This window comes from Rhea pennata, chromosome 4, assembly GCF_028389875.1.
Source record: "Rhea pennata isolate bPtePen1 chromosome 4, bPtePen1.pri, whole genome shotgun sequence".
NCBI classification, from domain to species: domain Eukaryota; kingdom Metazoa; phylum Chordata; class Aves; order Rheiformes; family Rheidae; genus Rhea; species Rhea pennata.
In genome coordinates this window covers 14,555,228-14,699,406 of record NC_084666.1, presented here as the reverse complement: position 1 = coordinate 14,699,406, position 144,179 = coordinate 14,555,228, and the positions used below count along the sequence as shown (strand labels likewise).

The window sequence follows — 144,179 nt, the reverse complement described above, 5'->3', positions numbered from 1 at the left end:
TGATATGCAATTATCCATTATATAATAGCTGACAATTAAGAACATTTACGTCTCTAGTAAATGTGTTTCTCTTCGTCTTTATAAATGCCAAGTCTGACTAACCAGTTCCAGTTCCAATAGGAAGTGAGTACCATGACCGACATGCTTACAAAACTAACCTACTAATTGCTAGTGCATCGCGTTTACAGACAAAACAAAGGAAACTATCACCTTCTAATTCGGGTTAGTAAGTAAGTACAAAAAATAGGTCACCTGGACTATATTGGATGAGAAGGACATTTAAAGAATGCGCAAACTCTATAAAAACAGGGAACTGAAATGAAGAGAAAGATAACCATGATTTACTCAGAGATGGAAGCAGTGTGCATAACCTGAAGGTGGAGAACTGAAAGTGTTTGGGAATATAGCAGAATATGTGTTTTGGCATCATCTTCCTCAGTTCTCCTGCTCCTTTGTTGCTAAGGATAAAAACAGACATGTCATGTTACTCTGCATCTTCTGTGACAAGGTGCAGCACCCTGGGAAAAGATCTCTCCCTAGAGCAGAAAACAGCCCTTCATGATATAAGAAAGAGGCACCCCCTTCTGAGGGAAATCGGAGGAAGAGAGCAGTGTATGGCATTGGCACTGCCAAAGGAAGGTAAAGGAGGGGACACAAGAGCCTGAGGAGGAATGCCAGGGAATTTCTGGAAGCTCTGGTTTGTGCAGACACCAAGCCTCCTAGTGAATCGCTGTGTCACTTCCAATGAACCAGGAGAAGTCCATCCCAACGTATACAATGCAGGGGAGCAGGATTTGAACAGGTCCCAGAAGGGGACTCGAGTCCTTGTTGCTAATTCGGTGATGTATTAGGAGGTTGTGCCATGCTGTTACAGCACCGGGTGACTATCTTCTCAAGGGTTTATCCTGGCCTACATTTCCCCTTTGAGCAATTATTTATTTCTTCATCTGAGGATCATATTTCTTCTTTTGCTCATCACTTCTTTGTTTTCTCACGCACTGTACTGGAGTGGAGGGTGAGGGAGGGGAAGGAAAAAAGGAAAGGGAAAAAGAGAGGAAAAGGAAAGAAAAGGAAAAGGAATGGAAAAGTACAATGTTAAAGCTATGTTAGATGTAGCTAGACTAGAAATAGAAAACTGAAAAAAAAAAAGATAAAAGGAGCTCAAGACAAATAACTATCTAATTAAACAAGCTATATAATCACAAACAGGCAACCAGGAATAGGTTAACTTTAGGGTGGGAATAGATCTTGACTATCTTTCTGTGAACTGCTCCCTCTCATCAGCTGTGTAGTCAAAATAATCTCTGGTACAAAAACAGTTTTTAATTTTTATCCCACTCCAACTTTCAGGCCATTGTCTAAACCCTTATCACAAGCCATGTTTACAAGCTGTACCAATAACCGGCTTTATCTACAGTGCAGCCAGGGCACAAAATGAAGCAGAAATAAAACATTATTTAAGGTCATAAAACCCATGTGGCATTTATAATTTGGCACAGAGGTCTCAAACAATGTAAAATCTGAGCTGTGAACTATAATTTTCAATTCCCTTCTGCCAAAACTAATCTAACTATTAAATGACAATAGGGAATTATGTTTTTGAGGTTTAGTACATGAACAGATCTCTCTCTCTCTTAGATAAGTAAATGATATACAAAGTAATTTGTAATTTAAGTACCAACCTACTTTTGGCATATATTTTCTGATCTTTCAGCTCCTACATTTTAAAGGGGTTTAGACTTATCAAAAAAGCAATTAATTCTAGAATGATTTTGTGAATTGCTTAGCAGTAACTCCTCAAGCAACTGACTTACCCATGGTTATGGAGCTGCTAAAAACAGTTCTCAAATTTTCACTTGCTCTTGGCAAACTTCAAGAATTAAAGAGAACATGATTAACAGAACATTAGGAATGCGGTTTGGGCATATAATGTATGACACAGAAGTAAAGAATAAAATATGGTTCAGGAAGTATTTTGGGGAGGAATGAAATCCAGGGAGATACAATAAACGAAGTGTTTCTTGGAAATGCGTGAAGTGCCTATTGCAATGAAACCTTGCTTTGTACTCCTCAAAAGTCCAAGAGTCCAATGTCCAATGTAAGATGTTGAATAGCCTGAGAGGTGCTGAGGCCATTAGTGTGTTTTCCTCATGACTTGATTTTATTTCTAAAATCTTCCAGAAAGCTTTAGGATTTGTGTAAGTATATTACTCATGCACCTGACCTGGCTAGAGGCTTATATTGGAGCTACAGTAAAAACTTGTCAGAATGATAATGTCTTCAAGGGTTTTGTTAATTTGAATGCTTTTATAGTCTTTATACAATGTAAAGGCCCTAACACAAATTGAAGCGTGCTAGTTAGAAAGTGCTTTTGCTAGTATAAGTTATTTCTTTAAGGTAATTTGTGTAAAGTATTTTACCAAAAGCTATTTCTATTAAAAATTTTTTTATCATGCAATCATAGAATAATTTAAGTTGGAGAGGACCTTTGAATTCATCTAAGGAAGCCCCTTAGACCAGCAATGCAGAGCTAACTTTAATGTTAAGTCAGGTTGCTTGAAAGCCAGCACTTTTCCAGGTACTTGTTCCTGTGCTTCACTCCCCTCATGTGATTTTTTTTTCTTATATTCAACAAGAATTTCTCCTTCTGCACCTTGTGACCATCACCTCTGATAAGAGTTTGGCTCTGTCTTCCCTATGATCCTCCCTTTAGGAAGTGGAAGACAACAATTAAGTTCGTCCCTGAGCCTCCTCTTCTCCAGCCTGAAGAAGCCTGGAGGTGCCTCAGCCTCTGCTTGTACACCATGTGCTCCAACTCTGTGAGCATCTTAATGGGCCCGTGCTGAACTCCTGTCAGTTTGCTGATCTTGTCCCAGGGGACCCAATGCTAGACATGGTTCTCCAGAGGCAGCAGCACAAATGCCAGGTTGTGATCCATTATCATTTCCCTTGGCTTACCGCCCACTGTGCTGTTAGCCTTTATCCTGTAATTGCATTTAATAACGATTACTTGTTCATAAGGAAATCCTTTAGAATACTAAAGAATTAAACTCTATTACTGAAGATACATCAGAACCATAATTTTTCTTCTAGAATCTAATTTGGAAATTTATCTAATTTATGTGAGTTTAAAGATCTCCCTTCACATTCCACAGTGGCTAAATCCCTACCATAGACTAGTGCTCAAATCTGACACAAGCACTTCTAAAAGCATACAGGATTGGATCAATACGTTTCTACAGAATCCATCAAGTGTTTTTTTAATGTTTATTTCTGCCTAATTTTGATCTGATAATTTTCAGAGAACTTCTGAAATACCAAATAAACTGCAACATTTTCCATTGACTTTGCTTTATATTGAAAATAATTCATGTTATATTTTAAATCATTTCCAAGGGCACAGCCTCCAGGAAATCGGTCCACTTGTCCCATCAGTCACTCGGTGTGAAACTTCCTCTCAGGCTGCAGTTCCTGCCCTACCAGGAATACTTGAGCAGAGGGAATGCAGCTGTGCCACTTTGCTTAAGTAGTCAGTTTGTCTAAATTTAGGATGGATTAACAATCCTAGGACAAGTAGTATAAAAGAGAATTGACATTGCTCAAGAGGAAAGACTGAAGATTTGTTGGAAGAGCATATGAGAGAATTTCAGCCTGAACTGAGAATGTAGTAAGTTGAAGACTATATCTAATCAAATAGATGCATATCTTTCCCCATGTTTATGTATTTATACATAAGCTTATAAGCTGAGATGTTGAATTTGGGCACACTGGGCTAACACATTAAGAGAAGAGTTGGGAGAAGTAATGATGAGTGGTTATTGTGTGCCCTTTTCAATTGCATATTTCCTGAGGCAGCACGGTGCAGCATGCTGGCATAGGCTATGACCTGTTCAGGCTCAGGTGAGCAGACTTCTGTCATACGGACTGATACTGTTATCTTACATTCACTTATCTGCCTCCATGTTTATCTTTTGTCTTCCATTTCAAGCAAGGGTTTAATTCATTATGTGTGAAATATTTCTAAATATATCTACTACAATTGTGTGTGTTCACATCAGATTCCAGGTCTTCCTTCCCTTTACACGCCCATCTGCAGACATTTTAGCATCTGCTTTTCAGTGCAAATTCCTCAGTACGTGGTTTCTGTGTTGAAAAAGAAATTTTGCTAAGAAATGGTAAACCAAATGCTTTTTTTTGTAATAGATTTTAAAACTACAATATGTTTCTTATGTTCCCTGATTTATATCTTGACCTGCTTAGAGCATTTACACAACTTCCAAGAGTAAGCTTTTCCCCTGAATAACCTTCTGGTTGTTACCCTGCTAAATAACTGACACTGGTTGTTTGCATTAGCAATAAGTGCCCCAGAAGTCGCATCCTTCGAGACAGATAATTAACCACAATTTCTTTTACAATAAAACTTAGCATTTACCATATAATCCCAATGGCCTATCTTTATTCCACAAAATAATCATCTCATAATTAATAATGGAGCATATTTATTGCCATGATCTGCTTGCTAGAATTCCTGGTAATGTTACCTCTTGCCTTAACATATTTTTAGTAAGATCAGCAAGGAATGGCAGAGCAGGAAGTTCTTATGTAAATCTAAACTCTGTTTTAGGTGTAGACAGGCTCTCTCAGAAGTAGATTAAAGCAACAACCAATACCAATACTAAAAAAAAAGTGCAAAATGTCTGTTAAAATAATATTGCACTATGATTTATGACTGATGCTTTTTTATTAATTTCAAATACGTGTTTTTACATTGTTCATGTAGCTCTTAATATAAGAAAGACATTGAAATAATTTAAAAGGCAAGGTCATCAATTATTTAATATATGAATATTATACACCAAGGCTGAGTTTGGGTTTTTATTTATTTTATACACTTTCTCATTCTGCCTATGAATGTTTAGTGATTCTATATGTACAATTTTCTTTTTGGTATGTGCTCACATAAAGCATTGTATAAATTAATCTATGTAATTTATAATCCACAAAACTATACTCCTTGCTCTGTGCTCTAAGATTAAAAATGGCTTCTTCTCATTCAGCTTAAAATTCAGATAGATTTAGAAATAAGATTCCCTATGAAAACAAGACTATAGGGCAGGGCTACATATATTCTACTGTGACTACTGAAGTCCACAAAATTTCTTTCATTATTTCCATAGGTAAAACAATAGGGTTTTAGTGCCTGGATTAAACTCTCAGGTGCTTCCACAGAGAAGCCATTCTGGTACTGGCAACATCACTGAATATTAGCACCCCATCTCTTGGGATCAGAGATTAATCGGTGGGTTGAACACTTGTACATTAGCTCTGGTCCTTCCAGGCTGACCAGTTTAACTTGACCAATATGTGAGCTTAACACTCTCTGATGCTTTTCCTGCTAGCTCAGGATTTTCCGTGTATTGTTTTGTGTTGTCTTAAAGTATCTGAACTCATAAGAAAATTCTTCTTGAGACTTACTGTAGTGCAGTCTGTGCATAGGTTTGTTATTTTTTCCTATTTGCAGTTCTACACTGAATGTAGGAGTATAGTGCGGAGATTCCCATGCTAGCTCCATGAGCAGGTGTAACCCCATGGGACAGGGTGAAAGATGCGGTCTCTACATCTTGCTTTGTGCTATGCCCTTCCTCTCAGTGCAGCTCTTTAGCTTTGCTTTGCTGTACTGATGTGACTAGGACTGCCTCTTGTGTCTGAGCCAGCCTGGAGATCTCCGCACTCTAATCTCCTGCAAATCCAGCTCCAGCCTAGAATGATGATCAAACTGTGACCATAGATTAACAGGATTAAATGAGGTTTTATTTGGCATATTAGGCTTATTTCAATACAGGATTTAAGCGGAGTTGGAACGTTCAAATTTGATCTTATAAAAGCCTGGCTAATATTGTTTTTCAGCTCAGTTGTCTACACCTGACATTCCTGAGCTCAGGAGGTATCCTTCTCCTGTTACTTTTGCACTAGCCCAAGTGCTCAGTTTGGACTAAGGTGTGAGAAATGGTCACAATCAGGAATCTCTGAGCATGTTGAGAGGCTCTTCCAAGAAGATATGCCTACTGCATGCCTAATGCAGCAAATACTGGCAGACTTGCCAAAAGGTGGCAGATGTGTCCATGTAGCTGGAGAAGCAGCTGGCCATAACATGTAGATAGGCTAAATGCCCTCTCCACTCAAATTGCCTTCAAAGGTGTTCCCACCTGTTGGTGTTCCCCAAGCACAGACATGCAGTGGGACAGCTCCTCTCTCCCCTAAGGAGGATGGGGCCAGACTCTTTTCAGTGGTGCCTAGTGGCAGGACAAGAGGACACAAGCTGAAACACATGAAGTTCTGTCTGAATATAAAGAAAAAATATTTTGCTGTGGGGGTGACTGAGCACTGGAAGAGGTTATCCAGAGACCTTGTGGAGTCTACATCCTTGGAGATATTCACAGGCTGTCTGGACAGGGTCCTAGGCAACCTGCTGTAGGTGGTCCTGCTTGAACAGGGAAATTTGACTAGGTGATCTCTAAAGGTCCCTTCCAACCTCAACCATTCTGTGATGTTAGTCTGTTCCCACAAAGAGACATTACTTGACACTGCCCTTGCAGGAGTACTCTGAGCTGCAGATCTCTAAAGTAGTAAGAATGAGGTGATTTTGAAAAACAAAGTGTCACACTCTGTGGCACATGTTATATGGTATATACCTCTTCCTGAAATTATGTTCATAGTTCTGAGACATTAACGCTTCAGCAAATTATTCATCACTGAGCCATAGTCTGGAAAACTTGCATAACTGTTCAATGCTTGCTGAAAAATCTCATACGTGTTTTAGAATAATTGTGTAGTGCAGTCGTCAGGAATTTCCAGCAGGATGAGAGGTGACTATGTCACTTAATTAACTTGCACTTATCCTCTTCTACTTTTTTTTTTTTCCTTGTATTCACTTATTTTCTCCATTCAAAATGGCTTGAACTCCCTACCAAGAAATTGTATTTATCTACAGGATAGCAAAGCAGAATGCTGGTCCTGGAGCCTCTAGTCACTACTGTGTAAATATTTAATATCAGTGATAATGGTTCTTTGGGAAAAGGGTGTATCACCCATAAGTGTTACTGGCACTGCTATTGCTATTACAACCTCCTGGATCTAAGCCAGAAGATCTTGCAGATGTTGGAGGAAGCATACTTAGACCCTTAAGTGAAGCACTAATGTATATACAGCAGTGAGTTCTCCATCAGTGGCTATTCAAGCAGTCTGCGGTCATTTTGGCTGCATAGCTCCGAGCCGATGGAAGTTGTTAATTCGTGCAACAGTGGTGAGTCCAAAGTTGAGCTGCAGTTAAGTTCAAACAGGGAGACATAGTGATCTGAGAAGAATTCTGAAAGCTGAAAAACAAAGAACCAGTCAGATTCTGTAATCATCCTCAAATTTAATTGATAGCATCCGTACTACTGAAGCTGTAAAAATAAAGAATAAGCCCTTCTAAGAAAACCTGTGAATACTGAGCTCAGAATTGAAAGGGAATACTTTCCCAGAACTCTCTAAGATAAAATACGAAAATATAGAACTGGATCTTTCAATGAACACCAATTGTATATCAATAGGAAATCGGCATTTTCCAGTTTTCCTAAGCCCTCTTGTCTCTAAGATAGGTGCTGGTTTCTTTTGTTGCAGCGAAACAGCTCTGTTGACAGAAAAGTTCATGAAACAAAGCAAACCCTGAATAAACACATGCTTTGTCTACAGAATTACCACACAGATCTTTGTTATTTTGTCTTCACTCTAATACACTAAATCTGCTCAATATTAAGCCAACAGACTGACTTAGATGTCCTTTTCTCTCTTCATTACTGAGCTCACTCTGTTTCTTCGGTGCCACTCAGTTTATTCCTCTTGTTCAGAAAAGCAAGGCTAAGCATCTCTTGCCCAAAGGAGGGGAGTGAATGTGTTGGGCAGAGAAAGGCTTCTCTTGGCGAAGTGCGAGGTATGTTTCATGACGTGTCTGATTTCTGCACTCCGGAGGGACAGAGCGAGACCTTGCTCAGCAATTTCCAGCCAATTGGGACGGCAGGCACGCCTCCCCCACCTCCATCCGCGAGGCGCTGATTGAAATCTCACCTGCAAATATAGGGGTTGGCAGGGTTTATAGTGCTCTCCTGAGTCCTTTCTGCCTGCTGGGAGGAAAGGAAGAGGCTCTCAAGGACCTTCTCCTTGCTTCTCCTGTGTGCCAGCCCAGCAGAGGATGCGCAGCAATCACTGATTCGCAAAAGGTTTGTTTGTTTTTTTTTTCTTTTTTTTTAGGGAAATCTTGTGATTCTGAGAAAACCCTGAACATGTAATCCCACAGCTTTTTCTTTCCGTAGGCATGTTCTGTGACCAGTGTGTTCCTCAGAGGCAATAAATTCTCTAATGATTTCTTTAATCAGTGTAAATATAGATTAATCATGTGCTAACTTGGCAAGTGACTCTACTGCAAATTTCTTCTGGCTTCCAGCACAGCAGAATGCTCCTTATGAGCAAAAATGTCATGGAGAGTTTCAACTTCTTAGCAAAAATTTGGACTGGGGATAAACTTGGGGTTTTCTGTAAGTAATCTAGGCAATACTCAATGAAATAATCTTAGTGTACCAAGATCTGAGGAAAAAGGGGGGTGGATAAGTGATTTATTAGAGTATGTAGTAATGTGTGTAGAAACTTCAAGCAGACAGATGGGGAATCTTATATAGTTACATGTTAGCTTTTAAGAGGGATATTCAAATATTTGTGTAGGTTAAAGGAAATCTCTCCACTATATACCTACTATATGTACATTACCTAGTTTAGGTCTTAAAACATTTTAAATACTCTAAAGGATGTTTTATTATGTGGAAGACAGGAGAGCACAGTAGGGAAATCTTTGCATCATATACTTTTAATAAATTAAATTAAGATATTCCTTACTCAATCAAGGAGCCTAGTTCTGTATTATATGATGGGGAAAAGATTTTGTAGATTTAAGCTGTTCTCCAGAAAATCACTGAAAAGTACAGCTCTATTTCAAATTGAAGGCTTAAGTTGAGGTTCTGATCTTATATCTCATTTTGTACATTATCTTTTGAGTTCTAAGATAGAAGAAAGACAAAACAAATTGCAGAAAGTACCTCTTTGCTTAGGCACACAGTGTGAAAAGCAAGAAAAAAGTTACAAACTGTATGAACTGTGTCAAGCAGATTAGAAAAACCCATTTATTTTTAACAATCTGTAGTGTTAATAATTGACTTGGAGTAAATTTTCACTTAAAGTTTTCTAAAAGGAGCAATATCACAAGGCTTAGAAAAAAGGCAAAACAAACAAACAAAAAAAACTCTTCCCTCTGCAAGGGCTTATTGGGTATCTGTCTTCAGAGGCAGGGGGCAGCAACTGCCAAAACCAGAGGCAGAGGCAGTAGGCTTGCTTTCCAGCTCACTTTGAACTTTGCTTCTGTGTGTTTGGTCAGAAGTAGTCTCACCTGTCTCCAGTGTTTTGAAGTGCTACATAAAAGCTGAATCCACAAACTTCTTTATTTGGGAATAGCTAAAAGACCCACATACACTCAGTTAAAATGTGCAGAGTTCTCAGGTTCCAAAGATGGGAGTCAGGATGGCAGAGAACTGCATTCCAGCAGTAAGTACTCTTGTATTGGAAGATGACCATGGTGAAGATATTTTACTGCACTACAAGAGGGTGACTGAAATACCTATAATGTCCAAATCTTTCCATTGATCTCCAGTATCTGAAATGGTTAGTTTGCCTTACTCAGTACCAGTGGGAAGGAACAGGAGAGCCAGATGTTCTTAGCTTCTGTGTGTAGCCCTGCTTTCTCCTCAGCCCACCAGAGCTGAGCATCTCCCAGTCTTCTAGACCAGATGGTATTAGTTCTCTCCTTCTGAGCCCCTGCTTAGTCTTACCAGCTTCACATTCCTTGCTCATCCCTTCTTTTCCTCTCCACCCTGCAGTACAGCTTTGGTCCTAAGCCTGTGGATAAGACTTCCTCCTTGTTGCCTGCTTTAGTGGTAAAGGGGCAAGGTGTGAAGAGGAGGAAGTGGACTGTAAATAAGAAATCAAAAGACAGAAAATTTTGTTTTTGAACAAAACACAGATTACCAGAATTGAAAAATGGTCTCACAAGTAGCACTGTGCTGAAGCATGAGGTGGTCTCCCATAGACAAAACCTAACCACCCACTTATTTCTCTGTACCTGAGAGGTATAGTATGTGGTATAATATCACGGTATAGTAACAAAACATCACATTTTAGTTTTTAAAAATGCATCTCAAATCACTGAAATTAATATTTATTCTTTTGGAATGAAAACACTGGCATATGAGAAATAGGAATGTACTCCTTGCACACTCCGGTGCTAGGCTATAGTCTAAGCTCCTTGCAAAGACTCTCTCTCTATTGCTGGCTTGAAAGCCAAACATCTGACGAAACTGGCACATGAGTGAGAAAGAGGCAAGCAGACAAAGTATTGGAGCAAAGGAGTTTATTTTGCATCTCCCTGCATTCACTGAAGTAGAAGAACTCTGTCAAGGGCCACAGCCTTTCCTCATGGCTCTGCATTAGCAGCCAGAAGTTGTTCCTCATTCCTAACACTACTGTTACACTGGACATGATGATGTGGCTTTTCACTGATCTGAGACTTTTACTGTGAAGAAAATTTATGATCAAACAATATAATGGATAGAACGAGAAGTACTAGAGACCTGTTTAACTAGGGAGTTGTCAAAACATTTTGCTACAATTACAGAAAGATCTTCAATTGTGTCATGGAGTTTGGGGAAGAAATGTAGCATAATCCTTTACTACCACTTCTTAGTCTACCAATACCCAAGGTAGAGGGTTTTCTATAGTGATGCAACAACTACACATTGTTGAAGTATAGATGGAAGAATAAATAGGGAATATTGGAAAATACTTGTATTTCCAGTTAAGAAAAACATCAGATTTTATAACAGGAAGCTATTGCATTACTAATATTTTGGATTTCAAGCTTTTTTTAAAAGGATCAACATGACTTACCGGAGTGCTTGAGCAAGTGAAGCTGATGGTTTGAGATGATAACAGTGTTCTGTGTATTGCCAGAACACTTTGAATGGGCTAATATCCATCCTGACACTTAAGCAAAGGATTTGGAGTTTCTGTATCCTGTTAGGGAAATTGAATGGCTCCATTTTATGCAAAACCCCTAACAGTAGCCTTGAAGGAGAGGGACTACGGTTAAAAAACGTTTTGTCTTCTAAGCTGTTAGCATTTCAAGGCAATGCACAGAAGAAAGAACATGTGCTGTAGAGAGGAGGACAGCTTAAAGGAAAGTCACAGCCAGATTCATCCCTCTTTCAGTTTTGGGAAAGAAAGAAGTTAAGCAGTGTGTGACTAAAGGTTCTGAGGTCTTGTTCTTGTTATCTATGTCTGCAGCTGTTTGAAGTTGTCACTTTATCCCTTTCGGTACTTGTATCTGCACAGTCCTTATTCACCTTCCTAGTCTCATAGCATTTCCTTTGCAACATGGTCAGAAGAACAAATTTTATTGGTAGTTGAGATAATTTCTGATTAGAGATGAGGGTGAATTAGGGTAGTTTGGTTGTTCAATGTCAAGTTGCAGTCTGCTTCCTCTCCAAATTGCCTTTCACATACAACCCATTGCAACAAAGAAGTGCAGTGAAATGCAGTTTTGAGGAATAACATTGTATATAATCTGCTGTCTTGAAAATCTGAGGTCAATCAGAGAAACTTGCATAACACAGACAAGTCTTGATTTGGCCAGAGAGGGCTGTGGCTTCTGTGGAACTATGTGTACAAGGATGAGTCAGAGCAAGGATGCACATGGAAACGTACTGCAGTCAAACCTCATATTTAAGAGGTTATCGTCTGCTTGGCATTTCCTATCCCACTAAGGACACTAGGCTCTACTAAATCAACATAGGTCAGAAACGAGGTCACCTAATGAGATCTGACTGCCACAGGGTCTGATGTGTTAAACAACATTAGTAGGTGCTGCTGTGGATTTCAGGGATGAGATGTGAGCATAAAGTAGTGTCCCTAGAAGGAGATGAAGAACAGCACATATTATATTCATTCCAACTAGAATGAGAAATTACTTATATATAGAAAAAGGAGTTGAAGAGTTAAAGCTAGAGTTTTAAGCAAAATTCAGTCTGAGATAATTGTAGACAGCAGGATGCTGTAGTAATGGTTTGTACCTAGAGGGAAGCAAATATTAATCAAAATGATTGAATGACAAAACAGGTTGCAAGGATTCGGGGGACTTTAAGGTGTAGATAGTTAAACTAAAAACCAAAACTGAGCCTTAGATAGCATCATGTCCCAGTCTTCTAGAGATCTGAGGAAAGACAAGACAAAGACAGTTGTATGAAGAACCTCAGGAACGGATTCTGTGCCTTCGGATCTGGGGTTGGTGGGGGTGGAATTGGAAAACCATAGTAAACAGGAAAAACCGCTGCAGGAGACTGAATGGAAGAAATCAGTAAAACCTTACAAACTTCTGTTTTAAAGGAAAGGTAAGATTCACTTCAGATTTGCAGAATATTGCATTTTTGCTATATGCAATATGCATATTTATGCTACCTCATTGCCCTGAGAATTGTTAAGGACATCTTGGGCTGGGGAAATCTTCAAATAGCATATCAAACTAGAGCAGACACCAGTGCTGAACTGTTTTAAGAACTTACATATATGCAGGGTACTCAGTGAAAATAACATATATGCATATATAAACACATAAGCAGTTATGATGGCAGGTACTGTGGTGAGAGAGAAGCTATAGCAGCACAGTGTAGCATCAATTTGCCTTCTTTGAGACTGTGCTTTATTAAAAGCTTTTCCACCCTGCTCTGGCACATTTGATAGCTGTTTCTTATGGACTGGCTAGAAGCTGCACGGCTTTCTTGCAACAGCAATTACGCAAGCTAGTTTTTAACCATTTCTGCTTCCCCGGGTTACACTTCTGCAGTCCAGTAAGACAATCGGGCTAGTGGCCAGATGCTATTAACTGTCTGAGAACTGGTCCGTTAGAGATGAAGGGGGAAATAATAAACAGTGTATACTAATTAATGAAATACTGCCGTAAGTTTTCAGTTTAAACAAATTCATGGAGTCTCCCTCTTCTGTGATTGCTCTTCTGTCTACATTTCTTAGGTTATTCTTGATTATGAAATCAGAAAAACTGACTGCAGTGTCATTACTATCCTTGCTTGCAGTTTATTAGTCTGTTCTGATGCAGCTGATAAAAGAGTATTCGGTTCAATTTAAATATCATGCCATTTGTTGGTAATCAGTAATGTAAACTATGGGGTGGATACTTGCTCTTGGTTTTTCTTCAGAATCAATTTTGAATTTGGCCACTGTCTGCTGCTTAGTCAGAAGTTGAAATGGTGTGCAGATTTTCAGGGACAAGGCTTACATCTTGTCTTCATCTCACCAGTTGATATGTAATAAGTTATGGAAGATCAATGAGCAGTTTTAGACTTAACCATCTACTGAACAGACCTCTTATTGCTGTATATCAGCCCTTCTGGTTTCATGTTTATAACTTGCTTTAGGGGAGGGGGCTAGAAGAAGAGAAAACATGCATAAGACCAGAGAAACAGTTGACTATATGGATTACTAAAAGAATCTTAGAAAATCCTCTAAGACATGTTTATTTCTGCTGCTACAGATACTATTTTTAGACCAGATCTGTTCTCACTCAAGGCATATCCACTCTATTTTATAAAATCATAGAATCATAGAATTAGTAAGGTTCGAAGGGACCTCTGGAGATCATCTAGTAAAATAAATGTAAGGAAAACTTTAATGAGTGTGCCAATGGGCCTCCTCCGTGCCCCTATGGAGTGAGATTTGAGGGGAAAGAGGCTGCAGCAGGCTCAGTAGAAGGGAGCACGAACCTCACAGGACAGACACTGACATGCTTAAGGCACTAATGGTCTGTACTCTTCTGTCACAAAAAATAGGGTAATACAAGAATCTATACAGATTTGAACATATTTACAATGCTTCTTGTTCTGGTAGCTTAAACATAGATAGCTGAAGGTTACCAAACCCCTCCACAGACACCAAAGATCTGCTGTATCACAACTGAAGTAGCAACGCTATAAGAAATTATCAGATAAGATCAGTGGGTGGTAGAGAGCTTTAGTTAAACCCATTCTGAAGTGGAGGTAAACTGAACAGGGAGCTGTGTCTTAGGGAGCTCAAGAGGATGGCGCGGAGGAGAGGAAAGAGAAATGGAATCAGTGGTGCCCAAAAGGCAAATTAACAGCTCAGAGGAGATTAATAAGATGTGACTGACTTACTGTCTCTTTGCTTCTTGTTCTAAGGGATCAATAAATTTTTATGACTACTAGCAACATGCTAGCCTCTGTAGGCTGCGGTGCATCATTATGTTCGTTATTTCCTCTCGTTGAGCTCCCCAGAAGTCAGCACCAGCTGCGCAGGTTCTGGCTGTTTACCACGGCGCTGAGCTCTCTTGCACCAGTCCCTGGCAGCACTGCAGCACTTCGGGAAAGGTGCAGAATCTTTAACAAAATAGACATTTCCTGCATGAAGCACTTTCTCTTTAAAATAAACACAACAAATTGCTATTGGTAGTGGAGAAACCTAAGGCTGCCTGCTATGGCATGAGCTGAGGGCAGGTTCCTTGGGCATGTTGGAAGACTACGGTGCAACCACACTAGTGTTTAGTTTGAACTGGGGAAAGCTAAGACTGTGCTGTGGCTTGCAAAGCAGGGGAGTCTTGGAGTATGCAAACATAATTCCTTTCAGATGAAGCTAACCTGAATGATGTGCTCCAAGTGGCCACCTAATACACTCTAATAGCTGATGGTCATTCAGTTCATAGGACCAACCTATTATTAACCCAAATAAACACTCATTCTCTCCTGCTACTCTCCTCCCCACCAGACTGTGTAGTCAGGCCCTCAGCACTAACCGTTTTGTTCCCTGGTCACACTCCTTTTGTGCTGCATGAAATGATTATGCCTTACAGGCTATATCTAAATTAGCCACTAGAATTGTTCACATTTACCTCAACTTTAAAAGCTAATGATGCTATAAGAAGCAAATACCCTACTTGTGCACAAATATACATGTAAAACAGCTGTGTCCATCAGCCCTTTCAGTTTAGTTGTCCCTTTTTTCCCATAGAACCTTTTCAAGGAGCATATAACTACACAAATAGTCTTGCTGTAATAAAACAGGACAGTGCTCTGTTTGGTCCAGCCCCATAGCTGCATCTTAGAATGGCTGGTAGTGGATGGTTAAGGAAACAATAAGAAAACAAAGCAAGTATAGGAAAAGCCTTCCCCTGTTCACCTGTCCACCTTATGGCTATTGGTTTCTTAGGAGTTTCCTAATTCAAAGACTGTACCTGGACCCATTTTCTGTAACTTTGCCTCACTCCTTCGGATTAATCATATTGTTGGCTTCCAATGTCCTGTGACAATGCGTTTGACTGGATTTCTTATGGAGGATCTCACAGGACATGAGTCTGTTGAATTTAATTTGTTTTCTGGTGTTTATACCAGAAGCTCCCTAATTCTTGTGTTGTGAGTCAGCTATCTCTTCCTAAGCTAAAGAGTGTGTAGCATATTTAGTCTCATGCAGTAGTATTTCTCATTAATTCTCTCTTCTCTGCACCTTTTCTAGCTCCCCAGTACATCTTTGAGAGGGGATGTCCATAGCAGAACACATTACTGGCTGCCGTCTGGATCCCTAGTAACATAAGGACTCTCTTCTTAAGAATCCTTCTAATGCTTTGCTTGTTTTGTCTGACACAGTGCTCTGAACTGGTATCTCCCTGGCACTATCCACAGTGATTTCAACATCTTCTTAATTTAGAATAGCTAACTTGGAGCCTAGTATTGCACATGTATTTTTTTTTCTGCACGCATTAATTTGCATATATGAATGCTTCTTTCATCTGTCACTTAAAACACAGAGTGACTCTCTACAGCTCTGTAGTCAGCTTTAGATTGAGCTGCCCTGAGTGCACTGTTATGCAAACTATCTTCTCACATCTGGCCTCCTTTTGAAAATAACTCAAACATATTGGGCAATACAAGTCCCAGATAATGTTGGTACTGTCCACTGCTTTAATTTCAACCTTTGACAGAATTAATTTTACAGAGTAGTAATTAAATTCAGCAGTATGACCAGTGCACATTTTAGCATGGCATTTTAGCATTTGTGTAACTTTTATGTGTGCTTAAGGCAGTATGTTCTTTCATCTTATACTGGACTGGAACAGTAAATTACCCATCACAGATACACTCATCTGAGGTACAAAAACACTGTTTTTCATTACTGCCATAAATGGGAATTGAGGGCATCTCTACCTGAAACTCTGCTACACAATTAGCAATCTGATACAGGGCTGGTGTCCTTTTTAAATTGTGATGAAAGTCTGCTCTGATATCTAATGACAGTTTCAAAGTGTGCAGCACTTTCAAACGTATCAGCTGGTATTAGGAGGATTAGTTATAGCTTCATACACTCTTCCCTACGGGTTAGCATCTGTTATTTGTAGACTCCTGTTCCTGTTCTAAGGTCATTTTATTAACAGTGTATGCCTTTACATGAAAGTAATGCCCCTTGGACTAATAACAAAGTGAAATGCAGTGATGTGGTGTTCTTCTGTGGTTTTTCGAAATACTTGAGTCTTGTACTTGGATTTAATCTACTCATGATCATATATCTTTGGTATCATTGGAAATAAAACTTGACAATCTTAATGACTTGCCTCATATCTCGTCAGTGTTTTTCTTTTGCACGTTCAGCAATCTACATACAGTACCATAAACTTACTGTATGTAGATTGCTGAATGTGCAAATCTTCGGGAGCAAGAGAAGGCAGAGATCAACTGCAGAAGTTCAGGCTAAATGTAAAGCCAGTTAAAAGGCACAACAGAATTTTGCAGGAAATGGTTGCTACAATGGGAGATGCTTGATCATATAGAATGACTTACACAGAAAAAGTGCATAAGAAGTATTATGTGGTAGCTCTCAGTAGCAACACAAATGGAAAATATGGAGTTATAGGAGAGGCTTAGGCATTATGCAGGATTTACAGCTTGGTGCCTTTATGTAAGCTGAGAAGCTGGGCAAACAACTGTCTGAAGCTTGTGCAATTACAGGGTGGGAAATCTTTTCTCTGGAAGAGAAAGAGCTCGCTAAGAATCATGCGTTATATCTACTTGTGGGGTTTAGGCATCTTCTCTAAAGACTCAGGGTGCATTCTTAAACATTAGAAATCAGTGTCTGCAGCAGTGCGGTGTATATCACTTCAATGGACTTTGGCTGGGCCACTCTTTTTTTTGCCTCTTAATTACACAATTGCATTTTTTCCAGGACATTACAAGGAGAGCACAAAAATTAAATTTTATCAAGCTATTTAATAATAGTATAGTGCATTTGAACTGTTGGGTAGCTCTTGCTTAAAAATCATGTGCAACTTTCAGTTACACTGCAGGAGACACACTCAACTGTTTGTAGAAATGGGCTTTATATACAGTAAACTTTAGATGGTTATTGCTCAGAGGAGCAATATAAGTTCATCTGCCAGAAAGTATGCTTCCTCTTCACAGGAAAAGTTTGGAATCAAAATAATGGACTTCTGTCAATGCATTTTTATTCTGTGCTTCGAGTTCAAAGACTCACTATTCACTTGAAATCACACTGAAACTAATTTAATTTCAAATCTAGAACATGCGGTCCTGTTTAAATAGTCATTTCTATAAATGATTAGACCTCCTAACTAATTAGGTGATCAAGAAGCATTAGTTACCATTTTGAGCAAAGATTGACAATGAAGTTTACTACAAGAAAAATCCTTTTAGAGTTTGACTGCAACTAGAGCAAATATAGTGTTTTTAATGGAGAATTCCTTCTGCTGTTACTGGTATTAAGCAACCTGACTGCTTTTAGCAAAAAAGGATAATATATATTTTTAAAATAATAATTTTTTGTAGTGTCAACCATCTCCATTTCTGGATATTACGGTTCAAATGACTAGTTTCCAGAGCAGAGAGCCATGTAGTGGAAACACTCTCATGCTCAAAATACTGTTTATGGGCAAAGAAATACACTTTACATATATAAAGCCAAGAATTTATTGTTAGTAGGACTGAAATCTTAAGAGTCTAATCATTATCAGTCCAGATCTAATTATTACAGAAAAACAAAGACTAATACAGTTAAAATTGTTTTACACACCAGTTCTTAGTTCCCACCCCTTTCCCTAATGTTTCCCCCTTGCCTTGCTCTTCTGGGTCTCCAGGCAGCTGGTGCTGGTGCGGGTGTCAGGATACCTGTCAGCACCTCAACTCCTTTGCCAAGAAGATTGTGATGCTGCTATTTTCTTCTTCCTCACTCTAGGATACAGCTGAGGTAATTTTTGCAGGTTTGCTTACCTGCTTTTACATCTTTGCTCTACATTGGTCTGCAGCTCAACATCATACATGTATTTACTATATATGGTGCCTTTTATGCACGTTAAATGTTATTTCTTTTTTCTTTGTTACCCCTAAAACTGTTTTTGTCCAGCTCCAGATCTGCATTTCTAATTACCAGCTGATGATGATGCTTGGCAGTGCTGGAAGTAGGGAAGGAAGTACTGGGGATCCCAGCAGTCAAAGCAGCAGAGGGTGGCAGTATCCAGGGAGGTGTCTGAAGACCCTAGTGTCAGGAAGCAGCAAACGTGGGCTTTTCTGACAGGGTTGGGCACTGGAAGCTGATGTGGCAGCTAGGTGGTAGGGCAGAAGCTTCCCTGAAAGCTCAGGGCACCTGTAGAAGAGATCTAGTGGTGGTGGCCAGGTTCAGCCAAGAAGCCTGATCACAGATAGCCCCATAGTAATGAGGCAGCTCCGAGTTTCAGCCACAAAGTCAAATCCATGGATCGGGGTTAAGGTTGGGACAAACAGGGCACAAGGCCTGGCATGGGCATAGCTAGAGCCTAGCTTAGGACAGGACCAAGGGTGAGAACCTCAGCCTGAGAGCTGCTCCAGAGTAGAGGTGGTGGGGCTGAGCTACAGAGCTGCTGAAGGGCAGCCCTCTCCAAGGCTGAGTACCTGCACCATAATCTGAGCCGGCCCTGAGCCCAGGCACCCATCCCCCAGGATGGGTTATGTGCTCAAGGCCCTGACACCAAGAACTGTTGGAAAATGACAATAACTAACAGACTTTGACCTCAATATCTTTTGAAATGCAAAGTAGGTACTTTAGCCATTAGTCTTTCCAGTAATTCATAACCTTGTGGAAACGTAGGAGAGCTTTACATTTTTACATTCATGTAGCTGAAACCTACTAACTGTGATGAAACATTTGCTGTAATGCTTTTAAAGTACCAACAAAATATATTTAAATGCTTCTGGAAAACCCAGCTAAAACTCGGAAAAGGAGGGGATGATCTGTCTCACTAATTCTTCTTCCATTCTCTCGTTCTTTGAAGAGGGAGAAAAACACCATTGTTCATAATATGCTGAATTTTACCTTGTTTATATACGAAGCTTTACTTACACAGATGAAGGTAATGATCCTTTAAAACTAATTTGTACAACACATTATCTTTCTCTGCTTTTAGAGAGGAAAACTTTGGCAATATCTCTCACTATTCAGGAGAACAAATAGTAAGCTGCTGCTTACCAGCTGTGGCTTGGTAGACTTCATGGATCTGTAGAGAGAATAATTTGTTACACAAATACTTCTGCTTTTTTTTGATTTCTAACTAAATAAGGAAAAACTCAGGATCTGATTGAGAACTACAGCTAGACAGGCTAAAAGGGTCTGGCAGCGTGAAGCGAAGCTGGGATACGGGGCTATTTAAAATAACGGGGTAGGCTGGATAGGGTGAAGTTTGGCAACGTTTATTTTCGTAGCTTCATTTTCAGGACTGGTTTTCACACGAAAGCAACACAAGTAGATAGTTCTGCTCCAGGCTTGCTCTGCCTCCTTTTTAGGCGCATTCGCATTGCGTGGAATGCTTGGACTCTGGGCTCGCCGGGCCGCCCGCTGCTCCCAGGGGGCTGGAGCCTGAGCGCTCGGGCTCGGGCTGTAGGCAAGCTAGACACTCGCTGAAAATGCAGTACATGCAAAGTCATTTTGTTTTACTCCCTCCTCCCCAGAAGCTGAGAGTTACCTAAGGACTAGAAGAAAAACATACTCTGGTTTCCCTTCAGATTGTACAAGGCACCATCACATCGACCAGGATGATCCCTTGCGTGAGTTAGTGCATGGAGCTTCCCCTGGATAGGACTTGTGTTTGAGCCTGCTGCGTTAGTGATCTTCCAGAGAGATCCCTGGTTCTTCTCTGAAGACTCAAGAGTAATAAGAAACAGTTGCTAAGTGTAATAGGCTCACTGGCTGGAAAGCCTGTTCCTTTAGAAATTTCATGTGTATGTTCTTGGTGCCTTTAATGCAATTTTAGGCAAAGATGTGCAAAGAATTAATCTGTCAGGGGTATACCTTCTTGTTGGAAGCAGATGCTGCTACTGCACAGAGAAGGAAGGAAGGCTCAAGCCCTTAGCATCCTGGCGAGTGGCAGTTTCCTTACTTACAGCACTATGATTAATCAAGATGACATAAACTGCTCTAACACTTCAGTCACAGAAATTTTGAAAGTATTCATCAACAGTCAGTTAAAAACCCTAGATAATGAGTACTCTTCCTGCTTCAGGAATGAGCCCCAAAATTCCCATCCTGCTAGGGCTTTATTTTGCGACATGATTAATCCTTCTTTAAAACAAGAGTTGCCTAAGGGTGTTTCTCTTCCACCTGGAAAAAGCCTACTCCCAGAAGCAGCTCAGGTCCTAACTTAGGGCATGACCTTACAAGGTAAAAGCTTCTACTTGTCAATATTTAATTCAACAGTTACTAAATGGCAAGTGGATGCTAGGATGACTTCACTGGATATAAACTGGAAAAGATTTAACTAGCCTTAATCAACATGGGAGGTACCCTGAGAGTAATCTTAATGTATTGATAACATTAAATTCACAGTTGATAAGATGATGACATACCTGACTTGCATGTGTAAATCAGAGGAAAATGGTTAAAACAACACTAATGGGCAACTTAGAAAGGGCTAATTATTAACCACTTTTTCCTCCAAAGAACAGAGATATACCCTGTGAGCTGTAGCTGATCCAAAGCAGTATTATGTCATATCAATAAAAAATGATTTTCAAATATTCCATATTTTGTTCTGTTCTTCTTTTTCATCTGTTAGATCATTCATAATAAACATGGGAACATTCTGTATATATTAAAATAGACTGAAAGAGCAGGCTCTGTTTGTACTAAAACCTATGTATAGGGAACTCTGACACTTCTAATCTGCAAAGATGTAGATTAGTAGCTAAAAGTGAATGGTGTCCTGGCTTTTCTTTCATATCTGCAGTTTTAGCAGCATAGGAAAATATTGTGTTCCTGTGAAGGACATGTAGTCACGAAAGACAGAAAATTCCAGTTTTGCAGTTTGACTTAGAAAGAAGCTGAATGTCCTCACTTTCACTAGGAGTGTTTACAGGCATGTTTTATTTTCCTTTGGAATTAGACTTGAAACTAAGCAGTAAAACTTAAATTAAACTAACCAAATGTACCAACTTGAGACTGAATTTCACATTTGAGACTGAAAGGGGTCTATCTGCACAGAAACCAACCACATCTGTAAGTACAAATGAGCATTCACATACAGCTACAGGTACTACAGACTCTCCAGTTACCATGCTTACCCCTGCATTTTTGGTTCTAGCTTCCTACCAACAAAAAAATCAATCCCAAAGCTAATGTTCAAGTTTTGTTTCCTTCTGTTTTAGTATTGATTTGGCAGACTTTCAACTTAGGCTTGCTTGTAAAGATTGTCCTGGTTTTCCTGTTCTATTGATAATTTCAATAAAAAAACTTTTCTTCTTTCTTATGTGGTATCTTACAAAGTTATTCCTGCTTTGTTTGTCCTATTTCTCAGTCATGATTGTGTAACTTGTCCTTGAGATGGTTTCTTTGTATTTTTACTCAACTTGATACAAGCCAAGTTTGTAAACTTGACTGTAAAATTTGGAAAAACTTGGATCACAGAGGTAGTTTTGTTTAGTTTGAAAGGATTAGTTCTAGCATGGAACCAACTGCTCTCCAATAACAGTCAAAGTCATACTTTTTGAACTGGCACTTTTTCCAGTGCTTATATAATCATCGATAACTGGTTTTTTTTTAATGTAGCAATGACAGCTGATAGCCTTGCATTACTTATTTTACTATCTTTATGTTAATCATGGGGCATGCTGAGCAACAGGTGCTTCCCACCAATGAGGGATGCTACTAAGAGCTGTTGTCTCTTATCTTTAGATTGCTAAACTGGCACTACCTAATCACTTTGGAGTATCTTAAAGGTTGTGAAGATGTCAATTAAAAATCAGATTGTTTACATTTTACCTTTACATTAAGATGTGAATTAAATGTTTGCAGCCTTGGTATCACCGGTCACTTGAATCCAAGATATAAGATCCTTTTGAATATGATCTCTTTGTTCCCTCTCTCACTCCAGAGACAAAAGAGTGAACTTCCTGTTCCTTCCTTCCTGGACAGCTCAAAATCACTGTAAAACGTGTGTTACAAGAGACTAAGGCACAGAAAGAAAGACTTGACTTTATCCTGCTAATTCTAGAATCTTGTTTGGCAATAATTTTTAGTGATACTCTTAGGTGAAATATGCCAGGGAATCTTATGAGGAGTTTCTTTCCTATTCCTAAAAGCGACCTTTTTATTAGTGATCATGTTGTAACTGCAGAAGGACGCCCATGTTTAGCTGCAGCAGATTTGATGGTAATATCTTTCGAGAAGCCCATGCCTTTGTCAGCTTAGTTGAGATTTACGTAAAAGGCTCAAGAGTGATCTGTGGGAACTGCCAGAACAATCATAACCTGAAATATAAACTAAACACCACATGCTCAACGAGTGCCACCCAAATCCCCTCCAGAATTTGGAATTTCTGCCAGCTGACCTCTGTACAGCTGCCTCTTTACCTAATGCATCCTGGACGGGTTAACATCTGCAAGCATATTGATAATCCAGTTAAACTAGCTGTCAAAGTCCTTGAGGAAATGCTGATGAGCCTAACAATGTACACCTGATTTTCAGAGTAAACAATATGCATCCCTGCAGGGGAAAACCAAAATGGAGAGAATATTTTCATACTTAAAATGTTCTCATCCCCATTTAGCTTTGAGATATAAAGAACTGATAGCAAAAGCAAAGTTCAGAACTGCTACACCCTTGTCCTGACCCATGTTTTCTTTAGCACTTAAACTAATACTGATACGGAGTTCCTCTCTATGGCATAAAGCCAGAACAGCAGACAAGTTAAATCTTTTTATGAGCTACTGTGATTTCTGTTACTGTACAATATGACTTCTTGCAAGTTTTCAAAACATTGTAAATGAGTGACTCCTGACAAGTACTATGCCTTGTCTCATATTTAAAAGTACTGGTCCAACACATTATTAAAAACCATTTACAGTGCATGGAATGCTGTGGGTGTTGCCAAACTTGGTCACTTGTATTCAGGTGAGAGTATATGAATGTAATTCTTAGCCTTAGGCACTTGCATTTCAAATGTCTATTGACTTGAATATGGGAAGGAAAGCTTTTTCAAGTTGTGCAACAACTGAAACAAAGACTTATTTTAAGGTATTCTAGCCATACAAGCCAGTTTGTTTTCTATTGAGTAGAAAAAATATATTGCATGAGTTCTGGTTGAAGTGTCTTACAATTATTAGCTATTACTGTTAACTATTAATTACTCCTGAAAACATATAAAAGAGTTAAAACTGGCTCTAAGTATAATTTAATGATTTAGCCATCCCTATTTCAGAGAAGAGGGCTGCTGTACCCATCCTAAAATTGCTTCTGAACTGTGCTGATCTTCAGAGAACCCTGAAAACGAAGAACACTCTGGATAAGTGGTGAGTAATGCATAGAAGTTGGAGTTGATAGTTTGGACCAACTTATCATACCTGGCAACATCCTTAAGGGTTTGAACCAGGGAGAGAGGGAAAGGTTGATCCTAGTGTAAACCAGTTTTGTGAAATCCATATGTGTGAACAAATAATTTCTCATGCTAGTCAAGTAAGTACTCAGCTTCTTAATAAATAGTTTTTAGCTCTAGTAGTCTTCTTTGTTTATAGATCTTTGTGGAAAATTGTTTCAATTTCCCCCCAGGCTATAGAAAAAATAACTTTATGTTAAATAGAACCTTTCACCTTCTCAGTAGAAAAGATCAGATTATGAACTATATAAAATACTGAAATCGGAATATAAAATATTGATCATCTTGTAAAAACACTTTAGGAGTGATGGTACAGTTACAGGAAAAAAAAGACATATAAATATTTTAATACCATGTCAACTGATTACAAGGTATTTCTGGAAGCTGGGATGGCTATAGTATTGGTGCTGGAGACTAGCTTCTGCTAAATGGTTCAGTAGTACCAAATTAAGGTCCTGCCATATCTGACTCTAGCAATGGTACTTCAGTATGGGGACTATTTGGCATTTTCAACAAACAATGTAAGAAGTATGGACTTGGACTAGCATACATCTAGTTTAACAAAATTACTTGGGTAGAAATTAATGCCTTAGTTCATGATGGAACTCAAGAAGACCTATTTTAACCAGATAGTTATGTCATTTTTTAGGATCTAATATGCAAGATGTTCCTGATTCTGGTGACATAAAAGCTTTACATTTGGTTTTCAGGTTGGATGCTCTAAATAATCGACCTTTTCATTAATCCAGAGTAGATTTCTTTTGTGTGAGAGCGTGTATGTGTGATTTGCAGCACCAGACACAGAAACGCCTTCATTTCAGTACCTTCTGAAGACTACTGACAGCAGCATGTGGCTGGAAGTGCAGGGAAGTGCTGAGCTCAAGCCTGTTTCCTTGGAAGGGTGACTCCCCTTCTGAAAGGCACAAGTGCTCAGCCAAGAGGATTTTGGCTATCATCAGCTGTGCGGAAGAAGGTAGCAGCAGTAGCTCTAAGTACCCAAGCTGGGGATAGGAGTAAGATTCAAAAAACTTTTCTTCTCCACCTTGTTTTACTAGAGTTTTAGTACTGAATTAAAATGAAAGAAAGTTTTCTGAAATGCATACCTCTTTCCTGTGTGACGCATAGGGAATTAAAGTACTCCGGTTGGACAGTTTTGCCTTTTCAAATTGGAGATAGGATGAAGAGAGGAGGAAAAAGCATTCTCACTAAAAAGAGATGTTTGCCAAGTGAGATCTAGTTATTAGATGTCCATCCACTATGGCACAAGAGGACACACCAGGCCTATTTGGGTTATTTTTACACCAAAGGTTTTCCTAAAGCTTTGCTATTCACACACTACTCCAGTGTTGTCTCCCTGAGCGTTTCTTTTCTCCATTTTTAAGAAGTCAAATTATTACATGCTACGCTTCAAAGAGGCTTAGTCTGAGGAGTGCAAAGCAGTCCCTTTCAATCCCTGAGAAACTGTGTTGGTTTATAATTACCATTGAATTTTGTCAGCTGCTAGAAGCTGCTCTTCGATTTCCACATTTCCCATGCACATACTACTGCAGTGTTGACACAGGCATAATCTTTTAACAGAGGTAATACATTTGTGCGATGGAGATGGACACGGCAGCTGTGTCCATGGCCATCATGAGGATTTTTTTTCTATGGAACCTTTCAAATTGCAGATAAACGGCCTGAAGCTTGTTTGCGTTGCCTCTGTTGCTCCTGGAGGAGTGAGTGGTGGCTTCATGCAGGCCAGACTATCTGAACAAGATGGCAAATAGGCTCTGACTGGCTACAGGGCTAAACATTGTGTCATGCTCAGGCTGACCAACAACGATTGTGCTATTTCAGCTATTTCATTTATTTTTTTTTTTTACCCTTCTGAGTTTTTGAGGGTTTCTTAACAACCGTGGCATCTAACTCAGCCTTTCTGAGGTGTCCTTGTGGTCATCCCCTTGGGAATTTTGGCATCTAATATAACAAATATGACTATTTCAAATCTGAGTTCCTCTGAAACTGTTCCTTTGAATATTACCTCTTTGTAAAGAAGATAACTTTCTGATAGCTTTCGTTTCTCCCCCAGTCGACTGACTTGTAGTCATTCGACAATTGCTGCGTGTTCAATATAAGTTCAAACCCCAACCCAGATATTCCCGCATTGCTCGGTCCAGTTTGTGCTCCCAGGTGAAATGTTCCTGTCCTCTGAACTGCTGAATCATCTCTGTCACAGCTAACAAGTCGTAGGATCCGGCTGGATTACGTTTTCCACTAACGAACTCAACCTGTGTGTTGTTAGATAAACGTCTGCTTAAGTAAGTAAGCAAACATTAAAGTGTAATGCTGAACTGGAAGGTGCCCCCGGCTTGACTTACATGCACCTTTCTTGCTTTGTGGTAGCCTCTTGATTCACTATGTAAGTTAGGGAGTGGATGGATCTAATCTCCCATGATAACAGATAAATAATGAATCACTACTTCTGGATCCACATCCTAAGCAGCTTCCCTCATATTAGCAACAGGAATCTCAAGGAGAATGAATATGCTTTTCTCCCCAGCTCGTAAAACATCTCAGTGAATGGCCACCAGCAGCAGTGCCAGTCTCAGACTTCCACTACCCTAAGTGGAACACTCCTTCCAGAGACCTCAGCAAACATTTTGAAGATCTTGTTCCAAGCTTGTGTCTCCTCCCTCCACTCAAGTCAACTAGATTGCATAAGTAACATTGACCAATCCATGCAAGATTTCAGTGATTAATACTCCCTGGACCAGAATTCTTGTTTTCTGCATCACACTGGACGTCTGTCACAGATGTGGTAACATTCCTTTTTCAATAGTCAATAATGTGGATTTCAAAAGCCATGAAACTAGAGTTACCTGAAACTCTAGATTCAGATAATTTGATCCCAACACTTCTGCAGGTGGTGCACTGTTAGCAGTTAAACTTCCCAGACAAAACAGACAGACTATTATAAAATGGTTTTAAAGACTACCCAGAGATCAAGAGGAAGATTCAGACATTTAAAAAAACGTGGCTAGGGAAGGAGATACAAGTTCTGCTCACTAGTGGCCTAGCTCTAGGGTTCATTTGTTTGCCTTTAAAAGCCTTGTTTCTGAGTGAGGCTGTGCTGTTTCTGTTTCAGTGCTACTCCCCCCACACTATTTGTCCTGTAAGCTCTTAAATTGCAGTTTGATGATGATCCATCAGATGTGTAGCACTTCATTGATCGAATTATTTACCTTAAGTATGAAATATTGCATAGCACGTGGGTGCTACAGTGAGCTAGTCTAACAGATTATTTTTGACATGCTTGTTAAACGTAGCATGGGACAGTGAACTATGTGATGCTAAGACTATGAATATCTCTGATAAAGCGGAATGTTTTTGCCTTGAATGCTCTTTTTGAAGAGCAGTTTAGAAGGAGTTGACTAAAGCCCTCTGCAGCAGAGGGGAAAGAACTGTTTGCAGGTTTTCAGTACTGACTTTACTGGGAGGTGGAGAGAGAGGATGGTTATTTTTCTGGCTTTAGTGCCTTTCGGGTGCTGTCACCTCTCTAGTTTCTTGTATTCTGAAGTTCAACTTAAGTTCTTCAAATGAGCTGAAGTGATGACCCAGTTACTGCCAATGGCAGTTCTTCTATGAGACAGGATCTCTTCTTAGAAATGCCTGTGGTAGGTGTGTAGGCCTCTGCAGGACTTCCACTCCAGCTTGCTGATTGGCTAAATGGTCCATATGTATCACAGCTCACTATCTTGTAGACTCTTATTTACAAGATGTCTTCTGTTTGAGACTGGATCTGTCATTACCATTTATATTGTCATGTTACCATAATGTCCAAGCAAGGAAAGATCATGCTGTCCTCAAGATGCTGAAACAGAAGAACATGATAATCCATATTCCAGATTAACTGAACTGGTGAATTGCCCAAAATCATACAATAAAGCACAGTATAAATCCTGGATAATCCATCCTTTCTGAAATGCCAGCTATCAGTTTAGTTTCTTAATAATTGATCACTAAAATAGTTAACACTATTAACACTATTAGAGCACATGTGGTGGTGACCAGTCAAGAATTTTCCTGACAAAACAATAAGTAGATGGACTCTTCATTTGCAGACATGTTCATCCAATGCCCCATCTCAGCACAGGAAGATGAGAGACCTTGCAGCTTTCAGCAGAACTGCACCAACAATTAAAGCAAATGTCCTGGCTGCTACCCAACCAAAGTAGCATAGTGCCACCCGACCATCTAAATTCCTTTTGGAGTTGCAGTGGGTCTAATGTGCACATTCTGGGTAGGATCCCTGAACAATTTCAGCATTTTATCTCATTCCAACAGAGAAGGTATGTTCACTGAAGGACCTGATGCCATAGCTTTTCTCCTTCATTTGCTACTTTGCAAAGTAGCAAATGCTACTGCTAGTAGTTCCTAGCCTTTGTGCTGGGAACTACTATGCCTTCTCCAAAGAGCCCTCTGAGGAGACTACTTAAACATACTTAGCATGTGGGTTTTTGGTTGCTTTTGACTTCATTCAGTTTGCTGCTGCCATAAATAAGGATGCCTCCCTGAATGAGGGCCATACTTCTGAATGGAGTAGCTAGGTTTCTCACAGGCTTTTTCACGTTCTTCCTAGGTCAGGTTTACAGTTTATTAAAAGAAAAAAAAATGTCTCAGCCAAATGCTGCCACAACTTTCCTTCTTTTCCTCCTCAGCTATTAATTAACGAGGTGACAGAATGGAGAACAAACAGAAAAGCAACGATGAGATGAAAGAAAATAAGGTGGTGAAGAAAAAAATGGTGAGTGATTTCAACAAATCTGTCAACACATTTATTTGCCATTTGGGGACCAGTGACAGAAAGTAACAATTTGGAACCGATAGGAAGACACCAGTTTTTGACTTTATAAACACAGGAGTACTGCTATTTCCTTTCTCCTTTTGATACTTGAACTGCTAATAGTCTTACTGTGTATCTGCACCACAGGCCTCTAAGCTCGTTCTGTGTTTCTCTTTACATGTCTGTCAGTTTTTGAACTAGCCAAAAACCTGCTGCCTGTAGGCAAAGTATTTTGGGATGAAGTGACCGGTGTGATTTAAAGCCTGCCTTTTATGGGAGGGACTCTATCACTGAAGTTGGGGGAACATTTTAGGCACGAGTTTCCATGCCTTCAAAAGGAAAGTCTGTTTTCTTTTTTTTTCCTTTATAGAGGGGAAAAAAGCTTCGGCTTTGTGTCTGACACCATTGTTCTACAAGAACCTGCAAAGCTGAGTATTTTTCTTCCCCTGACTCTGACATTTAAGAGGAGAGCAAAATGATGCATTTTTTCTGTTGGAACCTGCAGATTTGAGTAAGGGAAAGCTGCCAGAATTAAAATCTGAGGGGTGTACAGAATAGCACGATTTTAGCTTCTGTAACTCTTCCTATAGTTAGTGGTTGTAAAAGGTCAAAAACCATGAGTGTTTAGGTGAGATTATGTATGCCTTAATCACACGCAGCCATATGGTTTGTATTTGAGTGTAAACTGCAGTGAACTGCTTGCACTGTGCTTATTTAAAATCGAACCAAATAAAACATGTCTCATTCTTCTCTCTCAAATATACTCCACCTATTTCAGTGCTTAGTTTTCCTGACTCGGCTCTTCTATTGCCTGCAACCATTTGAAGGGGATTATAAATGATGATCAGATCATCTATCTATGCTGGTATTGAGAAATATGTACACTAATTTCACATGCTAATGAGTGGCATCTGGCTTTCCATTCAAACATTGCTTAGCTTGATCCGGGCCAAGGACACTTCAAACTTTTCACATCATCAGCTGTGTTCAAACTTGCAGTGTTTTGTAGCATTCCTTAGCGTGTGCCTTTGCGAGGTCTCAGGTAGCTGAGAGGTATGCAGCATGTCAAAAGCAGAAAAGCAGATTTACACCCATATGAACTGCAGACATTTGGCAATCGTTCCCAGATGCACTTAATACTCACCTAAGTCATTGTTGACTAGAAGGGGCAGTTTAACTCTTATCAATTCAAAATTCCCAGGTTTACAAATAGGCACCTTCAAGGCTAACAGCTGAAAGCTTCATCTTCCTCAGGTGACAAATCTAATCTGTTATAAAACGGTAGTGAGTGCATCGAATCTCAACCCCCTCAGGCTGTGGAAACATCTACATGCCATGTGGTTAACATCTTAATTGGCTGAGGGTTTCAAGCTGGCTCCAAGTCTTGTACCGTCTTCAGCTTCCTGCTCCGGCAACTCGGGAAGAATCTGCTGCTCCTCACTTAGCATCTCACTTAAAGAAAGTCGATAGGGGGTTGGCAGATGGCAGCTGCAGTGAAGGGAGCCCGGGCAACCTGCTGTCCTGCAGCCTCTGCTGCGATCTGCTACCAGGGCTGTAAGGAACACCCAACCCCTGGCACCTGTGGTGCGCTGGGGTCCCTGCGGAGGGACCAGGCCTGCCAGGAAGGCACGGGCGCAGCGCCGGGCACCGACGTTTGTTGAGGTTATGTGCAAGCACGCGTGCAGGCGATCCCGATCTCATAACTGGAGCGGTGCGCGCAGCCCGCGGGGCGGCGGAAAGCAGGCCACGGCCGCCCCGAGCGGAGGCCGCCCGCGGCCGCGGCCCCCCCGCGCTCCGCAGCCCCGCGCCGCGCCCTTTGCGCGCTGCCCGGCGGAGATGCCCGCCCGCCCGCCGGCTGCCGCCGCCCCCCGCACGCCTGCGCCGGCGGCGGCATGGAGCCGGGGCCGCCCGCCGCCGCCAACCTGGTGCCGCTGCTGGAGGGGCGCCGCAAGGCGGGCAGGAACGTGAGTAGCGCGCCGGGGCGCGGAGGGTGCGCGGCGCCCTCGGAGCGCCTGAGCGCCGGCGGGAGAGAGGGCGGGCTTGGGGCTGTGCGAGCCGCGGGGACGGCCGCGAGCTACGCGGCGCGGAGGTGCGGTCTCCTTCCTTCCGCAGCTCGGCGCGGAGGACGGCGGGCGAGGCGGGCGCGGCGCGGAGGCTCCGCGGCGGCCCGCGCGGGGCCGCGGGCGGCGGCGGCCGGGCAGCGCCCGCTCCCACCGCCGCGCGGAGCTGCTGGCGCTGCCGGCGGAGCCGGGCGGGCGCTGGCAGAGCTAAAAATAAAAGCAGAAGTGCCGGGGCGCCGGGCGAAGCGGAGGACGCGCGGAGGACAGCTCGCGCGGGCGGTGCCCGCGCAGGCGGTGCCCGCGGGCGGCAGAAAGCCTCCGCTCCCGCAGGTGCGTCCGCCGGAGATGGGAGCGGTAGGCGGGTGTCCCCCCACCCGCCAAGAACAAGGAGAGGACAAAATGCTTTAGCATTTCTTCCTGAGATCACCTGTATCAGCAATGAAGTCCTCAGGGCAAGGGCAAGCCCAGGAAGAGAAGATCTGGAGGTTTCCTTTCCTCTCCTGCAGCCCCGAAGAGCAAAGCGTGGTGTAAACATGTCCACCTGCCAGGAGCGGCCTGCGCTTCCGTGGTGTTTAATTTGGCTTGGTTGGGTGCTTGGTGCTTTCCTAAAACTGGATCGCATTAGGAGTGCTGGGTAAGGTACTCCAAAATCAAGGTTGGAAAGTTTTAGCAGTATCTGTTTAAGAATACTAAAGCTTTCTTATGTACCTGTGCAATATTTACCACTTAAAATTTTGCTTAATTTGAATCGGAGAAGGGTGCTATAACCAACTAATCAAAATGCAGTATTCTAAACTGTGTTTTAAAAGCTGAAATGCAAATTGTCATGTATTAAAAAAAGAAAGAGAGACAGAATTTAAGGCTCCTGCTAACTAACATGAATGTTATGTTGCATGCTGACCGAAAAGAGGGGAACACAGAGTGCTGTGCCCTGAAAGCTATAATAATGTGTAGTGATGTGGACTTTCACAAGTAAGCTGTTGTCAGGTATCCAGAGGTCTTTGCACTGAATTGACTTACAAGTTTCCTGAGAGAGTAATTATTGCTGTGGTCACGGTCACAGTCACACCTACCTGCCTTTGCACTGACAGCAGGAACGCATGGGCAAACTACTGGCACTAAAGTAAGGGAACACCTATAAGGGAGGTCTGGTTATCTTCCTTTTTTTGCCCAGTCGCAGTAAAACAGTTTTTTTTTTTTAAGTGTTGCTATAGAGTTAATATTTTCCTGAACAGAAGCTTGAGGGATTTTTTCCTTGAGTTCTTGCTTCACTGTGCTTTCGTCTCTTATCTGGTGTTGCTGAAACTTGAGCAAATATTAAAATAGTGTGTGAGGAGACAGGTCATGGAAAAAGTTGAAGCTCGTGTTCCAAGTACTGTAAAACTTTTAAACAAGAGAGTCTGAGGTTTTGTGGTGCTTTCTGTATGGTAGACTGTACACTTGAAAAATTCTCAGGATTAAAGCAGGCTCTAAAACCAGCCATATGCAGCACTTGAAAGTAAAGTGGGTGCAGGATCTTCTAATTTGATAGCACTTTTGTGATTTTGCATTGCATTGTCTTCCACTTAACCCTATGTGCATGCCGTGTGCCAGTGCTGAAAGATTTAAATGTTCACTGGAGTTTTCAATAAAAAAGAGATGTGCTCCAAATCTTTTTTTCTAAGGGTGCCAGCACTGGGGGAGCAACTCCTTTAGAGATATTGCATCAAGACTACTGCGTAGCACGTGTGAACTTGCTCTCAGCATTTGTGAACCCTTTGGGAGCAGTCTGGGAGACCTCCAGGTGTGGAAGAGTCCATTCAGTGTCATTAGTTCAGAGTAGCAGTAAATCCTGTAAGCGACACGTTCTGACAGTCCTGACACGCTCACATCTCGTGGCTTCTCCACGAAGCAGTGAGCTCGCAGCGGCCGGGGGCCCACACAAGCTCTGGCACGTGCTGGGAGTGCTCCGTCTCCCTGCCAGCTCCACGCTGTGGCTGGTGGAGCTTGTTCCAAGGCATCATCACTGCTGTTATCCTGTGTGCCAACTACACCACCCTTGCTTGTGCCTCAAATCTCCATTTTCCCAAGCAAGTGTATGGCTTGTCGTGTGCAGCTGACAAAATGTTATATTGATTCATTAGCCTGCTGGGTCTGCTCTAAATGATATAGCTGAAGCTGAGTTCATTTAAGCAGGTCTTTCTCTTTTGAAAAGGTTCGGCGAGACATCAGATGAGAAACAAAATGATAGCGAATTGCACCTGAAACTCTAGATTCTTGGTGGACTCCTCCCCCCCCCCCCAATTTTCTTTAACTCAAAGCACATTAAAAAGCCACCTATTGTAACATATCCAGAAGTTAGCACAGGTGAATTGTCTTCCAAAATCCACAAAAGAGCATCAATAGCCAACCAGCTGCCAAAACACTAATTCCTCCCAGGAATTCTGTAGAGTGTCAGGTGGAAAATGTGCCGGTGGCTTCCTCTAATCCCGTAGGAGAACTGGGTTGCAGGAAGTATTCCTGGAGACAACAGAAAGGATCCTGAAATCCAAAACCTTTCAAATCAGCTGACTAAACTTCCAGTATCTAAGCAATCCTACCCTCTTTTCGACAACACCAATAAATTCATAGCAAAGCTGAAAACAGAACCAGGGATAGAGGGAGGAGAGCTGAAAAGGACTGTTCACGGCCTACTACTGTGTCAGTGGGGAGGAAAGGGCACGTGGTGTCTTAACCAGACTGTTTGTGTGGTGGCAAATTCCCGTTAGAGACTTATAGTTGGGTTTCAAAACCTAGTTTATAGGTATCATTTTATTTTATTTTATTTCTTGGTCACAAACATTTAATCTCAATGATTCTTATAGAATTGGAGAATACACAATCCTTCAGGCTTTCTCCTAAGTAAACTCTACCTAAAGACCTATTGCATCAAATACAGGTCACTGCTTGATTCATTTTATTGATTGTATGTTGCCAAATAGTTGCAAAGTGTATGCTTTTGTAACGTTTTACTTCATGGTGTGGGATGCTTGCAGCAGAAATCTATGAAGTCAAAAGAAGTTTGAAAGCTTTCTGATGCCTCTGTAAATACTAACAGAGATTCTGTCACTTCAAATTTTCTTTTCCTTGAGTTGTAGAAACCGTGAGTGTTTCAGCCAGTGTCTTTTAGCAAGGGAATCTGTGTGCAGGAGCTATACAAGTTAGTGCAAGGAGTCGGTAAAAGCTGCGGTATGCTATTTTAGAGTGTGCTAACAATTGTTGCGTCTTTTCAATGTTTTTCAGGATTGGTCTGGCAGTCTTATTGTCGCCTCTTTAGCTGGTGCTTTTGGGTCGTCCTTTCTATACGGTTACAACCTCTCTGTGGTGAACGCTCCTGCTGTGGTAAGTGACTGAAACAACGGGAATTTAATATCAATAGAGGACGTCCATGCCCAAATAGTTCACGTTGTTCAGCTTTTATAATCCGCTTAATATGGTAGAAGAGGTTAAATAAACTATTGTAACTTTTGTTTGCCACAAAGGTTCTTTCTGCTCCTTATGAGGTTTTCAGATAGATCCAGTATCTGACAGGAGATTAAATGCTGCTTTTGAGCTCAGTGTGTGCACATGGTTTCTTTTTTGTTCTCCTCAAGCCAAGACTAACACTACATCTTCTTATATACCTTTTGTGTGTGATAAGATGTTTTAAATATCTATCTGACTGCTGAATATGCAGCAGCTATGCACATATTCAGCAACTTTTGTTCACACTGCTCTGTTCCAGAGAGTTGCACAACGTTTCATTCTCACGCTACAGAGACTATAAATAATGTCTTTGGCTTCCTCTTAAACAGTGAGCCTCCCCTCCTGCGTTACATGGTGATGCCTTGTTTGGTTCCGCATGTTCTTCTGTTGCCCGTCTGTTGGCTGCAACATGTGGAGCGTATCTGAGGGACAGAGTGCTACAAGATCAGTCGGCATTATTTGGATTTGATTAAAATACCAGTTATCGCAAATAAAAAGCTGAATATTTTGTAATTACATTGGCCATCCAGAGAGCCTCATAATTCAATCAAGTGTAGCATTAAGCAATTCAATGGAACTGCAAGCAATGCTTAAAAAAATTGTACATTTTGACACCTAACTGTTGAAATTCTAAAGAGGAATCTAAAAAGACTCTTTCCAAAGAAAGACTCTTTCTTTTTGCCTCCTTTTATTGAAACCTGTTATTAAAATGTATGACTAGATTTTCACCTGAGCACCTTGGCCATATCAGAAACGGACACAATATTCATGCAAATGATGAAAGAAGATTTTTTTTTTCAACTTGTTTCATATGTTGTAGTGGGTAAACAATGAAAGACTGGTGAGGAGACAGGACATGTTGACTGATCAATTATTCCAGCTGCCAAAACACTTGCTGTGCAGAACCCATAAGGAATGGCAGGTTGTGACTCTTAGACTTGCGCCACATAGGCGTCACTGTGGACTTGTGTCCTCCCAAAGAATTACTGCCTTCCTTGTTATCTGTATACCTAAAGAATTATCGCTTCCCATGTTATCTGTAGTGCATGCGTAGTAGCCCATATTGTAACCTATTAATGTAACCTTAACCCTTCCACCCCCAAAACCTCACCATGGGCCGATGCTCTGTGGTGCCTGGAACAGCCTGGTTGCTTCCCCACAAGGTTCCTGGGGTTATCCTTGTGTTTCAGAGATCTGAAGGTACTAAACACCTAACCACTTTGTTCCAGAGCGGTGTCTTCTACCTCTGCGTATTCTAAGTATCAGTTACTGCTGTTAATATATGTGTACTGCCTTTGATAAATTGACAGCTAAGAGGATTATGAACAGACTCACCCCGTAGGAAGTTACGGTTGTGTACTTGGTAGCTTCTGGGAATTTTCTTGAAGTTCTCAGTACCTGTTGTAATGATAAAACACGGCAGACAGACTGGATGTTTATTGTAGTATGACGGTTTGTATGAATCACTTCACCCTGCAGTTATCAGGAGGTAAATGTGGCTTAGAAGGAAGTGAGCTTCTGGGAGCAATGGCATTGATGGTCCTGGTGATACGTGTCCTTCCTCCACAATATCAGTACTGTCAGTATAGCAGAGAGAGTGATCTGACTCTTAAATTTTGTTTTTAATAGACTGTCTTGGTAATCAGGACTCTCCTGCCATTTTCTGCAGAAGCAAAGGAAAGAAAGGATGACAGAAAATGTTGTTTGGCAACATGCAGGTGGTTAGACGTGAATCACGCAATAAAGTTAGAGTGGCAATAAAAGGGCAGGTGGAGAGGTGAAGCCATGTCACAATTAATGCTGATTTCTGAGCATCCTGGAAATTTTGGCATTGCCGATTTTTGCTTGATGTCTTTTTTGAACTGAATCTGGTCACCATATTGATGGCTTTGGTCATACCGTTGACAGGTACACATGAAGTCTGCCCTGTTCTAGTGAGTTGTTGCAGTGGTTTTGAGAACTTCATGTCTTCCTTATTCGTGTTAATGCCCCATACATTAGCTGGGGCTAAGGAGTAGTCTTAATGATAGATGATACTGATACTGGGGATGTATATGGTTGTGCTGGTTCAAGAGTAGAAAGTCAGGTGGTCTCTGGTCCCCTCTTTCAACACCAGGATTAATCTATGCCATCTATTTGCTTAGCACAGGCCGTTTGCCTGTCTGTGTCCCCTGAGCTGCAGTGACCAGGTTAAGAGAAGATCTGGACTCTGTCCATATCCATGGTGGGGAGAGGGGAGCTGTACCGACGTTATGCTTTCTGCAGCACAAGCAAACTCGCCTTTGCTCCATCTTTATTTCCCCTATGTGTGGGCTGTGTGTCATCGGCTTGCTGTAAGATGACCCTTTGGGAATACTAAGGTGATGTGATTGAAAAAAAATCATAAGAGGGCTGATTTTAGCTGTAGATATACTTTTATAAAGGTGCTATCTGTATTGGGAATGCAGTATTTCCCTAAAAGTAGTAAGCTGAGTGAGTTAGAAACTTGGCAGGGCAAATAACTTGAACTAACTTGTTCTGGTCACGTGTGACACAGAGCCTGCATTAGTAGTACTGAGTATCTCCGTGTAGGATGCTGGGTGTCTTCTGAACCTGGTTACTTCAGCACAATTCCTGTCAATGTCTTGAATCATTCAGCCTTAGAGAAGGCCCTGTACGGGGCTATGAGAGGTATTTAAAAAGGGCTTGATAATGACTGTTGACTAAAACATGGGCTGTTCCCTGGATACTGGAAGTGAACACATCAGCATTATCACTGAGCTGGGTGGGGGAAGTTCGTTTAAGACTGGAGCTGAAGGACGGCATTTGTAAATTCCTGTGGGCATTTCCTTTCCGTGCTCAGTGTTCTGCCAGCTCGTCAAATGGGAGGGAAAGTCCCGTGCGGTTCTCAGCGCTAACCCTTAGCGCAAGTCATCTCGTCAGGTATGAGCGTCAGTCAAACGTCTTCGTTGTTGCTAGGAGAAATAAACTGCAAGAGATCTGCGCAGAGCTTCCTTGGCCCTGCCGACTAGCGCAGGGTTGGAGAAAGGGGTCAGTTCCCGCTCTGTCCCTTGTCTGTCCCTTATCTTCCTGGGAGGAAGAGCAGTGGCCCATCACAGGAGCACATCGTGCTTGATCATATGAGAAATCCAGAATTAACAGATTCCATTGGCTTTTTCGTTTTATAGGCTGTAGGTCTATAAAACCGCTGAGTGTGAACTGTGCCGAGTGTGAAGCATTATCAGAATTTATTAAACACATACAGGAAAATTTGGTAATATAAAGACAAATGTTTTGAGTGAATATAAGTTGTCTTTTTCTGAGCTGCATTTTTAGAATTCATTATACGGGCCATTTCTCAGCAAGGTCTGTGGAACAACAATACAACGATGTGCTTTGTTCTTTGTACGGGGCGAGAAATCCCTGCTACTTATTGCCACACAGTTGCTGCCTTCTTCCTGCGTGAGTTTGCATTTCTGCATTCCTTGAAGACTAGCTTCTGGGAAAGTGCAGAGATGTATAGCTAACTGAGGCAGTTCGATAACCATCGCTGTGTGTGAGTAGACCTCATAACTCAAGGTCAAGCTCAAGGTCTTTTTTTTTTTTTTTTTTTTTTTTCCTTCTCTCCCTTGATGCAAGTTACTTACAGTTGGAGTGCAAGGAAAACTCCCTTGTGCTTCCATCCCTTGCACTGCTACCTTAATGAACTGAGGCAGCAGTATATGAGCTATTGATACCAATCAGCTACTATTCCTTCTAGGTTTTGATTAGAGGATAAGATTTTTGAAAAGATATTTTTGGTTTTTAACATTATTCAGACAACTGTTTGAAATCCCAAAGGACTTCATAGAATTCAGTAGACTTCTGTGATTGTGTTGGATTTATTTTGTATTTTTCATTTTTATTTTCAAGTGCAACTCCTCAAAACCTGTATGTGTTAATAGGTTACCATTTGTTGATGGGAATCCAGACAAAGGTGATGTACTGCTGCATATCAGGATGTTTAACTGTTATTCTGGAGTGTTCTAGTTTGTACTTTTTTTCTTGAATACTTTCAGTTATTTTATGTCTCTTTGTGAACAAAGCTATATTGAGAGCTACTTTACAAGAAAATTAGTTATAGCATGAAGGGAAAACAATTTTCATACTATTTTGCATCATTAGCATTACCAAGAAATGCTAATAATGTTCTAAAAATGTCTTAACTTAGTATTCATTACTATCAGAAATGATCTTCAAATAAGCAAGTTGTCTGAATCTAAATTTAATCTGAGTATTGATATGAAAGAGAAAGAGGATGTATTACTGGATTTAGTGGCAGATTCATTTGGAACTTTACTGTGGAATTCTTTTAAATAGACCAAACATCAAGTTGATTATTTTTTTCTCTAAAAATGTGCTTCACAGAATTTTCTGGCTGGTTCTGGTTTTCAAGTTGTTGTAAAAAATAAACACAAACAAACCCCCTCTTTTTTGGCCTATGTTAACAATTAAGAAGAAAAGCTTATTTCTTAGCTAAGGAACACAAATCTTTTGACTAATGTAAAATACTAGACTTATTCCAATCTCTTTCCTACCCTGTTTCACTCTATGTATGGTTTTGTCATTGCTCCCACCTTTTCATGTTTTTTCTGTCTGTTTGTACAGAAGCATATAAAATAGTATTGGAGAAATAAGATATCCCTGTCTTCCCTTTAATTCAGGACACGATACCAGTAACTTGATAGACAGAAGGCAGTACACAGGATGTTCTACCTTCACCTTTCTTGCATACTTTGCACGTGGAGAAACAATAAAATCCTCAAATTAAAAATTCTACATGTACAAGGCTGGAATATTTAAGATTTGAAATTCCTGGCCTAAATAGGGAAAGTATGGTGGTAGGGTTTATACTGCTGACTGCTGTCCCAGGATAATTTAGTAATGATGACATGATGGAGGAAATCTGAGAAGACACTAGGGAATGCTGCCAGGATTACACTTTTAGATACTGGAGAGCTTGTCTGGGAGCAGAGATGTAAAATGATTCAGGACATTGCACAAAGCTGCAATAGTGACCACGAGGCACTTACAGCTCTGTAAGGAGCAGTGAGCCTCCCGAATGGTATCATACCTTTACCTTGTTTCTAAAGGGGATCTGCATAGAAATGAAGCTTGACTAAAAGGAAACTAAATAGGCAATGTCTTTGCAGATGGTGTAGACACTATGTGAAAATGTCATACTGATGATACGACACCTTTAAATTTTAGACAGATGAAGAAACTCTGGCATGATTAAATCTCAGAGTAAGGGAAGTTGTTAAAGACATCCTTTAAAAATTGTGGTTGTGTCTCATGAGGAAAGTAGAAAAAGAATGTAAACTCTGACAAATTAAAACTAATGCTTTTGATTTCAAACAGAAGACTTGAAGATGTAGGGCCAATAGATCATGCTAAAAAAGAGTGTTCAGAAAATAAAGATGGAGCAAGAAAAGTGTATTAATGTTTTGGATTGGAAAAGCTTGGGGAAGTTCACATACTGAAACCCTTCTTTATGTGAGATACATTAGAGACACCATCAGAAATATCAGAAGGGATATGAAATAAAATTGCTGATAATTCTAGAACAAATTACCAAATTATCTTAGTATTTATTCAAAAGTGATAAAATAACCCAAGATACAAGCTGTGCATCACAGCTTCTTTTAAATAGCCTCAGTCACAGAGGAATAGAATTGGAGAATGTGACTTAAAATTTTTTTTAAGGCAAAATTTTGGAAGATATAAGCCAATAATTAGATATTTGTACCTGGAAAACTAATAAAAGCTACAGTAGAAGAGTGAGAAGTTGGGAAAGAGTCAATATGACTTTTGTGACAGAGAATTGTTATGCTTCAGGAATGCACTGAAGTTTTCCAAAGATTCACGAGGCACTTGGACTATCTAGAGGTACTCTGGAAGGGCCCTTATTGAGGACTCTTAAGGAAATGAAGCTGCCATGGGAGAAAAGTGTAAGTCTTGGGATAGCTGAAGAATTAGAAGATGGGAAATGTCAAGTCTCAAATTTGCATTTCTTAAGGGAGGCAGCTTGTTTTGTAGAATGTCTTGTATCTGGATCATAGGTGTCTGATTTCATGTTTAATACACCTTTAACTACTGAAAAAGAAGCTGCTTGCATTGTTTAGCAGCCTGAACTTCATTTAAAACAGTACTTATGTAAATTTGAAGGGGATAAGCTATAACTTATCTATAGAAGTGAATTTCAACAGTGTGTCAAAGCCAGCTCCTTTGGACTGATACTGTTCCCCCCCCCCCATCAGTATCAAACCAAGAACTGTCAGCTCTTGCCTTCCTCTTCTAACAGTTATTTTTTTGTCTGCAAATTCTTTAAGGCTCAAATGTTTTCTTTTATGGCTTGGCTTAGCAGGGCCTTGATTTTGTATGGCAACCAGATGCTGCGGTATCATAAATATGACATAGGTATAGACACCACCTCTCTTCTTCCCTCAGTCCATGAAATCCATTTGTTTTCAATTCACTCCATATTTAAACTAAAGAATTTGCTATAAAAGTACTCACTTTTAAAAATCTCATCCCTTTGAATAATCTAGACTTGTAAAAGTCACTTATTTTCAAACAGATTTGAGAACTGGACTGAAATATAAGACTGACATATAAAATACAAGTAATTTAAATGTATGTTGTTTTGTTGTGAACATTATGTAGGCTTTCACTGAAAATATTCCTACTTCTGTAACTTTTAAAGCAGCTTTAAAAAATTTCAGTCAAATTCCATAGGTTACATATGAATCGGAGTGAAACACCAAAGTGGTAGAAATGACAGAAGATAAATTGTTTCAGTGTTGGAGTGAAATTCCTGGTCTCATTTTATAGCTTTTGTTTTAATGCAATTTTCATGCACTGGAACAGACACATTTCTTCTTGGTGCGAAGACAGAAAGTGCATTTCATTTATTGTGCTATGTTGGGATTTGGTGTTTGTCGTGTAAGGCAGAAGGTTTAAGTTATTTTCCTGGATGCTTATAAATACTCTACCTATTCCTTTAATGAGTCCAACATCTGTTTTATTATTGGTATATATCCACCAGTTGCTGCAGTTCTGGGATTGGAATATGACTTGGGGTGATGTCCTACCACTGAAGGTGGGCTCTGCTGCCTTCTGCCCGTTGGGCAGCCCCAGGAGGGTGGTCTTGGCAGGCCCTTTGACATGAGGAGTGAGCCTGGAGTGGGGATGCTCAGCTTGCTACTTCACATCCCAAAACTGCCTCCTACGCATAGAGCTGCTGCCTAGGAAGTCTTAATTTCTGTGTCTTTGAACAAGTATTCAAAGAAATGCTTAGTGGAAGAGTGCTCATTTTCTGTGGTAGCTCATCACCTGGAATATTTTCTGTGCATGTGTATTTGCACAGATTTGTTAAAGCAGCAGAAGAGCACTGAGGCAAAGTAAGGGTCAGTAGATAGGGGAGATAACTGAAGGATGTTACTTGTGTTGCAGAAAGCGCATGTACAAATATGTGGGGATATTCTTCATTTTAAACTCCCCCTAGACGTGTTAACGTGTGGCTTTTGGTGCTCTATCCTGTAAGACAGATCCAACTCATCCCCTCATGAGAATCATGTTGCCCTCTGGCAGCTACTGGTGACAGCTCCCCTCTTCTTTACTTCCAGGCCACCAATTTCTGCCTGGTCACCAATTTGTAAGATATTTTTGCCTCTGCCTGCTGCATGGCGAATTCTAGCTTTCTTATGTTGCCCTTGAAAGTGTTAGTCTAGGATGCTTCACTTGCCTTGGGTTAAGTATATGTATGTGGCTGGTCGGCAGAGCGTGGCTGAGGTGCAATGACCTATCGAGTGCAAGCGGCCCCATCATGTGCCTTAACCTGTGTTCAGACTGAAATGTTTGTATGTGTATACGCTGTTAATGTTGTGGTGAAAACCTAAATTGTATTGCTAGTGCTCTATAGGAGCCTCGCCTTTATAAACCTCTTCTGCATTTGTGTCTACCTGTGGGTTTTTTTCCACCCTGTTTTTGACTGGTTGGTGGTTAAAATTATGTGTGCTTTGACAGGTTTGGGTCATCTGTATTACAGTTGCATCTAGAGGTGAGACTCTGCCTTTTGTAATGGGAGAAAGGATGATTTCTGCAAGCAAACAGCTATGTCTTGTGTTTTTTTTCTATCAATTGTGTTCTTAAAGAGTGATTTTTTTCTTTACAAGTGTTATGTATTCATTTTCAGTATATCAAGAGGTTTTACAATGAAACTTGGCAAAGAAGATATGGCTTCTCAGTGGAGGAAGGCACGCTGACACTCCTCTGGTCCATAACTGTCTCTATTTTTGCCATTGGTGGCCTTGTGGGTGCCATTATTGTCACCCCAATCGTGAAGTTCTTCGGACGGTAAGTGTGTCGGAAAACCACTTTCTAAAGCTATTCTTTGCTTGGTCTCTCTAAAGAGATTTTATGTTATTTTATTAAACAAGAAAACCCACAAAACTGTGAAGAGCTCTACTATAATGCAAATTTAAACATTTTGAGAGTGTAAAAACTCATTTCTGAGAGTTCTAAACTTCCAAGAGTAAAATTAGTTCTTCTGACCTCCGTATGCATCATCTGAGTTTGCAGCGGCCATTTCCTCTGAATTGGCAGTGGGTTGGGATAACAAGGAAGTTCAATAGTCAAGAGTGCAGAAGGAAAATACCATAAAATAAAAAAGATTTCATAAAGGATTGGCAGATTTTTTGTTCCATGAGTCTGCTGAGTTTCTCACCCTACACAGATAAAGCTATAAACATGTCTCATTTGCTTCTCAACAGCATTTGTTGTCTTTTGGTAATAAAAAATGTGGATTTTCTCTTTCTTTCCTTGTGTCAACTTTGACTATAGTTTGAAGAAGCAGACTAGAGTAAAATTCTTGTTTCTTGCTTCCACATTCTTAGTGGAATTCTCTTCCCTGCTCAATGACATGTTTGACTAATGGTAAATCTCAATCATAGAAAATCTTAGTATTCTAGGAATGTCGGGGTCAGTGTGCATTTGCATTTCCCTGCCAGGTAGCAGCTAGATATTTTCCATCAAATTTTTGTTCTGTACAATTTTCCAAAGAGAATTTGGTAAGCAGTTTGTAATTTCCCTATGCTTAGTATGGACTTATAAATAAATAAATAAATGTATGTTCTTAGCTGCCCATTGTGCATTTCATTCTATTTAATTGTAAGTTCCTTAGTAGGTGATAATTTCTGTTCAATTAAATCACTGAGTAAGGTCATCACAGAGGCTCATATATATAGGCATCCACCTCCACTGTTCTTAATTGTATTCTACATTTTGACTTTCTCCATCACTTTACATTGTGCTCTCCTAAGTCTAATTATCCAATCCTTGTTTAGATTTTTTTTTTCCTTCATTGTCCCCAGATTTTCTCCAACTTGTCCACATCCCTTTTTTCACCCCAAACAGTGTGGTTCCAGGTTCTTCCATTTCATGCTTACAAATCCTTATTCACTGCTCTGTAAATCTGTGATCCACTCTTCACTAATTTATTTTGTCCCATCAATTCACCACTTAATTTTCAATTCTTAAATATTTTTCATAGTCACTTTTTTTTCAGTCTTGCAGCTTCTTGTGCCAAATCACCAATTTGGCTTTTACACACTTCTTGAATATATGAACCTACCTCTGAGTTGTACAGATTAATTCCTGGAAGTGTCACTGAAGGGTCTGTGCTTTATATAAAAAGTGAAGTGGAATATGAGTTCATAGAAGATTCAGATCTTTGGTGAAGAGTGGAATGGCTTTGTGCACAAGGTTGTTAAAGCAGTGCCTGATATCAGTTGTTTGAATACCACCGATGGGTGCAGGTCATATTTCCAAGGTAGGGTTTTAAAGCTTGGTGGCTTGTCCCTGTTTATTATGTTTATCGCTGAGAAATCATGAAAATAGCACTCTCAGATACAGTGTAAGGGTGTTCGATTAGAGGTTGGAAGGAATTGCACCTCTTGCAGATAGACACGGGGGAAAGACTGCTCACCAAAGTGTGATTCTCGAGTTTGCTGTGTGTTTAGCACACCTAGTCTGGTCTAGGAAAGCAGACTGACACAGCAGTACAGTAACTGAAGGGCACGTTAAGTGTTGACAGAACAGTAAAATACTTTCACCGTAAAATTGTTCAAGTGTTGGTTGAAGAGTTGCAGTGCATCGCTCCACTTAGGCTGACGTGGAGTGATGAATGAAAGGGGATCGAAAGCGTTAGTCGGAAATAATGTATGACTTTGAGAAGAGTCTTATTGCTCTTACTGCTGAAAGACCAATAACGCAATTTTCAAAAATGATTTGCATTACCAAATTCTTAGGTCCTATTTATTTCCAAAGAGGTTCAGGGTAATATTTTCAGAGAGAACCTTTATTCACCTAAGTAGAAATCCCGTTTTCAAATGTGACTTTGGCACTTGATAATTTAAATTTGCTTCTGCTGCTGAAGAGCAGCTGCTGTTGCAGATCATAAACACTGAGCGCTGCACGCTGAGGACTGCCGAGGCCACTGCTAGGGAGGAGCTTGCAAATGAGGGATAAGGCCTTTCATCTAGCCCAATAAGCCATTTTGAATCTGAAGAGATTAAAGGAATTCATCTGGATTATTTTAGTAATGCCAGCACTTCTTTTTTTCTGAAGTGACCTACTGTACTTGAAATAGTGATCACTATTCATCTTGCTATTGACTTTGACAGCTAGTTATTTAACCCCTGAGTTTCCTTACTACATTTGTTGTATAAGGTATCATACTTGCTCCCTAAGATGAGCTTCTAGATTCTTTCTTATTACTAAGTTTTGAGGCAACAATGCATTTTTGAGGGAACTGTAATTCTACCATTTTACTAGTTTGGAATATTAGACAAATAAGCAGATTATTAATTCCAATCTCTAAGTAAAATCAATGCAGCTGTGGAGGGCAGGTACCTGGTAGGACCATGTTCTGGGCTCTGTGGAACTTACTGGTACTATGAGAGCAGGTGATGATTTTTGAAACAATGAGAGATTAACTGTCTGTGATCTTTGCAAAAAGCCAAGGGCAATTCTAGGGGAGGGATTCTCAATGTCCAAAATACCTTAAAAAAAAAAAAAAAGAAAAGAAAAAAAAAGAAAGAAAAGAAAGAAAGAAATCCCTGAAGTTTAGATCTATTTGTGTCTAGCTGATGGGTGAATTCTGTATTGACTGAGATGCTAACAGAAATTGTGATTTTTACTGAGCAAATGGCTCTTCTCTTAAGACTGCCTTAAGACTTGGGTATCAAATTGGAAATTGCATTCCTGCAGCTGGGACAGATACCTAGCCACAAGAGAGAGACAGTTTTTGGTACTAGATTGCAAAACTTACCCTTTGGGTTAGGATGTAACTGCTTGTGACAAGTCCTCTGTGTTCAAACAATCAGAAGTTTTTGGAAGCAATTTCCTGTTGGAATGAATGCGTACGCTTCATCCCCAAAGCTTTATTTCTTCTGGCTGGAGACAATGCTGAATTATTGGAGTAGAAGGAAAACGCTTCACATTTAAATGGATGTTAATCTAGTGCTTTTAGTGCAAATGCTGCAGCAGACGTGGCTGGCCACAAACCATTTGATTAATATACACATGATGTAAAAAAGAAAGCAGTGATTATCTTTCTTTTTAGTCTACTTGGCACATCCCAGGGCTGTTTTCACATAGCGCAGTATGTGGGAGGCTGGGCGGCCGCCTGTGCCCGGGCTCCCACTCCTAGCTCTGGCGCTGTTTTGCAGGTTAGCTTTGGGTCGAGTCCTCTTCGCTCCCCAGTCCTCTGTTCACCCGGTTCCCCGTAAAGATACCGATACACTCTGTAACCTTCAGCAAGACTGAAATGTGCTATGCGAGAGCTAGGCAGAGCATTTATAGTTTAATATGTCTCATGTGCCTTCTGGACTATCGGTCCATCGGTTTGTGATTTGGGATGTTAAGGAGATGATTAAGTTGTCCGACACGTCAGTGCGTCTGTACTGATGTACTGTGCATGTGGTGAGCACCGTTATCCAACACGATCCGTCTGGAGTCTCCCAAGGGCAAGTGTCTGCTGCCACGGCCTGGGAAGCGTGGTGTCTTTATATCACTTACAGCGGAGTTACACAAGCAGCAGCTTGCGGGTTTTTCTGTTTTGTTTGTTTTTCATGGGTCATATTTTTTGAGTAATGCAGTTTTGAGTCTATATGACCAGGAAAGCATGGCGCTTTATCACTGTAGCGATTTTCATGTAGCGTGGCCTGGTTGGAGCTAAACTGGGGCCATGCGTAGAGTTTGGGGAGCTTTATTTTATTATATTTTTTTCTGTTCTTTGTTGCATAGAACAGGTGGTCCTTGGGCAACTTCATCTGTAGAAACGTGCATTTGGTAGGGTTTGTTTTTAATGAAAAAGTAAGAATGTAAAAACTTCAGATGAATCTGTAACACTTGTTTGACCTGGATGAAACTTTTTTCTGTTTTTTGGCATTAATTATCTCCCTTCAGCCTTTTCAAATCATATCCATCTGAAAAATCTCTTTTTAATGGGTAAAATCAGCACACTTGATAGTTGAATTATATAGGCATATGTTTTAAATGGGCCAGATCTCTTCTATTTGATCTTCTATTTTTGATGTTTGATCTTCCATTTATTAATGAAAAAAAACATCACTGACAAGCAGGAAAATTAATTAAATACAAACATTAAAATATTTCCTGTTAAAAATATGTTGATCTGTTGTAAGAAATTGGACAACTTTTTTCAATAGGTGGGAAATTTCCATTTGGTACTGTGTGCTGAACTTGAGAAGAATGTGGATTCCTGTTACCTCCTTTTGGTAGAGAAAAAAGTGAAGAGGGAGCCTTTCTGGTCAAACCTATTCTCTCACATGGAAATTGCAATACTAACAGATTGCAATCCACCAAGGATACTAACAGATGTAAAAACGCTTGTATATTTTAACAAAAATGGATATTCTCAGCCTGTGTCAATTACCATCAAAGTTAGTGGATTCCTTGCAATTTGTATCATCATTGAGGTTTGTCCAGATCTTAAACTAAAATTTGTTTTCAAATCAGTTGTTTCCTTCATTTACTGTTGTGCAAGGGATCGGAGGCTTCGCTATAGAATTGTACCTTGAAAACCAAAACTAGACCATGCTCAATTATGTGGCTGCAACATCTGGTAGAGACAAAACTCCGTTGTTTTATCATATATAGTTAAATGAAGTGACTCATAGATGGAAAACGTAGGGTAAGACCCTTCTCTTGCCCCATAATTGTGAAAATTACAGTGTTTTGTCATCCATCAGACCCTAGGCGGTGCAGAGCAGGGCTGTGGCCATGGCTGTGCTGTGGGGAGACCTCCACCAGCAAGTCCTTAGCTGGGCTCTGGCCCTGCCCAGGAGCCATCAGAAACTTTCAGTCACTCGCAAGGTTGAGCTTGATGATAACAAATTCTCCAGCTGTTTCCCTGCAGGCTGTAATTTAGCAGAAAGCCACTTAAATCCATGTTTGTGGAGAGATAGCAGGATGTGTACTTAGATGGCAGTGAGTCTTTGAGCTCTGGGCAGATTTGCTACTTAATCTCTCAATAGAGAGTAATTGCAGCAGAGCTTTGGATCTTAGGTCTTAAACCAGTTTGCTTCCATGTGTTCAAAAAAATCTCATCTTGTATATCACAGTGAAATGCTTGAGTGTCAAAGACCTGTGAAATCCGACATAAAATTTCTTTTATGAAGTATTTCTTTCTGCAGAAGTTATCATACTTGTGATTCACTGTTGAAATAATGAATCCCTCAAACCTGAGCGAAAATGACTTCTGCAAGATGAAAACTGTAAGAAATAAAGCAGGCGATATGGAATGGATGAGAAACTGAGATGTTTAGAAAAAACTTAAAATGTATTTTCATGTTGGTTGTCTTTGCAATGGATTCTTTTTACTTCAGTGCAGTAATTTTACATAAAGAACAATTCTGGAAGATTTTTTTCACCCTTTATTTGACTATTTTTGAATGAAATAATTTAGAATTTGGAAAAAACAGATAAGATGTATAAAAAAAATTTTTGATTAACTCAACAGTTTTTGGAAAGAGGCTCATTTTTGTCACTCCTGTGATTCCCAAGTGCTTTTTCTAACTCTACAAGTAGTAATTTTCATCAATGTATATATTTAATACGACAGGGTTTAAGGATAAATTATAATAGCTTAAATATATCAATGTTCGAAAGATCTCCAAATGGCAGAAACTATGTATGTAGCATTAGCATGCCTATAATTATGTCAGTTTATTGCTACTTAGAGTATATTGTTTCCTACATATGCACATCTACCCAAGGATGTATGTTTGTGTACGTGTATAAAGTCTCCGGTATGGCTCTTGCATTTTTAGGATGTATAGGATGGTGGATTGCCATGCCTTTGAAGTACATATCTTTTGGTTATGATGTTGGGTTTTTTTAAAGAGGTGGTATGGATTTGCTCCCTGTATTTGATATAGGTTTGGAACAATGTGGATATTGGATACAGTGTTGTACTCTGGAACTCCATCCAACAGGTAGCAGGCAGTGTTTGTTAGGCGGTACTTGGTTTTATTTATGAATATTTCAGAATCATAGCTAGTGTTCTTTGAATATGATTAGGGTTTAATTGTCATGATTTTGGCATCCATGTAAAATATCTTCTGCTTTCAGGAAATGTACGTTGCTGCTCAATAACGTATTTGCAGTTGTGGCCGCACTGTTGATGTCCCTCTCTTCATTAGCGGGGTCGTTTGAAATGCTTATACTGGGCCGCATTATAATGGGTGTCGATGCAGGTAAGCTTTTCTCCTGCTGTACCTATGTGTAATGTTTATGCTGTGCACAATCTTCCTCCTCTCCTCCAGTGAGGTCTTTCCGTATATTACAGAGGCAAGTCAAGGACTACCCACACTGATTTCAGGGGGACAAAGCTGCAGAACAAGGATGAGAGGATCTGATTTTCACTGAAGACACCCAAATGGATACTAGCCACAACAGTTTATCCTGTTTGTTCCTTCTCTTGCCTCCTCCCACCCCTAGAATACATCTACCTTCATGCCGTGGAAATCTTTGTGTTAGGAGTGTGTGGTCTACTGATTAAAACTGCTTGCTGTTTTGCACTTAGGAGTTTTGGGATCCCAAGCTAATACCAGTAGGATTAAGCTGAAGATATGGAACACTGAAGTTCCCTTCTAGCAACGTTGTCTTCTCAGTGTTGACATCAATTGTGGAATTGTTACTGCACTCAAATATTCCTGCATCAAGCAGGGTACTCTAATATTCTCAGTAATTCCACTGATCACTGAATGGTGATAAATATTTACCTAATGTGGTGCAGACTTCTAGGTGAATTAAGATGGTGTTAGCCTCTCAGTATAATTCTGTGAATGTGAAAAATGAAACATGCTTTGACTTCTGCCTCATGAAGCCCAGCTTGTGCAAGCTCTGACTGTCTCACTGGTAAGCACAAGCTGCAGTTGCTTGAAGGCAGTTGTCTCTCCCAAGCAAGGTGCAGCCTGTGGGTAATTTTGGTGCTTGCTGCAAACTTTTGTCTCAAATTACCACCAGGCTGCTGAACATTTGGATCTTTGTAGGTACTGTCAATGTGCTAACCGGAGTTGTGCATTTTTTTCTTCTGGTTTTGAACAGCATTCTCCCCCTTATTTTATGCCTGCTTTTACAAGTTCATCACATCTGTAAGTCTGTACTGAGATGAATATCTGCTAATACTCTATACAGTAAAAATGTTTCCTTTGATACTATCTGCTGTGTGTGCTTGGACAACTGCTAAGTGTTGGGGCTTTTTTTGTTTTATTTTTTTTTTAACTTGTACTCATGTTAACTTAATTTTGCTTACTTTGACATGAACAAATTTAAAATGTAAAATCCAGTTTCATGGTGATTCTCATCTCTAGTAACCTTTGTGGCTTCTCTTCAAATAGCAGCCCACACACATCTCTGTAGATACGTAATACAGATAATCAATCTAATGGTTATTAAATGGCGCAAGAGTAATTAGGCATGCAGAGAAAATAATTCTTATTATCTGTGGATAGATTTAGTTCTGTTCTTTGCAGGTTTTTATACCACATTTGTGAGCAGATTACTACTTGGACTCCTCTCAATAGACATAATGAAAAGGCAGTTAGACTCAATTTATTTTCTTTTTTCTTTCTTTCACAGGCATTTCTCTAAGTGCTCTTCCCATGTATTTGAGTGAAATATCTCCCAAGGAAATCCGTGGTTCATTGGGTCAGGTCACAGCAATCTTCATCTGTATTGGTGTCTTCACTGGGCAAGTGTTGGGGTTGCCAGAAATATTCGGGAAAGTAAGTATTTAAGAGAGATTTTCTGCTGTGAAAGAACACAAGCATGTGTTTTGACTGAGTTCTTTACAAAAATGGAAAACGGAACCATTGTGTTTTCTTTAGAAGCACTTTGAAAAATGCTTTCTTCTATGCCTTTAAAAAGTGTGTGCGCAACTGAGTTTGGTAGATGTGGCAAGTAATTTTAACAGCTTGAGTGGCTTCTATGTGCATATGTGTCTTTTCTCACTCTGCCCCCATTTCTTGATGTACTTTTCTTTTGTGATTTGCACTGCATTCCTGTTTCTTTAGGTACCACAAAAGCACTTAGAGCTTTTGCATAATTCGTTTAAAATTCTTTGAAGTGAGATAGAGCTGTTACAGGCTTAGCATTTTTACAAGAACCTGAATGCAAGGACTTGCCCAATGATTATGGTGCTTCCTGTAATACAGTCACTGCCGTAGACCAGCAGGTGAAAGAACAGGCCGCTATGCCCCTCTATGGAAAGAGGAAAACCCGTTCTGATGAATGAGGTTATTTTCCTATCCTAGGCTGAGATTAACTCAGTGGCCACTGGATGTCATCGTTACTCTGAATAAATGAAGCTGAGGTTTGCTCAGGCTGGCACTTGGAAATGATTTTCCTCTGGAGATGAACCTTTGAAATGTGCAAGCACCCCTGTTCAGTGAAACCTGAAACCCCCTTCCGACAGCTGGCCCGGGTGGGAAAGAGCTCGAAAGTGAGAGTAGCTTGTCCTCCCGCGTCCTGCGCGGTCAGCTGCTTTGGAAAGGGTGACTCCAGCCGCCCTGGCACTTTTATTTTTGCCTGGGCAGCTCTCCTGTCCTTGTCCTCCCTTACCAGCTTCGGCTCTCCTGAAGGCAAACGGGTTGATTCAGCTAACGCTTTTGGTAAAGCGCAGATACCCCACTCGCCCTGCCCCTTCCTCTATTAAAACGGATGTGGCTGTCTTTCATTGCAGATTTAAGCGGTGTGCAGATATCCCTTGCCTGCTTTGGAAGCTCGTCTGTCCTAGACAAGGGTGTTAAATGTCAAGAGGCCAATGCAACTGCTTAGAGTATGAATCAGTGCTTATGTAGTACACTTTGATTGACTGGTCGGTTTTTAAGCATACCTCACCTTTAATGGTGTATGTGTTTTGTGAAAAATCTCATTGCCTGTTAAATATGGATGAGAGATACTTATTCCTTAGTTCTAGCTCACTCTTTGAGTTTAAATTGCTCTTTTATTTGCATTCTCCCTTTCATCCCTCTCCGTTTTCATCACTCCTCCGTTATGGAGGTTGTGATGCTGTTCCCCCAAACTGCTTTTATATACAACTAATTAATATCAGACTATTAAAAATAACTATCAGTTTACATAAAAGGAAGTCTACTTTATCTGTAGAATTATTCTTTTTCAATTTGTGAGAGCAATTCCAGCATGCAGAAGTGGCAAAGTTTTGACTGGTGTAAATTACCATATTTCCAGCAAAGTTAATGTAGCCCTCTTGATTTTTCCAGCTGGGTTCCTGGGTATACTTTCCTTTTCATACATTAACAGCATTTAGCACTGAGTGGGAGTCTGCACAAGGAGCAGACATCCCTGCCGGGGGAACTGCTGCAGAGAGTTTGTGTGATGGATTCGCTTCTGCTGATGCTGGGAAGTGTTCAACATGATGGTCTCTCCTTTTTGAGTTGTTCAGCTCTTGCAAACTTCCCTTCTTCCTCCCTCCTGCCCCGGCCTCGCAAGCATCTTGCACAAATTTCTGTCACATTGATCTAGTTCAGAAATACGTTCAAGGCATTTGCAGACTATTTTCTAGATGTCAGCTTTGTCTGCATGACGCAGAGTCAGTGTTGTGGATGGACGGTCAGGTTTCAGTTGCTGACTGTTATTGCACTGCGTAAATGCAGACCCGATAATCTTTGAACTAATGCAGAAAACCGTCATAGCGCTGCAGTGAAAACAGGGTAGGAAAGGAAGTGCTCCCCTGCGCCACAGAGCCCAGAGCCCTGCTGTCCTCACTACGTTGTAATCTCCGTTGCAGACAGATTATCAGGGTTTGTCTTTAAAGATCATTGGGTGTTTCCTATCTCTTTACACTTCCTAAGTTTTTTACAGAAGGTGCAAGTGGTAGAAAATCTTCTCATTTTCATTCAGAATCTTTTTTCTTGGATAATTCTTTTGATTTCTACTCATTATTCTTTAGATCAAATGCTATTTTCCCCTTCATTTATTTGCCTCTCCCTTATTTTTTTCCAGCTATTTAAGTGTGATGGCCCTGCCCGTGATCTTCATCTTTCAGGGCAGATTTTGTCTCCTCTTATGTCCTCAATCCTCAATCTCCTTCTCATCCTAGATGTATCAATTCTAGTTTTAAGTTTGAATCCAAGAGACTAAAGTTTTACAGATAACCCAAATGAAATGTCACTTTTTTATAGAGTAATATATAATATTTCCTTATTTCTGTCCTGGGAATATTTTGGAGGAAGTGGGAATACTTTTGTCTTTTTTCCTATGTCATACCATATTGACATGAACTTGTCAAACACTACTCCATCCAATTTCTAGATCATGGTGTAAACAACTAGGTGTAAAAAAAAAAAATCTAACAATGACTCTAAAAAGTAAATACAGACACTCATTTGTATTCTGAATATGCAGACTTTTATTCTATTGGCCTCCAAAGCTACTAATTTTAAAGTATTGAGCCTGTAGAATGTATTCCTTTAGTGTGCACCACTTAACCAGACTGATTATTCCAAAGACGCAGAGCTGTAGTCACGACGCTGTCCCTTCTTACTGTGCTTTGATTTTCTTACTTTTGTTCCCTTTCCTATATCCTTCCTCCCACCCAAATTCCAGGCAAGAATCAGCGCTTTGAATAAAAGCACTGCTGTTATAACCTATGGCAAACCGTGTCTACGGTATCTCTCTTGAAGCCTAGGAAGTTACCCAACAGTAAAAGTTGGCTAGTGACCAGAATACAGAAGGCACAGAAGGTTGTATAGCAAGCTCAGCTTTTTGTATATCCAGCTGAAGGAGAAAACAGATATTGAAGATATGGAAAAAGTCAGACCTCGCTCTTCTTAAAACCCTGCCTTTTAGGTGGTTCAGTGATTCTGCAATTAAATCACCCAGTCGGGTTTTCTGACAGATTGTTGCCTACAGAGTTTGCTGAGCTTTGCCAGCTTCAGGCTTGAAAGTTCAAGTTTGCACTCACTCTCTTAAGGGGATATTTCCTGGCCTGGTTCTTCCATATCCCAGATAGCAGATCCTCAGTTATCTCAGTATCCTCAGCTCTCCCTCTGTAATTAACTCTTCTAGGTAGTCCTGCAGGTAAGCCTGTGTCCCACCCTGAAAGTCTTCCTGAGTGTGTTAACATGATTTAAATGTTATAGACCACTATGGTGTCACTTTCCATTGTTTCAGCTTCCTTGATGGACATTATTTTTTTATTTAATCAGAAAGGACTTATGAATATGTGTTTGTGATTGTTTCTGTATTCATGTTTTTTTTTATATATGTTGTGCTATTTCTGTCATCTGTATACCAATATGAGAGAGAGGAAGATGTTTCACTGTGTGAATGTATGGAGGATAGATAAATTCTTTTGTTTTTTTTTAATTAAACTCTAAGAGCCTGTATAGACCCTTATCCAACTCTAATTTTCTTTATAAGCCCCTTGAAAATGACATATTTAAAGTGATAGATAGTTCTGTGTTTAAGAAAGTTTATACAGGAATCTTTCATGTTGCTTCAATTACTTTACAAGTTCTTGTAGAAGTACAGCTTCACTTACACTAAAATAGACAGTGATGAAATAGCTAGGTTTGAAGTCTGGTAGTTGTAAGCTGTTCTGAAAACTAAGCTTTGATTTTGCTTGTCAAAGCTTCATTTTTAGTGTTTTTTTTCTTTTTCTGATCCTCCCTAAGACTCTAGACTCAAGGTTTTCTTAAAAACTGATGAGAAATTATAAAAGAGAAAAGCAAGCAATACTAATTTCCTCCAGGAACCACAGTCTGCAGGTGGACACCCGTGAAAAAATGATCTGTTTGAGACACTGGAAAGAATCTTTTATGTTAGTGTGATAACATAAATAGTGAATTGATCAATATTCCTCTTATTTTTCTGTGAGCTCTTCTGTTCTATACATTTATCTTCCTCTTGAACCTTGACTGTGGTCAGTTATTTGTTTTTCAAGCTATGGCTGAGAATTTATTTCAGAATACAGAGCTGAGAGCCCTTGTGGCAATAAGAGATAGAGAACTTAAGCAGGTGTCCTACAACTGCATGAAACAGCTTTATACTTCATGGACACATGCTGCTTATGGAATATAAAAAAAACGTGTTAACTGAAACTGAAGCATTTTACTTCTAACTTCTGTTAGAGCAGGATAAAGTCATGGATTAGTTTGTCATCTTCCAGAGTCACTTTAATTCCCAAATTGTTGTTCTATTTGATGATTTCAAACTTCTGGTTGCACAGAATAGAAAAATGTTAACGCATGTTCTCTCTAGTTATATTTCCAAAACACAACTAGAAATATAACTAAGTGCACATAGACTTGTGTATGATAAACTGCTATGCAAAGATCTCAGTCTACTGTATTGAACTTTTAAAAAGAGAGTTACTAGGGTGATTAAACCTATGCTAAATACTTGGATATACGGTTTAGTTTAAGTACATGAATAGCCTTGCTGATTGCAGTGGGACTGCTTAGATACGTAGAAACATGCAGCGTTGGAGCTTTAGTGACTCTATTGTAGCATATAAATTGCTAGTTATTAACAAGATATTAAGAGTAAAATTCAGTGTAGGATGTGGGAATAATAAACTAGAAATTAAGCTCATCAGTTTAGGACCCTAAACTTTTTTTGATCTCGAGGTACCTAAGTTTGGAGCAAACATCAGTAATGGCTGAGGGAGTATTTTCTCATCCTCCTGTAAAGACTACTGTGGTGACAAACTTGCAAAAGGAGACTTCAGGTTACCGTGGTCCCTGCATTCCTCTAGGCTGCTCAGCTGGTACAGAGTCTCTTAGAAGCACAGGGCAAAATCTCTTTATATTCTTGTAATAAATGCAAAACTGACTTACAGGCTGGAGCCTTCCCAGAAGAGTATTTTAAAACTTATGATAAGGATGCAGGAGACATACTGGTGCTTGTAAGTGACTGCTCAAATCCGTAAGGACATCATATCTGCTAAGAAGAGCTCAGAAAAAAAACTTGTGAAGAAAGAAACTTCTACATACAAATTTAAAACAACTACACAAAAAAACCCCCACTCCTCAGTGCTTATTGAAATAATCATAGTTTTCAGCATGTATTTGCCTATCTTTCTGAGCTGGGACTGATTTTGTGCATCTGTGTTTACATAATATGGAAATCTAACTGTATTTCCTGTACACTGTTACCAGGCATAGCAACTACAGATTTAAGAATTAGCTGAGGAAGTGAATTTTGGGGGATAGTGACCCTTTTTAACGGATACTCAGGATTCTTTTTTTTAACCTAGTGATGGGACATTTCATACGTCTCTGCACAATAGCACATAAGGTGCAGAGTCCCTCCTTGCTGAAGCAATTTTCCTGTCATATATCCAAGTACTGGCACATAATTACCAGCTGTGAGTTACTGATCAGGGGCTTGAGGTTGCCTCATGCAGTCATTGATGCAACCAAGGGAAACTAGTTTGCAGGTACTGGGCTAAGGAGGCAACACCTTGGTGACCCTGACAAGGATCTCAATATGCTGCCGGGGCCCTCTGGGGTGTTTCATGCCCACAGAAGAATTTACAACCCAGAAACTGTGTGCATGTCTGTCTCGTTCACGTGATTTTACCAAATTTGCCTCCATATTGGTAGTATCTATGGGAAGGCTAGACCTGCTCCCGGTCTGAGGGACACGGTGGGTGCTGTTGATGAGGTAACCACACTGTAGCTGTAACTGAGACATCAGGTAAGGTATTTTGCTTACATCTGTGGTGGACAAGATGATTTTTTTGTGCTCACTGGAAATTATAAATCAACATTTTATTAGTCCCCCCCAACAGACACAAAGGTATCTGTTTGACTGTTACCTATACAGGTCTCATGCACGAGGGTCTTTGTACTTGCAAAGAAGTCTCATTCCCTTAAAGATGTGCTGTGGGACTTTTAAGGTTTAAATTTTTACTTTTTTGTTAGACTTGAAAGAAATATTGGCTTTTTTTCAGTTATAGTAGTTGGCCTGATAAAAGGCAGTGCCTGTGTCTGCAAACTTCATCTTCTCGTGTGTTAGGTAGACTCTGCTTCTGTTGTTTATGAGGAAATAAACTTTTTGGATGATGATTTGCATGTCTCCTTAGTCCCGAAGTATCTGATAATATTTACAAATCTCTTATTGTTATATACAAATATATACAAATCTCAACCATTCTGAAGATACCTGGTGATTAATATTTCAATTTTAGTTTCCTTTGTCCTTTGTGAAATTGCACATATGCAATTTTATCCTTTACAAATTGCATATTAAGGCTGTGGTAAACTGATTGAGTATGCAGTGACAGTACTAAGTAGCAAAGTATATTTTTTGAGACTTGTTTTTCTTTCTTTGCTTTCAAAACCATTGACAAAATGAAAAATCAGGAGAGAGGTTCTTGACTGGTATTTTATTTTTGAAGGGTTTTCTTTTTTTAAACTCAAATGTCGAAACAAAATGAGACTTTTGAATCTAAACAGAATTGTTTCATTTAAAAGAAGTGTCAAGATGACAAGACTAACTGTTCCAGCTGTTTTTTAAATACTAAATGTGCTTTGATTTTTTTTTTTTGTCACTTTAATATATTTTGATTAACGTGAGTCTACATGCTTTGCTGAAATGAAATTTGTCAGAAATTCTACATAGGTCTAACATACTTCTACTATTTGTTTCTAAAGAAGCTCAACTATCTGTGCTGGCTGATTCCATTAAAAAAAATATATATTTTTGAGAGCACTCCACTTCCCATTGCTTTTCTCAGAAATGAGTAAACAATGAAAACAAAATGATGCAATTTATACATTAAGTAAAAAGCTGTTGACTCCCCAAAAGCTGGACCAAAAAATATCTTGGGATCAGACACTTTAATTCTCTCTCTCCCTATGTGAGCAGCATGATCTACCATGCAATTTAATGACCAGGAGGTCGTGAGACTTAGGAACTAGCCACTCCCAAGTCTGCTTTAAGTTCTGATCCAAAGGTAGTTCAATGAATAATAAAAAACTTGCCATTGATTTCTGTGGATTTTGGATTAGAATTGTACAGCCTTAAACTTGCTGCCCTTCTAGCACTTAAGTACCTTGGCGTACGTTAAGGCTCATGTAATCTTGTCGTTAGAGCTATATCCATAGTAGTGGCACACGAAAATAAATATCCACGTGGGTGCAGAATGAAGGAGAAAACTGCATGCTGTCTGGGTTGCTCCTGTTTTAAATGAGAAGGCAAGCAATTTATAACTCTGTTATTAAAATGTATTTTGACAGAAGTGGGTTGTGGGAATGCTCATGCAATGAGAAAATTGTATCCAGTTGGGATACAAGCATTAGGAGGTGAGGGTGGTCATCTCCACCGCTGGTGGAGGACACAGAGCCATGTTGTAGGTGGTGCCTGGGACCTACAAGGAAGACAGCTGTCCTGAAAAGCTGCAATTAGCTGGTCTGAAGCCTGAAAAATAGAGCATGTACTCATTTCTCAGCTGCCCCGTGCTCATCCCCACTAGGCCTTACCCTTGACTTGTGGAAGAAAAGACAGTTCTAATGCTAAGAAATTAATTCTGTCTTGGTGCTTTTTCAGTTCTTGGCCACAAGCTGACAAGGTTGTCTTTTACGATTGGCAGTGTTTTACGTGGCACAGGAATAGATCAACTAGGAAATGCCAGAGCTGTGTAGGTTTCTCAGCTGTGTACATGCAAATCCTCCTGTTCTGAGCAAGGCTGTGGGTTTTTTGTTTGTGCTTTTTTGTTTTTGCTTTTTTGTTTTTCTTTTAAGTGGAAGCGTTTAAGAAATGGATGCCAAAATCCTTGTTTACATGCTTCTCTTCAAGGAATTTTGGCACTTGGTTTCTCTGTCCCTAAGAAATGGACTATTTTTTATTTATTGCCTAGTTATGGATGTCCACATTCAAAAAGTTTGGTGCTAGTATCCTCTAGACAATTATGAAAAAATTTGTAAATACTTGATATCCATATTAGAAGCATGTTTCTTTGGTTTCAAATGTGCAATATAAATAAATACAAATAAGTTATGCATTAACATTTATGTGGCTGAAAGTATTTGTGATACGGTGATGTTTTTACACCATGCCCTTTTTAAAAAGAATGAGATTCAACTGCTTGAACATAAGCATGTAGTATCATTTTGTTGCCCTAGGGGATCTTGCATGTCCCCGTGGGAATGGCAGATGTGACAAAGATGTGACCCAGAGACCTACTCCCTTCTGGGGCTGCAAAGGGAGGCAAAGAAGACGCTCCAGGGCATGTAGAAATGACACCAGACAAATTTTTGTGCATGTGTGTGTCTGTGTGTGATTATATTTTTCCAAACTAAAGTTACAAAGTTTGCCTGCTTATTATAGGAACACAAAAAGGAAGAGATTGCCAGCTCGTTGGGTCCCTGATGCTTCAGGTCATAATTATCATGCACTGGATGCAAGGGACTTTCATCTCTTTATGTTCTCTCTATATAAAATGGGGAAAATGTATCACTTTACATGAGAAGAATATTGTGCAGAAGAACTCACTGATGTCTGTACTGTTCAGTGCCGTAGTAAACACTGTCATAAAATCCCCAAAGAATTAATTCCAGAATTAATATTTAAAGGAGTGTGGAAATGTGACTGGTAAATAGACATTGAATATCTGTTCACTCAGAGATCGTAGTTCGTTCTGTATGCTGAGCGAAAAAAAAGGGGGGACTAGGCGGTATTTAGGCTTTTATTGTAATCATATATTATTTTAATGTAATTTTCTGCAAGTTTCAAGCAGTAAGCTGAGTGAGCCCTTAACAGCCCCATCAGATGGCATCGCTCTTCCTGGGCTGCAAAGCAGCGCTGGAGCCGGCAGCGCAGCGCCAGGTTCCTGGTTACCCCGTAGGCACGCCGCAGCCCGGGAGGAGGCGATGCTCGCGTCTCCGTGCAGTCATTTCCTGCAGCCTGAAGCTGCTCTAGGGGCTGGAATACTCTGCTGCGAATGGGATGCGTGTCCAGATCACACTTTTAAAAGAAAACAATAATTTAAACAATATTATAATTGATATTGGATATAGGCTCTCTGTAGAGCCTGGGGCAGTCATGTTTTCCCTTAGCCACGCTTTTTTGGTCCTGTTATACATCATGTATTGGGATACTTAATTGGCTCCACTAGTTCTTTCTGAAACTGAGTCCCCCCGTAGAGGAAAGTGCAGCACTTCCTCCCATCGCTGCTGTGGGACCCTGTCCAAGATTGAACTCTCTCTTATGATATTTTTAGCCTTTTCTGCGTGGAAAGTGTCTCCACATTTTACCAATACAATCTTATCTTCCTAACTGGTGAAAATATTAAATGTGACCCATGCTTAAACAGATCGTTGAACTCTTTTTAGTCCAATAGTTCAACTGTCAGCACCACGTGTTGGCATTTTCCCCAGGGCAGTTTCTTTTCCAGTTTTTAATTGTTACAGTAAGTTCCATTTTATCTATTTTAGCTAATATTTTTCTGGTTGTGGGAAGATCTGCTTTACTATATTCAAGAAAATCTTGGTTTTATCTTTTTTTTTTTTTTTTTTTTTTTTTAAAGAAAAGAAAAAACATCACTTAAAGGCCAACTGAAAGATTAGGACATACCACTCATTCTGCCTGGGAGTTATTAAATTACCTCACGTCCCACTTCTAATTCTGGGCTTGGGTTATGTAATTGTGCAGCATGTTCTTGTTTAACTATTCCATTGCTGAAGTGGGAGGATATAAAACAAATCTATCAACAGAAAGCAGTTCCTGAGGGGTTCTGAGGAGAACTGTGATTTATTATGGAAAATTATGTTGAGATAAAACTTAGCCAACTCTGTTTAGGGAAATACGGGCTCTAAAGAGAGAGGTTTATTCTGCTGTAGGAATTGGATCCAGTCTCCTGTGCCTTTCAGCGTTCAATCCAACAGGATGCCGAGCAATCTGCTTTTGATCTAGCCAAGCTTGTGAAAACGTGCTAGACGCCGTGCCTGAACGGTAGAGCCGCTGAAGTCTCAGCAAGCTTTTCGGTTCAGAATCAAGTCTCAAATTAGAAAGGACTGAATTAAACTGATAAATGATGAACTGAAGGAGAAAACTACTAAGAAAGTTCTCCTTGGCGTTAAGGAATCGGAACAGAAGGGATCTTGAGAACACAGAGAGATCAAGGTCCGTTTTGCTTGGGCAAATAATACTGCTGGCATCTTTCTCTTTCACTACCTGTAAGTATTTTGCCTTCAGAGTAAAGGCAAAGAGCTAGATGAGCTCTCTCTAGTGCCTTTCCCCAAAATGTCTTTTCCTGAAATAGTTTTCCTCAGGTTGCCATCTGTTGCTGATTTTAAATAATGAATATATTTGAGGCTGTTAACAATTTAGTTTCAGTCGATTTCAAAGGAAATGATGAAAGTCAAGTTCTATCTAAAATCTGTTAGCGGTCACCAAGAATCATGTCGTTTGTCTCGGAGAGTGCAGCAGCTTAGGCTCTTTGGTTCACCCAAGCAGGGCTTTTGTCAGTTTAAAACTGGCTTTTGGATGTAAAGCTGTCAAAGAAGTATTTTGTTTCGTGTTACTTGGGGTGTTGTAGCTTACTCCCATGATTCAGGCCCTTGCTTGGGGAGTCCCGTAGCTCCCTTGCAAGGCGATGAGAAAAGCGTGCGCGGCCCGTAATTTGCAGTTACATGAAGGGCCTCTCTGAGGTCCGGCACCTGCCTGGGTTTTGAGGGGGAATCGCAGCCTGATGAAGGCCCATGCTGTTTCCAGGTGACCTCCCCTACTCCCCGACCAGTATAACGTTTCCGTGTGCTTTAGACCCTGTGCCTGCTATCCTCTCCGGTAATTTGGTGTATTTGTTTCCAAGGGATTGTCCTGTGAGACACTGGGTTTTGTAACTATAATCGAGTTGTGATAAATTACGCTCCTAGGACTTATTTCTCCCTGTGCACCAGCTTACGTTTTCCTTTCGTTCAGCTGTGTGTGTTACCTTCCACGTGTAGCAGGTAGCCCTAAACGATTTTTCACAGAATCAGTCAGGTTGGAAGGGACCTCTGGAAATCATCTAGTCCAACCTCCTAAAGATTTCTTGGTGCTGGTTCCACTGCGACCTGAACCCAGGACCTTCAGCACGTAAAGCAGATGTGATAACCACTACAGCATTCCCTTACTGGGGGCTGTGACAGAAAAAGCAGAGTGATTACACCAGGTCAGGCCTGGCATCCGGCCGGCTGTGTGCTGCATCCCTGCCCGAGCTGCTGAGCAAAGCTGCAGCAAGCGGAGTGGGATGATCCCCGGGTGAGTTTTTAGTCCAGTCTCTAAATAAGATAGAAAATGGCTTTAGGATTAAAGTGTGAGGCTTAATATCCCTTATAATCTTAACAGTTATCCAGGATCACCCTAGTTAATGGCTGCTGTGTGAACTGCTGCTAACTTTTGAGCTTTACTTAGTTTTTGTGGCTCCTTGTGTCAAAATGCAGCTAAAGCATCCACAACTCGAAGCTGGAGAGAGCAAAAAAAGTGGTATCCTGAAGTGGCTGCCCAGGCTGTGAGGTTTGCTGGCCTGGCAGTTAAGCGCCCTATTTGCCAGGCTGGGGTTGAGGAGGGAGGAATTGTTTTTGCTTCCTCTTGTCCTGAAGAAAAACTATTTTTTTTTTTCCAAACAGGGAAATATTCAAATCCATAAGAAATGTCGCAGAATGGAGGAGCCATCTTTTGCTCTAATTATATTGAAGTGTGTGTGTGTATTCTTTTCTGAGTGGAAATAAAACTGCCCAACTGCATGTTGTTTGTACCTGTAAATAAGATGTATTTGTTTTTTTTTTTTCTTTTCTTTCTTTTCTCTCTCTCTCTCTTTTTTTTTTTTTTTTTTTTTTTGCCAATTAGATTAGACTAAGAAACAATCAGCAGCTATACGTAACTATATGAAAATAGTGGAGGTGGTTTGTGGAATATATACGGACTGCATCAAGACTTTTCCACAGCTAGTTTCCATGTCGATATTGAAGGAAAGGAAAGGAAAGGATGTTATATATTGCTCTTTCCAGTTCCCCTGCCTCTATCCTTTCTGGTCCTCAGTAAACTGGTGGCTTCAATAGTCTCTTCCTCAGCCCTTGAGTAAAGGGATCTGAGGGGGCAAATGTTCAAACCGCTCACTAAGCTGAGACGCGAGATGTTATTCTGCTCACTGATGCGATATGTGGAATGGTGAAAAGTTACGGTGTTCCCCATCACAGCTATTTTTCTCCTTAGTTTTCCCGTGGAGCGTATTACTAAATACCATGTCTGAATCCACGTTGTAGGAATCTCGATGGCCGTACCTGTTTGGAATGATTATTGTTCCTTCCTTGGTTCAAGTTGTGGTTTTGCCTTTCCTTCCTGAAAGTCCTCGTTACCTCCTACTTGAAAAGCACGACACAAGCAAGGCGGAAAAAGGTATGGTGAATTACCTCGTTTCTCCTAGCAGAGGATTCCTCTTGTAGAGGCACAGACTGGGAGGTGCTTTGGCGGTCACAGTGAAAGCGGACTATCCCGATAGGAAGTCCTCTCTCGGTAATTGCTTTTCCCTGCTGCACGCAGGCTTCGCCGGGGAGCGAACGGGGAGCGCAGCCTTCGTGGCTGTCCCTTCCCTCGAGCCTTGGCCATCCAGCTGACAGGGAGGCCAGCTGTGCTCCTGGCTGCCCAGTAGTGGCTGTGTTTAACCTTGTGTCCCAGTCACTCAATAACCTTTGTAGATCTAAGAAAAATGTAATATGCTTGTCTAACTGTGAAAATTTTCAGTGTTTCTGTATTTTTTTTTCTTGAGGTTTTACAGACACGGATCACAACATTTTGCTCTTATTTTAGGTCCTGTGTATGGGAGATAGCACACGTGCTATGTACCTGTGTGCTCATGTGATCACAGTTGTGTACCCAGCCCCAATAAATTACTATGGTCAGATATATCCAATATACGATCACATTAAGATTGAGAGAATGTTGAAAATCTGATTTAGTTTACCATACGCAAACATTAAAAATACTGTACAGAGAAGGAAGGAGCCTGATTATCATACCAAAATGTTTGGAAGACATGAGTGAACTTTAAAAATTATTCATAACATTTTCAGTCCTTAACTAGTTGCTTGCAAAGTTACTTGTAAAGTGTGAATCAGCCCCTGAAGCTTAACACTAGTAATTTTTATTTATTGTTAAATTAATCCAATTTATTCTATCTTATTTCTACCGCAATAACATGAAAACCCAGCACTTTTGTAGTGGTCAGAGCTCTGAAATAGAAATGGTACGCAAATAAGAACTCTCCCATGATATCTTAGTTTGGTATTGAATGAAGAATTTTGCAAATGTGGTAGCCTCAAATATCTAATTAATACAGTTTCAGTGCCTAAAAGCAAAGAAACAAGAAGCTGGGAAAAGCACAAAGGCTTAGGGGAAAGTTCTTCAGCTTCACAGAGACAGCAGAGATTTGGTGAGGCAGAAAACAGCTTTTTCAGAGGAACGGGTTTGCCTGTTCTGCAGGGAAATAACGGTGAGTAGCCGGGCGCCGACTGCCAAGCCGTTAACAGCTGGAGCACCACAGCTCGGCTCAGGAGATGCCTTCTGGTGCCAGGCTTAAACTGGCTCGGCTCTACCTGATAAAACTGTGGATGCTGTATTTCCTGAGCTATGCCTGGCAAAGAGCCTGCATCTGAAACGGTGCACCATCATCTCTGACTTGTCACGGGGATCTGCTGAAAATACTGCCGCGCTCCCTGGAAATCTTACCGTTGTGACAGCGAAACTGGGCCTCTCAGGTAGCTTGAGTTTGATCCTTCTAGTCTTCTAAAAAGAAGAAGAAGAAGAAAAAAGAGCTTTGAGAGTCTTATTGTAGTTTAGCTGAAGTTTAAAATGTAGTGAAAAAACTTGGCATTTTAATATCTCTTCCTGCCTTTAATGCCACTTGCTGTTGCTGATAATGGTCCAATAGCAGTCGGGTATGTTTTTAGCATACGCACTCTGAGAATGATTTGAAAGCTTATCTGGAAGCATCGGAGGTGGATTTTGGAATAGCAGACATCAAGACAGCAAAATTGCCCACGCCTTCTTGCCAGTGATTTAGTAGTTGAAAGAAAATGAGCTGTAGCAACTAGCTTGCTGATTCCTTCCCTGAGACAAGTGATAAACATGAGCTGTCTTAAAGGCTATACTTCTAAATTTAGAACACTTAACAAAAAAAGTATAACCAAATTTTCAGAGTGAATGCTTATCAATAGAAGAAGATGCTATCAGCTTTTGGGCCTGATTAACTCTAATTTAAAAATATAATATTGAGGCATGTTGTAGTACGGAGTGAGACTCATTTTGAGTGTAGTATTCAGAGCTTCCAAAGCAGAAGAAACTGATGATACTGGGCAGAGATTTACAAACGAACAGTAAGGTCTATGCATCACATTGAGTTTCACTCCTGTCCAAGCCTAGCAGCCATGCTTCCAGGCTTGGCCACCTTGTTGCACTAGCAAGGTAGCCTCTAGGATATCAGGTGCGAAATAAGTAAGGGCGATTCTTAGACATCATTTTGGTCCTTATAATCCGTAAAATACATCTGTAAGGCAATATTGATATATTCTGTATTATAAACATTATTTACATGCCTTATTATGAAGGATGTGGGAACATGAGCAATTTTCTTACTGTTACCTGTCGTTATGAGAGAGGATTCCAAAATTAGTCTTGCAAATGAGATTAACTTTGGGTCCCTGTTCAGCATGGCAATAGGTAGGGAAAAAATTCAGGTGACTGATGGAATTTTTGTCCAGTCAGACAGAAAATGGAGAGAGGAGATCTACACTGTAAAGCCAGTCGAGGCAGTTCAGAAACTACCACTCTCATACCAAGGCAAATGGTGAAATCCAGAGTTGTACAAGAACCAAGTCTCAGGTGGTTGGGATTTAATGTCATGGCAAAGTGAAAGCAATTAAGGGGATTCACAGAAAAGAAGAGTAGCCAACTGAATCAACAATCAAAAAAATTAATCTGGCTGTTCACATTATCTAAGGAGATGGATGAGGAAAAGCATGAGTATTAGGGAGACCAGGGGAATTTGTGGATTATTATAAAACCTACTGCTCGCAAACCATCAATGCCAATGTATTATTTTACATTTTAATGATGACAACAGTAATGCTCTTGAATTATTTGCCTCTTAGGTTAGATCTGCACGTTACTGTCAAAAATGTGCAAGTCTTGTGATTAAATCCTTTTTCCTTCCCCAAAGAGATCAAGGCTACTCATGCAAATAGCATACATTTCACTGTGGATTATATCTTACTGGAGAAATATAAAACTGTTATCTGTAAAAGGTCTGCTGTATTTAAGGCAGATAACTACATTAGTCTTTATAAAATAGTCTAAAATTTAAGTGTATCTCAAAGCTTCTAAAATGGAGGAGGACAAAGGTAATCTTCCTAATTATTTTAGAGTAATGAAAATCCAATAGGGTAATGTAGGTCATTGAGTTTACACAAAGCTCTTCTCTTGCTTTTGTCCCTTCCTTTTTCCCTGTCCTCATGAGTTAACCAGACTATAGCTACCGAAACACAAGTGATCTCCTTCTCTTCTTTGGCAGAGGTGTCAAAGAGCATGATGCCTTTAAGTAGCAAAGAGTCTTAAGGCTCAATAACTTAGATATAATGTCCCAATAGCATCTGCTGTTAATGTACAAAATCTGATCATGTAGTGACTTCAGTCTTTCGTTAAAACTCCTGTGGTTATGAAAGAAGCAATTTTTCAGTTACAGCATGAAGTGTGGCTTTTCAATTTTTAGAAAGATGAAGTACAATTGCTACCATTTGATATGATAGAGAAGTGAGGCCATTCCTGACTAATAATAATAATAAAAAAAAAAAGTAGCTAATTTTAGACTAATTCCTGCATGAGGCCCACATGAGGTAGAGAGAGATTAAAACCAGACTTATTGCAGGAAAAAATTACTGCAAGTCCATTGATTTAAACTGAGTTGTTATTGCAGGCACTAAGACTGTTTATCACTTTTTTTCTGTGCTTTTTGTATGTTTGTAAGTATGATAAGATAGGGTTATTGGAATGGAAGAGACGCCATGGCTACTAAACTTGCCGGCTTATGGTGAAGGCTCCAGCTCAGATGATTGCTACGTTCCAAAAGCTAAGTGATGATGTCATGATCTCTGCCTTTTTAGTAAGCTTTTCCTAAATTTATTCTCCTTTAAAAAGGATGCTTAATTCACTGGACCTTTGATTAAACTCAGCTTACCAATTCTAGTGTTAATTTAGGGTAGCATGTAGACATTTGCTTTACTGGTATACCCAAGTGAATCTGAGAAGGCATCTTTTGTGTTGATGGTCAGTTAAATCAGAGATAAGAATAGGATAAAGGTATAATCCCAGATTGGATGGTAACTCACAGATACGTGAGTTTTTAAAAGAACAAAGGGATTGAAACACGAGAAAAGCCTGAATGGTTTGTTTGTCTAACTGTAGTCGTATTTATTGAATACGACTAATAAATTTGATATTTTTTTCTTAAAATTTGCCATGCCAAGTGTTGATATTTAATTAATATTTTGCTACATTTTAATGACTGTGTAAATCTCTTCTGGTAAGATGCAGCCAAATTATTCTTCTGGCTACTTAGTACTGTAATAAAATGTGTGATATTTTAAAAAATATTTTTTTTCTTTTTGCCAAATATTTTTATGCAGAGATAAATTTTTTTACAGGCAACTTGCTACATATCTGATTCAAAAGCAGTGAAGCTGGATAGCTTTTTGCAACTGGTGAAGCAAACAGCAAGGCACCCTGTATATCTAGAAACCAGCATTAATAAGAAATGCTGTACTGGCTCACAGCAATGGTCCATCCAGCCCAGAGATCTGTTGTTGGAAGTGGCCGAAAATGATGCTGTTTAGGAAGAGTTTAGACAAAGCTTATTGTTAAAGACACTGGGTTGAATATATGGCATCATCTGCAAACCGAAAGCCAACAGATCTGTGGGAAATAGATAAGAATACTATTCATGCCTCCTTTTTTTTTCCTTCTTTTTAAAGGCATAAACATATTATACAAATTACTGTGTGGTCTGTGACCACTGCTGTCTGTTTCTGCCTTCTCTTACCTGGGGCTGACCCTATTCTGTAAACCACACGGTAACAGTTTTATCCTTCTTAAATGTCTTCTCCAAATTTACATGCTAATTCAATCGTTATAACAAAACTGCTTTTTTTTTAACAGTGCCCTGAAGGCACTACAATGAAAAAAGAACTAGTAAATCCACATGTGGTTGAATTCTTGAATGCCCAACTTAAGTTAATTGTTTGGTTTTAAAGATAGTACAGATTGATTTCATCTGAACGACTTCGAAATGTTTCACCTACGTTTAGCCAAGATGAATAAAAATTAGTGGTCTAAACAGAAAGGTTTCCTATCTGCTTTCCTCTTGGCTGAACTGTCCACTTTTGCTGTTTATAAAGGCAGCGTAGCAGCCTTGGAAAGCAGAGTATCTAGGACCTTCTGCTTCAAGCAAATCAAAGGGAAGCTTGGGAAAGATTTAAAGTTGCCAGAGCGGAAACTTTAGATGGGTTATGCACCAACAGGATAAAGACATGAAAATAAGACTTCCTTATAGAGAGGCAACCAATTGCAGAGGGAAATGAGTCATTGCTGCAGGGATAGCAAGGACTGCTGTGATGCTCAGTGCCAATAATGAGGATGTCAAAATCTAAAATAAATAGAATTGAACATCAAAAATTAAAAAGACCTTTTAGTTTTCCCATCTCTTTGCTAATGCAGAATTTATTTCCACATTAATTATATATAAAGTTGTGATTCTTACTGCATTGGAAAAACTGTTAATGAAAGAAACCTGAAAGATGTTTTGAGTAGCAGGAAAATATGTTTCTGATAGACTTAGTGTTGCCTACTTAAAACTATGCATGTATAGCATAACACTTTCTTAGTATTTCTTGACCTGTTGGTAATTTTAATTTTCTATTGACATTTACACCTGAAATCCTAATACCGGAAGTAAAAGAAAGAAGATATTTTTTTTTCCTTGTGCTTGGTAAAGTTTTGTATTTGTCTTTTTTTTTTTTTTTTTTTTTTTAATTCCTTGGACCTCTACAAATGTAGCAAGCTCCTTTGTGCAGAAAAGACAATTGCTTTCTTTTTAGTTGACTGCACCTATATTTTTGACTTGTGTGCCCTACAGGAATGCTGAGGAGTCTAAGGGCAGGGAAAATAAAGAAAATTGTGCACTGACCTAATTTACACTGATAAACAGATGCTTAAATATCTAGGAGAGTCTTTTAAAAGTAGAGTATTTTGGTATATGTTTGGTTATTCTGGTTATTCTTATTTTCACAGGATTTTTTCATTAGTAATACTCTAATAATACTGATGAAAGTAAAATATAAGAGCAAGACATGGACTGTAACATACTATACACATACGTTGTTCTAATTTTACGTTTCTTAATCTGGTCTTAAAATCCATCACACTCATTCTAGCAAGCATTTAGCATATCATTTAGTAGTAAGTGGACAGCAGCACAAGGACAAAACTCAGCAGCTTAAATTCTGGATTATGAGGCCTGAATTTCTTTAACCCTTTTCTGATTGTAAGGCTATAAGAAAAGATTAGATCTCATATGCTTCCAGAGGGATTTAAAAATTCTGACCTATCCTCTGGTGAGAGAGAAACTGAATTTCAGAAGAAATTAGTATTATAAATTGACTCCAGCGCCCAGAGGTGCTGAGTGTTCATCCCTAAAAATCATTCCTCTTTTTAGAGAGAGTCATGCAGGGCCTATTAAAATGCAATAGAAGTGCTAATCATGTCCAAAAATCTTGGCTGAGAACTCCAGTTCCCTCGCTGCGGAGCTGGAAGCCAGGCGGAAGGTGCAGTAATGCTCAGCCGCTCCTGCGAGTCCACCCACTTCGCTTAGGTGACCTATCCCTCCGCACGGTGAAATGCCACCGCTTGGCCTTTTCAGCTACTGGGTAAAGTTAAAATCTGGTAACTTCAGAGCTTAAAGGGAGCCTGGGCATTTTAATCACAATTAGTCAATGTCTCTGTTATCTTATTATCACCCAAGTCTTTTCTGTGATCCAGAAGAGCATATACTGTATTGAAAAATATGAATATCACGTATTTATAGGCAGTACTATGTAAAGCTGTGAATAGATTGAAAGTAGGCTTGGGTTTTAGGAGAACTAAATCAACTTAATCACTTTTTAAAATAAAAATAACTCTTATTTCCTTTTAAATGAGCAATTTTAAGTGACCTGCTGTTTATAGGATCATTATCAGAGTTAGCATCCTGCTGGGTTAGAGAGCCTGGTTGCAGAGGCACGTTTAATGTAATTGTTTCTCTGCAATCACTCCAAGAAGACGAACATTTTAAATATCTCTTAAAAAAACAACCCCTAGGGTATGTTCACAAGACTGATGAAAATATCTTCAACTCAACCACACCTATAAAACAAGTTTGTAAGGTTGATGGAAATATACCACTTCCATTAGAATACCTTTGGGGTGGTGCATGAGCTTGAAAGCTTTATTGTTCACAGCAGAAAGCTAGCTGAGTAATCCTCAGTGTGCAATAATATAATACCTAACAGTTTGGTTTTTGTGGAGTGCTTTATTTGTGTGTTAATGCTTGCTGGGTAGAGGAACTCCCATGTCCCCAGTGTTGACTAATACGAAGACTTGAACAGCTCTGCACAATTGTTTATGATATTAAATATATTGAAGTGAATTCTTGAAAATATGCTTGTAAAAATAGGATGTATTTTGAAGAATAATAACTATCCCTTTCAAATGCACATCTTCTATTGATTTATCTGACTTGCATACATTTTATATATGTATTACTTTTCTGTCCAATATGTCTTCAGCAACAAAGTCTGCTATATTGGTTTGGCTGCAAAAGTGGCCAAGTAAAGTGATGTTCAGAACTGCTTTGGTATTATATCTTTTTTCAGTTTACACAGTGTTTTAATGTTATACTGTACCTTTGACTATATTATATTTAGGCCCGTCTGGATGCAGCCCTGTCTAACATGCTCTAGGTGACCCTGCTGAGCGGGGAGGTTGGACTAGATGATCTCCAGAGGTCCCTTCCAACCTTTCTGATTCTGTGATATGTGAAATAACGTAAGGAGAGGAACTGTTCTGGCAGGATGCCAAAGAATTTGTATTCTTATTGCAGTTTCTGAGACTGGTTACAACGATAAGCCAGATCATACCCGGACTGGAATTATGTTGTTGATGAATAGGCAGAATAATAATTAAGTTATAACTCATGCATATTTTCTGTTTTCTCCAACATTCCATTTTCTATAAAACCCCTTATTAATGCACACAGTGCTAGGTGGCTGACCTAAAATGCATGTCCTCTGTTTGCAGCATTTCAGACCTTCCTTGGGAAAGATGACGTTTCACATGAAGTAGAAGAAGTTTTATCAGAGAGTCGAGTCCAAAGAAACACCCAGCTGCTATCAGTACTTCAGCTCCTGAGAACCCGTGCTGTACGATGGCAAGTCATTACCGTGGTCGTCACCATGGGCTGCTACCAGCTCTGTGGGCTAAATGCTGTAAGTGCTCTTCTTCAGACTGTGGCATATTCTGGGATGGATAAGGCCTTTTTATTTATTTATTTATTTATTTTTCTTTTTTTGCTCTCTGTTTAAATAAACTGGTAGGAAAAGTTGCAGCTGAGGCAGAGCTGGCTACAGTAGGGGGTCATTCCCAGCTGACACGCAGAGTCAAGGTGATGAGACCGGTCAGTGCCACTGGGGACTCTGGGATCCCAGAAAAAGGCAGGAGAGGATGGAGAACTCTTTATTCTTTGTTTAGCTGTCTTTTTGAAGTCTGTGACAAATTACGGGCTCCCAAAGTGATGGATGGGATGTGACCCTTCTCTGTTTAATGCTCAGGCATGATTTCTAGTATTTTGATTTTGGTCTGTTAATATCTGGTCTAGTACACCTTTTGTTCATTTGTGTCAGGTAAACTTTGTCCTTTCACTAGATATTTTTGTTTGAAATAAATCAATTCTGTGTTAATACTAGTGAGCAAAAATTCCAGGAAAGAATTTTAAGAGGTTGCGTTAGATGTTTGATTTTTATTGTTTTTGTTGTTTCATACAATTAGAAGAATATGGTGCTGTCCAATACGCCCTTCTCAGAAAGTGGAGCAGAAGAAAACAGACACAAACCAGTCAATAAGGAAAGTTCTATTGACTGATAATGTGACTGAGGCTAATAGTTATCAAAGTCTCATTTCCAGCTGTCATAGAATCACAGAATCTGTAAGGTTGGAAGGGACCTCTGGAGATCATCTAGTCCAACCTCCCTGCTCAGCAGGGTCACCTAGAGCATGGTAGACAGGGTTGCATCCAGGTGGGCCTTGAAGATTTCCAGAGAAGGAGACTCCACAAGCTTCCTGGGCAACCTGGTCCAGTGCTCTGTCACTCTCACAGGGAAGAAATTCCCCCTCACAGTCAGGCAGAACTTCCTGTAAGCTTCCTACCTTAGCCTATTGAATCAGTTAGGAGAGGATCATAGGATGTTTCAGGTTGGAAGGGATCTTTGGAAGTTGTCTGGTCCAATCTATCTGCTCAAGGCAGGGCACCCTTCAGAGTTAGCTCTGGTTGCTGATGGCTTTGTCCAGGTGGGTTGTGAATATCTCTGAAAGTCCACAAGCTCTCTGGGCAACCTGTTCCAGGTGTTTTCACTACTTGTGCTTATTTTCTTTATGTCTAGGCAGAATTTCCTGTGTTGCAGTTTGTGACATCTGGGTTCAATGCTTAACACCACATGACAGAAATGTTTTCAGGAAGTGTCTCAAAGTGAAAGTGGTTTTGATCATGGTCCATAGGCATTAATTGTTTATATAAGGAAGGGCAGTATTGTCACTGCTGAAAGGAGCTTGGCAAAGGCCCCTTCTCCTGATGGGTTTGTGCATTACAGCATACCTGAACCAGTTTTATTCACACAGTGCTAGTGAGTGTAAATGCTCCTGATATCTAAGCTAGCTAGTTCAGAGTTAGCTCAGGTGTCTAAACATAGTATTAGAAATTGTAATACAAAGTAATTGGTCCCAGATCATATGCAAGGTTAACGTGATTAGAACTCAGGTATCAAAAAGTTTTTAATTAAAACACTAGGAGGGAGCTAAAAAAAACTTTCACACTGTAGGGTGAACACATAAAAACACTTGTAGAGGAGGTATTTTCTCCTAATTGTAGGATTTCAGTGCTAATAACAGGCTATTTTGTTCCTCACTATGGTGCTTTTTCAAGAGAAGAAATGGGGTTATCTTGTCATCTAGTCTTTCTAATGATTTATCAATGCATATTTGAAATAAAATGACACTAACAGTAAGAAACAGATTGTTCAAATTATAAAGTACATTTCCTAAAGAAAAAAAGAACACCACAGGTACATTTTCAGGGGTAAAAGAAGAGTCTTGTGGATTTTAGAGTACTTAATAAATGACAGAGATTGACTAGTATTCTATGGCAAAGCAAAAACACTCTCACAACTTGAGAGTGTGCATAGGTGGGGGGAGTTAGACGTGTCCAGTCTAAAATGAATGCAAGAGGTTTTTTTAAAGAATCATTAGGTGATTCCTCCTCTGAAAATACACCTCAGAAAAACTGTTACTGTCAGGATCTCTGTGTCCTCTAGTTGGCTATTTCAAACCTTAATTTTTTATTATTATTATTGCTGTTGTTACTTTGTTTTTCCTCCCATATAGTATCACTAAACATGAAAAAAAAAATTCACACAAAATGAATATTCTGGAATTGATGGTTTAAATAGTTCAACCAGGAAAAACAAACAAATGGTAATAGAGAATAAGAGAAATAGTTGGACCACTTAAGAAATCAAGTGTGAGTTACTTGTGTCTTGCCCATGGCTTTCCTGATTGATCTTGACGAAGTCACCTGAAGCTTAGAAATTCCCAATGTCAATGCAGATATGACAGATATCGCCAAACTCAGTTCTTGGTTTGACTGAACTCACCTGCAGGGCGTGAGTCAGTGTCCGTAAGGTTAACAGTTATGAGTTATAAATTTGTCACCAGTTATTTACTTTGTCTATGGTACCCTATTAGTCAGTCTGGTCTTTTCATCAGCTACCATCTGGGCTAGGCATATGGGAAGGTTGCACTTCTTTCAGTCAAGAGTCTCAAATTACTCGTAGGGGAAACTACCAAACAGTAGACTTCTGTAATCAACCTGCTGGTATCTGAGAATACTTATTTCCTTTGAAGGCTTTACTTTATTATAAAAATTATTTTGTTTCAAAACAGTACATTTGTTGGTTTCCACATGGAATAGAAATCATGGTGAAGCACTGATCATACTAATATATTCAATTATAATGAAATACCAGACAGTCTGACCTAAATTGACATAAATAAATGAATGCGTATTAGTCTAAGAAAATTTCTGTGGTTCATATTATCCATAATAAATGTATTTACCTTCCACCACTATTTTATTTACCTTCTCAGTTTTAGAGAAAGCACAAAAATAAGTTCTCATCGGTGAACTTTATTTTGTCCATACAAAGACATGTACTACACTGCATATTGCTTTAAAACAGCCCTTTCCAAAGTGGGATCCCTCGATTTCCATGAGGTCTAGGCTTAAGCCAGGGAGCTACATTTCAGATGGCAGAAAATGATTCTAGGGATGAGAGAAGCAAGGAGCAGTAGGACATGAAAATCCTACTGCAGTGTGCTCTTCTAACTTTCTTGAGAGAAGACTTGGCCTCAGGTTGCATGGGAAGAGATGAGGGCAGAAGGGGCAGCAGTGAGGCGAATCTGTTGTTGCTTGTCCTTTTTTTTTTTTTTTTTTTTTTTTTTTTTTTTTTTTTTTTTTCCTGTTTTGCCTCCTCCTTTCCCCACTGAAGGGAAAGCAGTTGAAAATTTTAGGAAAGAACATAATAGGAGCTGAATGAGAAATAAAAGGACTGGAAATTTGAGTTAATACTAGAGGTGTCCCTGGTTTGAAAAAGCTTGGGAATATCCCCAATAGTATAGAAGAAATGCCAATTTAAGGTAAGAGCTTATAGAAATAAAAGCTCATGATAAGAAAACTTAAATTTGATGCAGCTAACCATAAGCTAAGGACAAGAATGCTGAAACACTGTCTCCAAACTCACAGAGTTTAAACTGCTGTAGGAGTTGTATAAAACTGATATTGCTTTTGGCAACTGTTTAAATGGCAACTTCAGTGGCGATTTTTGCTTCATACTGTGGAGCAGCAGAAAACCCCCGTGGATGAAACAAATCTGATGTTGCTGTAATGCTTTGGACAAGGCTATGACTGTTTCTGAGTTTTTCAACTTTCTGCTCCATTTTTCCCAGTTTTTCCATTTCAAGATTAGTTAGCCCAAAACATCAGCTAAAAAGGGCCATGTTAGAAAAATTACTTAAATGAAAGTAGTCATCATTAACCAAGTGAGTAGTGTTTGGCTCAATAATGTCCTAGAGCAATGTATTTCCCTGGCAAAGCATACACAGGCTGAAAAACATTTACCTTCATTGCTTTTAAAATGTGCACCTACATGTTAATCTTTACCCTAATTTGTTTTTGTGCTGTTACAGAGGTTAATAACTCACTGAACCTTGTCCTGCCTTTGCTATGCTGTTTTTTTAATCTAGTTGTGTTACTACTGCTCTTATATTAATGGTCACTCATTCTCTTCCGTAAAATAACTTGTGAAACTTTTTAGGGCCTAGTTGCTATGTTTTGGCAAATGTATTCAGACATTTTCTATTTAGGTGACTCTTTAGCTACTTTAATGTTGTTCTTTTTCAAGATTAGTATACCTACAATATTGCCATCATTTTCTAGAAGCTCTATCTGCTATGCCAAACTAGTATCAAGAGTGAAGTGTCCAAATAACATGGTTTCTTAATTCTACTGTATCAGTTTTGCCAGGCTTGTTGAAAATTTCCTGAAAGTACAGGAAAAAATGGCTTTTCTTTTGTCATGGTTTTGTTATCTTCTTTTTCTGACAGTTACTGGAGGTGAGGGAGGTTGATGAGTAGGGTGACAGAGTGTTGGGTCCCAGAAATTGGATTAGTGCTCATAAATATTTCAGAGGGAATTGGGTGCTGACTCTGGATTTTTACTTTGGTCTGCGCTCTGTAGCAGGGCGTCAGTGAAATACACAATTAACACCACTGCACGTTGCACAAATGCAGATTGCTTTGTGTAGAGAAATTTGCTGTTATCACTTATTGTCTCTGCATCTTTTTGGGTGTGAAGGCTGATGCGTGAGCAGTAGGCATAAAATTCTTAAGTCAGCTTCTCCCTAGCTGTAAAATTATATAGGTAACTTTTACGTACTTAGTATTTTATGTTACTTTTGTTTTACGTAAGACAAATTGGATTCTTCTCCTTTGGTCTGAGACAAACAGTTTTTTAAGCTTAAAAAAAATGCCTGCGCTAGTAGCTTGACGAGCAGACGTAGCATGTGCGTAATCTGCTGCCAGACAGCAGGGTTTTCCTCTTGCGATCAAAACACTACCATTCACCAGACAAGCCTTCTCTCGAGCAGTGCTTGTCTTTTTAGGGTTTGTCACGTGGACAGCACGCAGCAGAAAAATCACTGCTACTTTTGTTTAGGGCCGTGCATTACCTCTGGCTGTCATTTTTGTTGTTAAAGATAATTTGCTGTGTTTTAGAACTTTTATTTTTTTCTGATAATCAGTTATTTCAATTGTTTTGCAGCCTTCTCAGTAAAATCAGTTATCTCTCTCTCTCTCTCTCTCTCTCTCCAAGTCTGCCGCCTTTGTTGCATGCTTTTGGCAGCTGAAATTTTTGGCTAGCTCTTCGCAGTAACCTTGAGTCCAGCATATTATGTCGTTGCTAGTTTTATTTGTGATGCAAGTAGGGCTTGATACTTACCAGACATGTTATTTTAAAATATTACCAGTACATATTCTCTGTCTGGGATGTCGCTGCTGGATGTGGTTTTAATGACCAAATGCGAACGTCTTCCTCTGAGCTGGTTACCCAGCGCCCTGCGTGCGTCTGTCCAGCAACGGCAGGTTCTCCCGTCTGTGATCCAGTGCATCCTAAAGCACTTGTTTCCTTTCAATCAAAACACTCTCACTCTAAAATTATCTTTTTTCTCTGTTGAAAATAAAAGGAGATTAGGGTGATGACGTGGATGTAATGTCCACGTTGCTGTCAAGTGAGCTAAATGTCGCACTTCATAACTGATTACATAACAATTTCTGCAATGCCTCTAAGAGCGTATCTCTTTTTTGTTCTCATCTCTATTCTTACCTGCCAGTGAAATATTTCATACAGCAACCCAAACATGCTTTCTGAGTGGTGCGTGTAAGCCATGTGAAAACTGTATTTGTATCCTGTTCTTCAAACTTAAAGTGAGTTTCCTCAATTTACTTCCAAAGTGGATTAAGCTGAACTGAGTTAAAGCTACTTGTAATTCTGAGCGAGTCTCCAAGCAGAGGTGTAACTTAGTGTAGTGACTAATCCTCCCAAAATTTGCACCTTCCCTTCGTTTGTCTTCCTGCTCTCAGTCATTCCGGAGTGCTCAGTATTTTAATGAGTCTGGTATTTGGCAGATCAGATACTTCAACCGAATGCTGGTATTTTGTAGTTTAAACCCTAAGGATTAACAAAGCATTTACTTACTGTTACAGATCTGGTACTATACGAACAGCATATTCAGTGAAGCAGGGATCAACCATGAAACAATCCCGTATGTTACCCTAAGTACTGGTGCTATTGAGACTGTGGCTGCTGTTTTTTCAGTAAGTATGACTGTAAAAAGTCCATTAAAGTGCTTAGTATTTAAATCACTGATTTTGTTTCCTTAGGTTAAAATATAATGAAAATAGTATATTGAGGATTAAGAGTAACAGTTTATAATGCAGTTGAAAATATTATTGTTGGGCTTAATCCTAGACCCAATTTTTTAGCCTGTAAAATTGTTTTGTTTTGTTTTTTTAAGAAGGTGCTCTCTGATTGCAGTTGCATAGAGAGCGCACCGAAGGTTGGTGTATCCTGATGCTGTTTGTATGAATGAAGAGGAGGAAGGCTGGAGCAGGAAGGCCCAGAGTACAACAAATGATAATTCCTAAATGACTTTACCTGGTAGAGTGGCTATTATAGCAATTTACCCTGGTGTCAGCATCTTTTTGTGCACCTGTTGCAAAGCAGGCAGTGTTACTGGCTCATTCCCGGGTGGTGAGCAGAGGTCGCTTGGTAATACATGAACTCCTGCCTAGGTGAAGTACCGTCGAGGTATGCACCCAAGGTAGAGCAAATTGCGAACAGAAAAAACTATTCGTGCACTTTTTTTTTTCTTTCCCCTTTCAATGTGGAAAAGTTGATTAGAAAAAAAAACGTACTTTTCCTGAAGAAATTGAAACTGAAAGTTTAAGTAGATGAATACATTGTTTGCTGCTGGAAGAAATACCTTTCTGTTTGCACTACCATAAATAACAAGTAATGAAGACCTTTTGGAATGAAAGGTTATGAATGAATACTTTTTTTCTTACTGTGTTAGATTTTTTTTTCTCATCTTCCTATATTCTATACCAACTGTGTTTGCAAAATACCAGACACACCAGGCAAGCGTTTTTAAATGTCAGAAGAATGGTTTTGCCAAAAATCCTTTCCAGCGGCAGAGCAACTACTTATGACCTATGAAATGTTAAAGTAAATCCAGTTATCAAGTGTATTTTCTTATAGTCTAGGACACAGGGAATCTTAAAGGTCACAAAGAAGACCTTCTGATCTTTGTAAATTCCCATATAGCTATTTGAGGGTAAATCATCAACTCTTTTTTTCACTAAAAGAGACTTTTTAAAATATATCAAATTAGTGGAGTACAGAAATCCCAACTTCTTACAATTTCTTCTTTGTGATACTCCAGAAATGCTTCTTTGTTTAAGATGTATGTAAAAAATAGTAATGATAATTCTGCTGGTAGTTTAAGTGAAGAATACACCTCTTTTCTGTGGAAATGAGGGGAATTACATGTAGAAGATTCCATGGCATTAAAGCCATTCTATAAATAAGGTCTGTCATCTTTTCAGTTCCTTCTGTGCTATCAGTTTGCGGGGCTTATTCAGAACATGTTGTTCATGCATAATGAGGTGGATGTGTCTCCTTTGGTTCCTGCTGTGTGTGGTAACTTTTTTATGCCTGAGAGGAGTATTTTTAATATTTTCTATATTCAGTCTACTTACCGTGCCTCTGGAAATGCTAATGTATTGAAATTTCTACTCCTTCAAACTTGCTCTTTCTGTCCCACTGGAATGCTGCTTTATACCCTTAATTTTATTTTGGTACTCTTCAAAAATGTTTCTTTGCTGCTGTTTGAAGGAAGACCACACAGTATTTCTACCGAGAACTTTACAGCTTCTTATTTCTACAAGTAACCTCCTCTGTTGTTTTTTTATGCCCAGAACTTCTGATAGTAGATTTCCTCCCACTTCCAAGCTCTCAGCTGCTATTTTTGCTTTCCTTTTTTTTTTAAAAAAAATCTATTTGACAGCATTAAATATTGAGTTAGATGTATGTGTCTTACGTCACGGTCAGAGAAAAGACAGAAAGAAGCAGGATAAAGCAGGGGGCAACATCATTTTCTTGATATTTTTTAGCACGATTGCTAGCAGAAACCTTTACTTTATTGTGAGCCTTTACTCGCAATAAATTCTAAATTCCAGGTTTTTAGTAAATACTCGTATCAATAACAGAAGCAGATTTTTTTTTCTTGTAAATGGAGTAGCTATCAGAGAGATCCACAATGCACTCATGTATCATCTTGTATCGTTATACATGTTAGGTGGTCATGTGCACAGCCTCTGAGTCGCAGTAAGAATAGTTGGGGTTCCTCTGTTGATGAGCCTGATGTAAAAGCTAAAGGAAAAGATTAAAATATATTTATTTCATAGAGAATCTGAATAATGTTTAGAAACTAAAATAATCATTCAAACTGTGAAAGAGTTTGGAAATCTACTTTTAACATGTCTTCTGGGAGGAAAAGCCTTATGAAAACAATAGTAATAATAATATTGATGTGGTCCTTGAGGAAAGGCAAATAATATATCATCCCGTTTATAGCACTATTTTACCTCATTTCACTTGATATGCCTGCTAGGAGCATGCTTTGCATACAGCTCCATCACTCTTCCTCTTGAGCAAAAATCCCAATGGCTACATGAAAAAGACGTTGAAAAATGAACCACATGCATCACCATTTTCCTTTCATTAATATCATTTGATTGCAACCTCTGCTTATACCATCACTTCCCAGTACACTCCATGGAATACCCGTGTTGTAGAGCTGTATGCTCAGTTTCCTTGGTTCTCTGAGAAGGAGAGATATCTGGTCAGTACATGAGGAATTCGTATGGGCCACTGGATGGGATGTCAGTTGTATCTGATATATGTTATGTGCCATCGTGAGTCATCACCAGACTGGTGAGCAGGTACAACTTTAATGAGAACACGGCTGCTCAGGGACTTTAGTCGATAGATGCTCTATAATTCCCATCGTAGACCATTTCCTGAAGGTCCTGAGATGTTTTTCATGAAATAATTGAAATAACATCTGCAGGCATATAAAATCTCTTATTTTCATGTTCTTCCTATATAAACTTTCCTCGCGTTTTTTGGTTATGTGTAGAATTCTCCATCTATTGTACAGAACATGGATCCAGTTCAGAGAACTAGTTAGGCTACACTTTGATGAGAGGTCCCCCTAATTTCGGTTTGCTTTTGGAGAAGTGTGGAACCCTTTGCAATGAAATACTGGTTAGATGTTGAACTCGCAGACATGTCGCACTGGGAAGTTTCCTAGCCTGACCCTCTGCTTTGAAGCAGGATGCAGTATAACTGCAACATTCTTCAGCCAATATTAGTTGAAGTTTATTCTTCAAACTATCCGCTAAAGGGGATTTCACAAACATAGTTAACTTTACTGTGATTGGGTTTTGTGGCTTTTTTATAATTTTCAGGTTAATTTAATTTTTTTCTCATCTTACTCTTAATGGACAGAAAAAAACAATTTACTATTGTCTGTCTTTGGCAAGTTAACAGATTGAATGGATAAGGAGTAGAAGTAAACAGATGAAAAGATTTTCCCTCCAATGATACCAGTGTGGATGAAAGAGAATAAGAAGGAGTATTATTCAGATTAAGCATTCCACTTCCAATTTTGCCATCTGTGATATCACACTTGGTCTTTACATAATGTTCACAGGAAGAGACTAGCTATGTCTATATTGGGAAGATTATACCTTCAGAATTCCTGTGATGGAATGCATAAGCTTTTATCAAAGTTTCTTCCAAAGCCTGTGGCAGAGACAAGCCATATGAAGCCTGAAATGAGTTAAGATATAATTCAGTAGTAAAAGAACAAAGAAGAATATAGGAAATCCGCCAGTCTTTGCAGTATCACACAAAAGTGAAGGAAAATAGCTTTCTTAAGCAGGAATTATGTGGGATGATGTTATCCTAGTTTGAGATGGCATGAAAAAGGTGTCTTAGAATTCTTTTTTTTTTTTTTTTTTTCATGTTTCTTTTAGTGTTAATAGATCTTAACATACAAGAAGGGATTCCTTGCTCAGGACATGGCACATCTTAAAAAAGGGTACTCTGGACACTTCAGTAAGTGTCCTCGTCTTTAACAGGTTTGCTCAATGACATCCAAAGAGTAATGTGTCTTCACTGAAACTGTGTGGTTCCTCTGTGAGCAGTGCAGAAAGAAATATCTTCCTGTGACAGCCAGTCCATGGCAAGTGAAAACTTGGGGTGACAAATACCTGCACATCAAAGGTTCTTGGAAGTTTTGCTATCACTTGGTTTTTGTAAGACTTTCAGTGTAATCCCTGTGACATGGTTTGCTCTAGCTCAGAATCCGTATTCATCTACCCGATATAGGAGTAATGGGGAATGCATAGAGGAGAATGCAAGAACGGGGCGAACGTGGCATTTCCTCCTCTGAGCTCCCTTGGCCATGATAAGCTGCAGCTTGAGGGCTTCTTGAATTAGAAGGTGATATCTTGGTCTTTAATAGCCTTGATGGATCTTTTTTCTTTGAATTTGTCTAGTTGCTTTTTAAACTTGGGTGTATTTTTACAAGCTGCAGCATCCTAAAGTAGTGAATTTCACAGTTTAACTACATATTGCATAGAAAAAGTCCTCATTTTGAGATTAGAGAATACGAGATACAGTAAAGTGTCAGTCAAATGATATTATAACAGTGTGGATGCTCAGCTAACTGAAAAACTGTTCACAGAAAATAGTTATCAACCCTTAACTTCATAGGAAGTTCATACCAAGTAAGATTATGTGACAGGTCAATTAATCCTCAGAGTATTCGTTAACAATGCAGGTGAGGGAATAATGAGTCTTTTATAATCTTGTGTGTCATCCAAACTCACTGAAGTGAGAAATTCAGAAGTTTTTGCATGAACTATGGAAGATGCTAACAAATAGGACATGTGGTCTGAAATCAGAAAGGTAAAGCTCAGCAATGAAAGTTACTGAGTACTACACTTTTGGAAGGAAAAAATCATATGCACACACACAAAATGTCATGTGGGACTGTGTCAAAAGGCTTACTGAAGTCAAAATCTATCATGTTTTTCACTTTCTTCTACCCATTCAGCTTCCTTGCTGTCAGTGAAGGAAGTCAGACTGCTTTGACATGATCTGCCTTAAACAAATTTGTTTTGACTGTTTCTCATCACCTTATCATCCTTTAGTTGCTATCAGACTATTTGATTTTTTAATAATTTGTCCTAGTATTTTGTGGAGGAAGATAAAAGTCAGACAACATCTTCCTTCTTCCTGTGTAAAAGATAAGTAGCTCTGGTTGCCCAGATCCAGGACCATCAGACCTTGTAATTGCCTCAGAAGACTTCTGGCATTTTCATTAACTGAAGTTATCAAACCCTCTTTTTTACTAATAGGTTTTGAGGTGGTAAAAATATTCTTTAATCAATGTGCTGCCACCCCCAAACGTGGGGTGGGCTTAAGCATTTAGGGAAAAATTATCAAGCTTTTAAAAATGTTTTCCCTTCTATAATATATGGCACTGAAAACTGTTAATTTTATCCAAGAGCAATATTTATGCAGCTCATAGTCTATAATTTTAGAAAGCCATAAATAGCTGCCTGCATGAGCAAACAGTTGGCTTCCAAAATTGCCTACCACACTAATTTGTTTTGCCTATATAAAATTTCAATGGCATGAATTTTCAGATGATTTACATACACTTTGCTTAGTCCTAAGAAAGCACTATTAAGTATGTCAAATAAGTGAAAGTCAAAGAAATACTCAGTGATTCATTTAGAATTTAAAATACTGAATTCCTTTGGATGCACAGAGTCACTAATTACTCTCTAATCACAGATCCATCCTCGTTTCACAGCTGCAAATGTAATTGTGTGTTATTTTTATGGAGCAAATTTGTGACTGGAAAAATACTTAGATTTTTGTCACCATTCGGAGATACAAAATCTGAAAGAATTGGCAATAGAAAGCAGCAGAAAACTGACAGAGCAAGAAATACACCTTTACATCCATAGTCTCGTCCCAGTTCTGTATTCACTAGCCCACAGCGAAGAGCCCTTTGCAAGGTCAAAATCCAAAGCAAACAACTGCGTCACACCCAAATATGGGTTAACTGCACAAATACCTCCCGCAAGCTCCTAGTTAGGATGGTCCAGTCTCTAGAGCTGGAAATCTGGGTCTCCTGTAGCAGTCGTTGTCGTTGAGGGTACTGCCGGCTCCCAGCGATAAGTGTCGGGTTGCATCTTAAAAGGTGTTTACGTCGTGGGCTTCTTGCGAGCAAATAGCAGGCTAGAGCACATCGCTCGGCGGGGTTCGCTAGTCTGCAAAGTACAGAGTAAGGGCGCTCCCTCTTCTGAATGAGAAATTTCACCGCCACATGAAGTCGTCTCAGGATGCTTTACCACAAAATAGTTCAGACTGAACCTGGAAATCGGTTCCACCCATTGCTGGTAATAATCTTTAGACTGCTAACTACAGGTGATGTGCAATGCCTAATCCTGTCACGCCAGTGTCCTTGCAGGCTGATGTACAGGAGCCAGGAAAGGCACAGATTTATTTAAGGCTTGTGCAAACGTGGCCAAACTTGGTGTTGGACATCTAAACTCAAATTTAGTCGCTTAAATAAAATATCTGTTTGTTTGTTTTGCAACTTCATAATTCACAGAGTAGATAAAAGGGTTATGTATAAAAATATGAATCAAAACCCCATTTGTAACCCTCAGTCTTCTGTTACTCTCTTTTACCTGAGTACCAGATACTACACATTGTGGCATGAATAGGCATGACAGCAGTACAAATGTGATTGCCCATTCTAATCCTGCTATTTAAAAAGGAAATAAGACAGAGCTGACATGTCACATTGAGTCTAGATGTATGTTCTTCAGGTCCGTATCCAAAACCCATGAGAAAAAAGTCAGTATAGCTACATTAATGTTAACGTGTAGATAAAATTTCTCTACAGAACTAAGATGTCAAGCAAATGCAATGGAGGTTTCTTAATATAATTCATGGCCAGGAAATAAATGAGAAAAAAGCTTTGGTGACCTCCTGTTTGGGCTGTAGAACTTGCTCATGTGTTCATTTTGTGCACAGAACCACGTCTGGTCTCTTCTCGTGCGCTCTGCCTTCGTCCCGTCAACCTCAGTATCTGCTGACTGGTGAAGAGACTGACATTTGCTTTTTTAATTTTGTTCACGAGTACTTCCTGCCAGACAAAAGAAAGTTGTGTGATCTGTTACACTTAGTTTGCATATCAGCTGCCTTATTACCAGCGAACATTTGTGTTGAGAGAATTTTGGCTGCAACGTTTTTTTGCACATTTTCAGTAATTTCAGCTCCGTTCATTACCACAACTCTGGATATAGATTTCCATGAATGCATGTTTATGATCACACATAAACAAGCATCAGCCTACACAATTTGGCAAAGAACTTAGTGTGCTATCTCAGAAAACAATTATAAGGTTCTTTATATCCTTATAGTTGAGCTTTTAATCCTTCTTATTCCATTTACTTGTTATTCTATTACTCTACCATATTTTTACTTGTTATTGGTCTTCAGTAACCATTACCAGTGCGTGTCAGTAGAGCGTGCAGAACTCAGTTAAAAATTTATGAAACATTTTTCTCTTTTCGTGATTCATGAACATCTGAAATGGGTTTTGCAAGGTAAAAAAAAAAATTCATACATATAATCATAGCCAAATATGAAATTATTGTCTATTTACAATCTGAAATACAGCATGGAAAAATGGAAACCTGCCATTAGAGTAGAAATATTATTAACACCTTTTTTTTCAAGTATTTGCTGAGCTTATCAGAGCATTTTTTTCCCCATCAAGAAAAGGGGAACAAACAGTCCAAGAGAGCAGTTGGAAGTACTGTGGCATGGTCATAAGTTTTCTTAAGAAATCCTCAAAAAAGAATTGGGAAATAAATTTGCTTAGGAATACTGTAAGCCTAACTCATTTGGAGGAAAGGCTGTTGAAGCACGTGCATGCTGGAAAGGTGGTTATTCTGCCCACTTCTGTCTTTCACTTTAAAATAGAAATATTGCTGTTGTCTCCCCGTAACTGTGTGAGTAAATCGTGTCTAACTGAGCAGCCTTTTGAATCTGCATTTCCTGGATTTGTTCATGCCTTCAGTGGTTTCTATTTGATACCAACTTTGGAAGTGATTAAATGATTCCCTACAATTCTGGTGTATTATGGTGTCCCAGTGAGTAAGGACCAAGTTACTGTTTGTTTTGTCCAGTGAACAAAACTGGTCCATTCTGCTAGCCATAATAATATCACCAGGAATTATATAATGGTAAATTATTTGGGGAAGAAGTTGCAGGGAGTGCCTGCAAGCTGGAGCTTTCATGTTGGTCCAGTGCTGTTGTGTTAAATAAACAGCAATGATTCTGTAGCGTGAGGAACTCTTGGGAAACCTCATATCGGCTCAGAGGAAAGGATGATTTCAGGTATATTTGTTTTGTAGTCTTCCTTACTTGTCTGTGAATAAATAAAAGAATTTAAATAGATTAGAAACTGTTATTCTCTTCTGTAAAATGAACACAGAGCCTGCAGATCTCAATTGCTTGAGCTGCCCTTAATTAAAAGCATGAGTTCCTCACCAACTAATTCTGGATATGCCCCCATATGTCTATGCTGTTTGCTCTCAACTTATGTTTGCACAAGTACATACACACATCTCCTTAAAGGACTTCGTCCAAACTATCCTTCCTTACAGCTTTTTTATGAGCTTTACACCCAGCAACTGTCTAATGCTTTTTCCCCCCCACTTTTTGCTCTGTATATGAGCCCTCTAAGAAGCTTCTTTCTCCGAGAGAAACATTTATACTTTATCCCGCTGGAATACAAATTCTTCCAGCTTGTGTAACACTAGGATTGCTTAATCACAACCAACATGTCAAAACTGCAAAAAATAAAGAAATTCACTGATATGTCAAATTAGCTGTGCAACATCTATTGCTGAACAGTTTGCAGAACCTCAATCTCTGTGTGGACCCATCAGGTAAATTTTTGTGTCTCAGTCATAAACAAATAACTCTTAATTAGGTTTATGTGGGGCCACATGTGTGTACAAATTGGATTCATTTATCATAGATGAAAATATCTGGCACCTTGTAGGTTTTTGACAGAGCAGCCATTGTAGGTTTAGTGCATTTGGGCTATGTGAGCATGATATGAAACGTTAATAACATCAGTGCGGTTCTATTTTAAACACAGCTCTTAAATTCTATTATAGAATCCGTGGGAACTGTCAAAATGAGTATATTTTCTCATTTAAAGAAATAAAGAACGCTAAAGCTGGCTTCAGAGCTGCCTTCTTCTGTTCTGCAGTGTCGCAGGACTCCCTAGTGTGGAAGTTCACCTCCCTCAAGTGAGGGGGTCGGCATGTTTTGAAGCCTTTTTTGCGACTACTGGTAAAACTGATTTTGTGGGAAAGGAGCTAACTGCGCAAGGAATTTTTCCCACTCTACCCTGAATGACTTTATTTTTTCTTATAACACAGTCCTAGACGCTCACAGGGAATAGTGTGTGTTGGCTCCCAAAATCAAGGTCCTTCCTCTAGGTTTTATTTACTTGTTTTGCCTTCTGCTTAGATGTCTGGAAGAGGGATTTCAGTTTAAAATAAATAACTACATGCCAAAAAAATGTGTGATTCTGACTTTAAATTGTTATTTGAAATGATGTATTTTAGGCTTCCTTTAATTTCTTTCTCATAAGAAAGCCAATAGCAATCACAGATGAACAATTATGGTACATTAAAAGATGCTCTGGTCTGAATGTGTATTGCTTGTGTATTTTAGTGTGTCAGACTAGCAAAGAAAAGTCAGTTTCAAGAAGCTTGCCAGTGTATTCTTCTCTAGCAGAAAAATATTCAGATCTCATGATTTTTTAATTTCAGTTGATTTAGTTTCACATGTTAAATACAAATTTGAAATGTTCGTGAATGCCCAAGTATTGGTGTTACAATTGGTTGTCTGAGTCAGGCTTTCTGATATTTGGCTTTCTTTTGCTTGGCCATTCAAATTAAACTATTCTAGGTCATAACTTATTGGTTTTCTATATTCAGACAAAAAGAAATTGAAATTAATTTTTACATTGGTTAAAAAATATATTACTTAAATGTAGTAAAAACATATCTTTCTTCATCCTTTTAAGCTGAAATTCAGAGAGCTGTTGAAATTAAAGAACACCTGAGAGGAAAAATCAAGAGCCAAACTATTTAACACTTTTAACTTTCAAAATTACTTATTTTATCAGCGTTATTATAGGAATTTGGTACAAATTTGTAAGCAGTTCCCATCAATCTGGTATTTTTTCCTCTTAAACTATGAATAAAAATCAAACTACCTAGTTCTCATCTTCATGTTAATTACTTTTGCACAGATAAAGTATGCCCTTTTAAAATTTATTATTAATTTTTGATGCAATAATTTAAATTTAGCAGCAACTTTGAGATCCTCCACAATAGTGGCATTGTAGTTAAAGTTACCCAGTTGCACATTTTACCTATCAGTAAGCATATTTGTTTTGTAGGAAGAAATATAGGTATAAAACTATTATCAGTTTGGATTTTTGATGGTTTTAAGTTTTTGTAGTTAAATAAGCATTCATAAATAAGAATGCTGTGCTGAGTTGGTTTTACAAAGAGGTAAAATTTTGTAAACTGATAGAAATTATAAGCGTATCATAGCTGAGACATAACATAATTAATTCAGTTGATTTTATTTTTGGTCTTTATATTTACAAGAAAAACATATCACATTGTTTGATTTCTTCAGTGCTTTATCAAGAAATTTAAATGCCACTTTCTGTTGTTCAGGGTTTAGTTATTGAACGGCTTGGACGTAGACCTCTGCTCATCGGAGGTTTTGGGTTGATGGTCGTCTTCTTTGCAGTGCTGACAGTATCTCTGACTTTACAGGTAATGGTATAGTGGCTACATATTTTTGCTCTCTCTTTTGTCTATTTTAATCGCTGCCTCTGCTTCAGCCAATTGGTTTGAGCTACCTGAGCCAATTGGTTTGCCATAAGGATTCGAAAGGTTTTGTGTAGTTGTAAATCTGTTGGTTTCAAAATGTGCTGGTTAGCCATAGTGGCTCTTGAATTTCAAAGTCACAGGGGCTTTGTTGTGTTCAGCTCTCATTAATGGAACAATTTATGCATTTTGGGAACTGAACCGTTCTGAAGACAATTTTACCCGTATTTGAAAAATACTATATCCTGTATTTTTATCTTTGTTTGTAAAGCACTCTTCTTGAAATTTCTTTCCTTCTTTATGTGTCATCTTTATTCTTAGGTTTGGATGTTTTTTTCCAGTAGAGAAACCGTTTCTTTCAAGTTTTTTTTTTTTTTGATCTTTTTACTGAAAATATAAAGGTTTATACCTTGTAGAACATTATGCTCAAGTTTTCAGATGTTCCCCAATTTTAAGATCAGTTTAATCTTCCTCTGAGCACTTAATACTGAGTCCATCACCAAGCATAGTTTTCTTCTGTCCCTGAAGGCTTCTGAGAAGTAAAATTGACAGTCTGTATCTGCATGTTTTTGGGTGGTCTTTCAGCAAGTTTTTATTCTGCTGCTGTTGATTTCTGTGTCTTTGCTAACATGGGTATAATTAACCCTGCTATTATACCTGACCTTCAAAATCTTGCTCATTGGTTGAAGAGAGCCAGTTTGATTAGCAAGCATAAGCAACATTGCTGCAAAGTTGTGTTTACTTACCTGTATGTAAACCACAATAAAGCTTTGCTTCACATACTTGTCATGACAACTCTAGAAGACAGCTGTTATTACAAGTTTTGTACACTGAGTAAAAAAAAAAAATCTCTTCCAAACCTTTTAAAATAAGAGTTTGATGCGTAAGGACCTTCAGCTATTATAAATAGCTGAAGTTTCAGTGCCTTTCAGCTTTACTTCTTTTCTGAAGTGTCTCAATCTATTTAGTACTAGAGATTAGATATTCTGTTGCTTTGAGCAAAGGTCCCTGGTTACAGATAGGCTTGATGTCAGGGGAATTTGTGTCTATTCTGTATTTGCACCTTGCCTCTCTCTTTTAGAGAGAGACCTTGGAGCTGAGTTCAGGTGAGAGCTCCAGAATATGCAATTTTGATTGATCTGCAGGTCTCCTGGTTATTGTTAATGCCTAGGAGACAATTAGCATAATTTTGCATAACTAAGGGAATAACTCAGACTGGGAAAAATATTAGAAAGTGTGAGTCATTATTTAAACTGAAATATAGTTACCTGTTTTGGCAAGTATAATGTACAGTTTAGTTCAAGGTGCTATTTTGTGGTGCATGTGGTTATATGCATCCTAACAGACTTGAAAACTAGTAAAATTCTTATAATAGCAGGATTCACAGTTCACTAATAAAAAAGAAATGACAGGCGAGAGAAAGGAATGCATTTTTTCTAATCTGTTATTACTGAGTGTTTACATACACAGTTATGAAACTGTGTCCTGGAAATTCAGCAGAAATTGCTCACAGTATTTGAAGTTAAAGTTCTCATCATTCAAGCAAAATCTACTCTGAGGTGGAAAAGTGGTTTGCCTCATGAGGAAAACAGGTGGTTCCACTTAAAATACCATTAAAGAACTATCTACAGTTTGTTCTTCTTTCCCCTGTGCCTGTTATTTGCACACATGGCTTTTCTTGTATGCAAAATCAGTTTATGGCTAAAAATTGCTGGATTATGGGCTTTCATATGCCAGGTTAAGGTTTAGATACAGCTGTCCTACTGAAAGGCATATCTGGCCTTCGGCCTGTCCTTTAAGTGGTTACCTTTGAAGCCCTAAAGACTATCATAGCTGCAATTTTTAAACATAGCAGAAATATCTGAGGAGGATGGAGGCACAGAACCAGTGCAATGGTGTTTCCAGATTGGCTTGAACTTTAGCTCACGATGTCATGAACTTTTTGTGTTGTGGCTTCTGTGGTACAAGAGATCATCTGGTATTTCATTACCTAGTTTCCATAGAGGACAGGATCTTTAATGCAAAACACCTAATAAAATTCCACAAAAATACTGTTATTTTCTAAAGTAATCCTAGACTAACCCAGAAATAGAGAAGTAAGTAAGGGAAACACTGTATAGTCTCTGTGATTTTTATTTTTATTTATTTATTTATTTTACTACTGATGATACATATGACCTACTTAACATGAGTATCTTTTTTCTACCCAGAATAATGTGCACTGGCTTCCTTACCTCAGTATATTTTGCATTCTTGCAATTATTGCATCATTCTGCATTGGACCAGGTATGTCTGTTTTTTCATGTTTCTCTGTACATCAAAGCAAGTATTTTTGCACTGGCAATATGTTAACAACTTGCAGTAAAGAATTTACTTTATGCATGTTTGAAGAGCACGTGGGCTTTAAGACAATAAAGGGTTATCCACAAAGTGATCTCAACATTTGCTTTGAAAATCTACATACATACCCATTGCTACTTAGCTCTCAGGGGTGTATTAGTGTTTGGCCACCATAGCTGAGATTCAAACCTCTATTCCCCAGTTGTAATTTTTGTATTTCATTTTCTTTAACTAAGAACATGTTTAAGGAATAAAAATGCAATAAAGGCAGAACTTTGTCAGAGACATGCAATGAAAGGACAAGAGTAATGGTCACAGGTTTCAGCAAAGGAAATTCTGAGTGGATAGAAGAGAAAAAACTTCACAGTGAGTGTGGTTAAGCACTGTAAGATGCCTCAGAGAGACTGTGAAATCTCCATCCTTGGAGGTATTCAAAACTCAGCTGGACAACAATTTCATGAGCAACCTCATCTAACTCTAAAGCTGGCCCTGCTTTGAGCAGGGGTTGGATCAGCTGAACTCCAGAGGTCTCTTCTCACCTAAATTATCCTATGATTCTGATTGCATCGTGTCTTTGGAAAATACATTTTAATAAATATTGCATAATATGCATAATAGTTACCTGAGTGTAGCATTCCGCTAAACACTATTGCCCTAGCATTCAGATACTTCAGTGATCAGACTTGGACCACACAGTTATCAAGTGATGAAATGTTAACAGAAATTATTTGCAGATAGATAAAGAGATATTTAATCTGAATTCAATTCATGTACAGAATAAAACAGTGCCTGAATTTTCAGATTCCTTTACAGATCTACAAAAAGGGGAAAAATCAGATGTTTTTGTAGATTTTCAACATGTGTTCTGCTGCGAACCTGAAAATCAGATTTACGCTCTCATAAATTCTCATTTTTTTTTATCATGCACCATTTATTGTCTCTTCCTTTTATAATGAGTTTGACACTGAACATTAATAATCTGTTTATACATCTTCACAACTGAAGTATCTAATTAATTGATTGTGGTTTATTAGTAGAAAGAAAGAGTTGCTGATATTTTGTGTAACTCTAAACATAGCTGTAATGCTGTGAATCCTCTTTTGGAAAAGACGATTGAAAATTATGCTACTTTAGAAGAAGACCTGGAACAGACTGGAATATTAGCTTTTCCCCTTGCTTCTGGGGAAATAGTTGTCACTAATTCCTATGTTTATTCTTTTGCATGTGTGTGGTAACTGACTGGAAGATGGAAGGAGTCAAATAGACTTGATTAGGAACTTTAACCTCCCTGTTCTTGATTATTAACACACATAATTTTGGTCTGTAGATGGCTTGTGAAGACTGTTCTCCTTCCTCACTTCTAGCTCTTCTGGTAAGGCCAATGAGGCAAGCAATCTTGCAGGCCCCTTTTCTGAGGACAGATCTCAGTTCTAGCTAAGTCTTTAACACTGCTGATGTATCACAGAATCACAATATGGTTGAGGTTGGAAGGATCCTCTGGAGATCATCTAGCGCAACCCTCTTGCCCAAGCAGAGTCACCTAGAGCACGTTGGACAGAATTATGTCCAGGTGGGTTTTGAATATCTCCAGAGAAGGAGACTCCACAACCTCTCTGGGTAACCTGTTCCAGTGCTCTGTCACCCTCGCAGTAAAGAAGTTTTTCCTCATGTTCAGATGGACCTTCCTGAATTTCAGTTTGTGCCTGATGCCTATTGTCCTGTCACTGGGCACCACTGAAAAGTCTGGCCCCATCCTCTTGGCACCTCCCTTAAGATATTGGTATACACTGATAAGATCCCCTCTGTCTTCTCTTCTCCAGCTCTCTCAGCCTTTCCTCATACAAGAAGTGCTCCAGTTCCTAATCATCTTTGTAGCCCTATGCTTGACTCTCTCCAGAAGCTCCATGTCTCTCTTGTACTGTAGAGCCCAGAACTGGACACAGTACTTGAGATGAGTCCTCACCAGGGCTGAGTAGAGGAGCAGGATCACCTCACTTGACCTGCTGGCAACATTCTCCCTGATGAACCCCAGGATACCGTTGGCCTTCTTGGCCACATTGCTGGCTCATGGTTAACTTGTCCACTAGGACTGCAAGATCCTTCTCTGCAGAGCTGCTTTCCAGCAGGTCTGCCCCTAGCCTGTGCTGTTGCATGCAGTTATTCCTCTCTAGGTGCAGCATCCTGCACTTGCCTTTTCTGAACTTCAGGAGGTTCCTCTCCACCGATCTCTCTAGCGTGTTCAGGTCTCTGTGAATAGCCTTCTGGTGCATTTGCCACTCCCTCCCAGTTTGGTATCATCATCAGTCTTGCTGAGGAGGCACTCTGACCCTTCATCTAGGTCACGGATGAGTAAGTTGAACAAGACTGGACTCAGAACTGACCCCTGGTGGACACCACTAGCTACAGACTTTCAACTAGACTGTGTCACCAATCATAACCCCCTCTCTGAGCTCTGCCTTTCAGCCAGTTCTCAATCCACCTGACTGTCCACTCGTCTAACCCGCACTTCCTGAGCTTACCTATGAGGAAGTTATGGGAGATAGTGACGAAAGCCTTGCCAAAGTCAAGGTACACAACGTCCACTGCTCTCCCCTCATCTACCCAGCCAGTCATTCCATCACAGAAGGCTGTCAGAATGGTTAAGCAGGATTTCCCCTTGGTGAATCCATGCTGGGTACTCCTGATCACCTTCTTTTCCTCCACATGCCTAGAGAGGACATCCAGGATGAGTTGTTTCATCCCCTTTCCAGGGACAGAGATGAGGCTGACTGGTCTGTAGTTCCCTGGTTGCAATTTCTTGCCCTTTTTGAAAACTGGAGTGACACTGGTTTTCTTCCAGTCCTCAGGCACCTCTCCAGTTCTCCATAACCTTTCAAAGATGATGGAGAGTGTATGTTATTTAGATTGAGAGATTTTTAAAAAAGAGGTATTCGGAAAGTACAAGCAGTTCTATTCCACTTGAAAGCTCTCCTTTCAGTGTTATAAGTAGTTTAAACAATTTAAGTAAGTACAGGAACTTGCAGCACCTACCTGTTTCTTTCAGAAAACTCTATTGAAATGTAATTTGTTCCATATCTCCAATATGTTCCATCATTTTTTAGAACTTGCAGCTCAATATTTCCTACAAAACACCACCAGCATTTTAAAATTATCTACAAAAAAATCTGTATTTCCCTCTGCCTCACTGTTCCTCAAAATGAATTCTGATTTTCATTGCTTAGCTTCATTTTTTTTTTAATTGGAAAGTCACTGCTGAAGATCAATATTATGCTGCCTTTCTTAATATTAGTGTTTCAGAAAGAACAACTAAGTGGAAAGGAACTCTAATGAGGTCTTTGTAGCTTAGGGTCTTCCTGAGGCATAATCTCTATGATTTTAGTAGTCTTCCATGCATTTGTCCCTTTTCCATCTGAGACTGCAAAATTTTAGCATCCATGGCATCTTTTGGGAAAGAAATCTACAAGTCCAGTACTTCTCATATGAATAGCCACATCCTTTGTTTTGCTTTGTGTGATGCCCTTTAGGTCTTAAATTGGAAGAAACAGAACAATTGATCCTCTTCCTCCCTTCCCAAGTTCCTCAGGATCTTGTAGACTTTTATCAAATCACGCTCAGAATTTTCCAGACTGAGTGGCTGTTTCTTAAGTTTTTTTTTCTCTCAGAGATATTTTATGACACTCTTTCAGCAAGAAAATTTCACACTTAAAAGATATTGTATTCTCTTGTAGTGCGCTGGTAGTTTATTGAGACAAGGCTAAAGCTTTGAGATACCTTTCCAACTGTTCTTGTCAGGAAGAGCTTTTCCCCCAATGGAATTAACCAATATTTGTTGTCACTGAGCTGCAACTTTTTAAGTATTTTTAGCATTTTGTAGAAGGTTGAGAGTCACTTGTTTGTTTTGGTTAAACAAGTACTATTATCATCTTATTACTAGAGCTTAGTATCTCATTTGATTCCTCCTGTAGTTAATGGAGCTTTTCAGCATCCTTTCAGAGTAAACCTCACATGGTTTGTAATGATTCTGTAGATACAGATCTTCATAGGGTAGAATCAGTTTACATCACTGAATTATTGGTACTTTGGAGAATTATCCTATCTGAAAATAGTAAATAATGTGGGGAAGTTGACTTATACTGCTCTAAAATATAAATAATTGCCTTTAAAAATGCAGTATTTTCTCTGTTAGAGATACTTGTAGAGATATGTCTGATACTTTCTTGACAACTTCAATATTGTACTGTGTCCCACTTTGAGAATAGCATATGGGTTAATTCCATCTGCTCCTTACAGCTAGGATCAGCTGTTACTATAAACCAAGCTTTTTCTTTTCTTCATTTTTTTTTAACTCGGGTTTTCAGCTTGTGGATGTATTTCAGGCATATTGCTAAGCACTGAAACAGTAATGCCAGCAGCAGGTATGCTCAGGCATGTGTGTGGTTTGTTATTTCCTCATTTATATCAAAAGACAAACAGCAGAAAGTTTTTGTGTATTTACTAAAAGCTAAAGGGACCCTTATGTGCAATATAGTCATGTGCAGGAGCTCAGCAGCATTCTATGATCTGAACAAGAAAAATACTCTTCAAAAATAACTTATTGTTCTATGAGATGAGGAAACTGTGCTGTTCCAGACATTTGTTTTATTGTGCTTATTTGGTTAGTTATACACAAATAAAGGTATTTGGTTGCAGAGAAGCATACTGCTTTCCAAGATTATTTTTGATTATGGAAACAAGTTAGTAAGTAATTTTAGAGTTTTCACCCCAAGGGAAAAAACAGAAGCTTCAGAGGAATGTTTTTCTTGGCTATAAGTTGGACCTGAAATATATGATACATTTCAAAGAAAGAAGCATCATCTAATAAAAGAGTGAGCAGAGAGAACTGATGGGATTGATTCTGGTTCCTACGGAAACAAGCAAAAAAAAATCAATACAGAATACAGGTCAAAGAAAAATACCAAGAAAAGATATTTTTAATGTCTCAGCAAAGCATGTGTGCTGTTTGGGTTAGGTGCTGTGAGCAAGTTCTTGTTTGGAATGCCTTTCCTGAGTGAGTAAGTAAGGTACAACTCTGTGAAAATTTTGAGCTAGTGATAGATGGACTCAGCTGCATGAAAAATGTCTTCATTCTTTGACCTTGTCTTAGAGAGCAAGTACACAAACGCCAATATGTGTTATTGCTCCTTCATTTGTGGAATGTTCTTCAAGAGTCCTTTGGAGCCCTTAAGAGAGGAGAAATAGCTCTTTAATTACAATAAGCAGTAATGGTAGGAGAAGTTTCAGAATCTAATGGGTTGCTTTTATATCCATCATTTAATTATCATAATTTGAGCTACTTTGTGCAGAAATTTGTGTTATATTGATAGCAGTTCAGGTTTGAGATAGGAGATTTGACAGAGATCTCACTTCGTCTTTCACAGTTTGCTCATTTCAAGTAGTAGTAGATGTACAACTGAAAGCAGTAGAAGAGAAAAGGAGGCTAAAAACTAAAGAACAGGGTTTAAGGGTGTCTGAAAATGCCAGCTAGCTAAGGCAGAAGAGGAGGAGATCTGTATCATGTGCGAAGCTTCTCTGTAGCTGTTTATATTTTATCTGTATTTTAAGTCATTTAAAAGGTTGTTTTAACACTGTAGATGTACAATGAGAAAAAGAGATGGACTCTTTTATGTATTATCTTACAGACCTAACAGATGATACTGTCATATGGAAGCTCACTATGTTATAACATGAAAAATAGTCATTGTGTTGTCATGTGTCATGTCATCATTTTTGAGATGGAGACTTAGAGCTGAATGTTAGAATACAAAATTGCTCTTACAGCAGTTTGGACAGTAAGGCTTCAAACTGGGAAGGTCAGGAAAACAGAAAGATTTTTATATGAGGAGATACAGAAGTATCATGTACTGGAGTATACTGTATGGCAGAAAAAAAGCTGAAAATATAATTTCTGTTGTTTCTGAATACATGGGAAAGGGAGAATATCACTTTATATAAGTTGAAGTAAAATGTTACTGCACAAAATAACAACAAAACCCCCCAAACCTGGGTACTAGGTAACCAGGAATAAATTTAGGATAGAAATTAGAAGAAAACTCCTAACCACTAGAGGAGCTGATTTTGGAATCAGCTTCTCAATGGAAACAGTAAAGGAGAAACTACACAAATAAGCTTAATATATTTGTAAAAGGACTATATGGACTCCTTTTCGAAACTGTGGAGGGCTGGACTTGACCGAGAGGTTCCAATCCAGTCATGTTCCTTTATCTCCAAGACAAATGCTACATCCTCTACATGAAGTCTTTATTTCCATTTAAAAAAAACCAAAAGTCCAAGAAGACAAGCATTTTCTTAGAGAGGATTTTCTAGCTGGTCATTACATAAAGGATGTGGTCCATGTCTTAATTTACATCAATAGCTGCTCTTTTAGATCAGTGGAGAAGAAAGTGTGAGTCTCTGGCTAGTCATTACACAGTAGTTACAGGGTTTCAAACTTCACTGGCTTATGTTATGTAGTATCATAGAAGTAGGTATTCTGGTCCTAAATCCTGTAAGTATTTCTGTGAATGAGTAGCACTTTTTCTTCAAATGATGTCCTACTGACTTTGGTGGAGTTTGTGAAAGTTGAAATTTGGTGTGAATTGAATCAAATGTGAATCAATATGACTTTTGATTCAATTCATACTTATTTTATAAGTTGCTGTTCAGTATGCTTGAGAATGGCAAAATCAGATTGATCAGTATATTTCTAGGCATGCTGTCATCATACAAGTGCAAAATTGATAAAACTTTGCTTGTGATAGACTTTGAAGAAAATAGTAATTTTACGGTATCTTTATTTTCCAACTGCTGCTCTTAATGCTAACTACACTTGCAAGCACAGCTAAGAAACACTAGCAAACTAGACCGTTTCAGAATTTCTTTTACTTATGTTTTGTCTTTTTTTGTCTCTTTTCTGAGAGTTTTGTCTTGTGACTGAGTTTTATAATACTTGCCATGGTTTATGGAAGGTGGCTCAAGTCTTCCCTACCATAGCTGAATATAGACGCAGTAGAAATGCGGTAGCAGCACATTTGGCATGTGTTAAATTGGCATCATGAAGTAAACATCAGAAAACTCAGAGGAAATCGCTGCTATACCCTGAGGTGCCTCAAAGAACTGTTGGTATTTAAAAGTTTAAATCGGGCTGCGCTCTTGCTCTGGATGCCAGTGTGCAGCAGCGCTGAGAGCAGAGCGGCTGTGAGGAAAGGGTCGCTTGCGAAGTGCAGTGCCGCTATACCGCTCGAAGCAGGCCCTTGCGGAAGCCCTGCTGGCGCCGTTTCGGCTTTTCCCCTTCGCGGGGGTTTCCGAGCCTGTCGTGGCCCTGGCCCCCGCAGAGGCGTTCTTCCGCTGCGCTTGGGCAGAGCGCTTGAAAGGGTCCGTGAGGGGCTGGAAAACAGCCCTTCTCTTTTCAACCAGAAACGTGCATCAGCTTGTAAACAAGCAAACAAACCCATGTTGTTGCGTATTTAATCAGAGTGACAGATTTGAAAGTCTACATTGATTTTCCAACAGTGTCCTTCATCCTGCAAGCGAGAGGGCTTTTAAGTCTTTCCTGCATGTCAGCTGCCTTTCTTACCGTCAAACAGTTCCTGCATCAGAGAGAAGGGTATTTGCGCAGAAATAATCTTAGCTTTCCCTGCTATTAAGAAAAGAAAAGAAAAATTTAAATCTGCTAACAGTTGCTAGGCTTTTGTGGGCACACCGATAGATTTAAAACATGCTGCCGTAAAAGCAATTAAGTATAAAATGCTCTGAGCATGAGAGCTGTAAGTCAGTTCTGGGAGAGCTCATAATAACCCGAAGATACATAATTACTGTGCAGTGTGTACCATAAATTAGTCCCGGTGAGGATTTTCTCGGGGATGCCTGGCTCCATCCCCCAGCTGCTGTGCCAGGCCGTTTCTGCGGAGCTCCGTCCGCCCGTGCCGCCGGCCGCGCCAAGGCCGCTGCGTTGGCTCGGGTTGGCGAGCGTGCCGTGAAGCGGGGCATCGCGTCTGCCGATCCTTCTCCGTACATCTCCAGCAAAGGGAAAAGCTGCAGCTTGCGCTTGGGGGTGGAAGTGTTTCCAACTGCCACTACTAAATCAAGGGGGGAAAAGGAAGGGAAGTTTAAGGACTTCACATGAAAATTTCTCTTTTTGTTGCCTTTCAGTGAACAAACCGAGTTTTTGGCTGTTAAGAAATAAAACTAGAATTGCTTTCCATGTGGGTGCATCTTCATCCAACTTGGGAGGGGTGGGGTGGGGCTAGATAACGTGTCCCATGACTATATTAAATATGATCTCATTCAGCCCAGATATTATGAGATTAATATATTTTATGTTGAATACTTCTGTCTCTAAAGAGCAGTATGGAGTAAATACATAGCTTTTAATAGTTCTGTTGTAGAACTGATTTTGATTCTGAACAACCAACAGAAGTTCCAGAGAAAAGGGAGCTGCTAGGACTGTAAAGGTAGTGGGAATCCACTGGATAAAGGAATCCCTGGAGATGACACGTGGAGATGTGGCAGCAAAACTTACGAACTTCCTCCCTTTGACAATAGACTTTAAAAATTATCTTTGTCGAACCTTTCAAAATGTGAATGCTTTGACACTTGAGAGCACTCTTACCTGAACTAACATGTATTCCTGACTGGTAGTTAATTACTTGCTAATGGGTTCACAACCCCAAGACTTAAGAAATTTGCTGCTGAAAAAAATATGCCTATGTGTTTTAGAGCCTCACATAACTATAAGAAACTGATATATTCAAATGTTGCTTAAATGGTTTGGATACTTTAATCAGATTAATGGGGACTAGACATAACAATCATCTACAACAAAATCCTAGTAAAAAGCTGTTTTTGGTGCTTTGAAATGCACTTATGAGGAGTGTATGTATATTATCAAAAAGGCTCTTTCTTCTGTGAATTAGTATAAAATATTTATTCTTACAAAAATTCAAAACAATAAATATGTAGAATAATAGATGTAGAAGCAATAATTGTAGAACAATAAAAGTTAATTTATTTTCCTTTTGCCCAGGCACACCTCACACCAAAGAAATGTTTGAAGTTCATCTCATCTCTTAGGCTAATCTAGCTAGATAACATTTAAATGCTAATGTTTAACGTTTACATTACAGTGATAAAACGCTTTAGGGACTAGATAGTGTTTCTTGGCAGCCAAGCTACTACAAGGAAGTCTAAATTAACAGCAGTAGGAAACCTTGGGGAAAAAATAGGTCAGAAGCACAAATGCACTTGCAAGAGCAGTAAGATAGTATGTGTTTGACAGAGGAAGCAATTGACTCTTGAATTTCCGTATGTTATCTGTTCTCCTCTGGAAACTTCATTTTTTGAGGAACACTGTTTTATTGAAAACAGCTGTACTGGCTTTGGTGACTGGCAGATGTTCTCTATCCAGTCACTAAACTGTCTGCTAAATACTCAGCAAAGTATGGTAGTATTAAATCATACTGCACTACCCATCTATATAACCCCAGCTTCCAACCTTGATTTTGCCTCTACGTTATGTCTTCAAATGGAGTTTTTAATGAGAGAGAGCTTTTAGTGCATCTTTTTAGTGCATCCTTGTTACTGTTCTTCCACTCTGTTGAAAGAATCAGTCATACTTCTAATATGTGAATCCAGCAGAGCTTCTGGGATCGTGAGAAGTGCTGCGGGAGGGTTGGACCATGGCTCTGTCTGGATTGCTATTTTGTAGTGTCAGTAGCGGAAGTTTCAAAAGAAACGTGAGAACAGGTCGTGCTTTCCCCAGAGCACATCCCAGGTGCAAATTCAGTTCAGGGAGCTTCTGAGATGGAGGCTGAATTTGGACCACCTTGTTTAGGAGCCAGCAATTGATTTGCCTTGTATTATAACCACCTTGGCATTAACATCTGTGTGAGTGTAGGGCTCAAACTCAGCTTACTAAGGACACAAAGGATGTAATTAACCTGCAGGACAAAAATGACAGATTAGCAACCTGTAGGGATCATCCATGGATAAGGCTTCAAAGGGATAAAGAAACAAGTACACTCTTATCACATGTTTTAGATAGCTGTTTTTTATACTCCAGTTGTTTTATCATATCTCGAAACATCTGGATTTCTCTACATTTATTTTCTCCTCTTGTTCTGCATGGCAGGTGATACAGCAGTTGAAGTTGTTGGTGTAGGTTTGCTATGCACTCTGTGTTCCTCTTCTCATTTTTTTAAGATATGGTACCACTAATATCAAAGTTTTAAAGTTATGGTTAGGTGCTAGGTAATTTCCAAACAAGAGTTTAAGATGTTCTAGTAATACTATGCACCGATTAACAATATGAGACATTGATTGACAATGGTAAAGGTTTTATTCAACCTTTAAGTTCTGTCCAAATCTTTTCAATCTTTTAGACCATCTTTTTTCCTGAATTATTTCCACTTCATCTGAAAGAAGGTTTAAATCTTTCATTGCAGCAAGACTGTTACTTTCTTTTTTTTCAAGCTAGACTTCCAATGAAAAGGCACCTTCAGGCTCTCTGCTCATTTTCCTCTCTGTTTGGTGGTGAATAGATATTGCTGTTTACTGTTCTTATTTTGATTATCAGACACTGCAGCTGCATTTCTACTGCTCTCCATAACTATCTGTTATGCTGAGGCAGCAGCAGTATTCTTTAATCACTAGAGCTTGAGGGCCTGTGCCTTGAATACTTTAACAGTGTCCAAAAATCATAAACGATGAGGACGTAGTCTGTTACCCATGTTAAATAGGGGAAGAAGGACAGAGAGAGAGAGAGGCTCGTCTATCCCAACTTCTCTGAAAACTTGGTCCACTATTTCTGCTCTTGGGATCCTTCAGGAGGAATGCAGTTATGCTATGACATAATTGTGCACTGCTACGATGATTAATTTGTTTGTTAAAATATTTCATGGGGAAAGCCTGACATGTCACACTGAGTTTTCAAGACTGTTTCAGCTTGCATAGAGATCACAACCAGCAGCCTTTTGTGCTAATGGGCTGTCATCCTGAATTCACGACAGGGAAATCATGCCTGATGACTTTATATTTTCTTTAAGTACATTATTGTAGAAGTAATAAGCCGAAGTTAGCTGGGTTTTTATTCTTTAATCCTGTCATATTTAAACTGTAGAAATATTTTCACTTACCCTAGGACTGTTCTCACCAGCAGACATAGTGCTGCTGTCTTCACAGTTGATCATCATGTAAGGGATAGTTCTGTATTTTTACTAATGTAAAAACACTCTTTTTAAGATCGTTATTTTTAATAAGTTAATATTAATAGAAGTAATTTTAACAGTGTCTGATTATTATTTTAATGATATTGAGGATCATTGTAAAATGAATTTATCATAAAGACTCTTAGTCACAGTTCAATAAAGAAACTATTTTCTTCATATTCAAGCAGAAGAATGGAAATTCAAGTTTTAACTAGGGTTCTGACGTGATAAAGAGAGTCTGAAAAGAAGAGAGATGGTTAATAGACCATTTACTTGTAGCTACAAATGAGTGTATTTTTGAGTTGTGTAATACTCCTTAATATACAAAATAATAATGGTGGGGCAAAAAGAAGTATACCTCTCTTTAATTACTAGCACCACAGTAGAAATTTAAAGTTGATGTTCAGTTAAGAGGTTTTATGGTGATTTGCTGAAGATTACTATACCTAGTTCTCGGCTGGGCCACTACATTGCAGAAAAAAACACAAAAAACAACAAAAAACAAATACCCTCTTGCCTCTCTGCACCAAACCCCTCCTCCAGACTTAAGCTTTGCCAAATATATATTTATATATATGTGTGTGTGTGTGTGTGTGTGTATATATGTCTGTGTGTGTGTGTTGAATTTGTTCACCATGTGGCACAGTGGCCTTTGCCTGGGCTCTTAGTTGCTATTAAAAAAATAAAGCAAAGATTTGCTTCCACAAAGAGTCACTGTTTAATAGAAAAGAAAAAGAAGACAACTATTAGATCATGTAGTCTGCTTTCATGTACATTGCAAGCCCTTACATTTCATTCAGAAATTTGTCTTAGGCCAAATATTTCAGTCTTTAAAAAAAGCCCTAGAAATGTATACTGTAGGAGGAGAAGAGGAAAATCAATTTGTTGCAAGTGCCTAAGGCCCAATTAAAGGCAAATAATAGCTAAGGCAAGAGAGATCTTCAGATAATCCTAAAATATCTGAAAATACCCACAAAAGAGGAAAAAAAAATTTTTTTTCCGGATCTCTACGGAAAGATCTGAGCTCAGATGCTGAGAATTAAGTTGATTTGGGTGAATGTGAACCAACTAGCATTGATGAAGAAATGTTGATATATTTTGATGTACTTGACACAATAATGCAAAAAAAACGAATGGGGAGACTAGCATTGAGTTATTCTGGTAAATATGTTATCATGCATCAGTTTTAAATATAGTTTATCTTTGGATTGATATCACCCTTGAGGACTAAGACTTAATTTGGGAACTTGCAACTGAACAATTGTCAGAAGCAATATGGTTAAGAGATGAGTATAAAATGACTAGACTGGACCAGAATGAGCAGACTTGCGAGAGATGCTCAATGCAAGATCAAGAAGTTAGATTGCGATGCTCTGGCAAAGATGGAGTTAGTGGGGTGAGCTAAAAAGAGATGATAAAATCTAGTGACTGACAAGAAAGGTGATCAGAGGAGTCATATTTGAACTACTTAAGTACTACTTAAGTTCTTAAGTACTCCTTAAGTACTACTAAGCAGTAGCAGTAAGGAGTACTTACTCCTCCTTATGAAAATAAGGCACACCCACAGAAGGGAATAAGGGTAATTGAAACAAAGTGTGATAATAATTTGCATGCAGCTAAAACATTTATGGATGCACACTTTGTGGTGGAAGAGCAAGCAAAGCTCAGAGGTGAGTGTGAAGCATAAAATGGGGTAGAGATTGGAATGCAAAGCTTTTCATTCCCCTCTTGGGTTTCATATTTGGATGTAGTGGGAAAGACCATGCTGTCAGACTGAGTTCAAGGGATAGGTAGGATTTTGGGCAAAGGGAAAGGAAAAGCTATGAAAAATTGAAGATATTCAAACTTCCAAGAAAACAACTGTATTTAAAAGTATATAAAGAATGACGTACAGAACTTATTGGGGTTCTTCTGTTACATAGTGAGTTTTTTGCCTTCATAAAATAAATTTTCAGAGAGAAATGATTTGGCCAGGAGATGACTGCTCCTAGATTTCTGCTTGACAGCACTGCCTTGTGGAATTGAAAATATAGGAAAATGCACTAATTATCATGCAACAGGGGGAGAACTTCAGTGGAGAAAAAATGATCAGGTGTTTCAGATAGAGGTATTATATCTTCTACATTTTAAGATTACATAGTAAATCTGCTTTAAATATAGTTACCTAAAAGGAAACATAAAACATAAAAGAAGTATTTCATGGTTTTCTCATCAGCTAATAGCCTTATTGGTGTACTTAAACCATTTTAGAGTAACTTACCTGAGAATTAAGAATAACACTTTAATGAAGTTACTGCAGATTATCTCAATATGTACTTTTGCTCTGCACAAGTGCTTCGTTTATTTATTTGCTCTGAAGTGACATGGCTTACTTTGTGCTAGAAGAATTCAGAATAACCCCAGGACTGACTTTCCTATATGCTGTTACAGTAATAGATTTTATAGATGCTACACCATTTGTTAAATACAGAAGCCTTTGTCACACAAACTCATATTAAAAAGCAGACAGTTAATAAGTAAAAGCTACTAATATTGATTTTTTCCAAGTTTATCTGTATTTGTTTTATAACTTATTTTTATTATTTTTATTTCTGGTTTGCCACAGACTGGCGTAGCTTTAAATGTCTTTTATTCAAATGGCCTTTTATCAAAAGCAGAGGAGACTCAGCTGATCCAGATTAATGTGGTAAATCAACCATACTCTTTTGTACAAGCCAAGTGCCTGTTTCGGTTAATTCTGTGATAGACGAGATCAGCAGGTCTGTGGAGAAGAGCTGGAGCCGGCGTCTGCGGCATGATGCTGTGACTCGGTACACCCATTTCACACGCTCCGCTCCCCCTTCTCCCGACAGGATCAGCCAGGCAGCACAGCCGGCACAGTGGAGTGTGTTACACTGCTGTTTGGTCGGCTGTTACTCTATCAAGTAGCATGTACAATTGAAAATAATCTGACAGGTTACAGAACATCTCTTTAAAGACTGAGTTAAATATTTTGCAATATTCACATTCTATGTATAGGCCCACAGAGATGGAAAAACTCGCTAGTTTGTCTAGTTCCTTAAATACAAGTACTCCTGTGACTCCTACGAGACTTTTTTTTTAAGCTTGAATTTGCTTTCACCATGACTTCCCTCCGTGGGTTGAGGGCTGGGAGCTAACCAGCTGCCTTACGCTCTCTCGCGGAGGAGCGCTGGGCGGTTTCATGGGCGGCTTTCTTGCAGGAGCTTTGTCTCACCGCCATCGCTTCTCCCCGGCAGCAGTGGCCTCGTGCCACCTGCCCTGCAGATGCTGAAGCCTTTCATGGGGACGGTGCTTTATTGCCCAGCCCTGCTAGGATCACTTTTCTCTACGTGCTCCGCTGCCTTTCGCGCCGCGCGGTGGCAAGCGGGAGCTGCCGCCTTCGCGCCGCTCCCGGGACTTTTAGCCTTGGCACGGGCAGCAGTAACTGAGAGTTAAGCAACTGGCTCGGAGAGTCGTCTTCTCTGTGCTGATTCTTAGGAGACAACGTTTCTATCACCTTCAGAGGCGCCTTACCAATGTAATAAATCTCAAAATGTGATATTAGGCATTTATTTTCCCCAACAGGCTTATCTCATAAATCATACATAGCCCCATGACTTCAACACCCAATTAAGTACTAGATAAACACAGAATGAGATCTGAGTATTTCCCCTCATTTTACATGTTCTCTCTACTTGGATTTTTACACTAATATGTGTAACTTCTGCTACACAATATTTATTTGTAGCTCCTCACTGAACAAAGCAGTAAACATGTGTACATAAATTTTCCAGGGAAAAAAATGCTGATATACGTGCAAAATTTTATATAGATATCTGAAATTTTATATAATCTATACCAATATTGTGTTTGCGTGTGCTATATGTATATATACATATACATATATATATATATGTATGTATGTATATAACTTCTGTTCTATCGTCCCAATTTCATGTATAAAAGACTATTGGGCTGAGATTCTGGATGCTTACCGGTGAATGATACTGATTTTAAATTTAGCTAGACTAATTATGGAAGGAAATTAATAAAATAGAGAGATATGCAAGCATTGTTGCATGTCAGATTGAGTCATGTGGGCTTAATGTAGTTTCATTTAATACACTGTAGATATACAAGCCCTGCAATAGGAGGATTTCCAGTAGAAGTAGCATGCTAACAGGTATAAAAACCTTTCTTTAATGGCACTACAGTCTGTTAAGAGCTCCTTCTCCAATTATGCTCATTGCAATGCTGAAAAGAACGAAGTATTAAAAATGAATCACTGTAATAATTGTGGTCAATGAATTTAAATTTATATTTAATAAATCTTTAAATTCATATTCAGAAGCTACCTTGTTGAAAAACTCCTACAGGAACTTCTAATACACATTTCTTTTTTTATGATCAGAACTAAAATAAAACTGCTCACTGAAAAATGTGTGGATAGCCTCCCATGGGGACTGCGAGTGCTAGGTTCATCTCCCATGAGAAAGAACATCAATTAGCTCTTTGATGAGACCATAGCAGTCACCCTCATTGAAACACATATTAAAGCTGCCAAAACCTTGACAAAGTGTCTGAAGACTGTTTCCATAATTACAGTGGATTGTCCAGGTCACTTTTGGCTGTTGTTTCCAAGCATCTGTATTTGAATATAGGCCAAAATGGACCCATCTCCCCTAGTTGGGTATCCTGGGATAAGACTCTGGTTGACAAGTTGCCTAACCTAGCCAAAGCAGACTGCAGCTTCCTTTGGTCTCTGGCACCCAGATTTTTTTTGTCAAAAGCAAGCAAACAAACAAACAACCCACCCCCCAAGAAACAGCAGAAAAGGGGCTGCTGAGCACACCTCTGTCACCTCAGAGTGGCTGGAGATGGACTGCTGAGGCTATCAGTTTAGCTGCTCTCAGTTGCCTTCGTTATCTGTATCTTAAGACTTTAGCAAGTTTTCTTTCAGCTTGCTTTTGTTGTGATTTCACTTCACTTGACTGTGGAGTTTGGTGGTGTCGTTCAAAGGACTGTTGCTCCCGGTGGCATTCACACCTTCTGTCTACCAAGGCAGACAGAGGTCAAGTCTGTGCTCCTCTGGCCGTACAGCGATGTCTAACCTACGCTCCTTCAGCTTCCCATTTGTTTTTACCTCTGGCCTGTCATTCAGCTGACTCACCCATTGCTACTCATATGCCTTAGTTCTTCACTTAATTTCTGATGTCTAATGGCACTTACTTTCTCTGTTTTGTAATTTTATGGAAATGCCTATTTATGCCACCTGGAAGTCTGGAGGTCTGTCTATGCCACCTTTCCCGTTCCCCTACAAAACATTTGAAAGAGCTCACAGGAGCTGCTACCTTTTATTTTTGACTTTGTAAACCACTATTTTTTATCATCACTAAATTAATTATTTTTCAAATTAGATTGAAGAGCTTTTGTGATAAGTGTGACTAATATCAACTTTTGGTAATGATTAATGAATATCCAGAAATTACATTTGAATTTCAAGGAACCTTTCTCAAAGAAGTGCCCTTGCATTTTTATTTCTGTTACATTTATGCTTTCTGATGTGTCTCTGTTCATCTGCACTTTTTTCCTCTTTTTTTTTGCCTCTGGCTTTTCTCTCTTGTACAATGTGTATTTTCCCAAATGGGACTGGAACAACATTTTTTATTATACTGACAAGAACAGCAACACCTCTGTAGATCGTCCTACAGCAAAGGCATGACAGAATAAATGATCATAAATAAATCATCTTGCATGGTTTCTGTGTTTCCAGTCCTTCAGTTCCTCTCTCCAAGGGCCAAGTGCTCTGGTGAACAGCTTGCTCACATGGCGTTTGAGACCTAAAACAGATACTGGCAGAACAGATGTGATTGTTGTTTTGCCTGCCAGATCTTAGGATGTGAACCCAAATCCCAAGTGTATGAAAAAAACAGCTTGGGAAGCCACCAAGGGTTGATAAGTCTGCATGTTACTTGAATTTTAATAACAGTTATATCTGTTCAGCTGTTCATTACACATGTTCAAAGCGCTGTTAAGAGCGGTCACTTTGCTCATACAGATGAGTACTTTTTTGGTCACACAATTCAGATAATCTGTGTGGCTTTGCAGAAAGACATGGAGCTGGAACTCAGGTGGCTTAAACTCTTATCTCTGTTTCCTATGTATAAAATGGTAGTAAGTAAATTTATTTGCTCTATATAACATCTTGTATACTTTATACTGGGAGTCCTTGTGTCAGGAAGTTCAGCTGAAGCCTTGTTACCGTTGTAGATACCTATTGCAAGAAGTCACGTTAGCTGACGATGCAGCGTGGCGTTTACTGATGTGTAATCTAGCTGTCTGCTGCATCGCAGTCCCTGTCTTCTGTGCACACATTAGTGGTCTCTGCATGTGCACGATCAGAGACAGAGGCATAGCTGATGCTGCCTATCCTTTGCATGTCCTGTTACGTGTTTGCAGGATATTATCTGAGTGATCACAGAGCAGGTACTGGTATGTGAGGTGTACACGCAGGTAAGTGTAGTGTGATCGCATGCAAGTGCATCGCTATCCTGTTGTTAAGTATTCGTAGCCATCCTAGAGTAAGTGAATATGCAGTCTCCATTCAAAGGGTGGTGCAAAAGATAAGCACACAGATCAAGCGAAACATGCAGAGAGAAGACCCAATGGATGGATAAGTGTTTAGTGGTGTTTTTACCTTAATCGATGTGTATTGTGGCAGGTAGGATTGTTACAGAGGGTTTTGAGAGGAAGATCCATCCATTAATGTATTCATAGTTGTTCACACTAACTTGTTTAAAGGTTTAAAACAGAGAAAGGACTTAGTGCATTCATGCATGGATCTTGCATGCAAGGCTCAGTGAGAGAGAGTGACGCTGATAATGCTGGCAGACATGAGGTACTAGAAGTAGAAACTGGTGGCACTGAAATACTGAAAGCTTGACTGATGTTACTAGATTTACAGTTTTCCAAACAGTGGTGAAATAATTATGCAAATAGATGCACGTCTAATGTGTAACATAAGCTAAAGTATGTAGCCAATCAAATGCAATCAATGTTTTATTCTATCAAAATAAAATATAAATATTACTATTGAAATATTCTGTCGACGTGAAGAAAGCTGTAGCTCATAAACTGAGGCTTTCAGCTACTGGACAACTGTTCCCTAAGAGTTACTGTCTGGCTAGCAATATGGCAGTGCTGTGCAAAATAATTCATTGCCTGAGTAGAAGGAAACGTGAGTGACAATTGTGGTGTTCAGCTCAGTTTGTTGTTGTGGAAGTCATGGTCTTTGGCTGGTGGGAGAAATGGACCTTCTCAGAAGTGTCAACAATGTAAGCAGTAAAGGAATCTATAAATAAGAAACAACAAAAAATATGCTTGTTAGAGAAGCAAATGTTTTGCCTTCTTATTACTAAATTAAAGGAGATAATAGTCATCCAAAAATGCTGTTTAATGTCTTTGGAGCCATCTGTGTGTTAATATCTAAAATTATTATGGAATATTTCTCAATTTTTATGCTTTCAAGCATTTTAACAGAAATACTAATTCTTATTTTTAATAATCAGTTCATTATGTGGTAACCTGGAAGTTGTGTGAATTCACTCTTCTGTTACCTGCTTACCACCACTGAAAAGATGCAACGCAGCAGTCACACTGGTGTGAAACAGCAAAATGTAACACTTCTCTAAAATACAGTTTTGACAAAGTGTGTTTTACTTGTTCAAATCGCCCTGAGTACAACCGGGAAGAGAGGTGTAGAGCAGCGCTCATCACCGAGAGCTGTCACACGGAGCAGGAGCTTACGAATTCTCAGCATGATGGTCTCTATAACTGAAATGGCTTTTGACAGAGGAAGTTTATTAAAACTATCAACTTCTTGGACGCTCTTGCAGGTGGGATTCCTTTTGTCCTGACTGGAGAGTTTTTTCAGCAGTCTCAAAGGCCGGCCGCATTCATGATAGCTGGGACAGTCAACTGGCTCTCCAACTTCGCAGTCGGACTACTTTTCCCTTTCATTCAGGTACTCGGCATGTTTGGTATTTGATATAATATTATACAGTTGATAAAGTACAGTTTATGCTATTTGAATAGTCACTTCCAAGTCATAATAAATATCTTTTCAGTGAAGTGGATGAAATTCCCACCATGTTTTTGATGCATTTCATTTCTGCTACTCACAAACCTCACTGCCTGAATGGCTCAGTTGGAGAAAAATTGTCCTATAAAGGAAAAAAAGATTGTAACTATGGACAAACGTAAATGGCAAATTCCCCACAGGAGCTCTTTAGCAGGGCAACGTGAAGGTTATGACCAGCGATCACCTTCGGTGACGATGATCATCGTTGGCTTTTGCTTAGGCCTTCAGGCCACCAGTTTTCTAGTTTGCCCTATGCTTTGAGAATCCTTATTTGCTTCAGTAGGAAAGAAAGGCACTCTGCTCCTCTCTGCACCTCCCGCCACCTGAGCTTTTCTTCATGCCTCTGTCTTCTCTCTCTTCTGTCAGGCTTTAGCCTGGTCTCTTCTTTAGCTGATTCCTTCTAGCTGTGGCCCACTTGCTGCCTAGATGAATTTGATCTTGTCTCAGCTTCCCCAGGGTCACATAAACTTTGCTTTTAATGGATTGCTTTTTTATTTCCTCAGCTGAATCCGTTGCATGGAGGACAGGATAATTTCCTGAGCTGTCTGACAGCCGTTGTTTGTATTTCAATGCCTTTGACAGGATAAGATTATTGTTTAAAAAAAGAGTCCAACAAAAATGGCATTTTTCTCCTCTGATTTCTAAGAGCTCCTCACCACTGGTGTCATGTAATTGTTGTCTGGCAAAGGAGGTTTCTAGCTAGCTTCTCATTTGAAATTGCTCCACTGAGGTTCTTTTCCAGACCGTGAACCTCTCCCAGTACCGCCGCAGTCCCTGGACCTCGTGCTGGGAGCTGCTTGCTAACCTCATTAGCTGAGGGACAGCTGAATCATACCATGACAAACCATGTCCAGAATCTTTAAAGAGCCACCCTGCTCCACTAATAACGTCTTAAGAGTGAAGATCGCAATTAAAGGACAAAGTAAAGAATTCGTAATTTTTTTTTAAGGAAAATATTGACAGCAGATGATGTCTAAAACTTTAGACAATAATTTTCACTTAACACAGAGAATTGCTTTTACCAAGTAGCAGTGTATAAAATGATCTTTATGTGATAATTTGGGGGAGAACTGGAAAGCATTATAAAGTCTGACCCTTGATCTAAATTTGACACTTGATCTAAAATTTCTCTTATAAGGAAAAAGTCTCTAGTCAGTTTGATTTCTTGGATCACCTTCAAAAGTTAACATGAATATAAAGGCTGTCATCCTTCCAAGCTCCGCTACTATTAACATTAACTTCAGTCAAATTGCTCAGAGCTGTAAGTGTTAGGAGCCAGTTTCAATGATTAGTGAAATCAGTGAGTGTTTTTCACCGTTTTTATAGCCCGTAGTAAGGACTTGCCAGTTTAGACATTTAGGGTGAGATTTCCCAAAGCAGATAGGGCTGACATAGTTCTTTTCCTACTGCAGCCGTGATAATTCCTCCTGATTTCAGCAGAGGGAGAATTAGACAAATACGCTGTGGTTTAGAAAACCTGACCTTAGCTATCAGCATCAGTATGGCCCAAGAGACAGCCAAGAGCTCGTCCAGCACGCGGGTGCTTCTGTCTGCTACAAGAGCTGTTTTGCGGAGAAGATAGGGACTGACTTCCCCCACGGTGTCGCAGGCTGCCTGCCTCTGGGCCCGGGTGGCTGAGCGCTCATGGTCTGAGCCCATCTCCGTGGCTGCGGGCCAGGAGGCAGGGCGAGCCCCCTGGCCAGTCTCCTCCTGCACGTACTTGCTGGCTGGCAGCGACAACCAGGGGTTGCCACCAATGAGGCCCAAGCGGAGGTCCCAGGCTGGGGTGTAGCCCCAGCCACAGCTGGTGAAGCTGAGCTTCTCTGCTGTGTGCAGAGAAGATACCTTGTTTATTTACTTATTTATTTTTCTTTATCTATATTATCCAGAGACTTTTAAGGAATAATCACTTTTCTCTAGATTTGCATTTTCTAGCGCCTGGACAAAACCAAGGAGTTATCCGAGCTCTGGCTGCCAGTCAGATCTGAATTTATGCAGCTCAGGGCTCTGTCCCTTTAATTTTGTAACCTTTAATTTTTATCTTTACAAGCATGCCTTGTGTGTATCCTTCCTGTTCTGCTAGTCCTACCTGATAAGTCCCATGTTGAGAACTGTTTAGGCCCGAAGTAAATTTCCTCAAACAAAACAGCAAACTGCATTATCTGTTTTTTCGCCTGCATATTAAAGCTTTTTGAGTGTTTCAGAATGCATCTGTATGAAGTTAGGCATTGCCTTGGGAAATTTTTCATTTTTCATCATAAAAATTTCTATTGTGTGGTTACAAGATTATGAGCTTAGTTTTAATGAAAGGACATTGTATTTCCACGTTGCAGGGATTTTGGTTTTCTCTTTTTTTTTTAAAAATAACAAGGAAAAAAGCTTGCAGTTTGCATCTAAAGATGAAAGCAGTGTTACTCAGGTTTTACTTTTTCTGAGCTTTTTCACAAGATCTTTTTCCTATTTCAGTCAACCTTGTTCTCTAAATTAAAGTTATGAATCACCTGTTCCTTCACAGAAAGGCAATAGCCTCTACTTAACTCAATTTTTGTAATTTTAAAACAGAAAAAGATCTTTAAAATGCCTTTACAAAATGAACAAATAATTCCTTCTATGTTTCTAAATACTAATTTGGTTGAGAGGCAGCAGTCACTTTTTTCATAATCAGTACTTTGGGGAAACAAGTTTGTTAATACTAGAGTTATTCAAAAAAAATTAACCATGAGTTAGTTCTCCAAATGTCACCAATTAATTAGTTTGAATATCTAGATTTTCTCCCCCCAACCATCTGTAGATAAATGTAATAGAATAAAATACTTGTTTGACTCATACATTAAAATGTATGGATGACATTGAAAAGTGAGTGTACAAACCCACTTTTGACAAAAGACAACATATTTGGAACATGGCTGCTCTACTAGTTCTTGTCACTGCACATTTAAGTAATTTTTTTGTGCAAAAATTCAAAATAGAGTTTTAAATGATAGTTGATATTATATTGTATTTACAAGTGCATTTGGTACTTAGTGATTACTAGGTGTCTGATATAGGTGTCAGGTGTACACTTTTTGAATTATATTTATTAGTATAATATGACTGCAGAATCATTACTTCGTGGGATCTTAAATACAGAAATTACAAAAGGTCTAAAGGTATTTCAGACTGGTGTTCAACACAGAGCTTGATCTTACAAAATGCTGAAGACTTGCGCTGAGTCGTGCTCAGCAATATCCCTCTCTCATCGCATTCACTTAAGAATGAAGGTATGAGGTTTTCCCGACCAGGGAGCTCTGAAGAGACGGAGACGGCTTTGGTAGGGTAACCATGCCTGTAGACTGGAGATGTATGAAACACTTCATGAAGACAGTGTGACCCATCCTTTCAAAGCACTTCAGTGCTCCTCTGTGCACTAGAACTGCAGCCTAATGCTTTGGAAGCCAAATCTCCACGTTTTTATTTCCATCAGTGGAGGTTTGGAGTAAAAGCCCTTCAGCCCTCTCTTGCATATCTCGCCTTTCCACATGGAACGTGCATGTCAGAAGGTGACAGCAGTCGCTAAATGAGCTGCTGCTGGATACCGCGGGAGCAGGGGCTTCACAAATTGCTCTTTAAAATGCAGCCATAGGGTGTAAGTATGCTCATTGAATTGAGCATATAACAGCAAAAAGTAATTTGTCCATTTTGTGGAAAATGCCTGAAGTTATAATAGTGCTTTTATAAGCTTAAAGAAATTGAAATATTTTGTGTGAAATAATTACAACTCTATCGTTCTTGTATTTTGCCTTTACACATATGCTACATATGCATTGTAATTGGATCTGAATCTCAGATTTTATGCACCAGACAAAAATGAGCTAGCCATATAGAAAGATACAAAATTTGTGTGAAATGATGAAAATCGTATTGAATGTATTCTCTAAATAGATAAACTGTGGCCTTACACTTGTAAAGACTTATGCAAACACTTAAGTCTGGCATCTGGGTTGAAGGCAGCTTACATTCATAAAGCAACTAAGGGGCATTCATCTACCTATGAAAGATCTCAACCTAAAATTCCCAGTTTCTGATGTTCAGTTCCTTTTTACTTTTTTTTTTTGTTTGTTTTTTACATTATTCATAGTTTCGATATGTAGAGATAAAAGTGATAGCATTTTTCCTTGTGCATGTCCAATTATTCCACACTCCTAAAGAATGTATAAACCTATTGTTTTAAAAATAAAAGTTTATGTAAATGACCCAAGTTCAAATGCAAGCGGTCTTTCATGTAAATGAAATTGCTACACCGGACATCACATTATCTGGCTGATCAAGTTTTTTAAAGATAGATCCTTGTAAGTAAATACTTAAATATAAATTTAAAAAAGTATCTGATTTTCAACTGTGCTGAGGAGTCAGCAGAAACACTGAGGGGTCAGCAGCTCCGTGATAGCATATTTAATAGCTGACTTGGTCAAGACCCAACTCAATTCCCTTAAAAAATCAATATTTCTTGCTCACTTCATGTTTGTGATAATAATTCAGGGCAGCATCAGGGCTTAGCTAAAATTCATGATATATAAAATTGATTCTTGCTTCTGTCCTGTGTTACAGTTTTGATGTTCAGGGGCAGAAATCACCCATTATTCCTTCTGTGAATAATATGCTGTGAAAAATGTTTTTAAGCACTTTCTCACTCAGAGGCCATATAAAAGTGCAACTGTACTTTTTGATGTGTTCATAGCAAATCAGTCTTTGAAAATCTGACCCTTTAATATAGGAAATGATTTAGAAAATGAAAAGGGGACCAAACCAAGTCTTCCAAAAACTAGTAATTCTCCTGGGGCCTCGGCACAATACGCAGTTTCTTGAGATCTAAAATAGCATTTCAATCACAGATATCTTACAGATCACCCGGGCAAGTAATACTTATGTGGCACATAAATTGTGTCACCGCTAAGCTTGCGTGGGTAGCATGGCTGTTGTTTGAAATGCTCATAGACAGTTTGTCAGCATTCTTTAGAGTGGGTGATAGGCGTTGTCTCTACAGATAAAATTCGCTTACTTATTTTAATAGTGTAGGTTGACAGAAATAGGTTTTGAGGAGCTTTCGATATGGACAAAGTAACTCATAAAAAATGTATGAGTTGCTCCTCAAACTCAGAGTTTTCTCTGTGTGTATCTAGCGTGACTTCTGTTTCTTAATGACTTAGCTTCTGGGAATATAAGACAGACTTTTTTTGTAGCTTCTGAGTAACTGCTGCTAGCTGGAAATACCTAGAGCAAAATGAATATCATAAAACAAACCTTAAGTACTTGCCTATGCCGAGTTTATGCTTGTTAGGCAAACCAGTGTGTAATCAACTTAAATTTATTTTTTTGTGCGCAGAAAGTATATTGAAAATGGGCTGGTGTAGTCAGTGACAACAAACCAGTCCATCATTTATTCATATCACCTGTTGGGGATGGGAGCAATATCTTGCATCTCAGGTGATGGGTCATAACAAGCCAACACCATTTTTAGAGTAAAAATTTGAAACAATCGTGAATATAATCATAGAGTCATTCAAGCTGGAAGTGACCCCAGGAGGTCCCTAGTCCAACCTTCTGCGCAACCTTCTGTGTTAGGACCAGATTTTCTAGGACTTTGTCCAGCTGCATCTTAAGAACCTCCAGCTCCTCTCTCTTAATAACCTCCTTTTTGTACTTCCATGTTAGTTTGTTTTTAAATTTAGAGGATTCAGTAATCAAAATTGACAGTGGCCAAAATGTAGCCAGAGTTTGGCCATTTCTGAGAATAGTTTTAATCTCAGTTCTGAAAACTGAATTCTTATATTCATAATCAATCCTGACTTGGAGTAAGACTCACTAAAAATTTAGAAGAGAAATTGATTTCTCTTGCTAATCAGCATATTTTATAGGGTAAATCACAAGAAATGGTCCTCTCATCTTAGTAATAAAGAGATGCTTTCTCGATGTTAACAAGCGCATCTGTTATAGTCTTGCCCCATGAAACTAAATTCAGAAAATTAATCAGAAAGAGTCCATGGGAGAGAGAGTATATTTAGATGGGGAAAAAATGAAAGCAGAATAAGATAATTCTAAGTTCCTGTACAATGTGAATTTTGTGAGCTTTGTGCATGTACAAGATGAGTGCAAAATATCTGTAATAGTGAAGAAGAGTTTGCCTTGAAGCTCTTCAGTGTTTCAGAATAAGAAGGGAGCAGTCAAATATTTCTTCCTGATACACAGATCTGCAGCTGTGAGCTGAGATGGTTTTTGGCATTAGTGAGAGACCTTTCTTGGTAATCCTTCTTCCAAGAAGCTGCCTCCATAAATTCTAGAGACTGACATTAGTGACCTGCAGGAATCAGTGTGAGGCAACCAGATCTTCTTCGCAGGGAGTTTCTGCTTTATATGTCTCAGTTCTAATCTCACTGCATAGTGAAAATAACTAAAATACAGCTCAGGATAATGTTCCTGAATATGTCAGACTTTCTGTTTCAGTCTGCTCACTAGAATAGAGAGCACTAGCAGAGTTATTAGTAACCAAATTTGTTTTAGACAATTGACCCTCTAGAGGAAAGAAGAACATACATATTTTTAATATTTAGTTTAAGGATTTTTGGTGAGCATGTAAATTTTACCAGATGCTTCCAGGTATTTGAATACGTGTAAAATATTCATCTCTGTGGTTAGATTGAAGCATTCTTTTCAGTAATTACATTGTAGGTATTTTATGAACCCCCCAGGTTGCTTAAAAGCTTAATACATGACATCAATTAGTCTTGGACTAGAATTCATAAAGAGATTTAAAATGAGAAGCAAGTTATTAACACAGGGAGCAAAAGTGTACCTTTTTATAGATGGCATAAAAAGAATGTTGAAAGTCTCTTTGTGTTCTCTGGGCTTTCTTCCTACTAATGTGCTTTTTAGTCTAGATTTGCACTTGCAGGCTTTCTAAAGTCAGACTAATTACAGCAGTGGTTATGTGGTTGCTGTTTTTTCCAAGATAATAGATTGTGTGGTTTAAGTTTGCTGACTGTTGTTCCAACATCTAGAGCCTGTCAGACATCAAATACGATCTTTGTTTCCTAGAATGTGACTCCACAGAAGTGTTTTTTTTCTTTTCTTTTAATGTAGTAGATATTAGATTAAATATTCCTGAAGCTCAATTAACAGCATCCTCATCACATTCAGTGAGAAGAGTGTTAATCTTGAAAATACACAAAGCTATTTTCTTGCACGGGGCTGTTAGATTACTAAGTATGCATATATTACCAATAGTAATAGGTCTTGTAATTCTTTTCCTGTATTAGCACTGTAAAATCTCCAGTGATGATGCTTTATTTTTTCCCACCTCTCTCTGCCCCAAACCAGGCTAGAGCTGCATCCACACCTCAATTTATTCTGAAAAGTGTGTCCTGAGATGTAAGAAACATAGGTATGCTTCCCCGCTCATCTGTAAACTTCTGTGTAACTTTTAACTGGGCACTCACGGGACCCAGCTTCACAGCGTTTCGTGGTCCAAGAGCATGTACTTCACAATCTTGTTAATATATCAAGGGCAGAGCTGCCCGGTGCTGATAACATGCTTAAACCTGCAGGACTGAGCTCAAAGTGCTAAATGGTAGATAACATTGAAAAGCCAGGCGGTGAGAGCAGTGGCGTGGTACTCCTTTACGCAGTTGCTGGAAAGCCAGAGCCCTCACCTTCTGAACAAGTGACTGATGGTGTAGACTGAAAAGTTCACCACAAGTTGTGCCCCTCTGCTGTGTGTGTCCCCATCCCAGCGGGCTTTACTGCCTGTGTTGGATACAAGTGGAGCCTTGCTTTTCCTGCTTCTGCAACCCTTGTCAAGCATAATAACCCCTTTTGATCAAATTCCGTTCGAATTATTTGATTCTTTTATTGATTGCTACAGTCAATGTGGAGTTTGCTTTTAATGAGCCCAAGGCCCTCTGCAGCAAGTGAGTGTTGCAAAGGAGTTAGCCGGTTCTGCTGGAGAGCTCTGGCAGAGAGACACTTTGACACCTAACTTCGTTGGGAAAGTTTCCAGATACACACACCAAACGCGCTTGCAGTCCCTGCTCCATCCTCAATTTATCTTCACTCCAGGTCTGTTCTGTCAGGTGACTTCAGTAGCAAGAAGGATGATGAAGCTGAGAGAACACACGTTATATTTTCAGATAACTACATCAGGAAGTATATCAGCTTTTTAATCACGGGAACCGTGTAACTGCGTAATACAGGTGAAATTGTGGCGTGTCTATCACTGGACGCCTGTAAGTGACAGGCAGGCATCTGTCTGGAGCCAAGAGCACCTTAGTAGAGGGAGTAGGCTGGTGACATCTGTGTTCCCGGTTTTCAATGATTTTATTGACCTTTTAAAGCCTCCAGAACAGGAAGTGTCTCTCATTAAGTGTAGGCACAGCATGTGGCTCACTAGGCTCCTTTAGGGCTTTTTGTGCTGCTGTGATAGTTCAGTACGCACCCAAGAAAGGCTGCTGCAGCCTCGGTAGCAGAATGCAAAGTCTAAAAAAAAAAAAAAAAAAAAAAAAAAAAAAAAAAAAAAAAAAGCAGTTAGCTCTGTAATTACTCCTCTCTCTGGAAATGGCAAGGTCATAGTAGGAGTGATATAGTGATGTCTTGGGCCAAATAATCTTGAGAAATGCTGAGAATTTAGATAGCAAAAATTACAATGAATGTGAAGTGAAAGAAAGCAAACCTAAAAATATTCCATCCTGAGAAAAGCTCTGAGAAAGGAAAGGATGACTGTGAATAACTGGAGCAGGAGAAAAGATCACTTACTTTCTTCCATCCAAAAGGAACAAAAAGTGTTTCTCTTACATATCAGAGTAAACTTTGTGAATGTCAGAACAACTTGGGCGAGAATCAACGAGCCAAGCAAACTGGAGGAATCTTTAACCTGAAGGCATTCAAGGTTATGTTAGTCATCCTTTTATAAGCTTATTTCTATTTAATATATTCTTCTTTTTATGGATAATGGGAAGAAACACATCATTTTCCCTCTGGCAGTAGTGACTCACTAGAAAAAAATAAAGCCCAAAACCAAATCTGACCAGAGGAACGCGTATATTCTTGTCTTCTCTAAGGTAAGCTATCAGATATCACATACGTACTTCTACGTCAGTACTTTCTAGTTGTACTAGAGTATATCTCTCTTACGTACAGAGTTCAGTCACCACTCCCAGCGGATTTCAGGCTGTCTGATAGGATATTCAGTGATGAGTTAAAAATTGCATCTATTTCTGGCTTAAGTTTTACTGACTTCACCTTTCAGCCATCAGAGACTTTATTTGTTGCAATTTTTTGTTTGTTTAAACTTTCTGTTGGACAGAACAGACTGGGCTTTTTGATAAATTTTTAACTGGTGGCTGAAGAGCTCATGTCAACGTATTTCAAACAACAGTGTTTTTTTTAATCACTTGTAAACTATGATGAGTTCACCATTCCACATGATCCTAATTGCAGTTCTTGATTTAATGGAGAATTTTTGGAACAGAAGGGTAATGGATGGCCTCATAACATATAAAACAAATACATGTTATGGACATCGCTTGTCCATAATCATCATGCTGCCTCTTTCTCACAGGCATATGTATAAACACAAACTATTTCCCATTTAGATGGACAAACCCCCAGACTTATAAATGTGCAGCAATACCAGTGGATACAGTCACACCATTATTAATGTGACCAGATTCAAACTTACTGCTGGCAGATATTTTTTGCCATCACCTCCCTAGATTCTCTGTTCCGTTTTATGCTACTGGAAAAAAAATCTGGGGCCTTGCCTGACTTTGTTGGAGCTTTGCCATTCAAGAATCTATTTTTAAGAGTGGGTGATAGCCCAAATTGTGATGCTCTGGAGGTGTGGGAGCGTGGAGGGCAGGGACGCTTGGTAAATCAGAAACCAGACTGTTTGCGTATGTGGGAATTGGTGTGATGAGAGGAAGCAGGCAGAGGGCACAACAAACTACAACAGCAGAAAAGCACAGTCTAAAAAGCCTGAAGACCACTGGTGCAATAGAATAGGCACGTTAAGCTGTTCCTCTTCGGTGGAATCTGCAAGGGCATGCTCTCGTAACCAGATGCAATAGCTGGAACTTATATGTTAGCTAAGAAAAGGTGCTGTTTATTTTGAATTGCATAATGTAAATCAAGGTGTTAGTAAGTATTAATGATTAACAATTAATTTCATGGCATGATGCGTCAATATGTCAGTTATTTTCATTATATGCTAATACATTCTTATTTTGTATTTCATTTGTTCCCTTAAAATGTTATGGAACAATTAAAGATCACATAGTAAACTAATATTATGCTACAGGACAACTGACATAGCAGATTTCTCCAGACATTTTCTGTCATAATAATTTATTTTTCTAGAAGAATGTGCAGTCTTTTTTGATGTTAAATTCTTGAGTGCACATTTGAGAAATAGTCCAGTTACTATGTGTTTTACAGAAACTGAAATCTTAGTATGGAAATACTAAACTAAATTTTAGAATAACACGACTCCTTTCCCAGTGACACAACAGGGAGCAGAGGAAAGCCAGAGAGGTAACAAGGAAATTAATCATTTTTATCCAGTGTGAATATTCTTGTTATTCTGTGCTTGTTTTTGTAAACATCTGTTGTCTTACTCCTTTTTACTGTTAAACATGATTAAGAAATAAAGACAAGGAGATGGAAGAAGAAGGATTATGGGTTAGAGAAGCACAGGGACACATTCTAGTGCTGAACATATCCTTGCAACACAGGTTTTTCCAGCCATTGCCAGCTGCTCACCCCATTGCTGTGGCAAAGAAAGAGCTTTGAAAACAGTAGAAGTGCTGGGGAAGTGGTCAGTGGAGGTCTTCAAATTTGTCCCCATGGTTGTACTAGAAAATGATGTAGATTCTTTATCTAAATGCCAAAGAAGAACTGAATTGCTGCTAGAATTCCTTAGGGGGAAATAAAGGAAAAAAGAAAAAAAGAAAAAAGAAAAGAAAAAGGGGAAAAAAGAAAGAAGACTTAAATGAGATTCATTCAGAACTGGGAAAAAGCTCTTTTCCATCTTGCTAGGCATACATACAGTCCTTGAGGAGTGCAGTGATTTTTTTCTCTCTTCTTCTTTCATAGGAGCTTGTATCATCTCAGAAAGCAAGACAGAGTCATTGCTCTCTTGCAGTATTTTCACAGCAGGACTGAGGCAGCGATAGTAATAAACTGCATGATATTTTCCAGCTCTCTGTTACAGAAATAGCATGGTATATCTCATTTTTACAAACACTAATAAATGTTACTATGCAGTTTGAAAGTATTTTATTCAGTTATGGAAAAACACCTTGATTTTGCAAAGTTATAATAGTTACATGCATTCTCCATCATCTATATTTTTGCTCTCTTTCTCTTTAATTGGAAATAGGGGCATGCTGGTAAGGCAGATGATGTGCAGCTTATTGCAGTGTGGTGTAGCTCTGTTCCCAGGTTTGTGGGTACTTCCCACTGTAGATCCTACTGCTCTAATTCCTGTGCCCTGGTGCAGGGGATCGCCGCTGGACCTTTGGCTGCAGCTGTTCCTGCTTAGCAGAGGCAGGTGCTGAGGTGGGAAGTAAATGAGTAGCTGGGTGGAACATCACACCCCCCAAATAGTGTTTTTACTAGTTGGATGGTTTTTAAGTGAAAAATGCAGAGAATTAAAGAAAGCTATTGCTTGAATTTTTACATGGCTTCTTCCTGAAAGCTTTCTACTCATATTGGACTAGAGGCATCTGACAGAAGTAGCGTCCAAATTATCAAGAAATTCAGTAAACATTAATTTTCTTTCCTTTTTAGACCAAAGTGTCTTGAGAAATAACCTGCTCTTGTATACTGTGGTCCAACTGGTGCTCAGTATAACATAGAATACAGGTGCCGCCAGGCTCACAGGCTCAGCTCAGATTACATATTAGCAAAATGCACAGGCATAAATGTGTGTTTTCCCCCTTTCAGATCCTAATTTATTTTCCCTGGGAAAGAGTACTTCTGAGTTGTTACACATCTTAGCTCTCTTGCATTTCTCTTTCTTCTTTATTTCTGAGCTCCAGATTTTCCTCATTCCTTGAGCTTCATTTACTTAGCCAGATCGTATTTTGGTTTTCTTGTTTCCTTAATGAAGAGTAATACCTGTTGGCTTTTTCTATTATGCAATACAGGAATTTGAGTAAAAAAGGTATGCACAGAAGCATATGGATTCCCTTGCTCAAGCTATTTTGAGCTTTTACAAATATATTGGATGTTTAAAGTAACTACAGCGTATCTGTATCTAGGGAAATGGCTGAATTTCCATGTAGAGATGAGAAGATATAATGCAGACTATCCAAACATTAGATAATGGAAAAAGCACTCTTAATGAGAAACCCACTTCAAGTGTAAAATACAACAATCTATTAACTTTTATGAGGAGGTGCAAGTGAGGGTTGGAGATGAAATTGCTGTTCATCCTCTTGAAGGTTCCTCTCTGTGTTTTTATTTAAGAAATATATTGCCTGTGTTCTGGCCTTCTTCATTACCCTGCACCTTCTGTAGACCCAAGAATTGAGTCCAAAACCGCAGAAGGATGAGGAGCAAAGGGCACGCAGGGAGTTTGTGCCCTCATCCATTCAATTTAGCAGGTTGTGTGAATTTGGAAAAAAAAGAATGTAACGCCGAGTGTCTACATGAATAGTGTATATTGCTGCTGATCATTTTAGTGAGACATCTAACTGCTTCATCTGACCTCACCGCTTCAAAGATCCGGGTTGACACCTATCCTGTGGTTCTAATTTTCATGGCAATTTCTAAATGTAAGTGGGAGCTGGCAGTGCCAAAGGGGCCGTGACGCTGAAAGCTGAGTATTTGGAAGCTGGGAGGGGAAAGGGGGTCACCTCTTCATCTGCTTGGAGCTGTGGTGGTACTGCAGGGTTTATTTCGACCTTACTGTGGAATTTGACTGCAGGTTTGTTTTTATCTGCTTGCTTAGATTTCCTGCCCCCCACATACTCTGATTCAAAATGGTTGTATCACTTCACTGCTATGAAATCCAAAAGCAAATAAAAAACAAAGCAAACAGCAGCAAGTCCCCATGTAAGACTCTAGGGACAAGTAATGGAGAAATCAGACAGAATTCAGAGAATGTCGCTGCTCTCTAAATGACAAATCAAGTGGAAATGAAAATAAAGGGAATAAATATGCATTTGTTTGTTTCTGAATTAAATTTCCATGAGAGCAGTAAAAGCCCACAGAGCCCCACAGTTCAATAAGAAAACCTCAGCTTGGCATAAAATAAGAAAATGCTGTTCTATCATTTCCTGGAAAGAGCCAAAAGTTCTGTTTCAAAAATGCTAATTTGTTAAGCTTGCTAAATCTGCCTCAGTTTGTTTATTTGCTTTTTCACTCTCCCATATCTGACTTAGAATATCTGTTTTTCTATTTTCATTTATGACAGTCCTACTTACTAATTAGACTTTGCTACAAAATGAATCAAATCAATAATCAATTGATCTGCTGTTAAATAGCACATGATGATCTTCAGCTCATCTACTTTTACATTTTTACAGATCTGGTATTCACAGAATACAAGCTATTCGCCATAGAACTTTTCTCTGCTAGCAGACTTTAGAAGTGGCAAATTGTAAAATATTTTGATCAAAAATGCAAAAATTTGATCATTGCTTATTTCAATGCCAGATTTTTTACTTGTTTCAGTTTACTTGACTTGGAAAAATGAGCTTTCGTACTCATCCATTTTGACTTTACTCTTTTTAAAACAGTTAAAATTCTAAAGAATACTGAACTTCTTTTTTAAAGAGAGAAAGGAAAAATGTCTGTGCAATCTGCATAATGTATATGGGAGCCCTACACAAGCTTGGAGTATGTTTGTAACCTTTATGATTAAGAAAATGTGACTGTGCTGCATTTCCTCATTCATACATCTCAATTACACAAGTACAAATCATCATCACAGTCAGGTTTGCTTGCTTGCCAAACTTGGGATCTGATTTAGGGGGGCTGCTTGAGTGCTTCAACTTTGATTTGTATTTGTGGCAATTGCATGCATGTCTTAAGGCTGTATCAGTGTGAAATATTTACAGTGAATTATTTCCTGTTTTTCCATTTTTCTGCAATTATAGCCTTGATCAGCTGTAAGAGTGAAGGGAAGGTAAAAATGAATAATTCAATATTCACGTATACAGATGCTATGTTTTAAATAACCTCCTTAGAAAGCCAATGTCAAAATAGAGGTGATGAGTTTAAAAGTTTATGCTTAGCTTTTAAGCATCCCATGTATTAGTAGCCCACACCGGGCTTGAAAAATGCAGAGTGAGTCCTGCCCAGGATGTAAGCGTCCACGTGCTTTCCCCCAGGGAACTGTAAGACCCCATGTTTATGTGTGAAATCTGAGAAGTAACAGAATTTGCATAATTTCAGAGACTCTGTTTTGTATTTAGCCAGAAGTTTCATTCGGATCTGGCTTGCTTTTGCTTCTTTTCTTTTTTCCCCTTTTTCTTCTTCTCTTCTTTTGCACTTCCTCCAGCTGTTTGGACATGATGGTCTTTTTACTAAGAGTCAGCTACTATTTGGGTGGTTATAAGTATTCAGTTTTTGAACACTGATGCTTCTATCCCATGTGATTTGTGAAATAATGTCACAAAGTGCAGAAAAATATTTTAGTCTTGAATTTTATCATTTTTCTTATGTCACTGAGAATATACGTCAGTGAAGGATCTTGAGACTGTCTGCTGGGCCAAGTACAGGGAGTTGCAGGATATCTGCCTTTCATATTGACATCAAAGACTTTAATTGAAATTCTTTCTCATTTTTTTTATTTCCAGTCCAAACAGGTAAGTCTGCCTCTCAAGCTGAGCAAAGACCTGGGGGTTTAGTCCTACAATAGCAACTGCACAGCCTGTAGATTTGTCCCGTGTCTAGCAAGTTGCAAGGAGTAAAATAATAGAGGAAGACTATGGATTTGGAGGTTACAGACACCAGAGTAAATTGTAGATAAGGACTTCATCAGCGTAGTGTTAATAATAATATAATATGCATATTATAAATAAAAGTGTAATAGTTTCACGGAACAAAGACCCAGCTACATTTTCCCATGGTCAGATCTGCCTATCAGTACCTTTTCCATAGTAGCCCTCACTCAATAACTAGGCATTCACCCTTTTCCCAGGACATCATGTGACATTTTGGATCACTTGATGTGCTGTCACATTAGATATCCTGTGGCCAATCTATTAATTGATCCACCCCCAGTATCTTCCCTCTAGCATCAGCCTGTTCATAATATATCAGAAACTGATACAACTGAATTAAACAAAAGCCTAGGCTATAAAATGGCTGTATCTCAGCCATTTTTTCTTGACTATGGATTCATTTTTTTACAATCCCTTTGACTGCTTTATCCAGCTGTTCTGTTCTATATCCTTTATCAGGATGTGCAACGTAGGTGGACAGTTTCATATTTATGAGTAATCTAATTCACACATGGCATTCTTCTATGCCAAATACAAATTAGATGATATTGGTTGAAATCTGAATGAGTTACAGAAGGCTGTGGATATCCATAAGTGTTCGTCTTTTTTGTGTCTCATAAGTGACAAACAATTTTAAAGAAATACTATGACTAAAGAATAGCAGGTGAGAAAAATGTATCTGGTGATTGCCCTGGTTTGTTCCTACCCAGGAGCCAGGGCTCCACCATGCTACACAAGTAGATCAAAGTTTTGGTCTCTTTCCTGCAGGACTCATTTGTATGTTTTATACTAAAATTTAACTTCTAGCCTATTCTCTGTGGAACTTCATTTAGATGTCCATAAGGGCTTCTTCAAAAGGGATCTGCAAAAATGAGAGAAAGCAAGTTTGTTATCAATAAAATTAAATATATTATATAAAATATATACAAATAAGCTATGCACTCATAAGGGTATTAAGTTTGCTTAGAAGATGTTTAGGAAGACAGAAATCAAAGGTAATAAACACTCGTTTAGAGAATAGGTAGCAAAGAAATAAACAGAAGAAAGAAAGGTGGCGAGAAGAGGTGGCTGCGCCACCAAGAGGTGCAGAAAAGTTACGGCATCTGGTTTCCAGGCTCATTCATAAAAGGCATTAATTTTTCCTCACCATCAAAGAGAAGATTTGGTTCTACACCAAGTCTAAAAAGAGAGTAACGTGTTGGGTGCATGACTGGAGTCCTACCATTCAGCTGAGAAACAATTTCGGATATAGAGGATCCAGATGCAACGTTTGGATTCTTAACGTGACAGGATGATTTGTGAGACATTGTGAAGTTATTTTTTCCTGCTTACTAATTCTCTTTGCTTCTGCCTATGCATAATATCCATTTCCTTCCCAGAATGTTTTCCCCTCTCGTCACCCATGCTCGCTGGCTTTCGATTGTCAGGTTGTTCAGGAATTTGGGCTTCTAGAATTTAGCAAAAAAGGTGTTGATGATTTCAAGAGTCCCTAGTCAATATTTCAGAGGATACTCTTTCCAGCTTTTCCTATTATAGACAGGAATAAAAGGTCTGAACTGGGTAATGAATTATCCATGGAAAATAGTGTGACTAGACAGGCTGACAGTCAGCCACGATATTAAAAAGCAACTGCAGGAAAGTTTTTTTCTTTTTTCTTTCTTTTTCCATAAAAGGACTCATGTCCTTGTACACCAGAGATGAGGAAAAATTGAGCAAATGAAACATTAAAAACAGTCCTAGGAATTGACCTGCCCCCAAAGGAGGCAGCTGGATATACCGAAAAGTTGTGGAAAGTCAGAGTTACGTCATTATCTGTCACTGTCTTGATTGTTTCAAATACATATATTTAATGGCAATTGTAAATACGCGTGTATACAAAGCCACATCTCCCAGGAACTCATAGACAGAAAAAATTTTAAGAAATTTTGAATAGGAGCTCAACTAGTGTCACACAGAGATCTGGAGTTTGCTTCAGCTCCATGTGGTGGATGACCCAGGAAGGTCTGTGAGATGGGGCTAGCTCTGGCGTCTGTGCTGAAGCACTTGCTGAAGCAGTTCAGTTATTCAAGTTTACAGAGCTCGCTCACTCTTCACCAAACTTTTACTTCCTCTGTCTTAAAGGATTTGCTCTAATATAACCTCTGTCTTAGGATATCTGAGATTAAGTGCAGGACGTGTCCAGTTTTCTTCATATTCCATGTCCTTCAGCAAGGCCCCGTGGAGAGATTGCCTATATTTTGTAGCTGGAGATACCACTTCTTATTTAATTTAGCCTTGTTAATAAAAGCAAGTCAAAAACATGTTCTCTGGACATTTGTTTTACAGATATAGATTTAAACAAGAAAGTAGAGGAAGAAGAGAGGTGCTCAAAAGCTCTTACAGGGAGGCTGGTCCCTTTGATGTTCCTGAAAGGCTGGCAGTACTTTGGTGGAACTAAGATACTAAAGCTCTTCCCTATTCAACAAAGCAGTTAGCTGGCAATAATGTGATTATCAAATATTTTTCAAAATTGTGTTATTAAAATGTTACTGAATGCTTTTAAATGAGCTACTAATCGCCAGGCAAGAAATACTTATGTTTTGATGAAGTGCAACTCTTCCAAGTTGGCTGGAGCATTTATGATAAATTTCTAAATTAACATCTTCCTCTTTCTGTCCTGTTTTTGCAGCGCGGTAAAATCAGAAACATTCAAATATGGCCCGTATTTCATTTTCAGTTAGTTTTTACACTTGTCGTTAGTGCGAAAGAAGTATATTTTCTGAATTTTTTTTTTTTTCTGCTGTAAGCCCCTGTAAACTTAGAAATGATACGGATTTTTGACATTTGTTTTTTTCCTTGTTCATTCTGTAAATCTCAGAACTTGCAACTAGTGCGATGCAGATGCCTCTGGCTATGACAGTTTTCTCATTTGTTAAGAACAGGTGCGCACCGTTACAAAGAGTCCCACATTTCTGTCCCTATATTTTGAGAGCTACTTTTCAGAATATTTCAGTAAAAAAATCTGCCTCATTTCCAGAAATACGGAACAACTGCAAGAGGCAGTTAAGTCCCGTGCGTCGGAGACGCCCTGATCCCTCCACCTGCTCTCTTCGCTCCCGCGGTCGGCAGCTGCAGCCTGGTGCCCCCGGCGTCGTCCCGACTGCGGCTCTGCGCTCCCCTGCCAGGAGCCCGGGTCTGCACGTCTGGGTTGCCACCTCTGGGCCATACAGGCTGCTGGAAGAAATATGGATTCATGCATTTTTATGAACTTCTAAGACACTCGGGCTTGCAGTGAACGCCAACACTTACTGTATTTGGTTAAAAATTGCTCCATAGCGCCCGTTTTTTTCTTTCAAGCAGTTCTTGATGTTCCTTTTAGTCTAACTTTTCTCCCTTTAATAACTGTAATGACTGTGTCCTTTGTTTTCTCTTCACAGAGTGGTTTACAGACCTACTGCTTCCTGGTGTTCGCTGGTATCTGCTCTGCAGGAGCTATCTACCTGTTCTTTGTCCTGCCTGAAACAAAAAATAAGACACTTAATGAGATCAGCCAGGCATTTGCTAAAAGGAATAAAGTATCTTTAGAAATGCAAGAAATGAACCACAATCCAGAAGAAAGGAAATCAAGTGCGGAACAAGAATCAAACTTCGCTTCTTCAGTGGTCAAGGGGGAAACCAAGGCAGGAATTGTATAAAACATGAATATTCTTCAGGGGTGGGGGGAAACGTGCTCCTCTAATTCAGTGTGTTTATAGCAGTGTGCAACTTGTATTTTTGACATTATGGCATGAGCTGCTTCCCCATTTGAGTATATTTAAAGTGAGCGCGGATGAATTTGATAGCAGCTAGGGTGATCCTAGAGGAAATGTAAGGCTGGCATAGCAGCAGCTGATTAATTTGATTAGAGCCAGAGGTTTTTGGGAATCCCTGTAAAATAGGTGCTGCGGTGAATAGGGCAGGAATCTAGATTCAGAGAAGGGAACTGGTGATGAATTATGAGCAGATGCTGGCTGAGCACCTTGCTGCTCTAATGGTGAGAAGTGTGCAGGGTTGTTGTGGAGGGCACAGAAGGAACTGGGGCTGCTAAAAATCAACCCAGACAAACCTGAAATGGTACCAGCTTGCATTTCTCCCTGTTTCCTTATAGTCATTTAAGTTGCACATGAAAATAGAGGACTTGAAAGGCCACTTGTGACACTCCTCCTGCCTCCTATTTTTTTTTCCAGCTATTTAGACTTTTAGTTGCTTCATCAAAACACCCCCAAGCTTCTTACAAAACAGAAAACCCCAGATCCCAAAGGTTTTCCTTGTCTAGCTCTCAAATACTCCTCAGCTAGTAGTAGGGTTGCCTGTCATCTTTGGATTGATGACACTGAATTTCTGGTTTATTTTTTTAAGACTAGTTATAGAAGCTTTGATCTGAAGAGAAAACTAGACTTCATGGTGAATTGAAAGAACTATGGTAGTAGGTGTAGGGTGCAGCATTAAAAAAAAAAAAAAAAAAAAAAAAAAAAAAAAAAAAAAGTTTCCCAGCCCATTATAGCTGGTACAACATTTTGGAGGAGAGAGAAAGGAGAACACGTTTTTTTCCTTTTCTTTTTAAACTCTTTTTGAAACAAGACATATGAGCCAAAATTTCCCTGTAACCCAATGAAATGTCATTTCTTAACACTAAGATCTTCAAATGAATTTGAGTACCTAATTCTTATTTAAGTATTAATCTCTTTTGGGCATTAAATTCTGAAGCTCTGGGCCTAATTCATTTTTCTTAGTTTCAAAGCTACTTACTGCTTTAGAAAACTGCCTTCAGAGTCTGCTTAATTTCATGACAGAGAGACTTAGCAGACTCTCTGGGTTATGTGATCCATTTCCTTCCACCTGGGATTTTTTCAGTCAGATCATCTTTCTAGTGTGTAATTGCAAGAATAGTTTTCCTTGACTCTTTTGGACCTGGATGCTGAGAAGGGTAGTAAGTACTTTTAAATAAAATAGCTGTTATTTTATATGAAAAGTCATTAAATCTTAGCTGCTCTCTGTTAGGAGAGAGAATAATAACTTGCCTAATAAGCATGTGCAGCATCTGGGGAGAGCCAGCTGCTTCTGCAAGGTATATTTACTAATGCAGAAACTCATGAATTTGGGATGTGTTGAATATGTGTATATATAAATACATATCTACACATATATACACCTGGTATATATTATATATATATATGTGTGTGTGTGTGTGTGTATGTGCGTGCGCGCGCGCGTGTGTGTGTATATATATATATATATATACACACACATATACATATATATATATATATACACACACACTCGCGCGCGCGCGCACATACACACACACATATATATTTTTGTATGTATGTATGTATATTGTGGAGAATAGCTTTCCAATACTAGTTTTATTCAGATTTCCCTGAGCTGTAAGATGTTTATTCTTTTATTCTACATTGCAAATTAAAATCAGAGAACTTAATGTTCACCTATTACTGCTAAATGATATGTACAGTATACTGTGATTTATTTATTTGTGACATATTTACTGCACACATTGTAAACTGACAATGTAGATCATCTAATAGAGCAATTTCATTACTGGGTAATAAGAAAAAAAAAGGTGTGATCCTGTAAGCAAGGATTTATGCTCTTTTATTGGGACAGAGGCACAGTAGTCAGTAAGAAAATGAGTAAAGAAATATGAGTAAGAGAATTAAGAATGAGGAATCAGACTTATGATACTGGTGCTATAATTAAGAAATAGAGTGAATCAGAATTATATCAACTGAAAATCATATATAGAAGCTAATCAAATACTATAGAGAAAAAGGAAGCAAGATGTCTTCTCTAGTAACCACCTGTAGAATTATAGGGCAAATGGGCATATCCTCTTTCAATAGGCTTTAGTTGCCTATTCCAGATGTTATCTGGGGCTTTGTGAGCCTTGCTATGTGGGTGGCTGCGTGAAAATCCTCCTGAATGCCACCTCTCTACTCAGATTCAGAAAAAAAAAAAAGTCTTTTCCTTCTGCCTATAGGGCATTTATTAGTGGGCAAGTTCAGACCTCCTCATTCCAAGTGGGAAGAACCTTATTTTGCATTTAGTGCCACTAACGGGATAGGATGTGATTCTGAGTCAATGTGGCAGAGCTGGAATCCATTATGGTTGTTACAATTAACAGAATTTAGTGCTTAATGCTGTTCTTCAATGCGCATTATAGGCAGTAGTTGATGGTAATGTTGCCACTGGATCACTTTGATATGGATACGGGTAACTTTGCCATGTTGGCCTGATACAGCAGTCATACTGGATTTCAGCAACAAGATGAAATCATCTTAGAGTTACTCAGCCAGTTGCATTTGGAGGCCAATTCTGAGCAGGTTAGTAAAGAGATGGTTCGATAGGATTTCCCATCATAACTCAGGGGCTTGTACAGTATTACCCACAGGGGTCTGTGGTGGTCTCTTCTGCAACCCTGTCTGCCCGTCTCTTGCCATACCTGAGCTAGGTGCACTCCAGATACGTGCTTTCTGAGCTGCTACACGGAGAGCCGCGGCAGACTGAGTCCACCATGGGGCAACAGTTACGTGCCTCTGCAGCAGTTTGTTCAAGTGTATGGTACAGAGTAAAAGTGATTCCAGTTGCCAAACATGTATTTCTGCAGATGTTTTGCTTACTGTCTGGGGAAGGCAGCTGCAGTCTCCTCTGCCTTGGGTTTTGGAAGTTTCTGAGGAAAGCTGAGATGTGCAGGAACTGCACAGCTTTCTCATCTCTGACCCTAATGAGTTTTGAGTTGTTCTTAAAGTTGTCCAGCAATGTTTTTTTTCTTTTTTTTTTTCACTGTTATGCTGCTATAGCTTCTCCAACAATGAGAGGACAAAATGGAAAATATCAACCATTTATTATCTGGTTTTATTGTTGAACGTATCAAAATGTCTCTAGCCCATGCATTTGAAAGTGAGAACACTTTCTGCAGTGCCACATTCTGCTCTCCTGTCTGTGACTGAGAACGAGATCTGGCTCGACTGTGTTTCTGTGTATATGAGTACTGCAAGTGGGTAGTGTGTGTTTGATCAGTTATGTCCACACACACAGTGACTGCAAAAATAAAACTTCTTTGGAATAAAATTGAAAAAAAGTGTTGAATCCACTCATAAATGTAAATCTGCTCAGCTGTACAAGTCTCACTGATGCCCCAGGACGAAACCTGAATCACTTCAAACTCTACAGCTAGCTGGCTGGCTGGGAGTTCTTGGGAAGAAAATCATTCATGAACCTCTATATTTGGGGAGGAATAAGTTAAATTATACTTCTCAGATTCCACCCTTATATCTTTCTTATATTAGATTTTATAGATACAAATCTTGATGCCAGTGAGAGGTAAATGATTTAAAACAGCTAGTTGTAGTAATAAAGTATTAATAAGCATGTATTAGAACTGTTGAATCTAGTGAGTTTTATTTTTCAGGAAGCTGCCAATTGCCACAGGTGCTTCAGTTGCTAAAGCTCTTTTTTCTGATGTGAAATTCAGTCAAATGAATATTTCTGCTTCAAAGATATGTAAAACCTGAGATCTGGAATATACATACATATAAAATTGAATTTCATATATCAGACTCTGAGGCCAATTTTCATTCCAAAAGGATGTATTTTTTAGTGGTAGAATATGCAAGTATTATTTCAGCCATATGGAACAATTTTCATATTCAGAGTGAAATGAAAGAAAGAAAAGTGAAAAAAAGAAGAAAAGAAAAAAAAGAAAAGAAAAGAAAAAAGTCTTTGAAATTTGCTTTGTTTCCTTTGACTATATGCTTTTTCTTACAGAAATTGTTATAAAAACTATTACAGCTCCCATCACCTTGCACAGCAGGAAAAACGTTTAAATAAAGCATTCCTATGAGATGCCTGCCATCTTTTTCTTTCAGCTTGGCTCCTGGAAATAAGTTTGGGATACAATCCAAAATCCAAACCATATAGACCCAATTTATGAAGTAGGTTTATTAATGCAAGTGTTGAAATTGTTAAAAGGCTCAGTTCTAGGTCCATACTTCTATCTGCAAGTGATACCATGTCAAAGTGAGCCCCTATGAAACTAAGTGCTAGAGCCTGTCTTTGCAGGAGGCACATTTCATGGGAAAGACCTGGTGGTTGGACTCATAACCACGTTATCAGAGCTCACTAAGCAATCACACATAATCCGAGTAACCACAGCCCTCTTTTCCCTTAGCTCAGCTGTGTTACCTCACTTTTGCCATCATCTGAGAGAGACGGGGAGTAGATGATCATTAACTTAACTGACTCGGAGCTCCTTCTTGAGATGTTCCTGTGAAATCTGTGCTCCAGTCAAACTCTTCTAAATTTTTTTCTCTCTTTCTTGAAAAGCAAAGGAAAAAAAAAAAGCTTCCAGGACACCCTTTTCCAGTAATTATTGCAGTCAATAGAAATCTTCTCTAGTGCCTTCAATTGACATTAGGTCAAAAACCCAAGGAACAGCAAACTGTGTAGCAACTTTTGTATGCAGGTAGCTTAAGTCCCTGCATCATTTACCCTTTTTTGCAGGTAGGCAGGAAGAACAAATCTGAGGACTGTGAGCTCTCTTAATATCATCTGTTGAACTCTGAAGAGTTACCTAGATTTCTTTCTGTTTTGTGACTATAGTTTAAGTTTCTCTGAAGTATGTTTATTAGTATGGATGCTTGGCTGCAAACAGCCAAAGTGAAGCATGGTATACGGGAAAGATCGTTCTGGGTTTAGGAAGCCCTACACATTTTTGCTTTCTTTAGAAACTTGGCTTGCTTTCTTCATCTAGGTAAAAAACCCAATCATTCAGATGGTGCAAAAGCACTGATCTGATGCGTTTATTCTGAGTTTGTATTGTTCTTTCCTTCCTTCCATCCTTCCATCCTCTCTCTCTCTCTCTCTATATATATATATATATATTAAGTAGAAGCAGTAGGCACCATTGCAAAGCATGAGATGATTGCCGGAGTTGTTGGTTGTCTAAGATAATTTCCAAAATGTAAAAAGTAAAAGATAACCTATCAGCCCACCTGAAACACAATAATTAAGAGCATGCTCTTGAAAGACTAAGAGATAATTTGTCTGCTGCTGTGTAAGTTGCAACAGACACATTGATACTTTATTATTTTCTCTTGTTTCTCTCAGTTAACAAGTCAGCCAAGCCAAATGCTAGCTTCACCTCCTCAAATGCATTCCACCTTTTGTTTAAAATTTGTTCCAACTGATTATGTAAGTATTTTTAAACTTTAGATTTGAAAGAAGGAAAACAAGTTACCTAGGAGAAAAAGCAAACACTCCAAAATTATAAAAATGACAAATACAATTTTCCATAGAGGCTCTCCTTTGTAACGCTGAGTTCAGAGAAGAATTCATCACTCAGATCCAAATTTGATATCTTTCATTCCCTGATGAATTAGGCTCAGCAGACTATATATATATATATGTATGTATGTATGTGTGTGTGTGTGTGTGTGTGTGTGTGTGTAATGTATATATATATATATACACACACACATATATGTGTGTGTGTATGTGTATATGTACACACACACACACACACACACACACACACACTGTTTTACATTATTCCATGGTGAGAGTTCAGCTGTTTTAATTCTCATACTTTAAAAAAAATAAAAATAAAGAAAGAAAGAAAGAAGGAAAAAACCTTTTGGATGTTATGCCAAAAGGCAACACAGGGCCAAAGGGCCAGCGCAGCAAATCACTAATACTAATGCAGTTTGATAAGTCCCTACTAGGCAGACATGAAATGCTGGGCACCTTGTCTCAACAGGAGAAAGTAGAGGATGACAACTATCTGAAGACTTCTAATGGAAAGGGAGGGTTAAATAAATGAATAAGAAGAAACATGGCGGGGAAAACAAAACAGAATGCAAGACAGATGGATGCTTGTTTTTACAGTATCTGATTCAAGTCCTATTCAATGAGCAATTAAAAATAATTTAAAGCTAATAGGAATATTTAGAAATGCATAACTAAAACTGTATAATTCTTTGGCACAAAATGGAATTAATGAATTTTTATAGGATTAGATATTTAAATTTATGATAAGAATCACATTTAAGTTAGGCAAGAGAAATAAAAAAAAAGGAAAGGCTATGACTGTCAGAAGATAAGAAATATCTCAGAGGAGCCGAGCAGTCTGTAATTGATCATTCCATCATTCTTTCACCTTCTTTTAAGATGTACAGATAATTTATGGAGACAAGATGATGCTCTATGTGAGCCCTATGCTCGGATATGCTGTCGTAATTTTTACAGGTTGTAGTGAGCACCACGAGCTGACCTAGAATTCTGTAGAAGCAAGGAAATCCCAGCACCATCCAAAACAAATAAGACTTTCAGTTTCACAATTAATGATTCAAAAAAAAAAAAACTTAGTTTTTCTCCTTATAAGGGAGGTTTTTAAATCTAAATTGGAACATGATGCCTCATGATTATGACTGAGAAATTGTATATTGAACATTCTTTGCTCTATTTAAGAGCTTTGCTATATTTTAATGACTTCATTTTGCAAAGCTGTTATATGGTACAAGTTTCAGCCCCTTCTCATTGTTCATAGCTTTGTCTAACAAGCTTTACAAATGAACATTAATAAGACAAAAAAAAATGTTAACTATACAGTAACAGTGGGAGGAGACTCCGCATGTCTGGCAAGTTTGTGTGGTTTCTGTGAATGGGGACAGCTGGTTTGGCTTACTGAAAAATTAAAGACTTTTAGTAAGTACTTTTAAAATATCCTCAAACTACATTGCTAAGTGAGGTCATCTTTGAAATGCAAAATAACGGGGTTTTGCAACAGAGTCCAAAGGAAGGGTGATGTTACCATGTAGAACGTAGGTGGTGATGAAGAGATGAATGCAAATTTTGGAATGCAAAAATGGTTGACAGTTCTAAGATTTTTTTTAAGTTAGAAGTGACAGAAAATTGTAACACATCATAGATGCTTTCTTTCACTGTCATTAAGTTACTCAGGACTACATTTAAAATAAGAATTTTAAAGACAAAGATTTTTTTTCCTTTAAATTAAAAAAATGTTGACAACCTTCTGTACATGATGTTTTAGTATGGTCTGCTTTTTAATGCTACTTTCAATCAATTACATCATAAACACATCCGACAGGCCAACAGTAGTAAGTTCTTTCCAGCCCCAGATGATGGTGAAATTTCTTTAGGTTGTTTCTTCGTGACCAAAAAAAAAAAAAAAAAAAAAAAAAAAAAGCTACAAATAGCACACTATGGACTGATAGCAGTGGACTTCCAGGCTATTTTACTATTAAATATTATAGATGTGATTTGAAATACTGGGAAAATTTTGTGGACATCTGTCCCGAGGAAAGCTAGCTGGCATTTGACCCTTTGCTTACATTGCAGGTCAGGGATCCACTCAGAAGCTTTATGCAGCACTGAATATTCACATAAATGTTCCCAGTGGTGTCAAAATAATTGATTACCATTGTGAATGAGGGCTGATCAGAAGGTGAAAAATTTTCATGACTGGGATCAGCAAACAGCAAATACAGCAGATACCACCACCACCAGCCACTGTATTGAGGTCCTCTATTTCATACGCAGCTGATCAGAATACTACTAATACCTAAGAGTGAAATTAAATCCAGCTCTACAATTTGCTTTGTTTTTTGATAAACTGCTCTATAGGAATTAGCAGAACGAATGGGCCTTGGGCAGTTCTCTGCAATACTTTGCCTGACCTACATACACAGCTGGGTGGACAACGCGCCCTCCTTGGGCTACACTGAGCTCCCCCATACTGTCGCTGCTGGCAGCAGATTCACTCCTCAGATCTGAGATTCATTCACCCATCTTCAGCCTAGCAGAAAAATCAGATGTTTAGCTTAGACCTTTAACATTTGCTTTTTTATCCTTTAGGATAAAACTTTGCAGCTTAAGATGCTGACACAAGATAAATGCTTCATCAGCTCTCACCTTTGAATTTCATGCTGATGAATTTTAAGAGTTGTTTCATTCTCTATTTTTTCAGTGAAGCCTTAGCATTTGCATATATCACAGCAAAACAATCCCAGCCTATGCCTCTTTCTACGCTGCATACATTAAAAAAAAAATCCTTACATTGTATTTATTTATTAAGTCCTCAAAAAACATCTTCACAACTCTTGCAAAGACTACATTTTTGGCATCCACATTTACAGGAGGATTATAACAGCGTGAAGATAAAGCAGGCCATGGACAACAAAGGTGGCAAGGCTGGACCGACTGCCTTTCCTCCCGCCCTCCGCCGGCTTGCGCCCATCCTGGACGGAGCAGCTCACCCCTCAGCTGCACCGACCACATCCCAACACCGTCTCGGAAAAAAAACGGACCATGACAGGAGCACTGGCAGCAGCTCATGCCACGCACATGCCCGGTCCTGGTCTGCTGGCCGCCCTGTGAGCTCAAGTGCAGTCAAAACGCCTTCAAAACAAAGCGACTTCGCGGCTACCACAACCGCCCATGAACACTTCTACCCTGAGGAAAAATTACTGCTTGAAAGGACATGATGTATAATGGTCAAAAGTTTGCATAGCTTCAGGTGCACCAGTCTGCTGACGATCACACTGCTGTTATATAACAAGTTGGCTAGACTTTACTTCTATTTAGTGAAGCAAATACAGTTCTGCCTCTGTAGTGACTAATAGCTCTGCATCAGATGTATTGCACTGCAAAAAAGAAGGCAAACCATAACACTGAGTTATACACTGGACAGTCTTTCCTCATATACATTTAGTTCAGCATGATGAATGCTCATCAGCCTTAAAAGCCATTCATAGTTATGATGGTAGCCAGGAGTGCGAGATTTGTTTTAACAATTATTTTAGAATAATTGGTGTTTTCAGATGTCGCTTCTACAATATGCTCAAGCAATAGCTATGCACAGTGGACTGTACATGCTGGATTCCCAGAAAATCTTGCTCTAGAGTGAATAGCGCAGCTGTGTGATTGGTTTGAAAGATGATTTACAACTGCAGAAATCTTTATATGCAAAACGGAGCACATGTACAAAAATGGTCTAGTGTGCTAATAAATACCTGCAGCTGCCAGAGCCAATCACACAATCATGGAAAATGTATGCAAAGTAGGGGCATAATTACATATGTATTATCGTGTGCACTGTTCTTTTTATATACATTTATACACACAGTATATATATACTTACAGTAAATATATATTATATCTGACCGTATGCGCCCTACAAGGTTGGAAACAAAGACAATTCTGTAATCTAATAAATAGTAACAATCCATAAAATCCAGTAAGCTACATCTCCTGGCACCTATTTAATTAAGTGTGGCTTTATTAACCTGCACAAACTGATACACTTATCCAGATCAGCCCTTAGATTTTTAAAGTAAATTATTTATAAATCTGTGAAGAGTTGAGTGATTTTCTTTCCTTAGTTAGAAAGGCAAAGTTATATAACTATTACTGGAATAGTTACGTTCCTTGAACTATAAATGCAACAGCACACAACAGGCGACGGGGATTCTAGTTCCCTGCTGATTTTGATTTTTCCACATTCATTCCCAGTTATTGATGCAAAAGGGTTTCTAATAACTGTCAGTGTGCTTGCTCAATGTCCACAGTCCTTCCATGCTGTCTGTTAAAAACTAGGGCCAAATAGCAATAAGCTTCAAAACATAGCTCTTCTTGAGCTTAGAGAAGCTTAAAAACCTGTTGAAAGTAAGTCCTCATGAGTTATTTTCAGCCTCGTCCTTTCTAAAACATGTTCAGAAATCCAGACACAGCTGAACTAGCAGCCTTGACCAGACACAGATTTTTATGTTCTCGTTAATACTGAAATAGCAGCACTCTTTTCTGTATTGCTTCATTTATGTTGGCAGTAGAAGGGGAGCCATACTAAACTTTGTATATACTCTAGCACCATGTTCATAGAAAAAAACATATGATGAAGACCATGAAGACAGGTCCAGTCTGTTGGGATTTGACAGTTAACTCCTAGGTTTACACATAATTAGATAAGCAAAAGCCATTTCCTCACACAAACTGGAGCTGCCTCCCATGCTTGTACTGGCCAAACACCGTGACAGTCCAGCGGGTGCTCCCAGGCTGCATGGGCACTTAACACCCTGCGCCCGAGGGGCGTTTTGGGGGACACCACGACGGGTACGGAGGGAAAAGCAACATCATTCAGCCTCCTCGTTGACCTTATTTCGAAACGACACCAACCCAGTGAGAACATACCTTTCCTTAGTTTCAATGTCTTATGCTAAACAAGATTCCCGTGGTGCCTTCATTCTTCATGAACAGTACAAGGAGAGGTTTGCAACTGTCACTAATAGGTTGTTTTGGATCTCATCTGTCAGCTTATGCATCATTGAGGCACACAGTATTTTTCAGTCTTGCGTGTTCTTCATGAGGATTGTGATACACACATTTTTCAGTCAGGCGGTAGGCCCATAGCATGTTTAAATGACTCCTCAGGAGTCATAATGAGATACCATTCAGTCTGGTTGCTGAAAGCTAAAGCAGATTACAAAAAAAATGCCTTTATGAAATAAAATGTACCTCAAAAATGTGTTTGAAAAACAAGGTTTTGTGGTAGTGGCAGACATCAGTCTGGGAGTAAAGAATGAAAGAACTAGGGTTCAGAGGTGAAAAAATATATATAAAAAAACACTGAGGAGACCCAGATACATAAAATGCTGCTGCACAAAGGAAGGAAATAAACTGTTCTCTGTGCCTGTGCTGGATAGAACAAGAACTAGCTGAGGTAAATTGCAATTTGAAAGCCTTTATAGCAGTAAAGATAGGAAGACACTAGAGCAGCTGGCTCTGGGAGCTGGGGAAAGTTCCTCTCTGCATTACTCTAAGGAATAAAACATGTAAAAGTGGTTTAGATACAATTAACCCTTCTTTGACGTGGCACTAGAAAGCTGCTGTGGTGCTCCTTCGAGCCCTGGACCTATGATGGCACTGTGCAATACTGTCCTGGGCCTCACAGGCCTAGACATCTGGAGCAGATCACTGGCAATACGTTAAAAGGCAGGATAAAACCGACAGTATCACACCAAAACAACCAGAAACCACATAGCAAGCCGTGTAATGTAATAACAATTTCCCTTATTCCTTTGAAGTGGTCCCGAATTCCCATGGCCACAGCTAGGAGAGAACAGCAAATGGGGAGCTCTCAAGCCACGAATCAGACACATCTGTTTCCTTCTCCCTATGGAATAACCTGCACTCCAGCTGCTTTAATCTTTCGTCGTTTTCTCCTCTTTCATATTATCATCAAGGTCTTTCAGTGCAATTTTGTTAACTGACAGGATGCAACAGATAATTGTTGAATTTTTGAGGGACTTCACCCAGAAAAATCCTCTTTTCTGTTAATTTATATATTTCTGTCTCCAGCAGGAGCAAGCTGCAGTGATGATAATTTTTTCACGTATTCAGAGATTATTTAACCCTGAAATTTATTTTACAGTTCAGCAAAGAAAAAGTTAGCCATAGCATTACTTCCAGCTATCACTACCTCCAGTGTGGTCAACTGTTATATTGCCTATTCTTTTCCCATACAGACCGGCTTTCTCTTGACTGTGAATGGCGGCGTGAGGAGGAAGAAATCATTGGGAAATCAACGGGAAAAACATGAAAACATGTTAATCTAAAGTTTAAAATGCTGAATATATCAATCTGGAAAGTTTACTAGTAATTACATCTGAGACTACAACATTTAAACAACACGTTTCAACTACACCACGTTTTAAAGCCGTATGACAAAAAAAATGCTGCTGAATAATTTTATTCTCTCAACTCAAATTGAGTGGTACAGGTGTTTTTGTTAATATGTTAGATTGGGGCAGCACAACTTATGCCCGGTTGGCTGGACTACTGGGTACCATAAGTGAGTGCCCCTATAAGGCAATGTGGTAAAATGAGAGTGTGAACTCTGCCATTAACCATCACGAACTTTCAAAGCATCTTGTGCGCTAGTAATTTGCACACAAGTAGGCACAAGTTTGATCTTCTGAAATGAGTCATGATAATATAGACACAAGCAACAAATACCACGTTGAAAATAGAGAGAATCTGGAGTTTCTTTGACATATATAACATCTGCTCCATGATAAACACATGCTGCACAATTGAAGCATATACTTTCATTAACAAAGGTAGTTAAGTTCTTGGAAGAACTCTCCATCTACTTCCAATAGCTATATAGTGCTTCACCATAAATATTTATATTCTGGAAGAGTGAGACCCTGTAAAGAACATTTTAAAGATCACCCTTCAGCAGTACATTTGTATCGACCTAATAATGTTTATAATGCATATATCAGGGTGAACCTTGGCACACGAAGTGCATGACACTCCCTCAACAGCTCGGATGTCACTGCCATGCTGGCTAACATCGCATGACAAGCCATGGAGCTTGGCCGGTGTGAGAGCTGGCACAATGTGGAGCAGTGCCTGCGGGGAGGCTGGGACCCATGTGCAGACCCTGCCCACCCTCACCAAAAGCAGAGTGGTGGGACTCCCGAGGAGCTGCTCTCATCTCTGCTCATCGTCTTCTCAAGGGCTTTTTCTGCCTTAGGAGAGGGCATTTGGGGTATCTGATGGCTTTTTCTGTGATAATGATTGCCACGCAAGGCTGAGAAGAGGCAGGAGGGCTGGCCATACCACCACAGCCAGCGCAGAGCAGAGTGCTTCTGAGCAGCAGGATCAAGCCAAATGCAGCGCAGTCCATGCTGCACTGCCCACGGTGGTGGCCAGAGGAGGAAAGGGCTGTGTATGCTTTTGCTCTGCTCCCATCATCTACAGTACAACACCTCACACTAACACAAAGAGGGAGAGAGGAGACCTCTAACATCTCTGACTTCCTTTCTGCCAAGTCAGTCCCTCTTAATTTGCTCTTGGATCTTGGGACCTGCTAATGCAAACGTACCATTAAGCACTCAACACGTATAATCGTTACTTCTGTTCAGGGCTGGAACACACTTCAGTGCAAGGTAACCCAGGTGTGAAAGGAGTCTTCTGTCTTTGTGCTGTCATCTCTTCCCACTCTTACCCTTATAAAAGGCATTTTGTAGCACAGTTCTTACCAACCCATGCTTCATTGGCCACATTTCCCTCTAGAGCATTTAAAATCTCTCTCTCATTCTCAGGCTATGTCCTAGCACCAGCAACAAGGCTCAGAAGCTAGTAAATACTCTGAATTCCTGGCAATGAGAGGAAGTGTCCCAGGCTGCACCTCCAAGGGCTGCTTGGCCTGGATTTCCCTGCAGCCAACTATATCACACACTAAACTTGTTCTCCACAACAGCTGCAGGAGCCTGGGGTAGCTGCTGTCATCTCTTGCTTGTCAAACATTGCTAGGGCTTCTCTTCCTGGAGTACATGGTTTATAGCTGCAGTCTGGACCATTTAAAAGCATGTACAGTGTTGCTGAGATTAGGGGAGCTCGTGACTTTTGCCACAGAAACTCTAACTGAGGTTTAGGTGTTCAGAAGTATTCCTGTAACAGGCTCTAAAGGAGCACTTATGGTTAGATGCAGGGAAGGCATCGCTGTGCCTAGCACACAGGCATCTGGCCGACCTTGCAGCATCCACAGCACAGCATGAGCAACATGAGCACCCTACGCACAGCAAGCAAAGTGTCCTGGAAACACCATAAAAGCTACAGGCATCCCATCATAGGCGCAGCAAACTCTTATCTTCATATTAGATCTTCTCAGGTATATACCTACCTACCGGCCAGTAAAATTATCTTTATCTTGTCCATAGGTAGGACTCTCCCTCATACATGAAAGGAGAGTGAAAAAGCCCTCATGCTTGGTGAATACTGAGAGTTATCTTCCTTCTCCAGTCACACTTTGCCATCTGCTACAATATCTTAATGACCAAAGAACACACTAAAAAATAACTAAGTAACTTCAATAGTATAACAAAAACAGAGGAATGAAATGTACCCCTAAAATTAGGACTAGGCCCTGAATTATACTATTCATATTTTTTTACATTATTATATGAAGCCTAAAGCTTTCTCCTCCCAGCATAAGAAAAATAAGGACTTGTTTTTAAATTGTCCACCCCTCCAGATCCCCAGTCCCCCAATAGTGTTGGGCGCACAACTGTAGTGGTCATTTCTTTCACTGCTCACAGACTGGCACCTGCATTTGTCAATGTTTAGTTTCTTGGGTTTCCCACCACCCCGCCCTTTTTCAAATACTTAGAGATAAAGAACATTTTTTTTTTCAAGAGAGCTTGAAATGCATTTGAGCAATAAAAGGAATGGTTAGATTTTGAAATGAGTGAGCACTGAGACGAGCACTGAAGTGAGCATGGGCCATGAGCATCTTTGGAAACTGGCTCTTCTGTAAGCACCTGAGGTGAAGCTGGGTGCTGGGAAAAGATCTGGCCTCAGTCCTGCAAGCAGAGAGATTTTTCAGATCTGGCTCTTTCAAGTTATTCAAAGATATTTTAAAATGCTGTGGTTTCACCTGGGCTTTAAGGAACATAAGTGAACTTAGGTGCTGGCTTTTTTTCAGCAATATTCATGCAGAGATTAAAATTACCTCAGTCAAATTCCTCTCCAACTGCTCAACACTCTAATGATCACCTTCCTATTTTGCATGTCAAAACAAATTAATTTTAAATTGAAAGATATGACATATGGGGGAGAAGGGGCATGAAGCTATGAATTATCCAATTTATTTTTTCCCTGTCTATCCTGACATTTTCTCTTTTGTCAGAGACATCAAGGTTGCTGGAACCACTGCTTTTAATCACACTTGTACCAGGAATATCAGGCTCCATAGCCGAGAAACATCCACAGTCTGCAGGAAGACTGAGAAAAAATAAGTAATACCTGGATACCATGATGATAAGTGAATGATAGCATTACACTGCTTTCCAACCAAAGGTACTGCCCCAGCCATGACCAGG

At 39.2% G+C, this 144,179-nt stretch overlaps 1 protein-coding gene across 1 annotated transcript; it reads left to right on the top strand.

The window, feature by feature from the left end:
* Nucleotides 1-30,784: 30,784 nt before the first annotated feature.
* SLC2A9 (solute carrier family 2 member 9) lies at nt 30,785-132,355 on the top strand (the record flags this gene model as incomplete). The annotated part of the gene is made up of 12 exons (XM_062575339.1): nt 30,785-30,850; nt 34,208-34,306; nt 42,645-42,805; nt 49,106-49,230; nt 50,618-50,763; nt 63,253-63,385; nt 71,369-71,556; nt 77,657-77,767; nt 88,382-88,483; nt 90,748-90,823; nt 110,013-110,140; nt 128,655-132,355. Coding segments are annotated over 12 exons (1,593 nt in total), but the record flags the coding sequence as incomplete, so codon positions are not given.
* Nucleotides 132,356-144,179: the final 11,824 nt, after the last annotated feature.